Consider the following 135751-nt stretch of genomic DNA (forward strand, 5'->3'; position numbering starts at 1 on the left):
ACCTGAAGGCAGGGAGAGCTCCGAGAAGGCAGAGCAGGGCCAGAGCTGAGGGGGCGTGAGGCAGAGGGCACCCCTCCACGCATCCCCAGCCTCCCCTGGGGAGGCAGCTCCGTCCAGCCAGAGCCGAGCACCGGGCACCCTGCTGCCATCACCAGTCCCAGAAGGCCCCTCGGGAACAGGAGCTGCCACCTCCTCCGTCCTGCAGCGGGGCACACAGCACGCAGCGACGCTGGGGCAGGGGGGGGGACAGGCTCCCGCCCTTCAGCTGCCCCCGGCCCAGCCCCTCTCCAACTCGCCTTATTGCTATAGTCAGAGCAGCGGAGCAGCCAGGAGTAATCGGAGAGTTTGTTCTTTTAGGAGAGGGGACAAGGACGTGTCCGAAGCCGAGGATTCGCCATCAGGAGGGTGGGCTCTCGTCTGTCCGGGGAGGGGGGGAAGGAGCGAGCTGCCATCTCTTGCCAGCCCGGCCGGTGGTGCCGGCAGCGCCGAGGCTGACGCAGGGAGGGAGGAGAGCTGCGCCCACGTCCCGCAGGAAACGCGCCGTCTGCTCAAGCCGTCTCCCGAGGCTGAGGCTGTACAAACTCACTGTACCTCCAGCGGAAGGGACCGGGGGGCGCTGGGAGAACGGACGTGCACGCAGAAACCCCCGTCCCGCCCCGCTCCCCGCCCCGCGGCTAGTTGCGTTGGCTGGCCAGCTCCTGGGAGATGAATTTCCGAAGGCGCTCGAGGTACTGGCTGTACAGTTCAATGTCATTGTGCCCGGCCCCATCCACCCACAGCGGCTCCACGGCCTTGGGGCAGCGTTCAAAGAGTGCCAGGCCATGGGAGAAGTCGATGACTTCGTCCTCCGTGCCGTGGATGATGAGGACGGGAGAGGTGATTTTGGAGATCTTCTCAATGCTGTCAAGAAGGTGGGTGGGGAAGAGACGAGAGAGGGGGTGAGCACAAGGACCGAGGCACCCCGGTTCCTTCTGCCCCCTGAAACAGCCCCTCAGGTAAAGGCACCAGGAAATGCTCTCTGATCACAGCAGAGCGCAGGGATGTGGAGCTGCTGCTAGCGCTGAGCTCCGGGACAAGATCCCCGCCAGCGTGACAGACGAGGACCAGACAGCAGTGACAACGGCCCCACGGGACCCAGGCAGGGCCGAGGGAAACCGCTCCAGGACAGCGTGATCCTGCATGGGGATCAGCCGTGCCGCGCTGCGGGGCAGGGAAGCGCGGCTGTTCTCAGCCCGGCCCCCGAGGCCCCGGACACAAAGGCCGAGCGAGGCCGTCGGGACGTGGAGCGTGGGCTGGGGGCTCCCAGCCACGGCTTCCAGCTCGGGGAGCGTCCCTCGGGCCCCGTTGGCCTGGCTGCAAGGGAGAGGCAAAGCAGGAGCTCGTCCTGCCTGGAGACACCGCCCCAGCCCTCCTCAGAGTGGGGGGAAGGAGCCCAAAATACTGCCCTTGAGGGAGAGACAGGTCCCAGAGACCCCCCCCAGGGACTTGAGATATGCAGTGAGGGGCCGGGGGGATGGCCCCAGTGCTGACAGGCAGAAGGGAGAGGGTGGCTGGGAGGTGATGCCACCAGGGGATGTGGGGTGGACACACGGCATGGCCCTCAGGAGGTGGCACAGCAACCGCAGGAAGGGTTACCGATCCCCCTCGTGGGCCTCAATGCAAGGCAGGAGGATCCTGAGGGGCACGTTTAAGGCTACCATAGGACACGGGTCCCCCATTTCCCCATAACCCCTCTTTGCGGTCAGGGCTGGTGGTGAGGACAGAGCCGGTCCGGGCACTGCCCCTCCAGAGGTGAGCCGCGCCCCAGTCCCTCGTCCTCAGGCCACCTACTTGGGGAAGGCATCGAACCAGTAGGTCTTCTTGGTCTCGGGGAAGGCGACTCTCATGCCAGAGGTGAGCGGGGAGTGGAGCACGATGGCAGCGCACTCGTAGCGGGAAGCCAGATCAACCGTGGGCACCGTGCCGATGCTTTGTCCGTACAAAATGATGTTCTCCGGGCTGATCCCGTACCTAGGAGAGGAGAGGGCGGGTCGGTGCCCACGCGTCGGGCAGCGGAGTCACGTCGCCAGGAGACGCCTGCTCCGGCCACGGCACAGGCAGGGTGGAAAACGAGGGAAGGCAGCGGGGACAGCCCCAACTCCTCCAGGCTGTGCCCAAAGCAGCTGCCCTGCATCCCCAGCCGCCTGCTAACGCTGTAGCAATTAGCGCTAATTAAGAGCCGCACACAGCTTCCCCAGCTGGAGCGCCAAGCCCCGGGATAATCGTGTCTGGGAGGCGGAGGGGCTGTCCCCACCACGGACCCGGGAGCCGCCTGGGCTGAGCGGCCGGGTGAGCTGTGGGGGTGTCAGGGCCCAGCCTCACTGGCAGCGGGGTGTGGGGGGGTCACAGCCCCCCGGGGCAGCAGCCAGACCTCGGGCAAGCTGCGAGCCAGGCCCGGCTCCCACCAGGGCTCGGCGCGGGCACGACGGAGCGCAGCTTGTGCCAGCCGTGGGGACCACCGCATCCCCGTGAGCCTCGAAGCGGCCACCCTGAGCAAGGCCAGACCCCGCAGCATCCCCACAGCTCCGGGTCCCCCCCGCCCGCAGGCTTTCCGGCCCCCCCCCCGTCCCGTTCCGAGCAGCCTGGGCCCCTCTCGGGGAGATTTCCTGTTTTCCAGAGCTCCGGCCCGCAGGGTTTTCCCGGCGGCCTCGGCAGCTGCACGCGCCCCCGCCAGGGACACCTCAGCGCTCGTCACCGCAACGCGGTGGTGGCAGACAGCGATCGCACGCCGCCCCCGCGCACCGGGGAGCCTGGAGCCACGGCGCAAGCACGGCGCTGAACCCGGCACCCCGCGCTGCCTCCCGACCCGAGCCCGCTTCGTCCTGCCCTCCCCGGCCCCGCTCACCGCGTCCGCAGCGCCTGCCACGCAGCGTCGATGTCGGAGTAGAGGTTCCTCTCCGAGGGCTTGCCCGTGCTGGCGCCGTAGCCCGAGTAGTCGTAGGAGAAGATGTTGCAGTTGATGCGGGTGCCCAGCCCGATGTAGAAGCTGCTCATCTGCCCCAGGTCCACGGCGTTGCCGTGCGAGAAGAGCACCGTGTACCTGCAGCGCCGGGGCGAGACGGGCACGGAGGGTTAATGGGGGACGCTGCCGGGGTGCCCGGGACGTCCCTTTTGGAGACCGAAAGCCAAAGCCCAGCACCCAGAGGGCCACAAGAAGGTCCCCGCGACAGCCCCGGCCCGAGCCCAGAGCCGCCCCCGACCTCCCTCACCGCCCGGGGCTCGCTACCAGTGGAAACAGGCAGCCCATGGGCAGGATGCTTTTGTTGGAAGCTTTTGAGTCTATTTTTGGTAGAAAGCTCAGGATTTGGGGCCATTCGCCCAATGGGGATTTAAAGTACGGATTCTGACAGCAGCTTTTTTTTCTCTCCTGAGCCTGGCAAGATACCAGACCTTGGGAGAGAAGTGAATTGTGGGAGTGACAAGACGCAAAAAATTTCCACCATAAGGGGAAAAACAATGTTAATCATAAAAATTAACACTAATAGCGCGCTGATGGAAGCTTGGCTCTCTCCTGCTGGGGGGGGGAGACTCGTTGCTGAGCCCTTGCAGCCAGCAGCAGATGCCCGCGGCCAGGTCAGGCCCTCACATCCCAGCCCAGCCACCCCGGTTTGGCTCCTCTGAGCAACGCCCGATGGCCGGTGACCTTGCCAGGGCAGGAGCAGGGGGACAAAGAGCACGACGGCACGGAGAGGAGAGCGAGGGCAGGACCCAAGGCCTCTCTTCTGCTTCTGGATAACTGAGCAACAACGAGCTCCGGTTTGGCTTTTGCACCCTCCAGGCCGGGCTGTTAGCGCTTAGACTTCGCGGCCTCACGTCGGGGGGCGGCACACCTCGGCGCTGCCACGCCAGCAGCCAAGGCTCCCCAGGGAATGCAACCCCTCCATCCAGGAATGGAAGTTAAAAATAAACGCTTGAAATCCAGCAGAGCTAAACCATGGCAACAGAGGGCTCGGGGAGCCCCGGAAACCGGGCGCGCTGCTCAGCCCGAGCCACTGGGTGCCGGAGGAGCGGCCCCGACGCGGGGACGAAGCCGGCCCCGGCCCCCGGCCCCTTCCTTGCAGCCCCGCAGCCCGCGCCGAGCGCCGCTTCCGCAGGCGGGCTGGGGGGACGGCGCCAGAGCCCGCGGGCGCAGGACGCAGGCAGGCGGATGCGCAGGCAGGGCAATCCTGCTGCCGGTTTCCTCCCTCTGGGGACCTGCGAGATGACGGGGCCGGAGCCTGGAGCAGACATCCCCGCGAGGCAGCCACCCCACCTGAACCCGCCCCGGGGCGCCGCCAGCTCGGGGAGCAGCTGCCACGCGCCCAGCCCGGCCGGGGGGGCTCCATCTCCACCCCACGCCCGCGCTGCCCCCCGCCAGCTGTCCAAGCGGATCCCAGGAAGCTGCCGTGAATTCCTGGAGGCTCTGCCCGAGGCATTTGGCTCCGCTGCCCGTGGGGAGACCCCCAGCCCCTCGGCAGCTCCATGAGGGGTATGCGCGGGGGCTGACCCCAGGCCATCAGAAACGGCCACTGCGCATGGTCACGTCCTCCCTCCCCGACGGAGCAACTGCACATCAAGCTCTTCCCAGCTCACGGACGCGCAGGGCGACGCAGGGCAGGTTGTGCCTAAATCCCTCCTGGCTTTCACCCCTATTGCTCCTCTCCTTGCAGAATCAAACATGCCCAGCCAATTAGACCAAACGCGCAAACGCAGCCTGCGAGGGCTCACGCTGACGCCCCGCGCTCAGTGCAATCCTCACGCCGAGGCTGGGCACGCACCCAGAGCGTTGTGTCACCGGTGTGACACCAGAAGGACACCTCTCGGGCGGCCCAGGGGACGCCGAGGTCCCGGTGGCCTTCGGCTGCGCCTCGACTCGCTCCCTCGACCTGCTCGCTGCCGTTCCCAGTTCAGCCACAAGCCAAACAGGTTCTGAGAGCTGAGCTCACCCGCGCCGCCGGATGCCTCCGAAGCCCCGCGGCAGGGCCAGCTCCTTCGGCAAGGCGCCGGGTCAGGCTGGGGCGGGGAGGTTGCCGCCTGAGCAGGACGGCCCCGAGCCCTCCAGCACCTCCGCAGCCCGACGTCCACCAGGCCGGGGTCAGACCGGCGGCAGCGCCAGGCCGGCACGTCCGCCGCCACTCACCTGGCGCCCGGCACGCAGCGGACGTACATGCAGCCGATGCGGTTCCCTCGGCTGCTCTTGGTGACAAACACCTCGATGTTGTCCAGCTCCCGCTGGGAGTACTGGAAATCCGCCCGGTCCTTCAAGTGCAGCTTCCACCGCCCCGCGGCGCCGCCTCGCAGGGAGCTGGTGCTGGTGCTGCCGACGGGCTCCGGCTCGGGGACCACGGCGTAGGTGGGCTCCGGGGGCAGGAAGGCCAGCTTGGCGGCGATGCGGCTGGGGCACGGGGGGCAGCAGAAGAGGCAGCAGAGCTGGCTGATCGACAGCCCGTTCATGACGGCGGCTTGGAAGCCGGGCACGGGCGCGCCGGCAGCGAGGGAGGATCCGAGCTGGACAGAGGCTGGCAGCGGCCGGCGGAGGCCCCGTCCTCGTCACAGCTGCCAGCGGCGGCGCGGGGCGGCCGGCAGTCCCTGGAGGGCCGTGGGTCTGGGGGGGGCGGCCGCCATCCGTCTGTCCACTGGCAGCCTGCGGGAGGGACAGACGGACAGCAGTGAGGGGCTCACTGTGCGCTCACGCGCACGTCGTGGCGCTTTGTCGCAAGCGCAACCCGCGGCCACAACCAAACCCGGCCCCCACGAGCCCCTCGCCCACGTGTAACACCCTCCCGCCCCGCGCTGGTGCTGAGCCCCCCGCACCCAAAAACATCCCACCCCCCCCCCCCGGTGCTTTCTGAGCATCCCCCATCGCAACCCCCGCAGGGATCTACGGCGTCCTCGCGCCGGCCCACGCCGGGGAGGCGAGGACAGCGGCGGGGGATCGCACGCGCGCTCCGCGGCAGCCGCACGCTCGGTGCCACAAAGGACGCGGCCCCTTGGTGCCCCCCCCCCCATCCCTCGGGGTGCTGGCACGCGTGTGTGGCTGGAGGGCAAAACTCCTGAATAAAACAGTGAAAGGAGGGGGGGTGAAAAAAAAAAAAAGCAACTATTTTCTGCAAGTTTGGGCACAGGCTTGCGGCTGAGGAATGTCAAAGCAGCCCACACCCCGAGGAATTCGCTCCATCTGCTTCCGAAGGGCTGGGAAAGAGGAGGAAAGGGTGGAGGGGGCGGCTGCAGCCTGGGGGGGAGGCACGCACGGAAATATTCGGAGCAGAAGGACGCCGCTGCCCGGGCCCCGCGCTGGGAGCTGGACTCGGGTCCCCCCCCCCGGACCGGCATGGCCACAGGGTTGCATCCTGCACAGACCAGTGCCGCGCTGGGCGAGCCGGGGCAGAGGGGGGGAGTGCTGAGCACCCTGGTGGCCACCGATGCGGGGTGACCGGTGGCCACGCCGGGCGAGTGGCCACGCAGGCAGGCGGCGGTGCCCACGGCTGTGCCGTGCCCTCACCTGTGTCACCGCGGGGGGGGGGGGGGACACACACGCACCCCGGTGTGCCCGGGCCGTGGGGGGGGGGGGGGGGGGGGGGGCGTGAGCTGGCCGCACACGCAGCCGGACCCCCCCCGCACCCCCTGGATGGTGCTGGGGGCACGTCCAGGGACACGCTCCGGGGGGGGGGCTGGGAAGGCACCGAGCAGTGCAGGGCACTGACCCCCCCCCCCCCCCCCCGCCCCACAGCAGGACCCGGCCTGGCACCCCCAGCCCCCCCCCAACCCCCGGGCTGAGGGGGGAAAATATGGGGGGGGGCGCCTGTCACTGCCCCCCCCCCCGGCTTCTCCTGGAGCACGCAGCGGCCCCAGGCCCCCCCAGTAGTCCCCAGGACCCCCCCCAAACACCAGGCCCAGCCCCCCTCAGCCTCAGGACCCCCCCTTCAGCCCCAGAGCCCCCCTCAGCTCCAGGCCCCCCCTTCAGCCCCACGAACCCCCTTCAGCCCCAGAACCCCCCCACCTTCAATCCCAGCCCCCCCACTTCAACCCCAGGCCCCCCCTCAAGCCCCCCTCAGCCCCAGGCGCCCCCCTCAGCCCCATCCCCCCATTCCCCACCCCGCTACCTGCACATGCCGGGGCTCCGCCGCAGCGCAGGCCGGGCTCCGGGCTCCCCTCAGCCCAGCTCGGGGCTCCCCCCGGGGCTGCCTCCTCCGGGCCGGGCGGGCTCGGGCCGGGCCGGCCGCTGCGGGCCGCCGAGGCGGGGGCGGCGCTGCATGGCGGCCCCCCCCCTTCCCCGGCCCCGCCCGCCGCCGCCGCCGCGCGGCGGAAGTGACGCCCACGCCCCGCCCGCGCCGCGCGCCGCCCGCGCGCCCGTTGCCAGGGCAGCGCCGCGCGCCCGCGCTGCGACTGCGGCGTGCACCCGGGCTGCGTGCAACTGAGCTGCGGTGCAACCGGGCCGCGCGCAAACGGTTCCCGCAACCGCTGCGTGCCAGCGGGCTGCGTGCGACCGGGCTGCAGTGCAGCAGGGCTGCGGTGCGACCGGGCTGCGTGCAGGCACTGCGTGCGACCGGGCTGCAGTGCAACCGCTGCATGCAACCGGGCTGCGTGCAGCCACTGCGTGCAACCGGGCTGCGTGCAAACGCTGCATGCAGCTGAGCTGCGGTGCAACCAGGGTGCGTGCAACCACCGCGTGCGACTGCTGCGCTCCTCCCTGCAGAGCTCGCACCTTCCCAGCGCTGCACGGCTGCTCCCCCGCAGCAGTTGCAGGGCCCCCCAGGACGTTGCACTGTCCTGCCCCTTGTGGGCTGCGGGAGGCAGGCTCTGGCGAGACGGGGTTGCACCCCGCAGACCATGCAGCGAGGGGTCCTGCCCTTCCTGGGCACCAGGGAGGTGAAGGGTGGTCTTGGGGCCAGGAAACCAATGCTGGGGGTTCCCTCGCAGCGCGTGGCCTTGTCCCCAGGCTGCAGCATCGCCCAGGACCCCGTCTGCAAGCCCCGCCGCGCAAGGCCCTGCACAGCCCCGCTACTTCTACCAGGGCTGTTGCTTGCACCGCACCCCACTTGCTGCTGGAGGTGGGGAAACTGAGGCACGGCGTGTCGAGGGCAGGCACACGGCCACGGTGCCCCCACCGCCCCAAGGAGCCCCCCCGAGCTGCCCCTGAGCGGAACACCCTGCCCATGGAGAACCTCGCCCAGCATCCAAGCAAATGAGGCTGTATTCGTATTCACATATCCGGGCTCGTACTTTCTACAAGGAAGGAAATAAAAAAAAGGGAGGTGGGGGGAAGCTGGTGGCTGCCCCGCTGCCCCGGGGCCTTCCCTGTCCCCTCCACGGCCGCGTTCCCTCCCCAGGGGCTCACAAACTTTGTGCAAATGGCGATACCTGGTGCTTGGTGCAGGCAGGGGAGCCAAGCTGTGCTTCCCCGCGCCCGCTGGCAGGCCCTTCTGGAACCTCCGCACCGCACTTACAAATGGGGCAGGATTCCCGCGGGGCTCGCTCAGCGCCAAGGCTCGTTCCCAACCAGCACGACACCGAACCCCGGGACGCGGAGCCGCGCTGGCAGCCCCGGCATGTCCCAGCAGTAAAACGTGCCGCCGCTCACGCGCCCTGGATGACACCTCCCAGAAGTAAAACCTGAGGAAAACGTTGGCGAAGGGCAGCTGAAGCGGGGCAGAGGCTGCTGTTGCCCCCTGGGACCCGTCGGGATGTCAGTGCTGGTGAGACTGCCAGAAGCCGGTGGTCCCAGCCCCGCTTTCCCCAGAAGCGGAGCCCTGGTGTCCCCCGTGCCCCTTCCCTTCCCTCCCAGAACCCTCTGTGTGCGTTTTGGTGTTCCCCAGATGCTGCCACGTGTGGTTCTGAGCTCCCCAGAGCGCCCTGGGTGCCCTTCTGTGTTCCCCAGGGCTCTCCACGTGCTTTCTGGAGAGCCCCGGAGCCTCTCTATGCACTTCTGGGCACCCCAGACCCCTCCCTGTGACTTTGTGCCTGCCCCAGAGCCCTCTGCATGCCCTTCCCCACGTGGAGCAGTGCTTGCTTCCAGGTCCTGACCTGTGGCCGGAGGGTGTCTGTGTCACGGCAAGCCACAAAATAACTTTACTGTGCCACACGCTGCAGCTTAAGGATGCAGTTGCTTCAACAACAGCTTCTCAAAGGGAAGGGAGGGGTTTAGGAGGCATTAAAACTACAGAATCCGCTTTTCTGCGTCCGAGACCGAACACTGCTCGGCGGGCAGGGGTGGGACTGCTGCTGGGAACCCTCAGCTTCCCTTTCTGCGTCCCGCAAGAGGAGACGGTGGGGCAGAGGGAGGGAAGTCTGGGGGCAGCTCAGGGCTCCAGCCACGAGCCCCAGGCAGTTTGCAGGGCCTGGAGCCGCGGGATGAAGGGACGGGCTGGCGGTCCGAGAGCTGCTGCCCGCGCCCACGCGCTGCCCCGGCAGAAGACGAGTGCCAAGGTGGCACGTGGAGCGTGTGAGGGCTGTCATCCTCGTGGGAGCTGGACAGAAATGGATCGGCTGAGCCCTGTAGGACTGCAGGGAGAGGAGGAACACCATGCTTCTGCCAAGGAGGTGCAAGGAGCCACCCTGTCCAGGTGCTGGTTTGCGTGTGCTGCTGGATCCCCATATCCACTGGTGGGGCTGGGAGGAGGAGGGAGGCTGGGAGGACGGGGGGAGCACCAGGCCACCAGGCTGTAGTTCGCGCCGCTCAGCCCCGTTCACAGCTTCTGGATCTTCTCAGCTACGACGACGGGGTTCTCCTTCCGGATCTTCTCAGCGGCTTCTGCCTTGTAGTCATAGGGGCAGGCGTGCATGTCTGAGTACCGGTGAATGGCACAGAACAGGTTCCCGCAGCGGCAGTCAAAGCCTGGGGGGAAGAAGAGCAGAGACAAAACCACGTCAGTCACCATCCAGCAGGGCCCGGCCCTCTCCTGCAACACCGTGAAGCTCCACAAACGCAGAAAGAGGAGGCCGAGCCAGTGAGGGGGGGTCTGTGCCCTCGCTGGGCGAAAGGGAGCTGGGGTAGGGCGCGATCTTGGGCCGCAGTTTTGGTCTCCTCTGGCCGAGCCGCTCTCAGGGCTGCTGTGAGCACACACGTGCTCCGGGCAGGCCCGGCTGTCACAGCGGTGGGAAAAGCTCCCCAAGCAGCTGCTCTCCTCCTTCCCCAGGGCCAAGGGATACGCTGGGGACCGCAGAGAGCCAGATTTCTAACCCAGGCCCTGAGCAGGCAGCCCGAGCTGCAGCCGAGCCCTCCAGAGCATCACGGCAGCAGCACCTGGACGGGCCAGCAGTGAGGTGGCGAGCAGCAAAACCTTGACCTCATCAGCGTCACTTTCAAGCTGTTTAGGCCTTAAAAGTCTGTAATTTAGTCACTTAGACACAGTGCTGTCCAGAAGTGCGACCGTTACCACAGCACACAGGGAAACTGAGGCACGGAGAAGGGAAGGGATTTGCCGCAGCACAGATCAGCTCCCCGTTGCGCTGGCAGCAAACCACGCTCTCCCTTGCAGCACCTACAGGCTGTACAGATCCCAGACGCAAGGCTCTGAGGTGCCACTTTGCACCTATTTGAGAAAACCCGTTTTATCCTAAATGCCTTGAATTCTCAGGAGTTCCCTGCAAGTTGATTCCTACAGGAGAAGTGACTTCTGAGTCTGAAGTTCTTAAGGGAACACCCATCCAGGAAATCTATCCTCCCTGCAGATCTGAAGGCTAGGCACAGCCACGAAATAACTGTGCCGTACTCTGCAGCTTAAGGATGCTTCAACAACAGCTTCTCAAAAGGAAGGAAAGGGTTTAGGGGGCATTAAAACTACCGAATCCACTTTCCTACATCTAAGACCAAACACTGCCTTCCCTGCAGCCCCAGCCTTATAAACGTGCATTTATTCTATGACAGTGCCCTCAAATCTCCAGGCTCTGAAGTGCCAGGTGCTGGACAAACCTTCTGGGCCAGACTCTGCCAAAGCAGCTTACATCGATGAAAGCAGAAGTGCAAGTGCAGCTGCTGACTGCTGAACGCGCTAAGGAGGCTAAAGAGGAGAGAGCTCTGCTAGAACAGCGTGACCCGCGCGGCGCTAGGGTTAACTTCTGCCAGGGAAAACTAAACTCCAAGAGTCAGTTTAGGGGAATGCTGCTTTTATTAACAAATTGCAGGCAAGTTAACTGCTTCATGAATTTCCTTTCCAGGGCCAGTTTTCCCAGTGATTCTACAACTGATACCAGCCACCCGACACCACTGCAGCACCTCTCGCTATTTGGCTTCACAGGCTCACCGCTGAGCGCCACCCTGCTCTCAGAAAGCTAACGGCACAAGTCAAGCAACTTGAACAAACAGGATGAGTCCTGGAGTGGGATTTTCAGTTTGAGTCTAACTCCCTTCATATCGGTATCACCAAGGTTTTGCTGCTGATTTGAATAGGAGCAGAATTAGATCGACAGCGAGCACTGCCTGCCTTTGCTTCTGCAAACAGCTTTTGCCAAGCAGCAGAAATAACCCCACAGGCACTGCTCCATCCAGTTCTGCAACCCGGAATTCAAGGGCTGGCAGGGAAACTGTGACGAGCGTCAGATCCCCCACGCTACTGCCAGGGACAGCTCTGTTTGCAGATCAGAGTCCTCTTCCCACCTCCCCTATGGCACCACGTCTTGCAGATGTGAAATACTTTGGGGAGGGATACCTCCAAGCACTGACCCATGCCAGCCCTCTGAACTCGGGCAGCATCACAGCACGAGGTGATCTGTTTGCAGGGCTACGAAACCCGACTGCTGAGGCTGCAGGCAGGTTTCCTCGCAGTCAGGGTCTTACCAGTCAGCCCTATCTTCTTCCGGCATGTGAAGCAGCGGTTCTTTTTCTGTTTCGGTTTTTCCGAAGATGTCTTGCTCTCAGCTGTGTTCTGGGATGTTTCGAGGAGAGCACCTGAAACAAAGACCAGGGTTTTGTTACCTGTCTCAATGAACTAAGCAACACGTTCATTTTATTCCTGTAGCCGCTTGATTCTGGGCCTGTGCCAGACAAACACCTCCACCTGCACGCTCTGGCCCCGACAGTTAACAGCCTGCAGACATCGAACCCCTAACTGAGGTTTGTCGTCTTCCACAGACAGAGATCTGTGTGCCTCACGCAGCTTCACGTTCTGTTTCAGTTCCCTAAGTCCAAGACTCAGAAACACCACCAAGATATTAAGGTTTAGCTAAGGCATACATAAGGCAACGTGACGCTGTTTAGCTCACACTGAGAAAAGGTAATGCTAAGAATTACCCGGTGCTTGCTGTAGGTTAAGAATGCACACAGACAGTCAGCTTAGCTGATGTACAGTAATACAAGTGCACATCTGAGCCTGGAGTTAATCTTTGTTTAAAAAAAAAAATAAAATTAACCCCTTGTAAGTACTAGTAATTATTTTTGTTGACTCTTATGTAAGTGTTCCTCGTATGTAGGTCTCCGAATGCTTTGCACAGATACTCATCGCTGTCTCTAATCTACCAAAAGGAAAACTGAGCTCTGAAAGCCAGATTGTTAAAGGTCACTGATGCTTAGCAGGATTTCCTACAGCACCTAAGCAGGCTAGAGTCAACAGGAGGGAGGAGCTCCAACTGCTAGAAGATACACACCTGCAGCGCACACGGCGCTGAAAACCAGGCTAAGGAGACCAACAGAGGCAGAGACAGCTTTGTGGATCTGACCCTAAACAACTTTCTAGTAACCCCACAAGCAGACGAGAGGGGCAGGCTCTTTCAAGTCTCTCTTTGACCGAACAGTCTCTCACCTGCCTGTTGTAAACTGCCTCCTGGGCTTGCGAGCAAGGGATTACCAAACAAAAAACGCACAATCACACGCAGCGACTGGAGCCTTTGCTGCTTTTTTTTAAACAACCAACAACCCTGTGTTTGTTTTTTTTCTTAGCTTTGTACACAAGCAAACTGTCAGTTTTAGCTAAAGGTGGGTGCCTCCAATGCAATGTCACTTGGTCACAGCTCTGCTGCAGCGTGAAGTCTTGCCTTGTAACAGATCAACCAGAGGATGTGTCCTGCTGGCCAGTGACACCCATACTGCTCTACCACTTCGCCGTATCCTCTCTGCAAACAAACTGACAGCGTTACGTCCCTCTGAGGAGCAGGGATGCCTCCGATCACACAGGACGACGCCTGGGCCACCAGCTGCCCTTGGCCACCATCACAAACACTGCTCCAGGGTCTCAGCTCCTCTCCCAGCACGACGCTGGATCCATCTCTGTTCCTCCCTCGAGAGCTGGCACAGACCTGCAGCGTGCAGCTGACAACAGCCATGCAGCAGGCTGTGGGACGCTCTGGGCTTCCTGCCATTCACTAAGATAGGCGTCATGGAAGATTATCCTCCTGCCAGCGAGCTGAGGGCTGGCAGACACTCAGCGCTCAGCCCACGAAGCAATCTCTATCGGCCTGCCTTCGGGGACAGTGTTTTCTCTCCCTGTTACCTTCACTGCCAGTGGCTAACAACTGTCCCCTGGACTTACTGGCCAGTGTTGTGCTTGCTGCTGAAACTGACTTGCTACATTGGTGTCATCTTGACTTGTGCAAGGCCAAACCAATCAGCCTACCTGATGAGGAAGATGCTGATGTGCCTTCTTCTGTCTTGATGAACCCTTCCGTCTCGCTGCTGTTTTCTTCTCTGGATATGCTCATGGCCGTCATCTGATGGGTCACAGGAGTCTGAGCGCTGGGAGCATTTGCAACAAACAAACCACAGAGCAAACACAAATATTTTCCTTGATGAACAGTGAGGTGGGAGAGATCTTCAGCTCATAAACTTAGATGCATTATACTTGGAGGGAGCTCAGGAGTACAGTAGGCCAAATGCCCTTAAGACTTGGGATCAAAGTTCTTTATAGGCACAAATGTGTGATAATCGCAGTTTCCTTTTCTACCCAACTATATCTCAAAGCCAAGGCAGCAGCCCAACAAACAAGACCAAGGCCAGGGAAACACAGTTATGAGTCATGACTGTAATGTAATGGGAGAGCTCAAGAAAGTAGTAGTAGCATCTTCCTTCCTACCAAATATGACTGAGGTCCCTAATTCCGCTCTCGCAGCTTCCAGACTGGATCACCACCAGGTGCTTTCACTTAGGACTGGGTTGAAACCGAGCGGTTTACCATAGCTAGCGACGGACACGGTGCACTGGCTGTAAGAGAACCAGGCTGCAGGAGAACCAGTTTACTACGGGGTGTTAATTTACTACCGACCTCTGGTACCTGACTCTGAACCAGTAATCATTGTCAGGAACATCTCAGTCCTCCAGTTAAACCAGGGTCACAGTGAACTGTGTTTGATCCAGCCTGTTTTACAGATTTCCTTGGCCATGCACAGGATGAGAGCCTACCCCTTGTGTCCCAGGGCCGGTCTGTAGCACGGCTGTAGGGAACCCCCCAGACTACGCCCCTACCTGGCTTTCACATCCTCAGGCGTGGAATCTCCCTCTGCATGCTGCCCTGCAATCGAGTCTGACGCCATGGGGCTGCTGTTGGGACCACTGGCTGCTAAGAAACAAGATCACAATCTCAGAAAAGTTTTAGAAAGGTTAGCAAGTTCCTCAGGTGCTAGGAGAAAGCAGGATGGAGCATTTCCAGCAGGCTCCTGCTCCCTACCAGGAGCTGGCAGAGTGCAGGCAGGCTGGGATCACTCCCAGCTCCCCTGTTCTTACACTCTCCCCTCCAAATTTGTGTGTAGGTCTCTGTGGGGACAGAACATCAGGCCAAATAGACCTTGCCATGACCCGGTGCAGCTATTCTTACACTAGATCAGGAATGGCTCCTTAATCAGGATCAGAGCAACCTTCTGAAACGAGGTGCTCATCTTCCTGAGAGCCAAAGACCTCATTTATGGAGATCTGCTCAGCTCCTCGGGATCTGTTAGCTCCTTTTTGAGGGACGAGTGTTTATTCACAGCAGTTGTGCTGTGTACCTTCCACTACTGTGTTTTTTTAAACATCTGGCACAATCTGACTTCAGCCACCCATGACACCTCTGGCACTCTTTGATCTCCCTTCTTTTCCTTCAGCATTGCAAAATAAATGCCACATCAGCACAAGTATTCTCCTATCAGTATAAATTAAAGAGCTGTAGTACCAACATCCCTCCAATCCAGTGTTATTTTGCAGCTTCTCTTAAGTATAAGAACCAGATCCCCCTCTGCTGAAAAGAATTGGCTTGAATAGAAACGTGTTGTTTTATGTCATTCAAGGATCTAAACCAGGGTGTTTAGAAAAACCCTTTGTGATTAATCCTTTGTCAGCAAGAGCTGCTATACATTTTGGGTGGCTAATTCCAGCAACGCCATTCTTACGCTCAGGAACAAAACTAGAGAAGATCTCCAGAAGGCGTTTCTCACTGGTGTTATAAAGTCAGCACAGGGGGCATCTGCACAGACTCTCAGCAAGAGAAAACCCTGCTGCTGATGCTAAGAGCACCCCTTCCGTGTGCCTAGTTTCTTCCCAGCTCACTGATACGTCAGCTGTGCTTAGCTGCGAGAAACAAAGCTTTTATTTCATTGGTTTTGCCTATCAAGCTTGTTGAGAAAATTACGCAAACTCAAAAGGCCAAAATCTTCCCAAATAAAATTCTATCTGTTTGGAGGGATCTGTCATGGTTTCCAGCAGTCGCCACGGAGCTCAGGGAGAAGGTTAGAGCTATAAATCTGCCAATGTTAGAGCAAGCGAAGTTTTACAGTTTACTGGAAGGTGCTGACTGAGATGGGGTTTCACAAACAGCTGGGACTGGGAACAGAACAACCAAGAGAACAACCAACCCTCTTACAGGGAACAGAGGTGGTTTTTTTGGGGGCGGTGGGGGTGTAAATCTGCTGGTGGCCAATACCAGTATCATGCTCTAACCCAGTTTGCATCCAGGCACTTATTTAAGATAGATTTCTTGGACAAAAATCCTCTACCTGATGGGCTTATCCGGTCACTGCTCTGTTGCCTCTGCAGAAATTCCTTATAGCAAATGGAGCACATCCCATTGGTTCGGGGGCTGCCATAAAATCCACAGCCAGTGGTACACAGCAGAGGCACCTGGGTTTGGTTCGTCTCTTGAGCCATTCTTTCTCCCTCAAGACACCAAGCTAAAAACAGGAATAAAAATGAGACAGCTGTTACGGTCAAAGAACTACTTCATTGTATGCTGCAGCTGATCAGGAAGGAGCACAAAGGATCCCAAGAGCCTGGTTCCTGCATGCACACAACAATGCAACCCGAGCCCCTTGAGCTAAAGATACAGAGGGCTTGTAAGCAGCGACAGAATACACGACTCAGCTGCCACAAAGCCTGAAAAGTCAACAGGAGTCCCTCCACACCACAGAGCTTGCCAAACTCTCTGTAAGATACGCACGTAAGGCCTGAACGATCCGCTCTCAAACGTAGCAAGTGCCATCGCAGCATGACTAATGACTCCTGCAAACACCGGAGCAACAAATACAGGTCAAACGGCCAGCATCCAGGTTAATTAGTTACAATCTGCGCTCAGCAGCGTTCATTTTCACTACCAGACAGTTTTAGTTTTTTAATTCTCTGGAAGACGATGCAAGTGATTCAAAAGGAACCTACTGACTCTCAATTCTGACATATTAAAGCATTTCCTGACATATGCTGGTGGATACGGAGAACCGAAGGTTTCTATATTTAGGCTGGAAATAAGAATAAGGTTTCTTTCCATCAATAAGGTGCGGTTCTGGAACACCTCCCTAAGAGGAACAATAGAAACAGCGATCCTACTTTCAAACTGAATCTTACTCTCTGGATCCCACGCTGTCACCTACATACCCAGGAGCTGACCCCTTCCAGCCACATGCATTTACACGGCCAGACTGCACTGCACCCTCTAAACCGTAAGCAGTAACTCCTGGCAACAAAAAAAAAAAAAAAAACAAATTCCGATGGAACAAAGAGATACAAAACATAAAACACCATCAGTAGCTGGAATTATGCACTGTTCTGCAGGCAAGATCCTGCTTCCAGGGTAGCACCGACCAGTGCCCCAGCACTACAGACAAACACCAGACAAAAAGGAGCGTAGCACCCAGCCCCGAGTGGCAGGACGCGTTCTTTCAGCTGTGACGGAGCCCTGCAGCAAGGATTTCCCCCTTCCCTCATCCGCGTTTCCTCAGGAAGCAGAGCAGAGCCAGCTTCCCCGGCCTGGTCCCTTTGTGTGAACAACGTGGCCGCGGCCTGTCCAGCCTTGGCACATGGACGTTCACAGGTGGCTCTCGCTTGGAAGTGCCCTAGCAAACACGAGGCGCTGCTCCGGGGAGCTCCCAGCAGCGTGCCTCCTTCCCCCAGCATGGCAGACACACAAAGCATCCACGGCTTCACAACTAACTCCGCCACTTTCTTTCACGCACCCACAAAACTTGCTCTGCAAAGGGAATAAGGTGACGGGATCATGAAATAATAACCCCCAGGAGCGCTCCTGTGGGAAGGAAGTGAATCAGCTCTGGTTTGTTCCTCCTTGTCCTCAGCTGCGCGATAGGAATCTCAGCTCTGCAGCTGGGGTTTCCTTTGCAGAGCTCGGACCAGCGTTCCCGTTACCAGACCTGGAGTTCCTCAATCCAGATCAACCTCTCCTTCAGCACAAGCAGCCGCAGGAGCCTCCTCCGCATTCAGTTCCCCTGTCCGGGCTGTACAAAGGCTGTGGTTAGCACAGAGCAAACCTGAAAGGCTGAATCCCCATGACTGCAACCAGGTGTCAACCACCACCACTCACAGAATGATTTTCATAAGTCGTTTCTAATTTTGAGTGACCCTAGAGACAGAAATAGAGGATTGCTGCTACATTTGACAAGTTTAGCTATCCCTCAGCAAGCTGCCTTACCTAGCCACCCACGGGCAGCCCGCAGATGGTCACAAGCGCCAAGCAGCACGTAGCCTTACTGCAAAACCACTGAAATACAGAACCTGAGGGGAGATCTGACCTCTTCCCCTTTTGCTGCTCCGTCCATGAGCCAGCCCCCGGCGCAGAGGCAGCCTGGAGGCGGCACCAGCGCAGGGCTGTCGGAAGCCAGGGCTAACACCACTTCTCGGCCACCCAAAGCCCCAGTCCACTCACCCAACGGGCCTCCCGTCCGCCGCTCCGCTCAGAGACGTGTCCACGCTCGGGGCAGTGGAGCCCCGAGGAAGCCACCCCGCAGCTGAGCCGCTCCCTGTTCGAAGGCCAAGGCCGCCCCGAGCTGCCCGTGACCGAGGAGGCCGCTGCGAGCGGGCTGAGACCCCCAACCTGAAAAAGAAACCCCAAACCCAAGTCACGGCCACGGTGCGCAGGACCCCTCCGGGCCCCCACCAGCTGCCAGCAGCGCAGGGCCCGCAGCGGGGAGGCCTCGCAGGGCGCTGTGGAGCCCGTCCCGAGCCCTCCGCGGCCTCGCTGGCCCCGGGGGTGGGCACGGCGGGGGGCCCTCCCCGGGCCTCGCCCCCAGCCGCGGCCGGGCGCCCGCTCCCCGCTCGCTGCAGAAATCGAGGCCGAGGCTTTGCGGCCTACGCGGAGGCGGCGGGCAGGGCCGCGGCCGGGCCGAGCCGGGCCGGGCCGGGCCGCACTCACCGGCGGAGGCGGGCGGCCGCCGGGCCGGGCCGGGCCGGGCAGGGCCGGGCCGGGCCGGGGGCGGCCGCCGGGAGGCTCAAGCGGGCGACGGGCAGGGCGGGCGACCGGGAAACATGGCGGGCGCGGCGGAGGGACCGCGGCCCCCGAGCGCCCTCCCCCGGGGAGGGCCCGACCGGGCGGGACGGGACGGGACGGGACGGGGAGACGGGGCCGGAGGGGAGGGCTGGGGACCCCCGGGCACCGGGCTGGGGAGGGCTGCGGACCCCCGGCCGTCGGTTTGGGGACCCGCGGGCACCGGGCTGGGGACCCCCGGTTATCAGTTTGGGGACCCCCCCCTGCCATCGGTTTGGGGACCTCCGGGCAGCGGGCTGGGCACCATCGTGCTGGGCGTAGGTGTGCCCGCTATAGGGAAGGGCCCTGGGGCCACCCCATCGCCACCCCCTTGCTCTGGCTATAAGGGTTGTGGCACGGCCAGATCTATAGGGGGAGGGATCTGGGAACCCCTCGTAGGGGCTGGTAGCAGGGTGATGGTTGGACCAGGTGATCTTGGAGGTCTTTTCCAGCCCTAAAGATTCCGTGATTCTGTGATGCAGTTGGCCACAGGCTATAGGAGAAGGGACCGGGACCTCCGTGCCCTAAAGCTATAGGGGCCAGGGCATAGCTGATGGTGCCCCGGCTGTAGGGGGAGAGCTGGGAGTGGGGTGCCCGCTGCACATTTACATTGTTAACACAAAGTTAATTCAGAGATCGTTTAGTCCCAGGCAGGCTGTGTCGCTGCTGCTTCACAGACAGAAAGGGATGTCGGGGTGCTCTGAGGCCCAGCATGATGCTGCAGAGCCACGCTTCCATTGCACAAGGAGGCACAGGCCATGGACCTGCCAGCCCCGGCAGCGGCTGCGATCGACCCCTCTGAGTTTGCCAGCCGCCACCTCCCAGGTTTTGTTCTGCTTCATCAGCAGGATGAAAAAGCAGCGGAGTAGGTGAGCTCTTCCCTCTGCAGGCACTGGGAAACGGTGGTCGAACTGCTCCGTAATGAGCTGTGCAGAGCCGAGTTCTGGAGGTTTCCAGCTGGAAGGCAGGCTGTGCAGGCTGCAGATCATCCCTGCTGCTCTTCTCTGAACCTTTTTTTTTTTTTTCCTAAACTATGCCTGGGTATTGTCACAACATCTCACTACAAGGCTGGTCCATCTGTGAGGTGGTACCCAAAGTGCAGCCTCCTCCCTAGCCATGCTCTTGTGTTCGTGACTTTGTGGGTGCCTCCTGCAAGTGACTGGACTTGGAAAAAGTGCCTGGCAGGGGGTTTTGGCAAGCAGCGGGGAGCAAAACTCCTGAGAAACCACCATTAAGGTCAGCTGCTGCCCAAAGGGCTGGTTGTCTTCCCTGTCCCAGGGGCTACAAAAATGTTTGTGGGTTATCCCTAACCAGGGCACTGGCACAGTGTTACTGCATTTCTTCAGCTAACCAAAGCCAGGCTTTGCCCTGGGGATGCTCATGGGGCTCTGGGCACCCGGGACACCTTAAGGGGCTGTTTCCTGCATATGTGGGTACAGTTTGATTTTTTTTTTTTTTTTTTTTTTTTTGAGGGGCTGAGCAAGTCCCCAGCAGCTGGGGGACCTGGGGAAGAGGCCTCGGTAGAGGCAGAGCCCACGGCCAGGGCGTGCTGGCCACCAGGTGGCACCAGGCTCCCACGGAAAGGTGGGCACCCAAGTACCGACGCAGCCCTCACCCTCGCACCCCCTCCATCTCCCTTCCTGCCCTCAACCAGCCCCCCCAGCACCCTGCTTCCAGCCTGGGGTGGGAGCAGGGGCCCCAAGGAGGGTGTAGGGGCACCTAGCCAGAGGGACAAGGGCAGAGAGCAAGGGGCACAGTGAATGGAGCTGTTACATATTTCCCCGTGATGCTATTTTCGTATTCAAGGCCGCGGGGGGCTCCTGGTTGACCCAGCCTGGACCTGTCCCCTCCCTGCCCCGCTCTCCCCTCGTCCCCTGACCCGCTGTGGTCACCGCTGTGGCACCAACAGCACGGGGACACGCTGCTGGAGCATCACCCCCTGCCCGGCACTGCTGCCGTCTCTGCCTGCTGTCGGGCGGCATCAGCCCCCTCCACGGCCAGTCTCGGGGTTACCTAATGGCTGCGCAGAGCACATAAATGTCATTCCACCTAAGGGAGCGAGGCGTCCCGGGAGGGGAGGGCTGGGAGAGACGGGGTGGCTGAATCTAGGAGCAAAACAGTATCGATTTCTAGCCAATTATCACTGGTATCAAAGCAGCACAATTAAAGGACGAGGACAAATTTCCAATACCCAGCCTGCCTCTCTGAGGCCAGAAGCTCGGCTGCGCAGCACACATAAGCACGCACGCAAGCACTTACGTCTGCACATGTACGTGCTTGTAGCACACGCATGTGCGTGCGCGCACACACACACACACACTCTGCGCACGCATCCTCTGCTCGGCAGCATCTGCTGAGCTTGTTTTCCCAGCAGAGTTAATCTCCCCAGCCTGCTCCGCTGCCTTGGCTTTTGGTGCTGCCAGGATGTGCCTCCATCTGGCTCCTGCTGAGCCCGGGGAGGGCGTGGGGCTCTGGGGACGGTGGCAAAGCCCTGCCCCGAGAGGAGCCAGGGCCGTGGGACTATGCCCCTTCCGCATCCCCAGGCTGCTCTGTGCAGCTTTCTCCCTCCTCCTCCCCACTGCCTACAGCTGGGTGCAGCCCTGCTGCACCCCGGGGCTCTCCCAGGCTGTCAGCTGAATGCTCGCCCTGCAGAGGTTTGGTTTCTCATCCCCTCGCAGGATGGTCGTGGGGGTAACACAGCTCTGAATTATGTTGCTCTCATCTTGTTGGTGGCAGGCGGTGTTTGGGAGCACTGGAGATGCCTGAGGGGGCCAGACCCTGGTTCAAAAAGCATGCAAGAGACTGGTGCAGCACCACGTACTGCACAGGAGAATCCATACAGCGTGTGCTTGTAGACCTGCTGGGGATGCTGCGTGTTCCTTTCTGGCACTGCTGCTTCCCAAAGCGAGGAGCAGGACCCAAACCTTCGCCACCCGCCCCAGACACTGCCACCACCTCCTCCGCAGCCCCGCTGCCCGGGCTCTGATCTTGCACAGCTAACACATTGACCCAGAGCTGTGCTAGCCCCTCACCGCAACGTCCCGCACTCCCTGCCAGCATGACACACATCTGGGGAAGAAGAAAGGCGTGGGGGGCGTAAAAATCCTTTTAATAGGCTCAGTGGGTTAGAAACCCCCTTGCAATTACCACCTTCTCCTTGTCCGGTGCGTACAAAGGACTCGCCGGGGTGCCGGGCATGTTCCTGACAAACCCAGCGCAGCGGCAGGAGCTGGGAGGAAAGAGCAGACGCGGGAGCCCTTTCAGACTCCGCTATTTGGTTGCAAACTGCTTAATTTCCTGAACAGAATGATATTTTTGTTGTTGTTGTTGTTTTGATGGAAGGACGGCACTTTTTTGGCATGTTACAATCCCAGGGCTATTCATCCGTCGCCACAGCAACGAGCTCCATCAATGGCCATCCGAGATTGCGGATGATTAGAGACAACATGTAAAAGGTGGAAGATGCTGGGCACCTCGCAAACCTCATCTTCCCAAATGACTCGAATTATCCTCATTATTTCTCCCCGGCCAATTCTCTCCCCAGTCCACAGGAGACATCGCCGTTATATAAACACGGGAAGAGCGGCGTTACGAGGGCCGGTGGAGGAGCGGGGAACGGTCTCTTCTGGTGGGGGCTGACCTGGAAAACTTGTGGCATGGAGAATGAGACCCAACAAGATGCTCAGGGAGCTGCGAGCAGCTTCTTGTGCCCAGGGTGGGCATTCTTGGGGGCTATGGAGGAGCAAGGCTGCTCCCAGAGCGTTACAGGGAGCCACAGCCCTCACTGCATCACCACTGCCTATTTTGGGGATAAAGCAGGGGGAAATGGGTTGCCGGAGTCTGGAGCATCCCGGCAGAGGGGCTTCCCGCGGTAGTGGTGTCCGTGGGGCTGCGCCAAAGCGCGGCAGCCATGAAACTTTAATGCAGCCTGAAATATTCATGGAGCTTTCAACGCCGACACAGAAATCGCACTAAATGGCCTGAATATTTCATGGGTGGCTCCGCGTTGGGATGCCGGGGGGGTTCCTCCGCAGGGGACACCGGGGGCCTGCCTGCACCCCTGCACAGCCATGGCAGGGCTGTGTCCCACGCTGGCACTTGGCACCTCCCTTGGGTGGCAGGAGGGTGCCTGGCACCCACACGTGGGGGGTGCAGCCCGGACACGCTTCGCCCTCCCCAAAGAATCTTTCACAACCTCCCCGTCCCAACACTGGCAGGTGCAGCTGGCCCCGACCCCACATGGGGACACGCGGTGGCCCGGGAGGTGACCGCAGGTGAAGCCGGGGGGGTGGCTGGGATCCAGGTCAGATCTCCATCGCCTCCGGGAGCCTGGGAGCTCCCAGCCCGCGTCACCCGATACCTGCTCCCAACCGCATCGCTCGGGTCGCCCGAGGTCCCCAAACCCCGCAGCCACGGGGGGCAGCGAGGACACGGGGCTCTGGCTGTCATGGGAGGACGGGACACAGGTGGGATCCCGATCCCTATGCAGGGACAGCCCCCGAGCCCCGAGCACGCTGCAGGGCAAGGCAGGAGCCGCGTCCTCCTGCTCTGACCCCCTCTCTGGAAGGCTGCTGGGGCCCGAAGTCTGCTGTCACCTCCAGGGGCACGAGGGACGCCTTGGGGGCAGGGGCTGAGGGGGGCATTCCTGCTCCCGGAGAGCGGATCCTGCACCGCGCGTCCACCCCACGGGCTGCGGACCCAGCTGCTGCCGCAGCGCTGCCACCGCCATCCCCCCAGCACGGTGTCACATTGGATGTGAGAGGCTGACACCTCCGGGCTGTGACACCCGTGACATTGTGGGCACGTCCGCAGCCGATCGATCCCCGCCACGTCCTGGAGCCCCCCGCTCGGGGAGCAGCACCCAGTCAGAACCCCCGGCCGGGACGCTCACCCTGAGCCCCCGCCGTGCTCCCTATTTTGGGTGACATCGGCTCGCTGGGGGCACCCCTTTGGCACTGCAGTCCCCTGCGTCCCCATCCCGTGTTTAGGGCTTGATGGCGCAGGCCAGCACCCGGTGCCTGCCTTCATCCCGCGTCCTCGGAGGAGGAGGATGGGGACACACTTGCGAGGGCAGAGCCGAGTGACGGGGACGGAGAGGATGCTCGCCCTGCAGTGCGGGGTGGGAGAAGGAGTTAATTCCTACACCGAAAAGCTCTTTGCCGGCATCTCGTCTCTAATGGAAGAGTCATGTCGGATTAGCGGGCGGCAGGCGAAGTGCCGCACGAGCGCCCTGCTTGCCGCAGCCGGCGCGGGGAGAGGCCGGGGAAGCCATGCGGAATGGCAGATCTGGGCCACTGTGCCAGCGCCGGCGGGGCCGCGCCGCACCGGGGACCTCCCGCTCCTCCCGTCCCCCCCGGCTGGCTGCAAGGGTGTGGGGCTTGGGCGAGCTTTTGTTCCCCATTTCGCTCCCGGGTTTGGTTGCTGCTGCCTCCCATCCTTCTGCAGCACCCGTCCTTCTGCAGCATCCATCCTTTCCTGGCATCCATCTTTCCACAACACCCATCCTTCTGTAGCACCCATCCTTCTGCAACACCCGTCCTTCTGCAGCATCCATCCTTTCCTGGCACCCATCCTTCTGCTGCACCCATCCGTCCCCAGCACACCGACTTGCAGTGTCCCCACAGAGACCAAGGCTGGTTTTCCTCTCTTCCTTCCAGCCTGAACAAAAACAGGGTTCACAGGAAAGGAAACCCCAAGCCCTGGCGGCTCCAGGGGCCGTCTCCGCATCTCTCTCCACGGTTCGGCGTGCCGCTCGCCGCTGCAATCCAATAGCAGTGCCCGGGTGGCAGAAAGTGGGTCAGGCACATTGGACACCATGTGCTTTGCCTCCCCGTTCACACTCCTTATCGCAGCCCTGACGGTAAATAAACCGGCCGGTCTCCCCAGCAACCCGCGCCGTGCCGGGAGCGGAGTCCAAGGCGAGCGCAGCCAGCCGGGACCGAACGGATGAGCAGGGACAATCGCGGGGCAAAAACCCCGAGCCCTTTGGCACGGCGTGGGGATCGGGCTCTGCACCACAGCCAGGAGTCCCCGCGGCCGCCCCAGTGCCCACATCCCTCCGTCCGGCCCCCACCACCGGATCCCAGCGGGGCTGGAGGGGTTTGAGACCCATTTCTGGGTGCGAGGCAGCCTCTGCAAAGGGCGCTGCGTTCCCCAGAGCCGCTCGCTGGTTCAGGTAAAGACCGAGATGGGAAAACTCTGGAAAATTGCAATATTTCAAAACTGGTAGAAGCCCTCAATGAACTTCTTCGCGATGGGATGTTTTAATCGACCCAAGGGGGGGGGAATGCTCCCCCAGCTGGGCTCCTTGGCAGGGCTGCACCCATGGGCCCTGCCTGTTTGGGGGATCTTTAGGGCGACTAGGAGCCCACACGGCTCTTCCCCCACTCCCTAGCAGAAGAAGCAATGTCTGAAAGCACCCCGGCATCCCTGACCCACTGACCCACAAAACCGAGCCCTCCCGGAGGGGCCGAGCGAGGGGCCGTGCCCCGATCCCCCCGCTGAGCATCCCCCCCGTGGGCAGCCGCAGCGGTCAGCAGCCAGGCTGCCCCCCCCCCGGCACCCCCTGCCCCACAAGACGAGCTGCTCAAAGCTCAGCCCTTTGTTTTGTGCTTTCATATTATTTAATTCTCCTCTCCTCACTTGCACTTCAGGGGCAGTGGCTAAGCCCTGGGCTTTGCTAAGCCGGGATCGTATTAAAAGAACAGAGAGGAAAAGAGTTTCTCGTGATAAGCTGCTTGCGGTAACGGAGATGGATTTAAGGAAACTGCTCCTGTAGCAATATTACTACCGAAATGCGCCCAAAATACGGGAAGCAGCCAGGGGATGTGGGCAGGGAGCGGGGACGGCCCCAGGCTCATCCCAAGCAGGGGGACCGGGATCAGCCCCAGACCCCACCGGGGCTGGGACCGGGGCTGGGGGCTCACCCGGGGCCGGGGCTGAGCCCGTTTGCTGGAGGCAGCGGGTGGCTCACCTGGGCTCCGGCGATATTAAGGGCTAAGTCCCCGGGCACGGCTTTTTCCAGAGCAGCAGCCAAAAAGGTGCTTACGGGGCCGAGGACGGAGGCTGCCAAGCCCTAATTAGAGGCGCTCAGCAGTACAGTGTGCTAATACGCAACCTTTCGCCTCTGGAGGCCGGGATTTAAACCACAGCAAAGGGGATGTGAGCACTGGAGATGTTTGGTACAAGAAGGTAAAAACGTCCCTTCCCTCCCCAAACTGCTGCTGGGACTGGCTGGGGGGGGGAAACATTGCAAACCGGGAGCTGCTGGCACTCCCTGGCTGGTTGGTGCTCAGCATCCCCCAAACCACCCCAAAACCATGCGGCAGGGCCCCCAGATACACCCCCAGCCCTCCTTGGCAGGGAAAAGAAGGTGGAGGGGGCTGAAAATGGAACGAGCCCACGCTTTCCTCCCTGCCTTGCCCAGCTCTTTCGTTCTCCCTCTCTCCGCATTAACGCGTTAACTTTGGCCAGGAGCTTTTCCCACTGACCTACTGATCTTTCCTATTTTGGTCCCTGGAATTAAGGGATTGCTGGGATTAACTCACGCTAAAGCCTCCCGATCGGCTCTGGTGCGGGACACGCGGGTACCAACATAGCAGGCGGCTCTGCTGTGGGGAGGAGAAAGCCCAAAGGTGGCCGATGCTGCAGGCAGTGCCCGTGCACAGCCACCCTCAGCCCCTCCAGCCCCTTTTCCTCCCATCCCTGGGTTTTCCCCGTTTTTTTTTTTTTTCCTCCTTGTTCCACCTGCAAACGGAGCTGCGGCAGCTCCGGAGCCTCTTCCCCCTGACCCAGCCGTTTCCCAGACGCAGCTCAGGCAGCCGGGAGGGAGCTCTTGGCCAAAAATTTGCCAGTTTAGGGCCAGTACGGAAATTCCCCCAAACACAGGCTGTCTGCCTTGGGGAACAGCCTGCGTCCCCTCGCTGCCTGTCCCCGGTGCAGGGACCATGTCCCCGTGCGTGCCTCCCGCAGTGGCAGGTCCCCAGGTCCCCGCTCGCTCGCCGCAGCATCATGTGAAACCTGCAAATTTTGTGGCTGCTGCTCGGAAGTTCAAAAAGACGGAGGTGGGGGGGGGGAGCAGGAACAAAACTGCTTTGAAGGTATCTGGAGATTAACTCAAGGCCAAGACGGAGGCACGGAGACTTTTACAGCAAAACCTCATTAATTGTGAGAGCAGGAGGGGGCTGGGGGGAGCAGGGAAATCTTCTAAGCGAGAGGAGAAATGTTTGATTCAGCAGAAACAAGTGGGAAAAAAGCCCCCTCGCATCCCCCCCTCTCCTCTTTTATCTGTCTCGGGAGGATCGGGGCGGAATATGCAATCTGCCCCTTTTCTTTTTCCTGTTTATCTCCTAATTATGACGCTGGAGATTCGGCGGTGCCGGGCGGGGGCTGCGCTGCCCGAGCCGGGGGGCGAGAGCCCAGGGGGGGCACCCAGACTTTGTGCCCCCTCCGGGGCCGGCAGGAGGAGCGGGGAGCAGCATCACTCCTGCCGCGAGCTGCACCGGGGCTCTGCGGGCTGGGCGCAGCGTCCCACCAGGAGCCATGCTCCGATGCTCCAAGCGATGCCCGGGCGCAGGAAACATCACCCAGGGAGACCGGGGCCGGGAGGACCGGAGGCGATAACATCGGCGGCAGCGAGGGCTGCCGGGAGCCAGCGTCAGCTCCTCCGGAGTGAAAACAAAGCGGCGCCGCGGCGGTCTCCCGGCACCTCGGCCCACTAACCTACTTTGGGCATCGCCGCGCCGTGGGGACGGGGATGGGGACGGGGACGGGGACCAGGAGGGGCTGCAGCATCCCAAGCCTCGGCCACGCGCTGCCGTGTCCCCAGCACGGGGACGCGCGGGGACGTGGCCTGGCCGAGCGGTGGGGTGAGCCCCTAACGAAGGCTCAGCGGGCACTAATTGCTCAGGGCCCCCCTTAGGGTGCAGGGTGAGGCCGGGCGCCCCTTCCCTGGCCCACCGGTGGCTCTGCCATCTAATTAGCCTCGTTATACTGTGTTGCCGCTGATTAAGGGCCAGGTAATTGCTCCGGTGTTGGATGTCCCTTATAGCCACGCCGGTGCGGGTATTGCATAAGCGGCAGGCGTTACGTGAGCGGGTCAGGCCAGCGGGGGGGCTCCGGTTACACCCGGCCCCACTGCCCCCCTGCAGAGCCCCGGCCCCGGATGGGCACGGGGATGGGGACAGGGACATCCCCCTCTTGGGGTGTGGCAGGGACCTCTCTGCTGCCTCAGTTTCCCCCTTTGCCTGGCCCACACTTTGCCTGGCTGCGGTGGCCAGGTCCAGGGGACAACCCCAGGCTCGGATCACAGTGCAAAAGGGTCCCTGGGGGGGGACAAAGCGCTGCCCACCCCACAGCACCCAAGCGGCCCCCACCCCACCCCATGGACCCTGCCAGCCTTTGCATAATGAACGCTGCAGGGCAGTGACTCACGCCGCTTCGGCGGGGACACGTGCCCAGCACCGTGCAGGATCGGGCCGTCTATGGGGCTTGAAACTGAGTCACGGGGAGGCGAAGAGACCCGGCGTTGCCGATGGTGGCCAGCACCATGCCAGGGCTGGGCGAGCTCAGGGCAGCCCCGACGTGGGGCTGTGCGCATGGGGCTGCTCCCCGAGGCCGGGGTGAGGGGCTGCGGGTGCAGGAGGGGCGATGCTTGCGGGCGGGCGGAGGGGTTCGCCCCTCGCTGGGTGCGGCGCAAGCGAGAGCAAACAGTGATTAAGGAGGGGTGGTGTAATCCCAAATTCCTGCTCACCTTCAGGCCAGCCAGGGTGGAAGGGGCAGATCCTGGTGGCGGAGCTGTGCCGGCAGCTGCCGCTTCGGGATGCTGCAGTTACCATCTCCGCATGCATGGGCTGCTCGAGCCGCCCACAAACAGGGCTTGGCATTGCACCAGGCACGACTGCATGGAGGGGAAAGGTTTTTGGGGAGGTTCAGTGCCCTCCAGTGTCACCAGGTGCAAAACAGTGCTGGGGCGAGGGGAGGGGCTAGTATCCCATCGGGAGCAAAATCACCCAGCGAGCCCAGCCAAGGCTTTGCTGAGACCAGGACTTGGTCATCTCAGGAATTAAATCCAGCCGAGTGCACAGGGCACCCATAGGACCCCTGTCCTGCACCATCGAGGGCCCCGGTCAGGACAAAATGGGTCCCATCCCGGTGCAGCTCCACGCACACCCCAGGGGAGCAGCATCCCTCTGCCCGGCCGGGAGGGGCACGGCACAACGTCCGCCCCCACCAGCGCCCGCCTGGCACAGAGGTCAGCGCCGTGCACGAAGGGTTAAGGAGCCGTGGGGCGCGAGGTGCAGGCGGCGTGCGTGGGTCTGGCGTTGCTCACCGCGAGGCGTGGTGCGCGCTTATGCAACCTCATAGTTTTGGGTTGCGCCGGGCACCTGGGGGATATTGTTGGTCTCGCTCTGGCGAGGTTCGGTGGTGACTGTCACAACAGCGGCAATCTCGGCGAGTGGCGAGCGCCTGCCAAGAGGGGCGAGTGTGCCAGGGCCAGACCCACGTGCTCTGGGCATTGCTCTGAGTCTCAGTTTCCCCACCTGTGAAATGGGGCTAATGACGGTGACCTCCTTTGGGCAGAACAGAACCTTTGACCTCCAAGGACGGCGGCAGCCTTGCGCTGGCATGGAGGAGACACTGGCCGGGGTGGGAAGTGCAGGGGGGGCGCTCACAGAGCCCGGCTGGAAGCGGAGGCTGCGAGCGCCGAGGCCGCCCATCACCCCGCGTCCCGTCCGCGTGCCCAGCCATGCGGAGCGCGGCGGGGAGGAGGGACGGAGCCGGGAGGAAGGAGTGAATCGGAGCGGCGAGAGCAGTGAACCCGCTCCCAATCGCCATCAGCACGATCACATCAGGCAGCTGCACTGGAGCGCAGCGGCAGCTCGGCCCCCACCCCACTGCTTGCATCCCCCTCCCTGGCCGCAGCCCCTCTACAAGGTGCCACCGCTGCCACCTGCCCACACCGGTGCAGGGGACAAGAGCCAGGGGTGGCCTGGGAGGGTGCAGCGATGCCACGCGTGTGGCCACAGCGGTGGCTGCATCTGTGCCCGTGGCTGATGTCACCTCCACGCCCATGGCAGATGTCACCTCCATGCCCTTGTCATGGTGGGTGCCATCTCTGCACACAGTGGGTCCCCAGACCAGTGCCACCATCCCAAGGACCCAGGTGTCCCTGGGCACTGCTGAGCACCGTGTCCGTTACACCCTGAGCCCTGCTCTGGCTGTGGCATGGACCGATCGCCTCCCGCCCTGGGATGTGGCACCCTGGGGACTCTGGTCACCTGGCACAAGAGTCACGCTGCCAGCCCCATGCCAACACCTCTGACGCTGCACCACAACCACCTGGCCCAGAGCCGTCATCTCTTCGCACTTATTACAGCAGCACCTTGGAGAACCTCGAGGTCCTGGGCACAACCCTGACCCCAAAATCCTTGGCATGCACTGAAGCGGGAAGGAGGAGGAAGCACGGTGGGAATAGCTCACTGCCCCCAAAGGTTTCGCAGCTCTCCCAGCCAGGACGTCCCCTTGGACCATGGCATCTGCAGCATGGTGGCACAGGGACGCTGAGGTGCCCGTGCTTTCTACATCACCCACAAAGGGACGCAGCAGCAGCAGCAGCAGCACCCGATGCCAGCACCCGCTTCGGGGAGCCCGCCTGGAGGTGCGCGTCCCTGTGCCAAACGGGGCCGGGCAGGGAATGGTGCAAAGGGCCGCGGTGCAGTGACTCAGTGGGACACGCAGACGTCCTCGTGCCTGGGCGAGCCGGGCCAGGCATGGCCCTCCCATGGGCGGGCAGCACTGAGCACCCGGCGCGCAGCACCCAACATGCAGCACCCCACGTGCAGCAAGCACCTGATGTGCATGAACCAACGTGCAGCGCCCGGTGTGCAGCACCCGGCGTGCAATGCCCAGCGGGCAGCGCCCGACGAGCAGCGCCCGGTGTGCAATGCTCAGCGTGCAATGCCCAGCGTGCAGCACCAAGTGTGCAATGCCCAGCGTGCAGCGCCCGACGTGCAGCACCCGATGTGCAGCACCCAGCGTGCAATGCCCAGCGGGCAGCACCCGACGTGCATCGCCGAGCGCACGGCGGCGGGGCGAAGGAGGAGGAGGAGGAGGAGGAGGAGGAGGAGGAAGGGCAGGAGGTGGGGCTTGAAGTGAAACCGATTTGGGGGGGCGGTGCCGCGCGGGCTCGTCATGTGAACGGCCACATGCTCGGGCAGAAGTGGGTCAGCGGCGCCGCGGAGGGGCAGGTGCCAGAGCCTCCGGTGCCTCCCGGTGCCTCCCGGTGCCTCCCGGTGCCGCCGCGCTCCGCAGCCGCCGGCCCCGGCCCGGGACCCCTCGCCGCCCCATGCGCCCCCCGGCGCGCCCCTGAGCGCTGCCGGCCACGATGCGAGGTGAGCCCGGGGCTGGGAGGGGGGCGGCGGCAGCCCGGGTGGGGGGGGACACGGGACAGCGGCAAAAGTTGGCCCCGGGAGGGAGGGGACCGGGGCGCCCCGCGTCTGCCCCGCCGGAGCGCAGCGGGGCGCAGGGGGCCGCCGGCGTTTGCCCCGTCGGGGGCACGGGGGGCACGGGGGACGCGGGGGGCCCGGGGGGCACGGGGGTGAGGGCACCCGGGACCCTCCGGGGCCGCTCCCGCTGCTCCCCAGCTCCTCTCCTCGCCGGCGGTAAAATCCTTGTTTATTTCGCTTCGTTTCCCGACGCCGGCTCAGCCCCGCGCTTAAGCTTTTCCTCGCCCTAAAGCCCCTTAATCTCCCCGGCAAGATGTTGTTCCCACCGGGGCTCGGGTTAGTCCGGCCCCCCCCCCCGGCTCCCCGCAGCCCGCTCTGGGTGCCCTCGTCCCGGCAGCGGCTTTCACCCCCCCGCCCTTGCGTCCACCGTCCCGCACAATTCCTCCTCTCGCCCAATTCCTCCTCTCGCCCTTTCCTTTGCAAAGCTCGGAGGAGGAGGATGGAGGGGAGGAAGGCTCTGGCGGGATGGAGCCGGTGCCCGGGGAGGTGACGGTGACGCAGCGGTGGCCGGACCTGATGGGAGCGCGGCTGTGCCACGACACCCTTGGATAGGATTTTTTTTATTTTCCCCTGGTTTTCCACCACCGCTGGGACTTGTCTGAAGTTGCGCCGTGCGTGGATTTGTGTCTGCTGTCTTTGTGCCTGCGGGGATGCGCGTCTTCAAGCTCCTCAAATGGGTTTTCCTCCCTCTGTGCTCTTGTGTAACGGAGCGCGTGGGGCTGGCGAGGACAGGGCGAGCCCCCCGTGTCCCCTTCCTGCCCCGCCACATCCCAGGATTTCACCTTTATTAGCACAGAGAGAAGCATCAGCGCCCGCCTAATTGATAACAGTGCCGGGCTCTTACGTAGCGCTTGCACAGCCAGCACCAGGCTTAATTAGCAGCTAGGTGAACTTTTCCTTTTTTTCCTTTTTCCCCCCCAATTACTGCATGTTGGCCCTAATTAAGGGCCAACCCCATGAAGTCAGTGTTTCCCCCATCAGGTGTTTTTCCCGCATCCCTGTTGGGCGCGGGGTCCCTGCCTCTCGCCGAAGCCCGCATGCCGCATGGCGACGCTGCCTTGATTCAATCTCCATTTCCGTCCCCGAAGCCGCCGCTCTGCCCCTTTCCCCGGGGCTTACGGCAGCTCCTCGCCTCGGCCCTTCCCGCGCTGCGGCTGCGCCGGAGGCTTTGCCTTGTATAATCCTATAGGGTTTCCAGCTCTCCCGCTTGCTTGTTTTGCAAGCGGCATGGCTCGGAGCGTGCGGTGGCTCGGCAGCCTCTCCAACTTGTCCTAGTGACCTAGATCTGTCATTGGAAAATCAGCGAGGGCGGAGGAGGAGCCTCCCTGCCCGCTCGGGCAGCGTGCGCGCGCTGGCGTGGGCAAGGACGGCGGCACCCGATGGCCTCCCATGCGACAGCTGTGCCCGCGCCAGGCGGGATCACCCTGCCCTTCGCCATCCGAAAATAAGGCGGGTGGGGAAGGCGGCTGCTGGCAGCTCGTCATCCCGTGGGATGGGTTTTGGGATCCTCAGGCGCCGGTTGCCCCTGCAAGGTGCAGGAGAAGGACCCCGATGGGTTTGTGTTAGTGATGCTGCGGGGATAAATCCCTGGGATGGGGCAATGCCCCGTGGCTGTGTGGCACCAGCAAGCGCTTCGTCCCAAAGGTTTTGTCCCCAGGAGCTGGCCAGGCCCCAAAGTCGCTCTTGGGCGTTGAAGCAAAACGGAGAGGTGGTGGGGATGGAGGCACCAGGGACCCTGGCACTGGGGTGGGCGAGTCCCGATAACCCCAGGGAGCAGCGGCAGTGGTGCCCGGAGGGAGAAGGCGCAGGGACAGAGCCGCTCATCCCCGCGGCGGCGGGTGGCAGCGGGTTAACCCTGCGGCATCCCCACCTCCCCGCCGGGTTTAACTTTGGACTCGGCAGCGGCTATTTAAAGAGCTGCTGAGGTCTAAATCTTGCCCTGTTTATCGGATGCGCCAGCTCTCTCCGCCTTTATTTAGCCCCACAGAGGTAAATCCCCCTCGATTTAGCTGCGGGGCTGTAGGGGGGGCTCCCCTGCCCCAGCCTGGTTTCCCCCACCCGGGGCGGTGGCAGCGTGGGTCCCGCTCAGATGTGGGTCCTGCTCAGACGCAGCAATGCCACCGCCCGCGCCAGCCAAGGTGCAAAGTGCTGCGCCTGCAGGGTTGGGCTTGCAGCGGGGCCGGCACCGTGCCGGCGTTGGCGAGCCCGCTGGCTGTGCAGCCGTGCCGAAGGCACTGGGGTCGCCCCGAAGGCGGAGGAGCGCATCCGAACCCTGCTTTGCCCCCTCTCAGGACCTCCTGCCGCCGAAAGTTTCCACGAAATCTCTGCTAATCGGTTAAGAAACCCGTTCCCACCTCCAGCCTCGCAGCCGGCGCAGCGCCAGGGTTGCGTAACTTGAGTTTTCCTTATTGAGCCGGAGCAGTCGGCCGTGCGGTGACGGTGGCGGTGACCCCGCGGCCCGGAGCCCACACTTTGCTCAGCGCGATGGGGCCGTGCCGGGCGGGCGCTCTGAACCGCCCCAGCCCATTTGGGGTCAACCACAGCATAGGGGTGCCGATGGGCGAAATATTTTATTTCATTTCCTTTTGCCGGGATGCTGAAGGTGCTGGGTGCCGCAGCTTTGTTTACAAACAAAGCGCCCGGCAGATCTGAACAGGTGATAATTCCCTGCATTTATTTTTTCCGACACTCCTGCCCAAGGCCGCCTTCACCTGATGCAATCAAGGCTAATTACCCAGGGAAGCTCAGCAGCATCCAGCGCTTGGCCCTGGGGGCAGCGCTGGGGTTGGAGGACAAACTGGGGACTCTGTTGGTCCAGGGGTCCCCCGTGTCCCCATGGAGGGAAGGAGCCGCTGCGTCCCCGTGCGCTCGGTGGGGATGGGGGGAGCTGTTAATTACCGCTCGCTTCCCCTGCCCGGAGATGCCCCGGCCGGCGCATCGCATCGATCGCGGCAGCGGTATGGGGCACAGACCTACTTTCCCAGCAGGTTCGCTGGGTAATGAGCCCAGCGCTGCGGAGGCCGCGTGCCCCACACGCAGTGCTGGAAAACAAGGGGGTATCTGGGGCAGGGGCAGAGCCGCCCCCAAAATGCCTGGAACCACTCCCCAGCTGTCAAGGGACACCCGTGCCCTGGTGGTGGGTTTGCTGCCATCGCTTCGTTTGGACCATTTGGGGAGGGCGGCCGCATCCTGGCCCCATGCTGTGGGTTGAAGGATGCGCTGGGCTCACCCTGGGTACCAGGGCATCTTCAGGCTCCTCTTGCGGGGGTTGCAAAGACCCCCCCCAGGAGCCCTCACCCCCCTGGCCACAACCATCCCCCGTTGATCTGACTTGAGGGGGGGGCAGCTCCAAAAAGCCTCCAGGTCTCGGTGCGGTGCTGAGCTTCTCGTGGTGCCCCCACCCCGGCAGGGAGAAAATAGAGGGGAGGGGAGGGATGGGGCCACCCACGGCCGGGTCCTGCCGCACGCGCTGTGGGGCCCGCCTGGCTTTGGGGCGCGATGCCCGCCCCAGGGCGGAGGCGAGGGCGGGTGGTGCTGGCGCGGGGTGGAAGCCGAATCCTGCCCTGGGGAGGGTGGCTCCGGCTCTGCCGAAACCGCGGGAGCCGCCTGCCTGGGAGGGGACGTGGCTGACGCAGGCCCTCGGCCACGGGGACCGTGCGCGGCGGCCGCCGCAGGGACGGGGAGGTGGCACCCATGGGGTGCTGCAGCTCGGTGCCACTTGGGTGGCAAATGGGTGCCACTGTGGGTGGCTCACGGCGTCACCCCCAAAGTCCCCGTGCGAAGTGGCAGTGGGTCACAGCCCACCGTGGGCACAAAGTGTCCGCCTCGGTGCCACCCCGGTGCTGCCGCCGTCCCCAGCCCGCAGGGAGGGTTAACGGCCGCGGCCAGCGGCGTTACACAAGCGCGGTACGGGAGCAGAAAGTGTGTCAGTGGGACAGGAGGACTCCAGCAGCGTGGGCTCGAGGGATGGACGCGGGGCCAATTGCCACCGCGTGGCCGAGCCCGATGGCCGGATGGTGGCACTTACATAAGGGACAGCCGGTGGCAGCGGGCCTGGAGTTGGGCAAGAAATATTTACAGTGGGAGGAGAGCAAATATCGCGGCTGGAACATTCTAATTGCCAGCTGGGAAATTTTCTTTTTAACCCTTTTTTGCTTTGTGGCCCCTTTTTAGTTTTTAGCCCACGCAGCCTGCTGTGTTGCTGCCTGGGGGGGGAAGTTTGCTCGCCCCCACCCGAATAAAACCCTCTGTAGCCCAGCCTGGGCGGTGCGTGCTTGGTGCCGGGGCTGGGGAGGAGGAGCTGGCATGGCCCTCGATGGGGAAACTGAGGCACGAGGCGGGGGCCGGGCTGTGGTGATTCAGCCAGGGGTTACAAACAGAACAGCAATTAAAAGCTGTTCTCGGATTTAATTGCCATCACGCCGGAGTTACGGCTGCATCTCCACGTCAGTTATTTGGGCCTAACGTCCCATTAGAGGGTCAGGTGCTCGCTGTGAGCACACGGGTGTAATTAGCAGGATGCCGTATTCCCAATTAGAGCCTGAAGAGGCTCGTCACGGCCATAATCGCTGGCGGTTTCTCCTTTAGGACCATTTGGAAAATTTGGGGTCAGGAGGTGACGCTCGGCCTGGGGAGAGGCCGGAGCGCATCGTCCCCTCTGCCTCATCCCACAAACGCCGGGGCCGCCGTTCTCAGAGGCTGCATTTTTCAGTTTTGGTGTGCAGACAGGGCTCGGGGCCAGGGTTTAGCCGACACCATCCCATGGAAGGAGAGCATTTCTGCCAGCGGGGAGACGCTGGGGCTGGCAGCGAGGGCTTCTCCAAGCAGCACCCAGTGGCCATGGGCACCTCGGGCTCTGCCCCGCGGGCTCCAGGGCCGCCCCGAGCCCGGTTGTCCCAGTGGGCACGCGGTGCCGAAATCGCTGGGGGCCGGGTATCGGCTGCGGGCGTGAGGGCGAGGCGAGACGGAGGATGCATCACCCGGGCGCTCCCGGCGGCTGCAATTAACCTTGCATAACGAACGCCGCTTCCTGCCGGGGGTGGCACCACCTCTGTCCATCCCCCCCACGGCGATGGTGGCACCGCCTCTGCCCCCCGTGACGCTCTCGGGGTGTCAGGGCGGGACGGGGTCCCTGTGGTTTGCACATCGCGGCGTTGCAGGAGTGGAGGTGGTGGTGGTTTGTCGGGCACAGGTTGCAGCAAAAGATGGGAAATTTGGGATTGTCTTGGTCACTGGAGGCTACCTGCATGGCGGTGGTGGCCGCGTGTCGCCATCCCGGTGCTTCAGTCACAGGGGGTGATGCCATGGGGTTACGATAGGGTCCCAGGGGTTACAACGGCAGTGCAAAGGTTGAGGGGGCTGGGACTGGATGCCCCACACCGCACCTGCCCGCACATCACCCCTTTCGGGAAAAGCCCTGAAATCACCCTGTGCCTTTGGGGCGGGATCTGACCAGAGCGCTCGACGTCAATGGACAGGGCCAGCATCAGCCCGGCTGCCCCGCTCTAGGGTGAAGGCTGTGCTGACCAAACCCAGCCTCACCCAAACCATTGAGAGAAACTGGGACATCGCCGGCCTCTGGGTCACTGGGTGAAGGAGGCAGCGGGCAGGAACACCAGCACCGGGGCTGTCACCCGCGGAGGCATGGCGCAGCGCGGGGACGAGCCCGATGCCACGCAGGAGGAGTGTGGGGACACGATCCTGCACGGACATGGGGGTGAGACCCCGCTGTGCCTCATCCCAGCCTCCAGCCCAGCGGTGGCCGCATCAGCAGGCGAGCGGTGCTCCCGAAACCCCAGCACAAGCCCAGCGGGCACAAAGTCAGGCGGCGCAGCGGGGACGTAACCAGCCACGTGCAGCCCAGCACCAAAACGCAGCCTCCCGCGGGCTGGAACGGGGTGACTGTCAGGAGCCACCCCCGAAACGCAGCCCTCGATGAGAAATGGTGGCTCGGAAGGTTGGAGAGAGGCAGAAGGGAATTACCCACACCAGGGATTTGCACAGGCCCAGGAGATTTTAAATACCCATAATCTGGCCGCGGGGTTTATTTTGGCGCGGCGGTGGCTGCACAGCACCCTCGGGGGCGCGGGGGCCGGAGCGGGGATTAGAGGGTGCAGCGATGCCGGGAGGCACGTAGGAGCGCTGGGGGGGCAGCGCCAGCCCGGATCTGGGGCAGCTGGAAAATGAGGAGGACGAAGCCTATTAGCAGCTCAGTGCCAGCGAAGCAGAAGCAGGGAGGGAAGCGGATTTACGGGGGGAAGGGGCCGGGACCTTGAGCCAGCGATTGCTATATTGGTCCTCGAGCTGCCGGGGGGTCTGGGTGGGGGGCCAGGTCCTCTGCTTGGGCCGGACCCCTGGCAGGGGGGTGCCTGTGGCTGCAGGGAGGGGGGTGCTCCCTGTGCCTGGGGTGTCCTTGGTGCTCCCTGCCCCCCCCCCCCAGCATGCACACATCGGGCAAGAAATAAGGGGAATGATCCCAAAACTGAGTTCAGGGAGGGCTGGTGTACAAGTACGCTGTGCTAGAAAAGCCAGAAAAGGCTTTTCTGCCCATCTCCTGTTGTTGGAGAGGATGGGGGACCCCATGGGAGTGCCCGTGCCCTGGGTGGGCCTTTTTGGGGTTCTGTCCAAGGTGTGAGCATCACTGCAGGCTCATCCAGGAAGGGGCAACCTGTTGTTGGGCCCGGCCCCCGGGTGGCACGGCCGTGCCTCAGTTTTCCCAGCAGCCACAGAGCTGTGGCTGCCGCAGGGGTGGGCGGTCTCCTTGGTTCAGCGGCCGCCGTCATTAACCCTGTGGTTTTCCCCCCCCACTTTCCTCCACCGCAGCCCAAATCGAGGTGATCCCGTGCAAGATCTGCGGGGACAAGTCCTCGGGGATTCACTACGGCGTTATCACCTGCGAAGGCTGCAAGGTGAGCGCGGCTCGGGCCGGGCGGGCGCTGCCGCCCCGCCGGGCGCCTTCCCAACCCGTTCCCGTCCCTCGCAGGGTTTTTTTCGGCGCAGCCAGCAGAACAACGCCAGCTACTCCTGCTCGCGGCAGAGGAACTGCCTGATCGACCGCACCAACCGCAACCGCTGCCAGCACTGCCGCCTGCAGAAATGCCTGGCGCTGGGCATGTCCCGCGACGGTGAGTCGCGCCCGGGGCCGTCCCCGCTCCTCCCGTGGAGGCTCGAGGCCGCCGAGGCTGGAGCTGCTTCCTCCACGGGGCTGGAGGAGAGGGCGCGTGGAAATGGGGAGCGAGAAATGCTTTGGCGTTTTCTAAGGGGAAAATTCCAACCTCTGCTGTTTGCTTTGAGCCTGGGTTGGTTTGGGGCAGGGGATGCATCCAGCGGGGCCCCGGTGCCAGTTGGGGCTTCTAAACGCCGCACTGAGCTGGGACCTGTCCTGCCCTGATGTGGTGACAGCACCCTAATTTGGTGGCATTTTCCTCCCCGTCAGCGGTGAAGTTCGGCCGCATGTCCAAGAAGCAGCGGGACAGCCTCTACGCCGAGGTGCAGAAGCACCAGCAGAGCCAGGAGCAGAGCGGCGGCGCCAAGGATGAGCCCGAGCCCCTGAGCCGCGTCTACACCACCAGCGTGAGCAGCGGCCTCTCGGACCTGGACGACATCTCCACGCTGTCGGACGGGCTCCTCTTCGACTTCCCCCTCACCCCCGATGGCAGCAGCACCTACTACAACCTCGACCTCCTGGCCTCGGCGCAGCCCTCGCCCGACCAGTCCAGCCTGGACGTGGCCGAGGCCACGCTCATCAAGCAGGAGTCCCTCTACGAGCTGATGCTGGAGCCGGCGCTCTTCGCGCACGGCGCGCTGGAGGGCGGCCAGCTGGCCACCGACATCTCCGTCCTTGAGATCGGTGAGTGTTTGCCCAGCCCCAGCACGGTGCCGGGCACGCACGGAGCGTGCAGCCCCGGCGTGATGCTCAGCATGGTGTGCGCAGCACCGTGCTCAGCACCGCACGGGCAGACGCATCCAGCCTGGGGTTCAGCGCTGGGCACGCTGGCAGCAAGAGGCAGACCCAGCCAGAGCGGCCCCGGGCGCTTCCTTCCTCAGGCTGAGCGCTGATGGAGCTTGGCGCAGCTGAGGTCGTGCAGAGCATCCCCTCCTCTGCCCCTCGGACACCCAATCTGTCCTCAAATCCTCGTGCATGAGCCCCTCTCCCCCTCCAGCCTTCAGCCCCTGCAGCCCCCAGGGGACGCCCAGGCTGGGCTGGGAGGGAACAGTGCCAGCACGAAGGGACAGCAGGGTTGGCGGGGTCCCCGCGGCTCACCACCCGCTGCCGCCTCTTTGCAGACCAAATTGCCCAAAACGTGGTGAAGTCGCACCTGGAGACCTGCCAGTACACAGCGGAGGAGCTCAAGCGCCTGGTGTGGACGCTGTACTCCCCGGAGGAAATCCGCGCCTTGCAGAGCAAGGTGAGCGCTGCGCCACGAGCGGGTCCTAGCACTAGCGGCTGTCCTAGTGCCACCGCTGCCCGTGGGTGGCACTGCACCGGGGAGCACCCCGGGGTCCCTTCCCTGCCCCGTGTGGTGGGGAGGTGGGAGGACAGGGGTCCGGGGTGGCGGCGGACCCAAAGCGACGGGGCGGCAGCAAGCCCTAAGGGATGTCCCCGCTGTGCCCGCAGAGCTGCGAGGCCATGTGGCAGCAGTGCTCGCTGCAGATCTCCAACGCCATCCAGTACGTGGTGGAGTTCGCCAAGCGCATCGACGGCTTCATGGAGCTCTGCCAGAACGACCAAATCATCCTCCTCAAAGCCGGTAAGAGCCGGGCACCCGGCCGTCCCTAGCGCCTCCCCCACGCGGCAGCTGCCGTGGCGAGGGCAGATCCCGTCTCTTTTCTCGGCTGATGCTCTCCTCTCGTGCTCTTTCCTCCTGAGCATGCCTGAGCCCCCAGCCTCGCTGCTCCTGTTGCCCCCGGGCTCGGCTCCGGGGGGTCAGCAGCATCCCTGTGCCAGGAGGGGTCTGCACGTGGCACCGGGGAGGGAGGCTCCCCGGAAGCCTCTGTGAGACGTGACCTCTTCCAGGAAAGCCCAAGACCTTCGGGAGGAGAGCATTGCAGAAACCAGAAATGGGATGGCTGGGCTTTTTTTTTTGTGTGTGTGTGTGTGTGTGTGTGTGCTTTCTGCCAGTTTTTGTAGGAGCACAGCAGTTCCTCCCCCGGGAAAAGGGGTACCAAACACAGAACGAAGCAGGGAGAGAGAAAAGGAGAAGATTGGATTCTTCTCCCAGCCAGGGACTGGCAGGGTGCCATTCCACAAGGCTCAGACCTGGCCATGCCCAGCACATTGGAGTTTAACTCATTTCTTCATTTCTTCCTTCCATTTTGTTTTTCTTTTTATTTTGTTTTCACCCTCTTCTCTCTTGGTGCTCCACCATGACATTGATCAATCCTTGTTTCTGGCTGCTGAATGACTGGATAATATTTCCCTTTGGTGAAATATTGTGGTCACAATTGAAAACCAAAATAAAAAAATATGGGGAAAAAAAAAAACAAACAACAAACCAACAACCCAAACCCAAACTGGATTTATTGGAATAACCATTGTGCTCTTGGAAATGAACAATCCGGACGTCAAACTTGCACTGGGGGCTTTTCTCTTGCTTTCATTTGGTCCTGGGATGATGGAACCCTCCCCTGCCCTCCCCTCCCCTCCCTCGTCTGCTGTCTCTCTGCCTATGTCAGGTTGCCTCGAGGTGCTCCTGATCCGCATGATCCGCGCGTTCAACCCCTTAAACAACACAGTGCTCTTCGAGGGGAAGTTCGGCGGCATGCAAATGTTCAAGTCACTCGGTAAGAGCCGCTTTGCTGCCTCTCTTTCGGGGCTTTCCTCTCCTTTTGATACCCGGACGGGGCTTGCCACCACGTGAAACTGGGACAAATCCCAGCAGGGCTCGGGAGCGAAGTGAGATGCCGTGGGGACAGGAGGGGATGAACGCCCCCCGCGTTTGCTTCTGGTGCCCACCGTGGCCGGTACCCGCTTTCCATCCCAGCCCAAAGCCCAGCGATGCAGGCGATCCTCCGCCCGGGGACCATCTCCTCTCTGAAAGCTTTCCAAAGGGTGGGACGAGAGAGGTTGGGGGCCACGCAGAGCCGTGACGCCCCCCTCTTCCCCCGTTAGGCTGCGACGACCTCATCGGTGCCATCTTTGAGCTGGGGAGGACCCTGTGCCGCCTGCAGCTGTCGGACGAGGAGCTCGCCCTCTTCACGGCCGCCGTCCTGCTCTCCCCGGGTGCGTGGGGACGTGGGGGGGATGCCGCAGCCGGGACCGGCCGGGGGTTTCGTGCCAGAGCTGGGGAGAGCTGACCCTTAAATCCCAGTGCCGCTTCCTTGGTGGATGACTGGGGGGAAAAAAAGGCATCTAAAAGTGATTAAATAAAATGATTGGGGGGGGAAAAAAGACATCTAAAAAGGCATCTGCCAGGCCAGGTCTCCTCGGTGGATGGCGGAGCTGCACCGCCTGTGCTGCGGGGGGCACGGGGAGGGGCTGCGGGGTTGTCCCACCGTCCCCAAAGCCACCCCGAGGGGCAGGAAAGGCAGTGGAAAGAGCAAGGGGTGCCGGCGCCGTGCGGGGTGGGGACCGGCTCACGGCACTGACCCAGCCGTGTCCCGCAGATCGCCCCTGGCTGACGGAATCCAGGAAGGTGCAGAAGCTCCAGGACAAGATCTACGTGGCCCTGCAGCACGAGATCCAGAAGAAACACTCCGCCGAGGACAAGCTCTCGAAGGTAGCGGTGCCAACGGCGCGGGGAGCCCCGCTGGGGCTGGCGAGCAGCCGTTTTCCGTGGGGATAACGCCCGGCCCCAAGGGAGGGGGAACAGCAGCGTGCGGGGTGCTGGCTGGGAACCCCACGTTCACCGGCTCCTTCTTTCCCTGCAGATGGTTTCCAAGCTGCCCCTGATGAAGACCATTTGCAACCTGCACTTGGACAAGCTGGAATTTTTCCGTCTCCTGCACCCGGAGACGGCCATGAACTTCCCACCCCTCTATAAGGAGGTTTTCAACTCGGAGCTTCAGTACAGCGACCCACGGGAGAGCTAAGGCTGGGAGCCACCAGCCGCCTCCTCGCTCCCCAGATCTGTGGACGAACTGAACTTCAGAGGTTTGGGGCGGTTTGTTTCAGTCAAGTAATCAAACCCAAGACAACCTGGGGGGGGCGGGGTATCTCCCCCGCTCCGTTTCCTTGCTGTGGATTGCAATAGCTCTTGAATGTAAAGCACCTTGAAGGAAAAGCAAACTGACTTTGCCATACTAATGAAATGAATGTGAAATCTCCGCTCGGGAGAGGAGACGCTCCTGTAAGTGGTAAGGCACCGACTCCTCCCTGTGGTGCATGGATCCGGGGGAGTGCATGCCACACGCACGCCGTTGTGCTCGTGGCACGGTCCCTCCCGCGGTTCCAGCTGCACTCTGTCACTGATGTTATTTTTTTATTATTTTTTTAATTTTTTTTTTTTAACCCAAACACAAGGCATGGGATGAAGAAGGGGCAATGCAGACTCATCGGGACAGGGCTGAGCCAGGCGGCTGGGGGCAGCAGCCGGCTCCCAGCTGGACCTGAGGAGAGGGCGCAGGCAGAGGCTTCTCTTTAGTCCTCCTCCCATGGGTGCAGCCTCAGGAGCTCAGCCCAGAAAGACCCAGCCATGGCTGGGGGGGTTCAGCGCAGGATTTCGCTGCAGAGCAGGCTGCTTGGAGGGAAAGGAGGCCCAGTGCAGTGGGGGAGAAGCTTTGCAGGGTCTCCGTGCCCTCCATCGAGGTGTTTGCCCAAAGGCTGGGGCTGCGTGGCCGAGCTGCCCCCTCCCCGGTCCGGATGGCTTTTCGGAGCAGATTTTCTCGAGCACCCGAGAGGGGCTTTGCCCTTGTGATTGTGGCCAAATCTCGGCTCCTGGCTGCCGCACCCCAGAGGCAGCCACGCGCCGGTCCCTGCGCGATGCTGTGAGCGGCGGCTCTTTCAGGTCCTGGCTGTCAGTTTTAGTTTTCTTATTGAGACCTTTGCAAATTCCCCGTGGCTCAGCACCCAGAGGAGGTTCTGTGGCCTTTCCTCTTCCTCCCAGCCCGGAGCCAGTCCCGCTGCCGTGTCCGCAAGGAGCACTGCCTCTGCCGTGGGTCGAGCTGCACCCAGGCATTTCCCCCCGGGAGCTCCCTAGAACTGTTTATTCTCTGCTTAGCAGAACCTGAGGGCTTTTTCAGGGCGAAATCCCTCTTTGGGGACAGAGGGAAGCGGAAGGTCCTTATTTCTTTCCTGGGAAGCTGTGCTGCTCTGAGCTTGGGAGGCCCAAAAGGCAAAGAAGGGACAGTTTTGTGGTGTGATGCTGGCAGGGTCACTCGAGGGGCTCTCCGGCCAGGCTCCACACGTGGTTTTTTCAGTCCCTGTTCCTGCTCCTCCTGCAGCGAATGCCAAAAGCAACAAGGGAAAAACCTGCTACAAGGCAGCCCTGTTTTCTGCTGACAAAGGGCTAAAATCCCAAGCTCCTTCTCGCTTCCTATTGATTTCTCATGCGTCCAACCACATCCTCTGGCAGTTTGGATCATCACCGAGCGTGAGCCGAAGACCTTCATTTCTGTAACTGCACACCCTAAACCAAACGAGCAGCTTTCTTAGTGATGTAGGGGATATTCACGCTTCTAGTTAAAAGACCTCCTAGGGAAGAACATGGACCAAACTCGATCAGGGAAGACTCGCCAGGAAGGCGAAGGGATTTCTGCTTCGGTGTAAGGCCAAGACAAACTTGGGGTTGTGCTATTCCCTGGCCGCCGCCATCCACCACACACAGCTGTGCGCTTTCTGGTTTCGTTAACCACCGTCTGAGCTGATTTTTGGAGCGCGTTGGAGTTCATCAGCCTCATTTCTCTCCCCGATGTCGGTAGACCTCACGTCTCTGGTGAAGGCTGCCGAGCGTCCCAGCGGCCCCATGCAGTGCCGAGTGCCAATGCGCTGTTCTCCAGCGCGGTGTTAGCAGGGGTGGGGATGTGCCGTGCTTGTTTCCTGCCCTCTCGGATCCTAAAGCTTGACAGAAGTGAGAAGTCAGTATTGCCTTTTTCGTCTAGAGGGTTGTGCCTTTTTGAAAAATCATTTCCGACAGCACTGTTCGCTTCCTGGCTCCTCTCTCCGGGGAAGGCAGGCCTTAGGGAAAAGCACTCGAGAAAATGAATGTGCTTTGCAGAGGGGTCTCTGCCCTCCTGCAGAAACAGAGGGTAAGCGATCCCTTTCTCAGAGGAAATAGCTGCGGATGTTTTGAAATGTTTGGGAAAAAAAGCACACACCCTTCTTCACGTCCTTGGTATTTGTCAGCCAACATGCACGACTGGTCAGTGTCACCGTTTTCATTTCATCGGCAAAGAAACCAAGAAAGCACCTTAAATCAGGAAAAGGCTGAGCCCTCGCCACGAGCTGCGTTTTTCCTGCTTACAGCATCTATCTAATGGGAGAGATTTGGGATTCTGAGCAATAAAAGCCGGCGTGGGAATCTAGGGAAGCCTGGAAGTATTAAACACTAGTAACTCAACCTGCCAAACTGCGGGAACCTGCACTTTTATGTTCTCTTTAAACGAGCCCCCTCATCGATTAAATTATTCCGTGGGAGAGGATCAACTGTTGTTTCAGGAGGAGGGGAGTTTGGGTCCTGGTGCCCATTGTGCCACCATCTGAGAGCCGAACAAGTGCCCAGGGATCTGGGCAGGTGCCCTGGGGCAGGCGGTATGCGTCGAAAGGGATGGTAGCAGCACACCGAAGCCCCTGCGGCACCTGTGCTGGCTGCAGCCCCTGCTTTCGGCTCGCTCCTCCGCGTTTGCCCAAATAAACAGGGCCGTGGTCACTGTGCTGAGGTCCCTCGTGCTCCCCTCTGTGCCACCAACAGACAGCGGCTTGGCATCGCGAGGAATTGAGCTTTAAGGGGAAGGGAGAACAAAAAAAGCCTGGGTAGAAATGCCTGGAAAAGGGAGATTTGCGTGCTCCCTTGCCCCGGCGTTGCATGTGACAAGTGGAGAGGCTGCGGTGGAGCCCTGAGACCCCAGACTCGCTCAGTGCTCGGTCCTCAGCGTCTCGGAGAAACGTTTCCATCCCACCAGCAGCCAGACGTTTTGCCGCTTTATTTTCAAAAAGACCTGAGAAATGGTTCCCTTTAGCAGGGTGACCTCAGCTGCGAGGGATTGCTCTTTTCCAGATGAAGATTAATTTTGTGTTTGTTTGTTCGCTATGGCAATTTAGCTGAGTGTGCATTTCCACCTCCAGAACCCTCACACTGTGTATAAAAATGGATAAAATATATATAATATATATTCTTGTGAATGTTGGTGCAAAAGAGAAAATATATAAAGTTTCAGTCGGCTTTATGTTATTTTTTATCTATATGAATGAAAGGAAGAAATGGAAAATTATTTTTTTCCATTTAACACCCTCCACACATACCTACCTGTAGATACCAACAGGTTTTATGGAAATGTTTTACTTTTTAGATTTAGGAACATGCTTCTGTTCTCATTGAATGTCTGTCTTGTAAGATTGTAATTTCTATTTTTTTAAAGAAAAGAAAATAACTAAATAAAACTTCCTCTTTCAGACCAGTCAGCTAGGAAGGGAGGGCAAGGGAGGGAGAAATGTTTATTTAAGGACAAAAGCTTTGTCTGATTTTTTCATGACATTAAATAAAAAGTAATATAATGTATGGAAGAAAAACTTTTTATTGAGGTGTATTCTATAGGTATATACATGTATATTGCACAAAATTTACAGGAAGAAAAATAAAGTCTGTTTTACAAGGTAAAAATAATAACGGTGGAAATAGTGTGATTCTAAATTTTAGCAAATACTGAGGCTGGAAGCAAACCCCTCGAAGTCGTGGACTAGCCTTTAATTGTTCAGCTGGCTCAGGACCAAGCTGTAATAGACACCACGATCCAGCACGCTGTTTGGAAACAAGGCTAAACAGTAGAGGTTTTCAGGTGCTATTTATTCACTTCAAACCAGGCACGCACTTAAGTGAGCCAGGGAAAAATCTGGATTTGTCTCCTGTGTGTGCGCTGGGTTTGGAGCCCTCACGAGCACTTCCCATGCTGCTGAGCATCCTCCATCCCGTGCGCTCAAAGTGGGAACAGAGCTTGGGAAGAGGGCTTGGCGTGGGAAACCTGTCCAGGTAACACCAAGCTGAGTACAGTAATCTCACCCTGCAGTACTGGAGACAAGTTTCAAGACAGGCAGGACACGGATTTGTTTTCCAATGGTACCCACCCTAAGAGGGAAGAAAGGAAGACACCTGCCTTGAATACAGCAAGGATACAAGGACCTGGGTGCAAGGATGCTTCTCCATCAGGACGCAGCGGATCAGAGGTATAGTATGCAAAACTTCAACCCTTTGCCCCCTTAGCTTCCCTTGAAATCCTCACCTAGCAGTGAGCTCCCTGCTCACTCCCTTTGCAGACCCAGAGCCGTTGTGTCCCCAGGCAGCCGCGGTGGAGCTCAGGGAGCTGTGGAGCAGAGCGAAATAATGAACGAGGATCTCTCCTCACCCGCTCCGCAGCCAATACCGCCCTGCCGCTCCCAGGAGGCAGCATGTGTCCTCCTTCGCTGCTCTCACCCACAGAGTTATATATTGCACAGTAAAACCTGGCTGCTACGGAGAGCCGGGAACAGCCAGAAATAGGGCACGGCTCGTGGGGACGCGGGGAAGGAATCATCCAATTTGGACAGGGAGGTTGCAGAGATGGGGCACCTGGCACCGTAGAGAACCGCTGCACCTGGGGCAGCGTGCAGAGCAGCCGCAGCTCTGGCAGCTGTGCAGGTGTAAAGCCCACAGCCCTTCCGAGCAGCTGTGCGCTAACACCTTTATTTGGTTTTCATCTTTAAATAGCTGCCTTTTTTTTTTTTTTTTTTTTCTTCTTCCAGAGGAATCACGAGCCCATCCCTGGGCTCTGCCACCCTGTGTCCCATCAAACCTTCTCCCAGTAAGCGGTCTTGTCCCTCTTGCTGGTGGCCCAATATCTCCGGTAGCACTGGATTTACTTGGGCGGAGTGACCTCTACTGGTTTATAGCTAAAATAATCCCTACATTTTTGCGATCCTTGCAGATAGATGGGGTGATAGGAGGCCTGATCCTTCCCTCCCAGAAAATATTTGCCCACCTGGCAAATACTGCAGTCAGTGGCATTGCCCGTGCCCTCTGGGGAGCAACCCTAAGCCATGCTTGGCAGCCTGCCTGGAGCAGGGGCCAAACACGAGCAGTGAACCCCAAGACCTGTGTTTTAGGGAAACTTTGCTGAACTGCAGATAAGAGATGTGAAGGCCTCAGCATTTGCTTAGCTAAGTACTAGAGGGATGAGTCTGAATCCTGTAGCCCGGGGTTGGAGTGCTCTGTTTACAGAAACCACAGCCTCGGAGGCTGTAAATATTTTTGAAGTAGAGTGGGTTTTATATACTGCCAAATTAACAGCATTTACATAGCACTGGTACCTTGGAGACTGATCGGTACTTATGTTAATAAGACTAATGCAGTTTAAATGAAGAGTTAAGGAGCTATAGAGCCACATTAAAGTATATAAGCCCAGAATGTTATAAATCCAGGTATTGGTGAGGCTGGGTGAGGACTTCTCAGTACATCACTCTCAGGCTGCATTATCACAAAGATTTTGGAGTAATTTGTCTGCTAAATCCTCACTACCCTGTTTTGCTGAAGCTTAAATTCTACAGAAGGAGGTAAGTCACGCAAGCACTGGGCCCTGGGCAAGCGCATTGGTTGCTGCTCGTGCTGATTTAGCTGACTTATTCAGAAGTGAAATCAGCATTTAATGATAGATGTTATAAATAGCAGTCTCCTGAGTGACTGCACAGCCCTGGGTCCTGAATCCAGCTATCACCTATACACGTTGTAACTAATCCGGGAAATAAAATGTGGCATTCACCATTAGTCAGCCCAGTCAATCTAACTAAAAAATTAGGCTACTTAAGTTATATGATTAACTTCCATGGAGCTTCTGGTTTCTGTCAGCATGAGCGACAAGCAAAACCCTTTGGATTTGAGTCTGAAACTGTGTGGACTGGGCTACACAACAGGGCCTGATCACAGTATCACAGTATCACAGTATCACAGATTTCTAGGTTGGAAGAGACCTCAAGATCATCGAGTCCAACCTTCGACCTAACACTAAGTACTCCACTAAACCATATCGCTAAGCTCTACATCTAAACGTCTTTTAAAGACCTCCAGGGATGGTGACTCCACCACCTCCCTGGGCAGCCCGTTCCAATGCTTAATAACCCTTTCGGTAAAGAAGTACTTCCTAACATCCAACCTAAAACTCCCCTGTCGCAACTTTCACCCATTCCCCCTCGTCCTGTCACCAGGCATGTGGGAGAATAGACCAACCCCCACCTCTCTACAGCCTCCTTTAAGGTACCTATACAGAGCGATAAGGTCGCCCCTGAGCCTCCTCTTCTCCAGGCTGAACATTCCCAGCTCCCTCAGCCGCTCCTCGTAAGACTTGTTCTCCAGACCCCTCACCAGCTTCGTCACCCTTCTCTGGACTCGCTCGAGCACGTCCATGTCCTTCCTGTAGCAAGGGGCCCAAAACTGAACACAGTACTCGAGGTGCGGCCTCACCAGAGCCGAGTACAGGGGCACAATCACTTCCCTAGACCTGCTGGCCACACTGCTTCTTATGCAAGCCAGGATGCTGTTGGCCTTCTTGGCCACCTGGGCACACTTGTGGCTCATATTCAGCCGACTATCAACCAATACTCCCAGGTCCCTCTCGGCCAGGCAGCTTTCCAGCCACTCATCTCCCAGCCTGTAGCACTGCTTGGGGTTGTTGCGCCCCAGGTGCAGGACCCGGCACTTGGCCTTGTTGAACTTCATGCAGTTGACCTCAGCCCATCGCTCCAGCCTATCCAGATCCTCCTGCAGCACCTTCCTACCCTCGAGCAGATCGACACACGCACTTAGCTTGGTGTCATCTGCAAACTTACTGAGGGTGCACTGGACGCCCTCATCCAGATCATCGATAAAGATATTAAAGAGGGCCGGCCCCAGTACCGAGCCCTGGGGGACTCCACTAGTGACCGGCCTCCAACCAGATTTGACTCCATTCACCACAACTCTCTGGGCCCGGCTATCCAGCCAGTTTCTAACCCAGCGAAGCGTACGCCAGTCCAAGCCCCAAGCAGCCAGTTTCTTGAGCAGAATTTTGTGGGGAACTGTGTCAAAAGCCTTACTGAGGTCAAGGTAAACCACATCCACAGCCTTTCCCTCATCCACCAAGCGCGTCACTTGGTCATAGAAGGAGATCAGGTTCGTTCAGTTTGATCCTCAAACGCTCGGAGGGCTGAGCTCCCAGCAGGATTTGTGCACGCCGAGGACGCTGCTGTGGCTGTGCTCGGAGGGGCTGAGCTCCCAGCAGGATTTGTGCATGCTGAGGACACTGCTGTGGCCGTGCTCGGAGGGGCTGAGCTCCCAGCAGGATTTGTGCACGCTGAGGACACTGCTGTGGCCGTGCTCGGAGGGGCTGAGCTCCCAGCAGGATTTGTGCACGCTGAGGACACTGCTGTGGCCGTGCTCGGAGGCTGCGGGTGCCTCCGAAGCAGCGCCGGTGCTGCCGTGTCCTGGGCACGGCGCAGCCACCTGGGACACCACGCCTGTCCCAAACCAGCTCTGTTTACGTGAAAATAAAACGTTTCTGCTGTGTGTGTGTGGCGTGCACGGGCAAGAGGCACTGCCGCAGGGCGAGGGCTGCGGCCGCCTCAGGGGCGATGGGTGTTTAATGGGGGACTGGGTGGCGATGCTCTGGACGGAGAGGTGCTCCAGGTGCTTCTGCCCACAGTTGGCGGCCGCAAGTCACGCGTGGCCTCGCCGTGGCGACAGGGACAGGGAGGTGAAGGGTGAGGGACCCCCCCCAGCAACGCCTTCCCCCCCCCGCAATTTCGTCCCTCTCGCTTCCCCGTAGCGCAGTCAGCCTCGCCTCAGCCCCCGCCCCGTCCCCGGCTCTCCCCTCACGTGACGGGCGCGCCGCGGGGCATGCTGGGAGTTGTAGTCCGCGGCGCCGTGGGCGCCATGGCGGCGGCCCCCGGCCGGACTCTCCTTCCCAGCGCGCCCCGCGGAGCCGCGGAGGGCTCGGGGGAGCTGGCCCGGGCCGCCGCGCCTGGAGGGGGGCACGGTGAGAGCCGGGCTGGGGCGGGGGCGGGGGGACAGGGACGGGGGGGGATGGGGACAAGGGGGGGGAGAGGTGGGCGGGGGGGGGGGGGACGGGAGGGGACAGGAGGGCGGTGACAGGAGAGGGGGACGGGGACAGGAGGGGGGGACAGGGACAGGGAGTGGGGACAGGGACAGGAGGGGGGTGGCGGGGCAGAAGAGGGGTGACAGGAATGGGGGGGTGATGGGGACAGAGAGGGGGTGACATGGACAAGAAGGGGGTGACAAGGACAGAAGGGGGGGTGGGGACAAGGAGGGGGTGGCAAGGACAAGAAAGAGGGTGGCGGGGACAGAAGGGGGGCGGTGGGGCAGAGGGGGACGGACAGGGACGGAATGGGGGTGGCCGGGCAGAAGGGGGGTGGTGGGGACACGAGGGGGTGACATTAAGGGGGATGGTGGGGACGAGAGGGGCGGCGGCACAAGAGGGGAGCGTGCTGCAGGGGGGCGGTGTCTGGGAAGGAATCGGGGACAGGGCTGGGGGGGCTGGCGCCTGGGCGGGGGGGGATCGGGGATGGGGTGACCGGGAGGGATCGGGATGAGGGGTGGTGGGGAGGGATCGGGGTCGGCTCTGTTGGGAGCAGCGTTGGGGCTGCTCAGGGCCGGAGGCTGGGGCACAGCGAGGGGCCCCGGGCACAGCACGACGGCAGCTGGGGGGCTGCCGGCCCCGGCCGTGTTCCCCCCGAGGGCTGCTCAGGGATTTTCAGGGATTTTTGCTTCCTGAGGTGCGTGGTGTGGGCAGCGACTCTGTCCCGTGTTGTCGCTGAGGGAGGCAGGCCAGACGCGCGGCGTTTTTTTCCTCCCTGGACTTCGGTTTTCGGGAGCGTTAACTAGCTCAGGAAACTCTGACAGGGCCTGTGGCGAGGAGCGGTGACGGACATTAGGCAGGTACCTGATGGTCCGTTGTACCTGGTTCTTTTTTATCCCGGGCCAACCGATGTCGTGCTGTCGCCTGCAGCCCCGGTCCTTTATGCGAGGCCGGTTTGAGCAGGCGGCAGTCGGAGGAACGGGCTCGTGCCCTGAACGCGCGTCCTCGTGCTTCCCCCGGAGCCTCTGCGGTTCTGCCTGTGTGTGGCTGAGCCTCGCCTGCGGACGGGGTCGCATCGAAGTCAGCGTCTGTCTGCTCCGTGTGTGGCGGGACCTGAACTGAGGCCTTTCCCTGTCTGCTGTGGGTGGGGCTGTGTGAGAGCCGCGGGGAATCGCTTCCCCTCGGCCCTGCTCTCACCTCAACTCACAGCTCCACAGTGGGAGGAGAGGAGGGCAGCCACGTTCCTGGAAATTCCGGCGTCCCCGAGGGGCTCCCTCGCTCGGGCTCACGCAGGAGGAGGCCGACCCTGCTAACTTCGGTGGGCCTCGTGCGTCTTCCCAGCAGAAGCACTGCCATAAGCAGTTTCCCTGTTCTCACTGGTGCTGGGTGGCCTTTGGGATTACGTTTTTCGCTGGATTTGTCCCTCCCTGTCCCACAGAAGGCTGCGGACGTGGTGCTGGCACCGCTGGAGGGGCAGCGCGTGGCCCTGCGAGGGCTGGCAGCGTGTGTCGGGGAGGGGACGCGCTGCCGAGCAGGAGCTGTTGGAGCTGTACGGGGTTTGCCTTTGTAAAGCTGGGCCAAGCGCTTTGGTGCCTTGCAGAGTGACACTCCGAGGAAAGCCTTTTCCCTTAAAAAACAGGGCAGAGTCCCGACTTCCTTTTTAAACGCAGCTGGGAAGGGATGGGAACAAGGCACCTGCCTGTCTCAGGCTCACCTGAGGGAAGTTGGTTCCTTCCCTAGCCTGGGGGTCTCTGTGGGGTGCCCTTGCTTTTAGATTGTGGCTCTTCTGGGCTCTTCATGGCTTGCAGCATAAGGTGAGTTCAGGAAGCCTGATGCCAGGTCACAGCCTCGCTCACCTCAGGGGTAAGCCCGAACCATTTTAAGGAGACGTGCGTTGTACCCAAATCTCCTTAACACGTACTCCATCTGTGAGGTCGCTGCGTTACGAGGGAGCATCAGCAAGTTCTGCTGTCACCGTTACGCAGGGACCCTGCCACTCGCTTTGCTTCGGGTTAAACTCTTGGGTACGGGTCTGCGTAGAAGCTCGCGTGTCATCACATCAGGAAGAAAACAAAGCGGTGCAGAGAATATCTGACAGCAGGGCTCCATCAGCTGGCAAATTTTGCTAGAGAAGGCCTGGGATGCGAGGCACTTCGGGGTTTGGCTGGGACACGTGCAGATGGCAGGAGAGGAGCCGGGGTCCTGCTGTGAGTGCGGTCCCGGTGGCTCGCCGCAGCTCACCAGGGGCTGGGGCAAAGCAGGTCGGCTCTCCCACCGCCCGGCCAGCACCCTTCTTCTGGCCTCCCCCTTATTTATTCCCCTTATCCCTCTTCTAGAGAAAGAAGCAAATAATGAGGTATAAAAAAACCTTTTAGAACCAGTTACTGTAATATAGGCGGAATAAATTTCATGTCAAACCACGGGCCGGAACAGGAATAGACCTGCGGTCAGGTAACGTGCCCCAAACAGAAACCCCATGGTTCCTGCACCACGCTTTCCCTTACCAGAGATGATGATTCCTATTTGGATATCGGGGTGATCTTGGGGTGTGCTTCCTAGAAAACCAGCGCTGCTCGCATACGTGTCTTGGTTTAAAAGGAAAATGCCGTCTGCTGAAGTGACAGCGGGCGCTTTTGTCTCTGAAATACAGACGAAGAGAAGCCCGTACTGCCTCCGACGGGCCTTTGAGAGTCCTGTGAGCCGCTCTGTAAACTTGGGAGCTATTCACTGACTGCGTATGAGCACAGTGGAAAAAGGAAGTTCACTTCACACCACGGTTTCCTTAGTGTGGTTTTTTTTCCTCCCACAAATAATGGATTTTGTGTGAAGAAATCACTGCGGCAGAGCGCAGGACGTTGATTTTTATCTATTTCCAATTAATTTGAAAGCACTCCTGTGAATAGAAAGCTTATTTGTATGTGCTATTATCTTCCACAAGAAATTCACGGGCGGTTGGATAATCCTTGTGTGTCTGTACCTGTTTATCTGTTTCCTTGTGCCTGGCTCTTGCAACTGGAGCTTGACTTGAGGATATTGAGGCTGCGCAGTGAAATTTTCCATCTGAGTCAGTCGCTGGCCCTCAGAGTCGAGCACTGTCCTCGCTCGTCAGACACAAGACTCCTTCCCTGACTGTGACTCTGAGGCCCGTTATCCCAAGACGCTGCAGTCCGGTTTGCAGAAATCCTGCCAAAATTAACTGCTAAGCTGGGGAAATGGGAAAATGGTGACTCGTGTGCAAGCCGATCTCAGCCACTGAACAAAAAACGTTCTTGGGTTGGATCTTGAGGTCTGAGTCCATGCCCAGGGAAGGTTTGAGCTTGCTGCTGTGGGTGTCCATGGGGGAAAACTCCCTCCTCCCAGGGCAGCAGCACCGGAGATTCCTTTCCCTTCGTGTGTTGGCATAACTGGTGTTTGTTCGTAATTTGCTCTTCCCCCAGAATTTACGGATCTCAGCTGGGAGCAGCTGCAGCTGGGTGGGGCGAAGCCCTAATTGTGCTCCGAACTGTCCTCGTATTTATTTTCTATTCACACATTAAAAAAAAAAGGAAAAAGGAGGCAAAGCCTTTCTAAATCATTTTCTAAGTTACAAAACGTCTGCCAGACGCTGGATGGTGGCTGTTTGTATTGTGGGAAAGCCCGGAGGCTTCGGCTGCGCTGGGGCCCCATTGTGCGAGCCTTTAGCAAGGGGCTCCCAGCCTGACAGGCTCGTGATTTACGCAGCCTTCCTGTCCCCACTCTATTTCTTTAGACTGCACGGGCAAAGCAATGTGTTTTCCTCGACGTTGACATAACTGAGATAGCGCATACCTGCGGCCCGTGCGCAGGAGGAGTCGGCGGCCCGGGCAGGTCCTGTTCTGTATCAGCGCTGTTGTCACCACCGAGGGCTGTGCCAGAGTAGGTCAAATAAAAAGGAAACGGATTGCAGCCCCCACAAAATAATTGCACCCGTGTGAAATCTGCGCCCTCTGGAGCAGGAACACGGGAGGACAGCACGGAGGTGCAGAGAAGGGAAAGGAGCTGCTGGAAATCCCGAGAGCTCTGGCTCCAACACAGCTATTCTGACCCCAGCGCCCTTTGCTGTGTTCTTGGAGGGGCAGCTTTTAGTCTGTACTGCCTTCGTTCCTGAGAGTTGTTCACAGAGCCTGAAATGCCCGTTTGGAGGGTTGTTCTGCCGTGGTCCTTGTTGTCAGCCTGGAATTTGCAGGTGTGGGCGCACGGTGGTTGTCCCGAAACAAAGAAGTGAGTAGAGTTGAAGGGGCTGCTCAGTGCAAGCCCCTCTGTGGCTTCCGTCTGTGCCATCCTCAGCAACACGCCTGGCATGCAGCAAACTTCACAGGATTTGATTTCTCCAGAATCACGGCCGTGTTCAGTGGCGGTAACAGGAAGACTAAATCTGCCCTACGATAAGGTCGTGCGGAATTATCACCGTACGGAAGGATGTCAGGCCGCGCGTACCAGTTGATGTTCCGAGCACCAGCAGTTTAATTCCCAGCTAACAGTGACCGTCCGTTTGTTTCAGGCGCCGGGAAGGTCCGCAGGGAGCCAACAAATCGTCTCAGCACCTAAATGAGGCGTTAAGTCTGGTGAGTTGGTACGAGTTTCTCTTCCAACGCGCGCTTTGCTGGGTCCCAGCCAGACCTGTCTGCCTCGGCTGGAAGGTGCACGTGGCCTGGCAGCGGCCGTCTGTGCAGCCTCAGCCTTTGCCAGGTACCCTCGGAGCACATTTGTTTGCTGCTGAATAAGACGAGCACCAAAAACCCTTGACAGTTTTGTACAGGGTGAGATGCTTCCAGGGGAGCTCTGTACAAACAAGGAGAAACCAGGAGCCTTTCCGTAAGGTGCCAGCGTGCCAAATTTGTGCAGTCTTTAGTGGTTTGCAGTGGGAACCCTGGGCTTACAGTGAGTCAAGCACTGTGCAGAGATGCTCCTAACTTTAATAGCTTTTTTGGGTGCGGGTTAGTGATATGTTCTGGCCTGATTTTCTTTTTTTTTTTTTTCTTTCTCTCTATTTTTTTTTTTTCCTCCCATAGATCTCTTGCTGTCTGTCTGAAACTTCGCCAGGGAACACTTAACAGAAATGGCAGGTAAGGGCACCTCAAACTATGGCAATGGAAAGAGAAAAATGGTTCCAGATCATGTTTTTCAGTATGGCGTGATGGCTGCAATTCATTAGTAATTCATTCACATGCACTTCGCTTTCTGAGATCTTAGTGATCCCTAAAGGTCTTTAGCTTCTTCTTTTCTTTTCCCCTGCTCACGTTCCTTTTTGCGTAGATTTGCTAGCAGAGGTTACTGGTCTAGCAATAAAGGCTTAGGTGTGACTTTTTGGAAAGTTTTATGAGGATGGAGTTTATTCCCAAAACGAGAGTAGTTCCTTCCTTTCAGAGGCTAAACAACTTTCCATTCCTAGCTGTGCTGTCAATTTTGATACAGCTTAATTTTACTTGTAGTTAAACTAGTAACAAGATTCCTCCTAACTTTTTTAAAATAAGCCAAAGTCCAGGACTTGTACCCAGCTGCTGTTCATTGGTAATACAGTTTGGTTTTTGAAAGCATGGATTGTGCTCGCTGATCTAACGTGTTGATCCAAGCCTTGATGGGAGTGCTGGAGCACTCCAAGTTCCGCAGTCAGACATGAAAGAGGATATTTTCATTTGATGTCTTTGTCTTTTCTTGGGAGTAACCCAGAACACTGGAAAACTACACGGGTCTCTGGGTAGGAGAAAGCAGTCATCTGGCTTCCTGAAGCTGGGCAGCCACAAAGAAGAGGTGTAATCCCGATACTTCTGTATCCAGCAAACCGTTATGGAAGTACTTGGAGCATTTTATGAGCTTGAAAATTGCAGTGGCTGGTGCCCAGAAGGCCAGCAGGTTTTGGCCCCACCGTTTGGGGCCTTCTGCGCTGGAGGCTGGCGGCAGCTTTATTGTTGGTGAGAGATCTGTACTGGAGGAGGGAGAAAATGGAAGAGGGCTGAACCAAAGTCACTAGCTGCATCTCCTGTTGAAGAGGGACAGAACAAAATTTCCCCATCCCTCCTAAAAAAGATTGTTAAAGAATCCACTTTACTGTGGTCAGTTAACCTTGGTCTCGCTGACTTCCCTAGAGAGCTTTCCCTAGAGAGCTGACTCTTCAGCTTTATGAGCTGCACCCCCTTTGTTTCCCTTGATCCAGCACTGTCAGGTCCTTTCACGGACATCTGAGACAAATTGTCCAGGAGAAAGCCCAGGAGGTGTTCATAACTTACCAAAAGCTAGCGCTAAAAAGTCCAAATTCCTATGGACTTTGAAAGCAGGCAGGGGAACTGAGTGCTCCATGTGATGTGGTTAGCAGTAGGCGTTAACCAGTAACTAATGCCAGCCCTAGACGGCATCTGAATTAATGCAGGATGCGTTTAGAGGTGATGGGTGAGGAGGGGCAGCAGATGTAATGTTTGTTTTCGTGAGGAAAAGTCTACTGAAAAATCAAGCTGGGCTGGTGACTTAAGACGTTCTTCCGTGTTTAATTGTTATGTACTCCCAATGGGTGTTATCCCCACCATATTTTCTGCATGAACATGTCTTTCCTTTGCGTGAAATAAAGCGCTTTCTTTCCTAAAGCATGGCATACAGCTTTAGACGCTTCCCTGCCAACCTTCAAATGAAGTTAAGAAGCTGCTCCTGCAGAATGTCTTCTCACACAGAGATAATGGCAAGAGAAGGGGAACTCTTGCGCTGACAGTTCTTGTTCAGACATTTCCTCTCGTCTTCTGTGCCATTTGGAGGTTTTCCCAGGACATTCTTCATCTCTTCCTCTGGTTGTTTTTAATTCTGTTTACTGGGGCTGAAGTAGACTAGAGACAATTAGTCACAATGCCCTGGAATCAAACTTTAATCAAGACTTGAAGGCAAGAGCAAACATTCCCAAACATGTAGGAACTCGCATCCAGGCACACGCACATTGCACAGATTTGTCTGTGCATCTGTCTAGAAGCTGACAGCAGCTTAAATACGGAGGATTTAGGCATTTAATTACTTGATTTTTAAAATGTAATTTCTTCCCAAGGTAAGTTCTTCACTGTATTGCTTTTGTCGGCATTTGCTGATTTATGGTATCTGAATGCAAAGCTTTTTTTCTTCTTTTTTTTTCCCCTCTGGGTCTTAACCTTGCATAAAAACTTGACTTAGAAAGAAAGAAGGGGACGTTCATGAATCTCATAACAGCAAAATCATCCCTGATGTCTTGCCTTGCCTCAACTGGATGGCATCTGAGTACTAAATTCCAGTTAGAGATGCTTTCCAAGGGCACCCTTCTTTACAGTCACGAGCACGTACCTAGTACAGGGCCTAAGCCTTGCCCCAGCAAGCCCACCCACTCAGAGCTTGTGTCTGCTTTTGTCTGGAAGACCAGCAGTCTTTCCTCCTCCTTGGGTTATCTGAGGGTTTCTAACTAAAAACCTCTGGGCAGTCTGTTGCCCCCAGGTGTTGCTGGCCAGCAGCTTAGCTGGCCTCTGCCCGCTTCCTGAGGAGCTTTGTCCCTGAACTTATTTTAAGGTGTTTTTTTTGGTTTGTTTTTTTTTGATTGTTGTGAGTCCCCTCGTACTCGGAGGGCTGTCCCGGGAAGGTGTGGAGGATGTCACACTTGTTCAGCCGTGCAAGATCGTTTCTGCATTCAGCTAATCTGTTGTGTTCTGCGTTGTAGAAAAGGTGAATAACTTCCCACCGCTCCCCAAGTTTATCCCTCTGAAGCCATGTTTCTACCAGAATTTTGCAGATGAAATACCCATCGATTATCAGGCCCTGGTGAAAAGAATCTACCACGTATGGATCTGTAAGTTGAATAAAAAACCTGCTCTGGGAAGATTGTGTATGTGTAATAGAAAAACTTAGAATTTGATCACTTACAAGCTTTAAGATTTTGACTGCAATTAAGTGATGAGAAACAACGATTCCTCTTAGAATGCTATAATTTACCTGTATGCCCAAATTTCAGGCTGCTGTGCCTTGAATCTTTGTTGCAGAGCTGCTGTTGAAGAAAGAAGAGAGCATCAGTGCTAGAAAAGCCTATTAGTAAATTCGAGGAAGAACAGAGCAGACTGTATCTGCTGTCTTTTCTAATGTCAAGTGATATTTCACCCTCCAAAATAGCCCTCTTAAAGTAATTCCTGATTCACCTAGAATAAGAGGAATAGGAGGACTGAAGGCTAGAAGATTAACATGACCTGTATTGCTCGCTGCCCATCTCCCCACCCTGCTTTGTGAATGCTGCCCCCGGTTTGTGCCAGCCAGATTTCCCTTCCCAATCGAAGCAGCGCCTTCTAGCCTTACACCGTCTCATCCCTTAGCCCCCAGAACGTTCCCAGCCCTGTTCTGAAGGGCGCTGATCCCCTTGGTCACAGCTGGTGATTTGCTGATATTCTGTAGGAGCAGAGCTGCTGGCTCTCTGGGCTGGCGTTGTCTGGCTTAGCGATTCAAAAACCGGTAATGAAAATTGACCATTCTTCTCCAAGGAATAAAATCGGATGAAAAATGGTGTGGCAGGCCTAGAGAACCACAGGGAATGCTTCGGAAGATTAAAAATCTTTTTGCCTTGCTTATCTTTTTTTCCCAAAATGCTTGTCATCCCATTTACCCTTCTCACTGAAGGAAAGCTTGTTTTCTGCCAGATACGCATTTGGTAGCCTGGCTTTTATTCCAGATGTATAGGATGTGTGTAGGAGAGAGATTTGTGCGCATAAATAATAGCATAATCTATCACTCCATTGTTCTTTCGTTATTTAGAGATGCTGAAATGAGCTCTGTAATTTTCTTGCCTGAAGAAACTGCTTGTCCCTTCAGACTAACTGGTTAAATGTTGCATGCTGCAAAGCTGCCTTTGTGTGTGACTCTCCTTAAACAAAGCGCCCCTCAGTCAAGTTAATGGAAGGATGGAGAGGTGCCAGCCATTTAGGCAACTGGTCATATGCACGGCTGGGGAGACCTGGAATTTTCACCATGAGTTTTAAATTTCCATCTGCCGCACAGTTTTTGGGGGTGTCTCCCTGACTTTTGGGGACGGGACAGAGAGCAAGAGACATGTACAGAGGGAAGGCAGTAAAGAAGAAAAGGCCAGTAGTAAAAATAGAAACAGAAAAGTCGTTGCTAGAAGGTTGAACGCTCATTACTTTAATTGGATGTGAGCATTTCATTAAGATGGATGGTGGTTTGGGGAAAACTGTACCAGAGCTCCCACTGCTGGCGAACGAACTCCTGCCTGACACGTAGGGAGAACCAGAAGCTCCTTGCAACGTTATAGGTGCTCTCGACTTGATGTGGTTTTGTTTGTTTGTTTTCTCATTCAGTAACTTTTGGAAAACAATTGACTTCTGGAAATAATAATTCTGAGAAGTACAGCTAATTGTTATGTAAATGAAATTCAGATAATTAATACTCTTTCCCCCTTGTAATAAGATACATCCAAACCATTGCATGTAAAGCCTTGTTGTTAGCTACTTAGAAGAGGGAGAACATTTCTCTTTTGTAGAAGTGTTTTATTTTAGTTTTCACGTAACTCGTATGTCGCAATAAGCAGCTGGGTTAGGATGTCTTACACGCTAGATTCTCCTGGCTGTGTTGTCGATATGATTTTGTGACCACACAATTTTGTAGCTTTAGCAGCCCCTGAGACGAGTGAAGGCAGAGAAAAGTCACTGGAGGAAGAGGCCAGGCTGGCACCGAGAGTCAGAAGACCAAGCCAGAGATGTGCAAGCGCGCTGCAGAGCCGCAGCTTGTAGGAAAGAAAGGAATGGGCAGGGCACGTTTGCTTAGCACAGGGGAAGAGAAACTGAGGGATTTATTTTTGACTTGGTAAATGAGACCGGGGTCTAAAGTGATCCTACTGTGGCCTCGTCCCCAGGCAGCACCAAAGGGCTCTTGGTGTTTGGACTGTCTGCCTTCTCATTTCTCTTTGTCTGTGCTAATTGGTTCGGGTTACCCCCGAAAGATTTTATGAATTACCACCTGTTTTCCAAAATCTGAGCTTGTAGCTGGGCTAAGCCCGCTAGACCCCGGCAGAGCCTGGGGGATGCGGGGACAGCTGCAGGAGTCTGTCAAGTATTAGGGGGAAAGCGGGGAGCCCCTGGCACAGGGACTGAACTCAGCCTACAAACCCTGGAAGCGTTCAGCCTCGCTTCAGCAGTAACGTCGAGCTTCAGAGAAAGGGGGTGGCAAAGGCATTTCCTGCAGGGTTACTGAGTGCGGCGCTGGTGCCCTCTGGGATCTGCTGTCAACTGTTCCTTTTTATCCAAGTGGCAGGGACAGGGATGTGAAAGGGCCTTTAAGCCACCCTTATGTTCGCATGTTCTCAGCCTGATTGGAGTTTGCTTATTCCCTTGCTCAAGGCAGCACTTACAAGCCCTGAAGCTGCTTCCAGACTTCCTCAGAGGCCCAGGGAAATGGAGAGAGAGCCTGCAGGGCACTCTGCTGGCGCTAATAGCTCCTGAGGCAACAACACAGAGACCAAAGCAATGGGATGCTGAGTGCACGGCAGATTTTACACCGCTCTGCTCTCATCAAGGGGTTTTGCCACAAATGGGGGTTGCTCATTGTTCATAACAGTCCCGGGCTGAGCCTTGTGCTGGTCGCACCAGTTGCCACCCAGATGTCCGTCCTTTGGCAGGCCCCGGGGGAGTTTCCTCACCCTCTGGAAGGGGACGCGTGTCCGTGCTGCCGGCCCCTGGGCTCACAGCAGAAAGCTGCGACTCCCTCGGAGCGGTCGTGTTGTTGGGCAGGAGTTTGCCACCGCGGTGTGGATCCTTCCTATTATAATGCTGGGTGTTTGTTTATTTCTCCTCTGATGTGAAACAGCACGAGTTCACGCTCTTTCCTGTGCTCTCTTCACAGTTTACTGCATCACGCTAGTAGTGAATATAATTGCGTGCCTGGCCTGGTGGATCGGAGGAGGCTCTGGGGTCAATTTTGGCTTGGCCATCCTCTGGCTTATTCTCTTCAGTCCCTGCGGCTACGTCTGCTGGTTCCGACCGGCGTACAAAGCCTTTCGGTAAGTGGGAGCCCACGAGGCGGTTGAGTTTCTGCTTCCTCTGGGAGAGAGATGTGTTGTTGCTGAGGAGTGCCCCTCTGGAGAGCTGGATAAAGACTAAGGGTTTGATATCTGAACGTCTCATTGACTTCAGAATTGTTTTCAGCGAAGAATGCGGCGACTTTTAAATCGTAGATGAAGGGCCGAGGGTCACCTGCCTCCTCGGATTGGAGGTGAGCAGCACCGAGTAGTTTGCCGCTTCTGTGAGGATGAAATTCATATCTCACCCAAATATCTCAGGCGTAGCAGCACCCTCATAGCAGTGTAATATCAGGGTGGATATTGATTTGGTAAAGCTTTGCTGCGGGCTGTTTTGATGGAAGACTATTAAGTTATCAGGAGCCAAGCACTCTTCTGGATTTTGGCTCTAGATACCTGAGAACTTGGCTGCTTTGCTTTTTAGAAAGAAGTGGTTCACTAGGGCGAGTCCTGAAACTCCACAAGTCTTTAAAGCCATCCTGCATTTTTACTTTAATAATTGTTTGCATTTGCTCGTGCTTCGTGTGTGTCACGAGGCATTATTCAGACATTAATGCATAAGGCTCGTCAGAGCTGTGAAGGTCCCGAGCATTTTCCAGTCTTGTGTAGGGAGAGGTGGCACAGAGGGCAGGTGACACCGGGTCACACCGCAGTCATCAGCAGGCCCCACACTGGGGTCAGGGATTTGGACTCTGAAGGGGAAGCTCTTTCTGGTTCCCCACTACCAGAATCCTCTGGATTTTGATCATTTACCAGATTCTGTGATGAGTTAGTCCAGATAGCAGCAAAAGCAGCTGACAGATACGAGAGTTGGCAGATGGGGTCCTGTCTGTTTAGCACATGCTAGGTTAGTTGCTTAAATGCTCTTCTGAATTTACACTTTGTGTACTAACAACACTGGGCAGCTAATGCACTCGAGGTGCTTAAAATATCAGGGACTACACGAGGGAGTACAGGGGAGGATTATTTCTGACTGAAAGGGAAGGCCACTGCGTTGGATTCATCTGAAAGTTTTAAAAGATGTGAAAATACCAGCTCTGAACTCTTGCCCTCTGGGGCTGGGGTTTTGTCTCCATCTCTAGTTCAGAAGCCCGAGAGCCTCCAAGTGCCGACTGGAGCTCTGTTCAAAGAGCATTTTCCGTTCTGAAGTCTGGGAAACATTACTCTTCTTCATTGACCTCCTCTGGGCTTACAAGGACCGTTTCTAATTATTTCTTTAATGTTGTTTGTATGTGTTTATGCAACTGAATACCGAAAGGTCCCTGAGGTTATTCTGTGTAAAGACTTCTACAGTTAAAAAAAGAATAAGCCCTAGAGACAGACTGGCAAGCCCAGAGGCCGTCAACTTTGACGTCCGTCGTAGAAGATGCTTGAAAAACACTGCAGTGGGGCGGCGCGGGTAGTTTTGGGGCTGCATGTAGTCCTGGTTCCGGAAAGCCAGGTCAGGTCCGCTCGCTGTGCCGTTTGGGAAGACGCAGCCCTTCCACACCGGCATCGTGTGCTGTGAGGATGCTTTCGTAAAACCTTCGTCACACAGCTGCATCCAAAATTAAATTAGCTGCAGAGCTTTGGCGCTAGGGCAAAGCTGTTGCAAATCTGCACCAGAAAGCTGGATCAGAAATCACCTTTTCTGTGCATCCCCACTAATTCCCAGGGATCCTTTCAAGTGAGGACTCCTCCAGCCCTTTCAGGTTTTAGTTGCAAGAATCTGTTTGAAGGCTCAGCCTGGAGCCTAATCCTTTGTTAATTGGCTTATGACAGGCACTACTGTGAACAGTCCATGTTTAAAGTATTTCTTCCACATTGCTGTACTCTGAGGTGCTGCTGTTTGAAGGGTGGGATCACAAGGATTCTCCAGGACAGTTTCTTTCTTTCACAGCATCTATCTAGCCATCTCTTTGGGAGATGGAAGATAATGTTATCAACACATGCAGAGCCGCAGGGCTCTGGCTGGAGGTTTTCCCACTTGTCTCAGAGTAGGCAGACTTGGTGGTATTGACTTGGCCAGAGCCTGTGGTCCTGCCTCCCTCAGCTTTTGACATTATGGGCTAGAACTATGAAGACCATTAAAATACTTCTGGTGTTTGAGCAGGGGCTGGGAACGACTGAAGCTCTTTTGTGAAGTCCCCACTGCACCAAATTGCTGCTTTAGCTACTGAAGTGTTTTTGTAAACCTGTTCTGTAGATCACGGGCCCTTTGGGTTCCTGAGAGAGCAGGAATAACTCGTATCATTAAAAATGATAGGTCAGCTGGCTTGGAGGGTTTCAGAGGTGTGCCTGGGCTTGCAGTGGAAGGCTGGCTCATCGACACAGCCGAGTTAATAGGACAAAGATGTCCTGTGGCAGAACAGCGCTGTGCCCCAGTGCGCCTGTAATGGAGAGACCATGAGCAGATCTGGGACCGTTTTCCTATTTGGGATTATACTCACACTGCCTATCTCACCTGCATAAATTAAAAGGACCTCACATAGTCAGAACCCTTTCAGTGTACACGTTCTGAAGATGCGGAGTCTGTGCAGATGCCAAAGCACACTTCTGCGTTTCCCCAGGCAGCGTACCACCCACTTCTCTTGTGGCTATTTTTCCTCCTATTCTGTCCCGGTGCTGGGTTATTAACCATAGGCGTGTAAGCTTCATGACAAGCAGGCACTGCGACTTTCCCAGCTGGGCTCTCGTGCTCAGGGATCACCTTTAGCACATGGGCAAACTGCCTCTGGCGTCTGGGCTCTTTTGTGCCTGCTTGCTGGTGGCTGAGCTGTGCAGGTGTCCGGCAGCGCTGACTTCAGATATTCGGTCAGAGAAATGCTTCGGGCACTCTGTGTTCTGCAGGAGACTGCCTTTCCTCGTGTGTCACCATATATGTAATTACTTCGGTAGAGCAATTGCAGGAGTCAGGCTTATTGGAAGAGATTAGGCACTGATGATTCATGGATCTGTGCGCTTTCACTGCCAGGGAAAGAGGAGTTGTCCTCAAAGTTCGTAGCTGTTGAGGGACCTTTTCTGAGATAGCACATTTGAGTGTGTGCGCGTGATGGGGTCAAACGTTAACACGAAGCAGTGCAAGGTGCCAGTGTCCCCCTAACTGCCTCTCCTTCCTTCGCAGGTCGGACAGCTCGTTTAATTTTATGGCTTTTTTCTTCATCTTCGGCGCACAGTTTGTTCTCACGGTCCTGCAGGCGATCGGATTCTCTGGATGGGGAGCTTGGTAAGCAGGACACGCCTGGAGCCTTACAGCTGAGCCCTCAGCTCCTGTGCCTGAGAGTTTCAGCCCACGGGCTGTTTCCCTGAGCATTAGAGGAGCTGGTGGGAGTCTGTACAGGGTGGGGTGGAAGAAGCTTTCTGATTTCCTCTGTGGCATAATTATATCTGCTCTTGGAGTACACAGTTCTGTCTACTCCCATTGCTGGCTATTGCAAGAGTTCCTGTATTGGCAAAAGTCAGATATCTTCACCTGCCTGGTTTTTTTTTTAGCACCTTCCTGTAATGTCCTTCCTTTCTGCTGTTTAACCGGAGAGTTTCAAGATTGATCTGATCCTCTCTTAGCATTGCCCTCAGAGTATTTGCAGCACATGTTGAGCAGTGCATGATGACTCACTGTTGGCCTATAGAGCAAGTATTGTGAGAGCTGTCCTAAAATAAATGGAAGCATTTTAGTGTCTGTCCCTGGTTATGTTATAATTATTTGGCATTTTAACTTTCTGTCTCTGGAGACTTGAGAGCAATTCCTGCTGAAGCTGCAAATAATAGAAAGTCCTAGACTCTGCACAGCATTTAGTTTTAACTGCTGATGCTCTCAAGTTGCCCTGTCTGGTTGTTGCCATCAAAGGGAACGGAGATGCATTACAGATCGGAGGACCCTGATGTTCCATGTTCCCAGGTCTGTTCTCTGGTTGCACAACCTCTGCACCACCAAAAGCGTCCTGGGAATAAATCTTCTCTCCCCGAAGCCTCGCTGTGCAGCTGGCTGTCCCCTAAAGGTCTGAGACTGGCTTAGCAAGGGATGCTGGCAAGCCAGATTTGAGACCTTGGGGAAATACCTGTCTGAGCTGCATTTAGCTCTGACCGTGGTCTTCACTGTTTTGTTTTTTTTTCAATTTTGGGAGCTTTAAAGCTGCCTTGTAACTTCTCTGTGTGCGTAAACCATCTTTCTGGTAACAATTGTGCTTAAAAAAGAGAGCAGTAATGATACTGTTTCTTTGTTTCTTGCAGCGGATGGTTGGCAGCAATTACTTTCTTTAGCACCAACGTTGCATCTGCTGTGTTCATGCTGTTTCCTGCCATTATGTTTACAATGTCAGCGGTCACAATGCTCATCTGCATTTTAAGGGTAGGTGCCTCAGACGTCTCTCTGACTTGGGATATCTGTGTTTTGTATCACAGTAACGTGAACAGGCAGCTCAGCAGCCACTGTGAGCCATCACTGCCTCTGAAGGTTTTGTAGTGTAGTCAGTCGGTGTGTCTCGGACTATTTAGAGGACGAATGCAGATAATGCAGGACAGCTTGAGCTGGACGTGTTCACCGTTCCATGTTCCTTTATGTCACTTAAGCCAAGCGTCACTGGGATTGTAACGGTGAAGCATCTCAAGATGCCCGCAGCAGGGACAGGGTGGCAGGACGACAAGTGGTCCTTGGTTGTCTGCAGAACGCTGGATTTGGATATAAGACCTTCTGGAAAGCTTCAGAAGACTGATGGCAGAGGAGGACAGAAGATAGAAGGGAAAGAGGACAGGCAATTAGCCCAGCACAACCCTGTCGCAGAGTAGTTGCCATCATGGAGTTTGCCATAGGTTCATGGCAGCGTTTTGCCCCCTGTCACCATGGTTAGCGCCACTGCCCTGTGCCCTGTCAGGCATTTCCTGGTGGTGTGACCTTTAAACCAGATCTTTTGTGTCCCTGGGTTCCCGGTGTAGGTTGTTTCATGTGCTACAGCCGAGTCCTTCAGCCTCAGCCCCACTGAAGCAGCAGTTGACGGTTTTATGGGGTTTTCAGCCCGCTAACCTGGGCCAGCTGCCTTGCTGCATGGACTGTTGCTGTGGGATCCCCAACCTAAATCCCAGGTGTATGGCTAAGACAAGTTCAAGCCTTGCATTGATACTATCCATTTACACCTCTTCATTATGTTATTGTAGTTTTTGTGCCTTTTTTTCTCCCTTGGAAAAACAGTTTGCAGAGAGAGAGGAACAAATACAGTACCAAAATGACTATAAGTCCTCTCAGGAAGAGGTGTAGGTACCTACTGCTGATTTTTCCTCTTGTTTTACTCCGTTAGGTTCACAAGATCTACCGAGGGGCTGGTGGAAGCTTTCAGAAAGCTCAGGATGAGTGGAACAGCGGTGCATGGAGGAACCCCCCCAGCAGGGAGGCCCAGTACAGCAATTTTTCTGGGAACAGCCTGCCAGAGTATCCCACAGTGCCCAACTATCCCCCGGGAAACCAATGGCCTTAAGCAGCAACAGCTGCAAATTGCCTGGATTCTCTTCTTTTTTGGTCCTTTTATTATTGTTATTTGAAAAGATCATTTGCATTCCCCTACACATACCCCAGTCTTCTGGGGACTTTCTTTTTTTTTGTCTCCTCGTCACTGCAGAAGATGTGTGCTGTCAGCCCACGGCACCTCGGGAGCTCTGCACGGCCTTATCAGAAAGATGGTTTTTTTGTTTGTTTGTGTTGTTACCAGTATTTGCCTTGTTGCAGACTGAGGAACCAACCGTTCACTGCCCTTGCTTGAGGACTGCTCTCATGACCATATGTGAAGAAGGCTGGCTTCCCCGTGACGGTGAACACTACCAGAATTGCTCCTTCTCCTGCCTCCCCGCTTAGTTTTCATCACATGCACAGCGCACCGCCAAATCGCCTGTAGTTGTAACAAACACAATCAGAGCATTAGTAGCAACCGGTGTTTGCTCTCCCGGATGAATGATCTGGAATTTTTCACTCTAAGGGAAACGCAACACCTGAATTACCTGGTACTAGTGATATTGAAGGTATTTGTAAAATCTACAGCTTCATTTGCTTGCGCTTTCGGGTGAAGAATCCTTTAGATAACAGCGCTTGCTGCGGGTGAGCGTTGTTCAGATACTAAGTCCACAAGAGTCCTCATTTGCCTGGCTAGGACTATTGTTATGATAGAAGTCTTGCTTTCCCTGCCTCCAAAAGTTTTTGCTAGATCCGTGTGCTGCGGAGATGCAGATTCATCTCATTTTGTTACTGATTGCTCACTAAAAGCCTGATTCAAAGCCCACTGGAAACTATTGAAAAGCTGACTGCTGTTGGGCTTTGGACCTGGCTGCCTGGGTGACGTTCACCCCTTTCCAGGCAGGCAGCGCGAGATCTCTGTGCCATCTAAATTCCAGGTACATGGCGTCAGGATTTTTGTGCTGACCCAATACATGCCGTACTGGACACGCCTTGTCCTGTTGGGACACCTTTTTTTTTTCTGGGCTCCTGGCCAGTAGCTGGGTGCCAGATAACTATTGATCTCAGTGCTGGGGCCCCAGTGTGGTTTGGGAGTAATTCCATTACAACTGATAAATTGAATTCTGCCTTCTACCGACGCAGTTAAAATCCAACCGTTCTGCCGTGAGTTGTCTCAGAAAGCTCGTTAGTCCTCGTAGCTGACGCTAGCTGTGCAGAGCTGGTACGTGTCTGCGTCGCCAGCAGTGATTTCCTTCCCTGTACGAACAGGGGGAGAGAGGTTCTTGCCTTTCCCCAGGAATCAGCTGAAGAGAGGATAACGCTCTTGGGAGGGGTTGTTTCCCCTGAGAGCTAGCATTAGTCTCATCACTCATCTTCATCTCATGCATGTACATCAGGACTCCTGGAGCCTGAGCCATCCAATTCCCCTGTGTCCTAAAATGATCCAAGCAGCAAAGGCTGCAGTCTTTTCCTTTCCTTCAACAGCCTGCTAGGAACTTTCTCAAACCTGTTAAAACTGGGAGGTCAGTTCCCGATATTTTTACAGGGAGTTGAGTGTTCAATGTTTGCAGCTCTGGGAATCTCAACGGACAGTGAAGGGCAGAGTGCTCCAGTCTGGAGACTTGAGAGGTGTGGGGCACCCTGAGAGTCAGGCCCAGAGCCTGGCCAGTTGTAGGAGGTGACGCCAGAGGTGTTACACTGGAAGTGGAGTCACTCCACGTCCACACTAAATAACTGGAAAGCAAAATTGGCTCCTGGAAAGGGACAGGGAGGTTGTCCTTGCTAGGTGGAACTGATTTGCAAGTGGTCTTTTGAAAACTGTCTCTACATGTGCCTTATCTAATAAAATGTTAGTTCATGAAGGAGAACTTTTCCTTCCCCACCCCCCCGGCAAAACTTCCCATTCACTCTATTAACTTTTCCCGTGTCATACTGTAAATACTAAGTGAAGTACAGCTTGGAGTCTGCATGACACCTTTGTTACTAGGGCCAAAGCAAAAGCAAACATTAATGGGAGGTCAGAGCCTCCGCGAACTTCAGTTTACAAGCAACACTGACCCCCTGCTGCAGAGCCAGCCCTTTGCTGGCTCTGCCTCATGCTTCAAACACAAGGGTGATTTTTTTTTTTTTCTTGCGAGTGTGCAATGTGCTTGTAAGTACAAATGCTTGATGCCTTCTTAATAGAATACGACCCGGTCGTGTTGTCAAGCTTTTAGGTGCCTTTGTCTTGTGTCAAGTGAAATTTTAAGTGTTCTTTGTCGCTTGCCATCAGAGAGTGATAAAAGAACTGCCTGTCGATGAACTCCCTGGAAATACGATTGCGCTACGGGGGAGCGAGGTGAGGTGAGCGGGGCCGCACTCGAGGGTGGCCGTGCTTGGGGGCCCAGACGCGGGGTGCCCGTGGAACGCTCTCCTCTGGCTCTGACCCCTGCCATCCTCGGCCTTTTGCCAAATTTTTTTTCAGCAGAAATTGTAGTCTTTCTTTTTTTAGTGTTTCAGGTTGGAGATTTCAATTGAACCAAGAGGAGAAGCGTTGCCAGGGGACTCCTGAGTCCGGCTTCTCTTTTTCCCCTTGGATAACCCGGGGGTCTCTTTTAAAGCACCCATCCTCACATTTCCAACCTTCTTGATGCGGTGAGGGGTGTGTACTTAGGAGCCTGCAAACCAAAATGGTTGGAGGCAGACACCAATATCATGATCCATTAGCAAACACTGCCTGAGATTTCTAAGGAGCTTAAATGAAACCTCCCTGGACGGGAGCTGCCATCTCCAAACACATCGCCCCCCTCCATCCTCTTAGATGCCAGAAACCGTAATTCCAGAAAGTTGACTCAACACGCTGCCTGAACTGCTGTGGCTTTTTTTTTCCGACTCCTCTGTATGTTTTTTAATGTTTACATTAGATTTCTAAGACTCCTTAACACCATTAACCTGGACCCGGCTCCCGGTTTCGTTCGGCATCATGCGGCATGTACGTGTGCGATGTTTTGTGTCACTTGTGGGGCTCTGGTTTTTGTTTGTGTTTTTCTTCTGATCACAAGACAATAAATGCTCATCCTGTGCTTGATGAGAAGAACTGGCTGCATTAGAGAAGTGTGTCTGTTCCTAGGTAACCAGAGTTATCTGGCAGAGGGAAATGGCGAAATCTCTGTTTTCTTCCAGTCTCCCACCACTTTTTTTTTCCCTTAAAAGAACAGCACGTTTATGGATGAGGCTCACCCTCTTGCTGGAGACCACCACAAGAGTTGGCGTGCTGTAGTTTGTGTTCTTGCAGATGCCTGACAAGTGTTTTACACCGATGTTACCATTATTCTCATTTCCTAGCTATGGAGAAGTGCAGGTGATGGGGCGCGCCGGGGTTGAACCCTCCTTCCTGGCCTCTCCTTAGCAGCACACGTTCACATTGGCCCTTTGCAGTGCTGGCCTCTGCCTTGTCTGGTTTGCTGCCTGGAAAGATCCCGTCATCCCTGGGGCAAACAGGCTGTCTGACAGCAAAGGTGAGTTGCATCGCTCTATTTAGTGTGCAGCTGGATTTACTGCCCCAAATGATGCTATCCTGGCTTCATACCCCAGCTCTGCTCCATAGCGGATTCGTAATCCTAGAAGAGCTGTTTTCATCTCAGCTGCTCGATCCCACATCTGCTAATCTCAATGTTTTCTTCATCTCCAAAGCCTTGTGCCCCCTCTGCAGCCATTAGCATCTCACCTTCGCTGGCAGGAGACTGCGTAGTCCTCATGTTCACAAAAGTCTCACAGCAGCACCTTTTCCCTGAGCTGTTTTGCTCCAGGCATGCATGGGGCAGGTTGGCATCACCTCCTGCAAATACTGCCGGCTCTGCCTGCACCCGGGCTGCGCTGGGCTCTCAGAAAGTCGATGGCAGCTTTGATGTATTGGCCTGAGCACGATTCAGCAAGACAGCAGGGTCAGACGGAAAGCCCCAGGCACTGGTTTAGGTATTAAATAGCATTTAGGGGGCTGCTGGTTGTCTGCACCCTGAATGTCCGTCTCTCTGCTCCTGGCTGTGTTATGGAAGTGTGAAATCAGGGATTTCCAGCAGCTGCTTGCTGCTGCGTCCATCACGTGATGAGTATGAGGATGAAACAGCTTTTACTCAGATTCTTGCTCCAAGCCCTCAAAATCTTTGCAGGAGGTGCAGGTTTGAGCTCCTGCTGCTGCCACGAGCGGGGCAGGTCCCTGGTGCTTGGGTTTTCCTCCGCCGCACACCTTGGACGAGAGCCGGAGCTCGGGGGCTTGGCAGGAGCAGGGGGCAAGGTTCAGTGGAGATGGGGCAGTGGCTGCGCCGCCGAGCTTGGCCCCACAAAAAGAGCTCCCCAAAAGTCCCACGGACCCCCACATTGGGGTGGGGGCTCTTCCCTTTGCGCTCCTGCTCCTCCGGCTGGAGCCCTGTGGCTGTGTGGGATGGGATGCTGTGAGTGGCCTCGCTCTTTCTTCTTTTCTTTTCTTTTTTTTTCTTGGCCGATTCTTAATGGATTTCTATCACTTTGGTGCCATTTCCCGGGCCCTGAATGCAAATGCTTCAGCAGAAACACTACACTGCCTGCTCCGAGCAGCTTTTTCCTCTGTATGAGTTACAGCAGTCGTTTTTTTTGTGTTGCCTGCTTGCGAATTAGCCCTAATTAACTCGTGCCCTGGGGAGGAGGGCAGGGTTCAGAGCTGGATGCTTTCCCAACAGAAATTCCCTGGCTTTTCTCACTAACTCGCTGTGCTGAGCCGGTTCCATAGCATGAGTTGTAGAGGTCTCTGCAGCCCACACCTGGCACACCATGTATTCCCTGCCAAGTTACGGCATGCTGGAGATCCAACTTTAAATAAAATCAGAACTCTTTACTTTCTTGTCTCCTGATCCAGAGGATGGATAAATTATCAAGCCAAATGTCTGGACAACTCATGTAGTCTCAAAGTGCTAGAAATCACCTTTCTCCCCCCTTTCCTTTCCCCCCCCAGCACAGCGGGATGCAGTGTTAAAAGCCCCCAGACTCTGTAGGATCACAGGCCGGGGCCGTAGCAGGCTGGGAACCCATCAACATCACCCCACGCTCAGCTCCTGCCTCGGGGCCGAGCCCAGGCTGCTCTCGACACACGCACCGTGTGCTGAACAGTGCCAGGGCCCGTCAGCACCGCTGCGCCCGCTGCGTCGCAGCCCCGTGGGGTGACGAGGTGAAGCGGGGCCGTGCTGGGCAGAGCTGCGTGTGACTGCTCGCAGGGTGTCACCAAAAGGGACGCAGAGGGGAAAAAAAGGGGATGCGGCGGTCTGGGATGGTGCGAAAGGAAAAGGGGAGGGCGGCTCTGCTGCTGGGGACTTTGGGAGAAGCGTTACCTCCAGCTGCGGGGCACAGATAACGGCCCTCCTGCACCCTCCTGCGACAGCAGGAATCCCCGCGCCGGGGACGGAGCTGCCAAAGGGCAGGGCCCAGGGGTGGCAGGATCCCCGTTTGGCTCGCGGTGTTGCTTGTTCCGTGGTCCTAATTCTCTGATGTCGCCATTCTTCTAGAAGCAAACACATGCAGGGGAAAAATACCTCGGAGGAGCAGTGCGAGGCGGGAGGGGGCTCACCAGCAGGAGCACTTCTGCGCAGCTGGGAGAGAATTGATTCAAGCAGCTGGGGTGGCTGACATGGGCGGCTGGGGGGACGATGGAGCCTGAGGACCGGGTTCTCCCCAGACCACCCCAGCTCCTTTGCCAGGTATTTGGGGGCGAGTCTGCCCCGTGCCATGACGACGATGAGAGCAGCAGGACCCCACGGGGCGCCTGCTCCCCCTCAGCGCCAGGGTCGCTCTCAGAGGCTTGGGGAGGGACGGCGGCTGCGTGCCGTGGGGAGGCAGCGGTTCTGGCCGCGGGGAGCGGCGTTCTGCGGCTGAATTACGTGAATAAACCCAAAATGGACCAAAGTGACGGGCTGGGGGGGGGTGGTGGCAGCAGGGCTGGGCCCCGCCTGTCCCTGCAGGTCCCCGAAGCAGGGCCACCCCCTACAGCTGTGCGCTACACTTTGGTTGATATATATGTATACACACCATATATATATGTATATATCTCCCTGATGTATGTGTATATATGGTATATGTGCATATATGTATATATCTCCCTCATATATATATGTATATATCTCCCTGTCCTGAACTGGGGCCATCCCCTACAGCTGTGCACTACAGTTTGGTTGATATGTATATATATGTATATATATGTATATATCTCTCTGGTATACGTGTATATATGGTTATGTGTATATATGTATGTATCTCCCTGTCCCTGCAGGTTCCTGAACTGGGGCCATCCCCTACAGCTGTGCACTACACTTTGATTGATATATATATACACATATATCTCCCTGGTGGCTATAACTTACAGCAGAGCTCTGCCTGCAGCAGGACCCGCACCATATAGGGGTTATGGGCAGCAAGGGGCCCATGCCCTATAGCAGAGCCTGTACCCTATAGTAGCAGGGCCTGTCCCCTATAGGGGGCAGCAGGGGCCCGCCCCTATAGCAGGGCCTGTCCCCTATAGGGGGCCGGGCCCCTACTCGGAGCGCTGTGGGCAACAAGGGGTTAAAGGAAAGCCCCGCCGGGAGCCGCCGAGCGCGGCGCTGCCGTAAAGCGCCCCGCCCTGCTGTAAAGCCCACGCCGCGCTCCGCAAGCCTCCTATTCTCGACCGCGCTTTACGCCAACGCCGCTGCGCTCCCCCAGCCTCCCTTCCGCTGCGCATGCGCCGAGCTGCGCCGGGCCTCCCCGCTCCGGAGTTCGCTATTCAGGAAAGGCGTTTGCGCCGGCGGCCTGGCGGGGGGCGCATGGGTGCGTGCGGAGCCTACGCCGGCGGCGTAGCCGTGTGGCTGGCTGGGCGCTGCTGGGGGAGGCGAGAGGCGGCGTGAGGGGAGCCGGGCAGGGCCGGGCCGGGGGCGCCGCCATGGGGAGGCGGCCGCGGGGCAGCGGCTGCGGGGCCCGGGGCTGAGGGACCCGCCGAGGTAACGGCCGCCGAGGGGCGCCGGGGCCGTGCCGGGGCCGTGCCGGGGTTGCCCCGGGGCTGCGGCACGGCCCGGGCGGGACCGGGAGCGGGGCGGCGGGGCGCTGAGGGGGACGGGGGGGGCGGCCTGGGGGGGCTGGGGAGAGGCTGAGGGGGCCGCGGGGGCTGTGGGGGGGGCTGAGGGGGCTGGGGAGGGTTAAGGGGGGCTGTTAGGGGGCTGAGGGGGACTAAGGGGGGTTAAGGGGGTTGGGAGGAGGGGCTCAGGGGGGTCTGAGGGGGCTTAAGGGGGGGCCCGAGGGGCCCGGGGGGGATCCTGAGGGGCCCGGGGGGCTCTGAGGGCCTGGGGCCGCCTCGCTGCGGTTCCTCCCCGCGCCGCCTCCTTTGGAGCTGTGGGGGAAGAGGCCTGGGTCCCCCCCCCCGACGTCGTGTGTCCGTCCGTCTGTCCGTCCGTCTGTCTGTCCCCCCCCCCCAAAATAAGCGCCGTTTGGGGCTGGGGCCGGTAGCGGGGCACCCCCGGGTGTGTCCCCCTGCCCCGCAGCCGGGGCCTCGCAGGATGTTGGCTCCTTTGTATGTGGCTTTCCTCCCTCCGGAGGGGCCGGGAGGTGTTTATTTGGGGAAGGGCCTGCGCCGAGCCTGCTATTTAAAATAGCTCTTTTCCTTGAGCAAAGCGGGTGCGGGGGGATGTGAGAAACAGGGAAAATAACCTGCCCTCCTTCTGCCCTGCCGCGACGGAGCTGACTCGAGCTGTTCCTACGGCACCGGGGAGAGGTTTGCAGCCGGGGAGCAGCTCTCCCCTGCCAGCCTGGCAAGCAGGGAGCCGCCGCCAGAGGCCTGCGGCTCCTGGCTGGTGGCTGGCAGAGGGAGCCGAGGGGGTCCTCGGGCCGAGAGGGAAATAAGGAGACGTTTGGGGGCTGTTAGGGAGTGAGGCTTTTTTTTATGAGGCATGGCTTGTGGTCTGAGCAGCACGGGGACCGGCCACGCTAAGAGTGTTTCTGAAGTTAAAAATGAAGTTTGTTAAAGCTCTTTCAAGCTGCTGGGAAATCCGCCTGTTCTAAGCGAGGTGGAGGTAACAGGGACCCCAGCCGCATTCTGTGCGAGCTGACTGCTGGCTTGGGAGCTGCCTCGTTGGCTGATCCGTTTGTTTTCCTGCCGTACAACAAGTGGGTGGGTATCTGGGAATACGCTCTGAGGCGTGTGTAGGCTCACCTGCCCGCCGGGCTGTCCTGTCGGCGTGCCCCCACCTCACCGCTGCCAGGTTTAAAAATCGGGCCTTATGTAACGGCGTGGAGGAGACGTTTGGGGTTTGCCAGCGCGTCTGACAGAGAATTGCTGCGAATTAGGGCAGGAGGCCTCCGTGGGGAGCGTGTGGAGAGGCCTCCCGCGTGGCGGGGCAGGCTTGGCTGCTGTCACTCGCCAAAGCTTTGTTTGGTTTTGGTTTAATTTGGGGTGTTGCAGACAGGAGCGGTGTTCCGGGGCGATTTTATCGCCGCTTGGTACCTCTGGGCCTCCGGACGGCTTGGGAGCGTTGTGGTGCGGGCCGGGATGCTCTGCCCCGACCGCGGCTCCCTCGGGTCCGTGGTGGCACGGGTGCTGGGGCATCGCCTCGCTAGCTCGTAGGGACTGCGGCCCTCGCGTGCCGCTCTGCCCTGGGATTCGCCCTCCTGCCCACCGCTGCGCAGTTCCGCGAGGCCTCAGGAATCCCTTCAGTGGTTTCTCCGCAAGACCAGCTGCCGCTCCGCGCCCGCACCGCCGCGGCCGGGGTGCAGCTGGTAGCAGCTTGCAGGGGGAACGCGCTCCTGTGCAGCAGCTTCTCGGGAGGCGCTGGACGGAGCTGCGTGCCGCTGCCCTCGCGGCGGGGCTGGCGCGGGGGTTTCTCGTTGCGGCTCTCCTCGGAGCGAGCGGAGGGGAGGAAGTTGGCGCTCGCAGTTCAGCAGGTTTCCAAATTGCGCCCTGCGAGCGCTCCTCCGTGCCGCTGCCGGTACGGCGAGAGGCTTCGCGTCGCCTCTTGCTTTGTATTCTGCTTCCGAGCTCCTGTGCAGCCCGAGCGTTGTCAAAACTGCTAATACGGGAGTGACTCAGCGGATCAATGGGAGCGACAGGAGGGCTGTGCTGATGGACGGTCAGGATTTTCCCCCCACCCCCTCCAGCCCCACTGGGCTGGAAGAGATGATGTCCGAGAGCCGCTGCCAATGAACGTGTTTACCGGCCTCGGGCCTGATTGCCTTCTCCAGCCTTCTCTTCCCCCCCCCCCATGACTTTCCCAGCTCCCCTGGTGAGGAGAAGCCCTGCGCCGGGAGCAGCGGCGCTCGGCTGTGCCCCCCGTCCAGGTGCGTGGGCAGTCGGCGGTCTGAGGGCGTCCGAGCGGCCGCAAGGACTGGCCCCGGCGCCTGCGAGCCGGGGAAGGAAGCGGCAGGGCACCCGCAGCCCCACGGGCACCCGGGGGTGTCTGGGATCGCAGGGAAGCCTCGGCCGGTGGCACCTCCTGCTGGAGCTCTGGAGGAGAGGGGCAGCCCTCGAGGCCGGGGAGGAGAGGCGTCCCTTCTCTCCCAGCAGCGTGCTCAGCGCCCCGCCGCGCCTCGCGCTGCCCCGTCCCTTCTGGCTGCCGCTGGAGTTAACCCCCCCTTCCCTCGTGGTGCTGCTGAGGGGCGGGGGACTCGTGCCGACGAGGGGCTTCCTCCGGGCGCTCTTTTCGGGGAGCAGCTCTGCCCTCGGCCCCGTGACTTGTGGGCTTAGCGAGGAGCCGCTGGGGCCGCTCGGCCCCGCCGTGCCCGGTGCCCTGGGAGGGGGCGAAGGGGAAGGAGTCGCCCTGGTTCCGGAGTTGTGGCGGAGAACAAGTTCTCTTCCCGCTAGAAGAGCTGCGTGCTTATAAATAGTTTTGGTTTTTATTGGAATGGATGTTTATACTTCCTACGGGCAGGCAGCATCTCCGGGAGGACCGTCGCTGCCGAGAAGCAGCAGGGCTCGGCTGTGGGGGAAGCAAAAGGTGACTTTCCGCTGGAGCAGCCCACCACCGAGCGTTCGGGCTCCCCTCCCGGCTCCCAGCTCCCCGCTGGCTGCCCTCCATCTCCTGGGGGATTCTCCCGAATCCCTGCTGGGGCTGCAGCACCTCCCGGTGCGCAGCCCCCCCGGCTGTTTCGGTGCTGCATTGTTCCTAGGAAGTGGTTTTTAAAAAAAAACAAAAAACAAAACAAAAAAAAAAACCAACGTGGAGCCCAGCGGCCATCTGGCTGAGGTGCTCCAGGGTTCCTCCTGCCCTGCCTCTGCGGTGGTGCTGGCTGCGGGGCGGCTTTGGCAGCTGGGGTGAACCCTGGGCCAGCCCTTCCAAGGCTCGCCTCCACCCTGAGCTGTCCCGAACTGGGATTTTCCGCCCCCCCCTCACCCCCTCGCGGGTTCTGAGGGTGCTGCTGTGCTGGGGGTGAAAAGCGGCGCAGCGAGGGCTGGGGGGAAGGCAGCCCGCGGAGAACCACACGTCCGTCTGCCTTCCGTTGGCTGCAGCGGCAGCGTCGCGGCAGATCGGTGAGCTCGAGGAGCGTCGAGGTGATCCCGTGCCTTGTGATGCGGGAGCTGGTTCTTCGGGGACGCTGCAGCTCAGCGGCAGAACTTCGCAGGGCGATTGAAAATGCGGCACGGGCCGAGACGCGCGTGCTTGCTTTCATGGCCCACGGAGAGGAGGGTTTGTTGGGCTCTCCGTGGGCTCCCGGGCTGCGAGAGGGGCTGCGAGGCTGGAGGAAAGAAGCGGTAATTTTCTGTCGTCGTTCATTTTTACCCAGCCCCTAACCGGAGAGCGTCCTGCAGCCCTTTGCCGTGTATCGTTACGCAGTGCTTCGTGAGGGAGGCCTGGCTTTTACTCGCCAAGTGGCGGAGGAGATGCTTGGCAGGCGATGGGCAGGCTTTGCCCTCCTGAGAGGGAAGTGAAGTTCGTTACCAGAGGTTAACGGTGGCCTTGGCCTTGGATTCTGTGCCACTGCCTTCTGGAAGAGCTGCGCAGCCCCTGCGCACCGGGAGGGGGCCCGGGGGTGCCCCACGAGCGTGGGGAGCACCCCCTCTCCGGCCGGGGCTGGAAGGCGCCGGGAGCAGCGGCTGCGCCCCCAGCGCGCTGGGCAGGGCGCGGGGCCAGCCGTTGGGCTTCGGTGCCCGCGGCTGTCCGACGTGAAAGCGGAAGGCAGCGAAACGGCTCCGCACCGCTCACGGCTCCGCGCTCCCAGGACCCGGTGTCTCCAGGTAGGAAATGTCACCGCTGTCGGCTTTCGGGGTAGCGCGAGGTACAAACGGCAACGCAGAAGAGCCTTTTTCTTCTCCTTTTTTCCTCGTGAACCGTTGGAAGTGACCAAGTTCGTACTCCCTCTTGGTGCAGGGGACGAAGGTGCTTTCCGGTACCTTCCGCGTGGAGCGCTTGCCTGGAGCACCCCCGGCCCGGCCGCATTCGCTCCCCTTCTCTTTGGGTTTTACTCAGAGCCTTGTTTTTGTGTTGCCCAGCCCAGAGAACACCGAGGGCGCTGCAGGCAGGGTTTGCCTGCCAGGGGAGGCCGCAGCTGAGCAGCGCTCGCCTCTGGTGGGCGCGGGGTCGGCGGCGCTGACGGGCGCGGGCTCGTCCCTGCCGCGGGCCGCGGCGATCCCTGCACAAACCCGCTCAGCGGAGCTGGTTGCTCCGTGGGTTGCCGTGGCTGGGGAAGGAAAAGGAAGTGCTGCGAGGGCTGCGGGGTCGCTGCTTCCTCCAGGGTAACCTGCAGGTGGGTTGAATGGCGTGCCGTTTCCACAGGGGTGGCCGCCTGGTGGCAGGGAGCCGGGAAGAGGAGCCCGCAGCAGGTTCCCGCAGTGCTGCGGTAGGCGTCTGAGCACAGGGAGAGCAATTCCAGCCCGGCCAAGCTCCACGGCTCCGTGCTGCCGCGCTTGGAGCTGGGCGCGTGGCTGGGCCGTGCCCAGGGGTGCCGCGGGAGTGGCTCCCTCCCTGTCCACCTGCGTGCAGCGGGGCAGCAAAGCCAGGCACCCCTCGCGGGCACTGGGTTCAGGAGAGCGAAAGGAGCTCGGCTATCCCGCTAACGGCGGTGCGGCGAGCTGCAGGACACGAGCTGTTCCTCAGCATGCTGTTCGGGCACACGTGAGCTGCGGGCCAGTAAATGTCTCCAGCGAAAGCTTCCTCTTGGGGAATTTGCCACGATTTTGACTGGGCTGCTGTGGGAGAGGTGAGGCTGGCTCAGCAGTCGCATCCGCTCCTGCCGGCTCACTGACTTCGGCTTCTACCTCGCTGAGGGGTCTTCCTGCAAGAGCCTGCGCGTCTGGCAGGGAGCTGCGCTGCGCTGCGTGGTCTCGGCCCAGAGCGCCTCCCGCACCGGTGGGCTGGAAGGTGGCAGGAGAAGAGGCAGTGCAGAGCGAGCAGGGGAACCGGCGCATACAACGTGTGCGTGGCGTGAGGATGCGCTGCAGCGGGCTCGGTGAGAGCAGGGCCCCAAAGCGTGCTAGCGCGCAAGCAGGGCACGGTCCCCGCTGTGGCCCTGGCGGGGCCGCAGCCCCAGTTCCGCCTGCTCCTGGGACAGGAGCGCAGCGCTCGGTGCTTTGCTCCTCTTTCTGTTCAGAGCCAGAAGCCAAAGTCCGGAGCGACGCTTCCCCGGCCAGAAGCGTTGAAAGGCACTTGCTGTTGTTTTCGGGCCAATGTTTAACTTGCTCCTGTGATGAGGAATGCCTGCTAGACTCTAAATATTTGCCTTGAGGAAGAAGTCGGAGAGAAGAACATCCGCTGCGGCGGCTCGAGGGGGGCAGGGGGGCCGACAGGAAATGTGCTCACGTCTCCGCGCTTACGGGTCTGTAAAACCGCCCGCCTTCCGCGCGGCCCGGCCGGGGCAGGTACGGGGCGGCCCTGGCTGAGCCGCGGCGCGGGAGCAGCGGGGAGGAAATGTTTGTGTGCTCGGGCGCGCGGCGCTGGGTGTGGCTGCGTGCACGGCCCCGGCCCCGCTCGCGCTGCCGGGGGATTTCGAGGCGCGCACTCGGAGCTGCCTTCCACCGGGGCAGCGTCCGGCGGCGGGGGCAGCCGGGCTGAAGCGTGCGTAAACTTCCTGATGGAAGAATCTGAGCAGAAAAGAAGCGCTCTGCTGCTTTTGCCGTAGTCTTCGGTGGCTGTGAAACCCTCAGCAGCGGATCCTGCTCGCGGCAGGATTTCCCGTGCCCTGGACCCGCTCGATGGGGCGCTTATGGCTTCTCCTGCCGTCGCCCACTTCGGTGTGATCCCTCTCGCGGCGCGCCACGAGCGCGCGGCTCCGGTAAGGCTGTAAGGGCGCCCGCTGCCGCTCGTCTGCGTGCGGCTTGTCCCTGGTTCTGGGCAGGGAGCAGCTCTGCGGCGATGCGCTGGGTGCCGGGGATGTACCTCGGGATCGGGTGGGGCAGCGCTGGCCTGCCCACGAAGGAAAGCGTGGATTCAGTGGGCACGTGAGGGAGTGGGGACGGGGAGGAACCCGCTGCTCTTCTCCCGCCTTGCCCTGGCTCAGGTGCCCCTGCAGGCCGGCCGAGTGGTTCTGGGCGTGAAGCCTGGCCTTCAGGGGCGAGCCTCTGCCCCAGCCGTGCGTTCGCTGCTCTTGGTTGCTCCTTTGGCCACCCCTGGCCATTTTAGCGGAGCTTTGCATAGATCAAGAAGAGCGCCTTTACTCCTGAAGCAAAGTCAAAGGTGCCCGGCATTAGCGAGGAGGGCTTTGCCCAGCTGGGAGCTTCCTCCTTCCCGTGGAGCAAAGGACGTGCAGGCAGCCCTGAATCACCACCTGAAGCTGCGATCCGGAGAGCAGAGTCCAGCTGGGGTGGCTCGGAGCGCGGCTCCAGCTTTTCCTGACGGGTTTGCCCTTGGGGACACAAACGGTCTTGTCAGAGCGAGTCCGAGCCCTGTCCAGCCTGGAAGCCGGCAGGGTGCTGGTGCTGGGAGGGGAGCGGGGATCAGGGGGCTCTATAGGAAGGTGGCAAACTGACTTTTTGCCCCGGTTTGCGTACTCTGCAGGCACCTGATAGCGTCTGGTGGTAACTGAGCTGTGTCCGGGCAGCCCAAGCGCTCTGGCAGCGGCAGCCTGGAGCCCCTCTGGTGGTGCAGCCCCAGCGTAAAAGGTTTTGGAGGGGCTCGTGGTCCCGAGCAGGGCCAGCCAGCGTGCTGGGCGTGCTGCGGGGCTGATCACAGGTGGGCGCCCAGCAGCGCCGCGCTGCTCTGGGACATCTTGGTCTTCTTCAATGTGTGGCTGGGTCTGGGCCCACAGATCGGCTGCACAACGAATGGGGAGGCCGGGGGACCTGAGTGCTCCCCGCAGGGGCTGGAAGAGGTGCCGGGAACAAGAAACCCAAGTAACGGACTCACAGAAAGAGAAGAAGAGGTTTGGGTTTCGGATGGAGGCGTGCTCTGGAGAAGGGCGAGCGTGTGCTGGCTGGGGTTTCTGGGACAAGCCGGGGAGGTGCGAGCCCGGATCGGAGGGAGAAGGGTCGGTTTGTGCACGCGACCAGCGCCGCGGGTGCTGAGAGCAGCAGGATGGAGTGGGCGCTCCTGGGGGCGCGTCCTGTCTGCTGCTGCTTGCGGGTGATCCCCGGACGTTATAAATTAAGCCCGTTAGTAGGGCCCAGAGAAGCAAATCGTGAGCAGGGAAGGCAAAGGGAGGAACCAGCAGGCTTGCACCAGATCCACCTGCCGGAGGGCCGGGTGGCTTTCGGCTGAACCCCGTGGGAAGCCTCCACACGGAGCTCTTTGTCTCCCAGCCAGCAGCGGCTCTGTGAGCACCTTTCTGGCTGCAGCCGCCCGCGTGGCGTTCCTGCTTCAGCCCTGGCCGCGGGGTCTCATGAAACGCTCACAGATGGGGAGGGGGGGAAGGTGAGAACCAGCCTTTGGAACATGCCCTTCTGGTGTGGAGGTTGGTGGCAAAGCACAGCGGGGCCTTCATCCACGGAGCTGTCGCGGCGCTCAGCAAGGGGCTGCGAATCCGATTCCCTGGGCGAGGAACTGCGGGGTGGAGGAGTGAAAAGGTGCTGAACCATCCGTGGTGCGTCCAGGCACGGGGTGCGGGTCTCTGGCCCCTCTGCTTATCCCTCCCTGCGAGCCAGCAGGCTGGGGTGTCTGTCTAGGACTGAACGCGATGCGGCAAACCTCCGGCTGGTCGGGGATCGTCCCTCGCTGCCCCCTTTACTTCGGCGAGATCAGCGACGCGTCAGGGCTCTGCACGGCTTCCCTTCCCCAGCTGTGAAATAAGCAGGTCGCTGGCGTGCCTCAGAGAAAGGCTGCGAGGAAAAAGGTGCGGTGCACTGAGCTGCTTGGTCTTGTACCCGAGGGGGTGGGAAGCTGAATGCCTCCTGCGTCGCTCATTGCTCTGCAGGCGCTGCTGACACCTGCGCGTGGGCCGGGGGACGTTGTGCCGCCACGCATCCCCCTGCCCGTGGTACAGATGAATGGCGCCGCTCCTCCTTGCTGCCCATTTCTCCCCCCGGTCTGGGCTCTGGGTCCTGTTTGAGGCCCGGGGCAGCTGTTCCCGTCGGGCGGCCGTCCCCGGAGGGGCGGAGAGCTGGGAGCAGCGCACGTGAGGCAGGGCGGCTCGCTTCCAGTAAGGAAGCGCTGCCGGCATCCCAGCGCGGGGAGCTCGACGGCTCAGGGGAGAGGTTTCCCTGTGAAACCGCCCCCGACGCTTTCCCTTCCGCCCTCCTCCTTCCCCTCCCAGCTCTTAAGGCTTGGCGGTAATTTGGGAGGAAACGCGTGGGGCTTCGAGCAGCCCGAGGAAGAGCGCAGAGGGAGAGGCGGCGCCGGCTCGAATGTGGGACAGCTCCGCTCGGCAGAGCCAGGGCCTTGTCACCGGTGAGTGACACCCCCTGCACACTGCCTCTGGGGGTGACGGGGCTGCTTCCGTCGCCCGTGCCATCCCCTCCTTCCGTGTGACCTCAGGGGAGCTGGGGAAGTTGCAATTAGCCGCACGTTGGTGACGGAAGAGCCCGGGCACCACTTCGTCCCTGCCTCGTGTTGCAAAAGGCCACCCCAGGGCTGCCGCTGCAGCTGCCTCCGAACCCGGTTCTGTCAAAAGGATGTGGGTTACGGGGGAAAAGATCCCAAACCCTACCCTTCAGAGTGCTTCTGCCGCCCCAGCTCCTGCCGACAGCGGGGGGGTTGGGAGCGGTACGCACGGCACGAGGGTGAGCGGATCCCTGCGGCGGGCCGAGGAGGCCTGCTGTCACGCCTCGTGCCGTGCCCGAGCCTTCGGCAGTCGGCGCGCGGAGCCTGGCCATACGCTTCCCCGCCGCCCTCGCGGATCCCTTGTCCCACGGTGAAACGTGGCTGGGGGTGACCCCTCTGGAAAGCCCTTCCTGCTGCAGGCCTCGCAGGGCTCAGCCTGCCCCATGGGATGAGGAACGATCCCGAATCGTGGGGACAGCAGGCGCGGCGGGCTGTGGTCATCCTTCCCGCGGTGCTGCGTGGCTCTTACCGCGGCTCCTGTGAGCGGGCGGGGAGCCCCGCTGTTCGCCGTGCCTCTGAGAAGTGTCGGAGAAGGCATTTGGAAAAAAAAACTGCCCGGTTTCTCCCCAGTTCCCAGGGCTGTCCCGTGCAGGGAAGGTCCCTGTGGCAGGGCCGCGTGTGCAGGCGAGGTTACGGGGCACGGCAGCGCTCGGGACCCGGCTTTCCTCCCGCTTGTGCTGCCGCTTTCTGTGCGCCGTCCGGCAGCTGCGTGCCTCGGTTCCCTCTTCTGTACCGACACTTCCCCAGCGAAGTACCTCACGCCGCCTGCTGCGAAGAGTAGTGCAAGAGCCAAGGGGCGTTTATTGGCTGCGTCAGCCGTCCGGAAAACCCCTGGAGCTTGTGCCTGGGAGCACCAGGAAGGCACAGGAGGCGACGCTGCTGCTCTGATCCCTGCCCAGCCGGGAGGGGAGGAGGTGGGTGCCCAGCCCCTGGAGCTGCACGGTGCGGGAGCCAGCCCGGTGGAGAGGATGTCCCATGGAGTGTGGTGTGACGGATCCGGGCCTTTGTACGTGTTCGGGGCGGCAAGGGCACGCTTGGAAAGGGCAGCGTCCACGCCTGGCGTTGTCTGCAGCTCCCCAGCGAGCTGGGCTCTGGTCAGACGGTTCTGGCTGCCTGGAGGGGATCATCAGAGGGGTTCCCTCACGTGTGGCCGCTTGGGAAATTGGGGTCACAGACATGAAGAAAGTCCCCCGTAGGCTTGGCGCTCAAATCTAGCGTGGGCAGCAGGGATGTCCTGCCCTCCAGAGGTGGTGGCTTTGAGGAGGAGAGAGCATCGCCTGCAGTCAGAGCTGGGTTGTGCCCGTCAGCCGCAGGCTGCTGCTCGCTGCTGCTGCTGCTCAGGCTCCCGACTGCCCTGCGCCATCCCGCCTTTCCCCTGCTTGCTCCCAGGGCTGGATCTCAGCGACGTGCTGCTGGACGTCGGTTTCCTGGTCCCTGGAAGCTGGGAGCAAGTGGAAATGCCCCGAGCTGTTCAGCGATCCTGAGCCTGCTCCAGCCGTTTTCAGGCTGGCTGTGCTGTGGGAGACCCGTGGTGCGAGCGTCGGAGGGCTGCGGTTTCCAGCCTCCTCTGCCTGCGGGCTCCTGAGGTTATCTGGGAGCCTGTCCGAGTGCTGCGGGAAGGAGAAAGTGCCAAGTCCGGGAGCCTGCCGGCCCTTCCCTGCGCCGCGTTCAGTCCTGCCGGGAGGAAACCTCCCCCAGGTGGATGGGAGGGCTGGAGCCTGCACCCAGCTTGGGCGTAGGGCAGGAAAGGAAGGGAAGGGAGCTGCGCGCATCCAGGAATTGGCTTCTGTGAGAGGAACGGGACTGGGAAATGTCTGCTCCTTTGGAGAACAGCTGTGGAGCCCTCGTCCTGGCTACAGCTGGCCCCTCAGTGCCGGCAGGAAGCACGTGTGGGATTCGAGGCTGCAGGACCCACGGGCACGACGTTGCGGAGAGCGGGCTGGGGCTGCAGGACGTGCTCCCCTCGCCCTGCGTTGGTGGCGAGAACAGCCTGGGGCTCTGAGATCCTCAGGAGCTTGCTGTGCATCCACCTGACCTCGCGCTGAGGCTTCAGCACGCGTGCGCATTTAAAACCTCCCCTTCGGAGGGGCGAGGGAAGAGCCCGAAGTTCCTAGCAGCAAGCAGCGCCAAGCCCACGCCTCCGGGTGCGCTGGCGACGTCCTCGTGCGCCCCGCAGCCTTTGCCTCGTGCTGGGCAGGCACCGCAGCCTCTGCTGCCGGGTGCGGCACGGCTCTGGCTGCGGAGGAGGAGGGGAGGAAGCCTTCCTCTCGTCCGGCTGCCTGTGAAACCGACGGCAACTTTGCTTTCACATCTGTTCCTGTCCCCGCTGCCTGACGCGCGCTCAGGTGCCTTGTCAAGAGAAAGGCAAGCGGTGCTTGATACTGCTCTTATATATAAAAAAAAAAGAAAAAGTGTTAGCTTTTGAGGACACGGGAGTATTCAGGGACAGTGCTGGGGAAGCAGCGTGCTGGTAGAGATGGTCTTAACCTTATTTCAGGCTGCAGTGGCACAGGAGGAGGTGTTCTGGCCTCAGACGGGAGATGCGAAATGGAAGTGGTTGTTCCAGGCTGCCGGGTGAGAACCGCGTATTTATCTCGAAACCTTCTTTTCGCTGCTGCCTGGTGACTGCTAAGCAGGCTGCGAGCCCCAGGGGTGGGCGGGAAGGCACTGGAAGGGGAATTTGCCTTGCTCGCAAACCTGCCGTCGGAGCAAAACGACAGAAAAAGCGACTCCTGCGCTGCTGGGAAGGGCAGCGAGGGCATGGCCGTGCCTGGGGCCGACGCTCCTGCGCGGCTCACGTCCTGCGCCTGTGGGCACTCGCCTTCCGTGTCATGAGCCCAGGCAGCAGGAGGGGTGGCAGAGCCTTCAGGGTGGGTTTTGCCCTGCAGGTGAAGCAGAGGGGGGTTAAAAAAGATCTGTGTCCAGCGGCAGGGGCTGAAATACGGAATGGGCCTGCCCACCTTGAGCATGTTGCAGGCCCCGGCTCTATAGTCGTCTTCAGAGGCCAGTGCTTGGCAGCCGCTCGAGCTGTGGCTCTCCTCACGCTTCTCCCCGCCTGGGGTACGGAAGCGACTTGGTGCTTGGGGTGCAGGCAGTTTTGGGAGCTGATTTTTGCGAGGGGATGAGCAGGCTTGAATGCAAACGTCGGGCATCGCTTTGGGTGAGCGCTGGGGACTGCAGCGCGGGGCTGGGCCCCGTCAGATCCCCCTGGGCTGTGGGCACTGCAGCCCCCTGGGGCTGGTGCCGGCTGCTGCTAGACCTGCTCCGCTGTGCTCTGGTCGGAGTAAGGGGCGCCGGCAGGTCTTGTCTGTAGAAGCAGCACCTCTGCAGCCCCTATCTCAAGGCGAGCGTGCTTGGGACAGCGAAAGCAGCGGGAGAGCTGGGCAGGAGGGGACCGCTCGGAGAAGCAGCAGGAGCTGCTCTTCCCCCGGTCCCTGTGGACGTGGGGAGCGGGCGTGCAGGGTGCGGGGCTGGTGAGCGGCTCTTCGCCGGCCGATTGCTGCGGCCTTTGGAAGGCAGCTGCTTCCTCCGCAGCTCTGCCTTCCAGCAGCAGCAGCACGGGTTTAATTAGCGTCTGGTGTCGGACCGGAGCTCGCTGTGCTGGGGAGGCATTGTCTGGTTTCAATAAATACCCGCCGGCAGAGCCACAAAAGCCAGCGCATGCGAGGGACTCGCCGGCGGAGACCACTTGTTGGAGCGAGCGGCTGGGGTGTGAAGTGCCCCAGCGAATCCCGCGCTTGTGCCAAGCGGGAGCTTGAAAGGCAGCGGCAGCGTCTTGGCTGGGGCGCCCGCCTGCGTCCCGTGGAGATGAAGAGCCGGGCGTTGGGCTCTGGCTGCTGTCCTTTGAGCTCCCCAGCCAGAGGCTCCGCGTCGCCCGTAGTGAACTTCCTTTCTTCTAGCACTACCAAGTCTGCATGAGTAAAACCGAAACCACCTCAACGTCCTAATCAGGTTTTTTTTGTGTGTGTGTGTGTGTGCTGAACTGCTAAGATGCGATAGATTCTGCAGAATTACAGCCTTGTGTAATTTACCTCCCGCAGGGGCAGAGGATGAGCCCGTGCCTTTTCCGCTGCTGTTCAGAAGAAGGGTTACAGCTCTGCTTACCCGCCTGCAGCGTCCTCCTTACGGTAACGGTGGAGCGAGTTGCACTTTCCAAGACAGAAATTGCCCCATCTGTGCACGGAGCACCAGAGCCGCGCTGTGCAGGCAGCAGAGCGTCGGGCTGGAGCTGGCCCCTTGCTCTGCGGCCTTCCAGCAGCGCAGCAAAACCTCTGCGGGCCCCGGAGCCGAGAGGAGAGCTGTCACTGCTCTGGGCTGGCAGAGGCAGGCGTAGGGAACAGGGAGAAGACGCTGGCAGCATCCCAGAGCCGGGCGGGAGGGGAAGGTGGGCAGCCCCACGGCCCCGCGTTGGTCTCGGCGTCTCTCGGCACCCGGGTTTTGATGTCCCCGATCCCCGTGGTGGTTCGGCGCTGCCGCTGTTCCCACACGCTGTGGGTCCGGCACTGGGACCGTGCTCCAGGGGCCCGTGGGGTGCGCGTGGCTCGAGACCCGGGGGGTGCCTGCCCTGAGACTCGCTTGGGCCAATTGCTCGTTCTTCTTGCAGGGTTTGTAAAAGCCAGCTGCAGCATCGTTGCCACTCAAGCCTCTCTGGTGAAGTTTCAGTGCTTTTTCTGCTAGATTTCGTGAATTCTGTAGTTGGAAGTTTGAGTTTGTGGCTGCTGAGCCCAAAGAGATGAATGGACTCGAGTGGGCACTGGGCTCTCGGGTGGATTTGGCTGACTCGTGCTGTGTTTGATCTCTCCCGGTCTAGTTTTCAGATTTGATCTTATTTTAGCATGTGCATGTTTACGGTTATTACTATTACTATATTTCCTAGAGAAGTATTTTTAGCTTTTTGCTTGGTTCCTGTGCTGCTGCTGAAATTTCAGTCGTGGTATTTCCGGCTCTTTGGTCAAGCACTGTTCATATTTTCCATCCAGGTGTAACTGCTTTGGATGGGGATCCAACGAAAAGAGTGAAATTCTATATTCAGCTGGAAGCAAATCGCAGAGCAACGCGCAGCGGCGGAGAGATGCTGCGGGGAGTTTGCTTTGTGGCTGCTTTTATTGAGGCGCTCAGGGGTTGCCTCTGCAAGCTTCTTTGTGTCTAAAACCGTTAAGGATCTGTGTTCTGGATTCTGACTGTCCGAAGCACGTCGATTTCCATTTCTGCTTATGCAGGTGGGGAGCAAACAGGAATCAAAACTGCCCCGCTCGTGTTGGTTAAAGACGGAGCCGTTCCCGTACTGGATATTGTTGGGTGCCAGGTAATTGCTGCCGAACGGCCGTCGGAAAGCTGACTTTTGGTAAAGCTGCCGATACGCACGCACAGCCTCGCCTTGGGAGCTTGTGTCACCTGCCAGGGCCGCGCTCTGGCACGAGCTTTGTGCTCGCCTCGGGACGGAGCAGATGTCTTAAAGCCGTGGTAGCACCAGGAGCTCACGCTTCCGTGCGAGGTTGTGATATCCCAATTACCTTCAGAGCGTTGCCTTTGCACCCACCTGGGCTCTGCCACGGGCTGAAAAATCCCATTTGGTGTTTTTCTCCAGTTTTGCCGCTCGTTTAATTTCGTTATGTCTGAGCAGCAGCTAACAGGCTTCGCTTGTGCGTCTCCGTTGGGTCGGGGTCTGTGCGGAGGGGGTACTGCGTGTGCAGCCAGAGCCTTGGCTGCTCGAGCCTTCCCCCCCCGACCGCATCGTCAGCGGTGCTGCTTCTGCTGGAATGTGCCGAACGGCTGAGGTTCTGCTCCCCAAGCAGTCCGATGGTTTTGGATGTCAGCTCGGCACCTCTACAGATCGCAGTGAAATCACGCGTGAGTCATTATTGGTTTTGCACTGTGGGGACTCGGGGTAGCTGAGCGCTTGTCGGGCCGCCGAGCCGTGGAGCAGGACTCCCCGGCAATAGAGACGTCCTCTGCTGCGGTGCTGGGGCTCGACTTCCCTTGCTGTTGTCGAGGGAAAGATGTAGTGCGCAACTCTTTCCTTAAAGCAAAAGCCTTGAAGCAATCGCTGGGACCCATTAAAAAGCCACGCGAACGTTTGGAGGCTGGGAGAAAGTAAATGGGGAGAGATTTGGAGCTGGAGGTGAAGAAGTGACCAGAGTGCAGTGCCTAAAGGTCTGCCGGGGAAGGGAAAGGCCAGCGAGGAGAGAGCTCCTCCGGGTCAGAGAGCAGCCGAATAGACGCGGTAGCTGGAGGAGGAAGCCAGGCACTGCACGGCAGGAAGGAAAACCCATCTTTTTCACAGCTCAGGAGGCTGGGGGGGGGGAAGGGGGTAAAAACATCAAATGCTTTATTGTTAACTTCTTTAACCCTGATATTTTCGTGGCTCGGATGTTTCTGGGACGTGGTCGAGAGCCACAGAGGGTTGCAGGGGTGGTACGGCAATAGAGCCCCGCGCGATAAATGCTTTAATCTCTGACAGAAGCTCCAAGCATTCCTCCTCGGTCTTTTTTTATTACTGTTATTATTTATTCCGGGTTAACTCCATAGCTGGAGGTCATTTGCTCTGCTGGTGTTGTTTTTTTTTTTTGCTGGAGCTGCCGCAAGTGCCCGGTGCTGCGGGGCCGAGCGCGTGCGGGTGGAGCCCTGTGTCCTCCCGCGGACACACCATGTCCTCACAGGGAGCTGGGAGGCCAGGAAGGGAGGGGAGGTTTGGAACGAGGATGCTCGGATCATGTCGGATTAAAAGCTTTGCTTCTACAGTTTAGGGTTTCTTTTTTTTTTTTTTCTTTTCCCTGAAGACTAAAAGAAATTCTGGTAGAAACATTAGCCTTGGCTTTATTCCTGTTTTTTTTTTTTCTTGTCAAGAAACAACCTGGATGAAGGGGGATTTAAACAAAAAAAAAAAAAAAAAAGGTTTTGGACAAAATTCCCTTGCAAATATCCTCGCTGTACAAACACAGTGGGGCCAAAAGGGAAACCACGCTGCGCCACGGGGCTGGGGGGGACCAGCCGTGGCTGCTCGGTGTCGAGAGGGGACCGGCGCTTGGGGCGCTCCCGGTGCAGTGACCGTGGCGTTGGGGCTGTGTCTGCCGGGTACTGGGTGCCGTGGTCCCGCAGCAGCCTGCAGATGTGGACCGGTGTCGGTGCCACCGGCGATGGAACCGCCTGCGAGGGAGCCGCCGGAAAGGCCGGCTGCAGGCCTTCAGCTCCGGGCCGCTCGTGGGCGCGAGCTGGCCGGTGACCTGGCGGCTACGGCGGGTGGCTTTCGTGGCCTGGTGCTGCCGGCCGAGGCGGGAGGTCTTCAGCCGGTTCTGGGGCTGTTCCCTGAAGGATGCTCTGAAGGAGGGGGAGGGAGAAAGTCGCTGAGGTCTCAGCGCTGCTCAAAAGCTGAGAAGGAGCCAAGCGTCTCCCCAGGGAGCTCGAATGGCCAAAGCAGATGGCAGGGGGTTGTTATCCTGGCGTAACGGCTGGGATGTGGAGGGGCCGGGAAGCCGGAGCTGCGAGCTCTGAAATCCCAGCCCTGAGCCGGAGCTGCCAGGCTGCCCCGTCTCCCGAAACACGCTGCGCTACGCCCGGCTTCCCCGACGGCTCTGCGTCGGCAGTGAAGTAATGAAGTGTTTAACAAGAGCTTCCTGTTGTGCTGACACCACCGTGAACGCACAGAGGAGGAAACGGAGTAAACAGCGCTGCGCTGGTCCCGCCTGGCTGCGAGCAGGGAAGGGGCTCAGCCATTGCGAGGAGGCCCCAGGGCCGTGTCTGCTTAACCCGACCCCGCTGGGGCTGGGGGTGACGTTCTTGTGGCTGCAGAAACCACAAAGCGTCTCGCCTTGCTGGGAAAGCAGCTGCTTTCAGGACTTCCTGATTTTCAGGGATTCCCCCCCAAAAAGCCCTCCGCAGGGGCTGTCACCACGCGGCAGTCTGTCCTCCGGCACCGCGGGGCCGGCCCTGCTCCCCTGGGCGAGGTGCTCGCGCCCCGAGCTGGGTGCCCCGAGTTCCTCTGTCAAAGCGCCGCTCTTGCCTTGAGGGAGGAGGAGGAAATCGGGCCGGAACGCACCGATCTGCTGCCCAGTGGGTTGCTTCGGGTTGAGCGGAGCGGGAGCTGGTGGAGGTGTGGCGTGGAGCAGCTCGCGGCGCCGCGCCGTCCCCCTGGCTCCTCAGCCCGCGTCGGGGCCTTCCCTAGAATGAGGACCGGGGCCGGGTTTTCTCCCAGCTGCAACCTTCCCCTCTTCCTCGTGGGGAAGCAGCGGGTGACGGCCCGCGCTGTGGACCCACGTCTGAGCCGATCGCGCTCCTGCGGTGGGAAGGAGCGAGGCGCTGCGCGGCCCAGGGCTGGAGGAAGCTCAGCGGGTCCCTCGGGAGCCCGTTGCGTCGCCGAGCCTGGCAGCACAAGGCGGGGAGAGGAGCCTGCGCTTCCAGCTTACGACTTTCCTGTTGCCCAAGCCAAAGGTCAGCGGGAACAGCCCGAGTCCCAGTCTTGGAAGGACTCTTCGCGTAACAAAAGAACCTCCTACCAATTGTCTTGTTTCCTCGAAAATCCGCTCGGCGCCCATCAGCGCGAAGGCTTCGCGTCGCGGGGAGCTTGGCGGCACGCGATGGAGCGCGGTGCTGCCCCCGAGGCGAGGGCAGGAGCCCGCTCCTTGTGTCCCGCGCGCGGGCAGCCGCGCTTGGAGCCGTGCCGCTGCGTGGGGCCAAACCACCGTGGTGCGGGCGGGGCGAAGGGAAGGCAAGCGAGCGGGGTCTGCTGCCGCCACGGGGGCGGTTGGGGAGGAGAGGGCTGTGAAGCCCACGTGGTTACGTTGGTGCCGGAGCTGGGGGAGCACTCCCGTCCCGCCGTAGAGGCGTGCCCCTGCGTGTTGCTGGCCGGCAGCTCGCTAACGGGGGCCGGGCTGGGTTTGTACGCGGGCAGGCTCCCGCTGTCGCTCTGGGTGTGCCGGTCACCTCGGCTGTCCTGCAGCGTGTGCTGGCGTTGGGCTCGGACCACCGTGGATTGCCCGTTGAATTCCCGGGGTATGAGAAGTGGTTTTTACACCTTGGAAACTCCGCTGGGTTTCCCTCTTGTGGCAGCTGTACGGGCAGGGTTTTTCTCGGAGCTCTCAGAGTTGCCAAAGTGAGGAGCTGCAGCCCGGAGGGCGACTCCTGTCAGCCCCGGGGAGCGCGGGACGCTGCAGACCCAGCGGGAAGGATTTGGGACTTCAGAAGGTTTTTCCTTTCCTCTCGGTCCAGGGCTGGTGCTCGCAGAAGGCGGCTTCGTGGCCAGCTCCCGCCCTCTGAAGTAGCCGGCGCGGTCTGCCTGCAAGCTGCAGCCTCGTTCCTCCAGCACCTGGTGCCCGCTGTGCTCCTTGCCCCCGTCAGCGCGTGGCGCCTGTGGCCGTGTGTCGAGCCTGCGTCTCGGGAGGGCCTTTTGTACCGCTGCCGTTCCCAGCACTAGGTTGGGAACTTTTTTTTTGCCCCTTTTCAGCTTCTGTTTCCATCCTGCAGCTCCTTGCACCCCCGGATGAGGTCTCCCCACGAGTGCGGAGACCTGCCCTCGCTGTGGGTGCCCTCGCGTAGCGTGGAGGGGACATGGAGAGGTCGTAGCTCGATGGCTAGACGTTGCCATCACCCTCTTGCCGTTCTTGTGCCTCTCTTTGCTGCTTGAGTTGCAACTTCTTAATTTTATGAGCACGCTTGCCTCCATTTGCGGCACCGAGGGCCTTTCCGGCTTTCTCGGACCCAGGAGATTCCCCAGCTGCTGTCCCCAGCGTTTAACACATCAGCCTCGTCCCCAGCCGGGGGCTTCCTACCCTCTCCCCCGCCGCCGGCAGCGCCGCTTCCCTCGGGGGCCGCCGGCAGAGCAGCGTCCCCGTGCCGAGCAGTGGCTGGCGGAGGGAACCAGCTCGCGGGGTGGTTTCGTGCTGGCGCTGAGCCGCGACCCGAGCGGCGGCTGACGCCAAGGAGCAGAGCTGCTGTGCGGGTGACAGCACGTCCCGGGGGAGCTCCGCGGGCCTTCCAGCTGCAGGTAGGTCGCTGAAACGCGGTCCCGGGAGCCGCTTTCCCTGGCCCCAGCCGCGCGCGTTATCCCCGCAGCCCCTGCGACTCTCGCCCCCTTCCGCTTGCCCGCTGTTTATTTTTGGCAGGGTGCAATTTCAGCCGACCGCATGGCTTTTCAGATGGCCAGGGGGCCCCAGCGAAGGAGCAGCGGGGGCTGGCGGCGCCGCGGTCGTGCCTGGAGGCTGAGTCCTGGTGCTCGCGCCTCTGCCGGCTGCTCAGAAGCTGGAGGTGGCCGGCAGCACCGGTGCCTCCTGGCTCGCTGTGCTTCTGGGTTGCTCCTGCTCACAGCTGCCCCCGGTCCCTCCCCACCTCTGCCTCGATCCTGCCCACTCACCGCAGGCTCCTGGGGGAGAGATTGAGCTCTGGGGAAACCTGGTGGGGCTTTCGAGAGCTCTGGGAAGCCTCCCTGTCGTGGCACAGCTCTTCCCCGTTCCGTCATGACCAGGGCTGGCTGCCGGCGCCGAAGACTGGAATGCATTCTTAACTACAAACCTTTCCAGACATCATCTGGGACCGTCTGCAGCTTATTTTAAACACTCTGGATCTTCCTTTGTTTTAAGACTTTTGATCTCCTTGTAAGCTAAGACTTCATCTGCTCCTTAAACTTTTAAGATTTATTGGGTTTTGGTTTCAGCTGTGTAAGGCCACCGGTTGCTTCTCGGTCTGGATTTCTATATTGGAGCCAGCTGATGGGTTGTCCTTTGGGACATCGGGGTATTTGTGATTATTTTTAGCTTTTAATTGGCAGGGATCTGTGCTTTGAGCTGCGCAGTGTCAAGGGCTTTTCTTCCTTGTGCTCTCAAGAAGCTTTTCTCTCCCTTTCATCTGGAGGCAGCTGTGTTCCTCTGCCGCTCGCAAGGCGCAGAGTGCACGGGGAGGCCGGCTCCGAGCGGCGGTGCTGAGGGCTTGCAGGGACCGGGGCTCGTCTTGGCCGGGGCTCCGTGACGAGGTGGCAGCGCCGCAGCGAGCGCCTGGCGGGACGTGGCCGGGCCAGGACGCCCGTGCTGTGCCCCGAGGAGAGCCGCGGGCTCGCTCGGGGTGACCTTGGGCATCGCTTCCCTGCGCCGGGCCGCTATTTTTTTTTCCCCTCCTCTTCCCCTCTTTTGTCTTGCCCTGCTTAATTGTAACCTCTTTGGGCCAGGAACTCTGTGTGTGTATAAAGGGCCCAGAACAATGTGCCCCAGATGTTATTGTACAAACCCTTTCTCGTCAGCCACGAGGTTTCACAGGAAAGAAATTTTAAAAAGACGTTTTGTTTTTTTTTTTCAGCGTTTTAGTCTTGCATATGCGGTCGGGAGCCTCGCTCCGAGTCCTGGGTCTCAGAGACAAGGGATAGCACTGGAACTGCAGGGGGTTGTTTTGGTTTTTCTCTAAAGAAGAAAAGAACCCCCCCCCCCCCAGCCTCTTTTTCTCACCCCCATGACTGCAGGGAATAGCTTGTAAATGTGACTGGAGCAGACCTGGCAAGCTGAAAACCAGATGGCAAATAAAAGAGAACCCAGGGCTTAAACAGACCCGCCAGCAACCCCTTCCCTGCCTTTCCGATGATCTCTGGGTGTTGGTTTGCCCCCTTTATGGTACTTTCAGCGTCTCTGTGGTTCTGTTTTGGGGAGGTGCTCACGTCACTTGCACTTGTCTGCAGCTTGTTTCAGTTTCAGGTTCCCTGGGTTGGAGCACTTCACATCGCAAACGCTGCAGGGCAGGGGAGTGCTTATTTGTTTTAAGACCACAGCTTGCTTTGGAATTTCTCCCATCAAACTTTAGGCCAATTTCTTTTTTACTCTTCCTCCCCCCCCCCCCCCCCTCCCCCAGAAGAGAGAAAGAAGTTTTCTTAGTCTCATCTTGCATCAGATTTGACGCCAGGCCAACAAATGCAGCCTGGAAGGTGCTTCTCTGAGGCTTCTTGTCTGAGTGAGGCCTGGGTGAGGATTCGTGTTGGAAATGCAAAAATGCCTGGTGATTTTACCAGGACGTGTTTTCCTCGTGAGGCGGCTGCCCCTGGGTGACAGCGTGGGGCAGATGCGGATCCCCGGCGCTCGTCCTGCAGTGGCCGTGCCAGACCAGCGCAGGTTTGGCTCTCACCAGTCCGGCGGGGCTGTTCGCTCCAAAGCCACCGGAGTCCTGGGATTTTACCAAATGTTTCTGATGAGGTTGTTCTCAATTCTAAGAGCCAGAGCCGCCTGCACGGCACGTAGTGGGAAGCCTGAGCAGTTGCTGAAACCGCGCAAAGAGGTGGGTCCCGCTCTCGCGCCGAGGTGCGGGGAGGCGTCGCCTCTCCTTGGCGCTTCTCAGAGGCGAAAATAGATCCGCCGTGCGGGGAGAAGCTGCTGGCCCTGCCCTCGCTCACACGTCCACCCTGCTTTGGGAACGGGGGGGGATCAGAGCATGGCAGCCCCCTGGCGCACCCGGCCTCGCAGCCCGAAACTGGGGCTCAGAGCTGGGCTCCTTTGGGCGGCCGCTCCCGGGGCCGCGGTTGCGCTGTGCCGCTGCGGATGTTTGCCTCGGCCGGGGGAGGCAGCGCGGTCTCCACAAGTGCTCGCAGGAAGCAGTATTTATTAAGGCTAGAAATGTATTTTTTCCCTTCTGTTAGGGCCCTGTCTCGCTCCATTGTCTGAAATTCCCATGCAGAGACTGGCCCATAACTCAAAAAAAAAATAATAATCCCGAAAGCGGGGGCTGGAGCTCCCAGGGCTCTGGCTGTCGGCCGCCTGACTCTGTGCAAACAGTCTGGGCATGAAATCCCCCGGGACCGAGCATAAAGGCCTGATTCAAACCGAAAACGGTGTGCGAAGCAGCACGGCCTGCGCGTCGCCGCCTGCCTCCCCTTCGCCGGGGCCGGGGGCTCCCGAAATGCCCTGCGGAGGAATCGGCTCCCCCGGGGCCCGGCGGGAGGTGGGAGTGGGGCGGCAGGGCCGTGCCGTGCGCCGAACCGGGGCGGAAATTATCAGGGGAGCGAAGAATGAGCAGGATGTCACGTGCCGGCCGTGTGCGCGCGGGGCTGGGGGAGAACAAAGCGCGGGGAAGCCCTGCTCCGCCGCTCCCAGCCTGCTTCCTGCCCGCACGGTCCGGAGCTGCCGGGGCAGGGAGCGTGGGGGCAGGAGGCAGCCCCCAGCCGCCCGCTGGGCTCTGGGGGCTAGCGGGCTCTGCCTGCCTCAGTTTCCCCTGCCCGAGAGGCGCTGGGTGCCAGGGCACGGTGCGGCAGGGAGCTGCCTTTGCCCGTTGTAGGGCGCTCCTGTGGCAGCGGTGGAGTGGCTGAAGCCCTGGGCGTCGCTGCCGTCCGCGGAGGTGTTTGAAGGAAGGTCCGAGATGCGTGGGGAGAAAAGTGCTGGCACCGGGCGCCGGGCCCCGGCCTGGCTGGGCGCCTGCCATCGGTCTCCAGGGCCAGGGCTCTCTGCAGGTATCAGCCCAGGGGTCGGGCGATGGGCGCCGCGCGCCCGCAGCAGCCCCCGAGGCTCAGTGGGGGCCGGGGGCCAGGCACGGAGCGGTCCTGGGGCTCCACCACCGCTGCCCCTCGCGCACCGGGTCCTGCCCCTCGCCGAGCTCCGGCTTGCCTCCCTTCTTTCTCTTTTCCTCCGTTACCTCTTAGACCCTGCCCCCGTGCACCCTTTTAGCACAAGAACCCCCTTTTTTTTTAATTATTATTAATAGCTATTGAGAGCCAATAAAAAGCTTTATGGGCTTTGGCCGAGCCTCAGGGCTCGCAGTGTGCTCATTTCCTGGAGTCGGAGCGCTGAGGGGTGCGGGGTTGCTTGTTTAACCCGCAGGTAACAGGGCCGCGGTCGGCGCTGGTGGCAACTGGGGCTGGAGAGGAGCAGGGGAAGGGGGGGGGGTGGGGGGCTGCCTCTCAGCGGGGCCCGGGACCAAAAGCAGGGGCGATCAGCGCTGGTGGGCAGCGGGCTGTGCATGCGTGTGGCCGGCTGTCCGGCCGGCTCTCACGTGGCCTCCCGGCATGCCCTCCCGGCGTGCCCTCGGTCCTGCCTGGCCCTCTGCACGCTCAGCCCCGTGTTTAACGCCCGGGCTGCCCCGCACTGCCGGGAGGGCACACTGCGGCTCTGGGCGGGCAGGGAGCACCGCTGCGCTGGGAGCTGGGTGGGGGGGATTTGTTGTCCCACCCCCCATAAAGGGGAGCGAGGGGGCGGGTTGGCTGTGAAATGGGGCTGCTGCAGGTCGGCAGCACGGTGGGGTCGTGCCGAACCGCTGGCCAGGTGGGCACAGGGGAAGGAGCTGGCCCGAGGGCTGAGCCCTGCCATCCCTCGGCGGCGCTCCCTGTGGGTGCCGCGCAAGCTCTGGGTTCGTGCTCTGGCTTCCTCTGCCCCGCGGTTTCCTTGCCCTCCGTGCCAGATAGCGAGCAGGGGGCGACTGCCATCCTTCAGAGCCGCGGGTCTGACGGCTCTCCCTCCTGGGTGGCAGCGCCCCGCTCGGAGCAGGACCTGCCTTCGTGTCCCACCCGGGCAAGGCGCTGCGTGACAGCACGGCGCACGCATGTGCCCGGCCCCCAGCTGCTCTCAGTGGGGGTAATGGGCCCTGGCTGCTGCTGGGCCCGGAGAAAGCCCGTCCTCACCCGCCGGCAGCCTTCTCCTTGGGGACGTCGTTCTCCCCAAGGAACTCTTCTGGCTCCGACGCACTGTTTTGCCTCCTGCCGTGGCCAGGTTCTGTTTGTTTTATCTATGGCAGCGTTTTCGAAGCTGGACCCGCTGCGCCGCTCCTGTTCCCCCAGCCCTCCGTCGCGGCGCCCTTCGTCATCGCTAGCGGGCCGTGCCCCCGGGGAGACGGGAGCCGTGGCGGCGCTGGGGCTCCCTCTCGGCACCTCCCTCCCCGTCGCCTCGTGCTCATTTTGTCCCTCTCTTCCCGCAGCTCGCCGAGCGAGGAGCCGCGCTGGGAGGACCATCTCCGCAGGATGTTCTCACCACCAAGGAGCTCCCTGTAACTGGCGACGATGACAATCCCGGCGGGACCTCGCAAAGCACTAACGTTTCAGTAGCCCAGCACCCGTGGGTGGACGCTTACCCCTCCTTCTCCACACCCCTCCCTCCCATCGCACCGGGATGGTGTATTAACCAAGGAGAGCCCCGCTTCTTTTCTCCTCGCCCCTCAACTTTCGGCAGCTCTGGGATTTGTATGGCAGCAGCGTAACCGTGGAGAGGCCGGGGTATCACAAACTTATGGATTTTGATAAGAGAGGAGGGAAAGGGGAGCTGGAGGAAGGTAAAAGGATGTCCAAGACGGGTGGAGGAAGGAGCAGTCATGGAAGCCGGAGTGCTGGAACCAACTCGGGAGTCTTAATGGTGGGTCCCAACTTCCGCGTCGGCAAGAAGATTGGATGCGGCAATTTCGGGGAGCTCCGTCTAGGTGAGAAGGGCCTTCTTCTGTCCTCGCTACGCCTGCTTGTGCCGCTATTGCTGCGTCGTCCTCCCGCAGCGGGAGGAGCCGGTACGGGCACTGGGGATGCTGACCGGCCACGCGGCTCTGAAGGCGTCGCGTGCTGGGGTAGCTCGCGCTCCCGTCGCGGGGCTCTCTTTCCCTCAGCGCATTCCCGCTGTGCTTCATCTTCCAAACCCCCTCTCGGAGCTGGCGGACCGATCGCAGAGGTGTTTCTGTCTCTTTCCCGTACCTGTTGCTCCGGGGCTTCCTCACGGAACGCGCTGAAGCTCAGTCCTGGTGGTCCTGGTGCAGGCTCCCTTGGAGGATGACGTGTGCTGAGGGGCCGCTGTGCTCCCGGGGCTCCCCGTGCTGCGCCCCGTGCCCAGGGAGGGAGGGCGGGAGGTCTGCGTGGCGCTGGTCTGCGGCGGCAGGCACGCGGGGAAGGGGCAGCACGTCACTCTGGGGAAGTTCCCCGGTTGGTAAAAGCGGCTCGTTTCACATACCCTCCGGAAACTGTTATGGAGGGGAGAGAAAAAGGGCTGGATAAAACCCCAAAATTCTCGTGGTCACTTTCAATTTCGAACCGCGTTTAGCAGGAAAGGTTCAAAAGCAAACCCTTCCTCGGTTTGGGGGGTGGGTTGTTCATTCCCAAGGAGTCAAAGTGCCCCAGGAGGTTTTCACCGGGCTTTTAGCTCCCCGGTGGGCAGCCGGGAGAGGCCTGGCAGTGCCAGGCGGCGCCGTGCCAGGGGCGCAGGCTGGCCGCCGCCAGGAATGCGCGGTGGATGCGTCGGCAGAGCCTGTGCCAGGCGGGGCGTCAGCCTCGGCTGGGCCGCGAGCGCTTTGGGGACAGGGTTGTGCCGGAGGGAGCTGGCGGAGAGCCGCTCCCCGGAGAGGCTGGGGGTTCGTGCCGGCCGCGGGGCTCGTTGCCGCGCGGTGCTTGAGCCAGCGCCTTTTCTAGCCAAGCTGGGAGCACAGCCTGCAGTCGGCGGGCTCTTCTCGGCGGGCTCTTGGGGTTTTGAAAGGAGCGGAGGTGGGAGGCTGCCCCGAGCTGCCGGCGGCCCCGGCACCGCGTGGAGGGCAGGGGAAGTTTCCCCACCTCGGCGTGCCCTCAGCCCTTCCCAGCCCCACAGACTGCCGGGTGCCAGCCTGACCCCTCCTGCCCCCGACCTCCCCGGCGGGATCGCCGCTTCATTGCAGAGCGCGCGGAAGGGCGCTGCTTCGGAGCCACTCGGCGGCGCAGGGTCCGTGCCTGGCAGCGGGCAGAGCTCTGCTCCTTCCTCCAGCCCTGCCTGTCCCAGGGGAGGGAGGCTCCTGGGCGGCTTCGGGATTTGGGCCCAGCAGCTGCTCCTTCCACCCCTGCCTGGGAGCGGGTGCCCTCGGGGACTGCGCCTCCCGCTGCGGAGCCTGCGCCGCCTCTTCCAGCCCGGCACATCCTCCAAGGTCCTGCTCTTGTGCCCTGCTTTATTCCGGACTTTTCCCCGGACTCTTGCACTTGAAAGGGAAGTGTGCGGAAAGCCGGAGCAGCTGGGGCCGGCCCTGCTGCTCTGCCCCAGCTGGCGTGCTTGGCACCAAGGGCCGATGTGACCGGGCTCCTCGCGTTCCGGGCGTGGCACCGGCGCGGTGCAGGGCAGCTTCTGGGCCCTCCGTGCGCTTTTCCTCCCCCGTCCCACCCCGCGGTGCCCGCCCCTAACGCCCTAACGGGCTGAGCACAAGGCCTCAGCGCAGCAGCGTGAGCCGCAGCTACGTGGCTCTGCTCCTAAACTCGCGTCGCTCTTCCCTAGGCGTGCCTCTGGGCTGCCTCAGGGCCCAGCAGTGCCCTTGAGACCTGACACAAAGTAGGGATTCCTCCCGAGGAGCTGCAGGGGTCCGGAGGGATCCCTCTGTGCCGTGGTGGTGGAAGCAGGGATGCTCCCTGGCGCGCTGGGCACCCAGGTTTCCCCCGGGAAGGAGGCGTTGAGTCCTCAAAGCAGGCAGGTTTTGGAGGCCAAAGTGTAGCTCAGCGCTTAAAAAAAATGATAAAATTCTTTGCGCTTTTTCCTTTAAAAACAAACAAAAAAAGCCCAGAGATCTTGCAGGAACACGTTTGGAGGCAACTCCTCCGTTCCCGGCAGCGGGGGCCGGAGGGCGAGGAAGTCGTCTCCAAGCAGGTGCCGCGCTGCCCGACCCCACCGCTGCGCCCGGAGGCAGGCGCCGCTCTGCCCTGGGTGCCGGAGCTCAGCCCCCGGCCGGGGCCGCGCGTCCTCCGAGCTTTGGAGGTGTGCAAGCTCAGGGGCCGTTTGTTAAACGTAACAAATAATAAAAAGAAGCTTTCCTTGGAGGCATGAGGCGCTTGCGGGCAGCCAGAAGGGGAAGGGCTTGGCCGGGAGTTCCTGGCTGCCGGAGCTGTGCGTGGATCCCCCCCTTGGTGTCCGCGCTGCCCTTGGCATCCTGCACGAGGCCGCGGCCCGCTGTGACGGCGCTGGCGGAGGAGAGAAGCTCCTGAAAGGTCTGAGGTCGGAGCCTGAAGCAGCCGGGCGCTGTGCAAGCCTTCCGCCAGTGCCGGGCTGCCCCAGAGCTACCTCGGAGGCAGGAGCAGCCGTTTGTCCGTCCGTGCCGCCCTGGGGAGGTGGGGTGAGGGTGCGGGGATCCGGCAGGAGCTGCTGCTTTTGGTCTCCTCGCGCTGAACTTTTACGCGTTGGTCGCTTGCAGCGTTTTGTGCTTGCCCCTCTCCCCCACCCCGGAGTGGAAACATGGCAGCTGTCTTCCTTCAAAGGTAAACGCTGCAAGTTAACTTCTCTTTTAAAACTGAAACAGCACCGGGGAGGGAGGGGAAGACAGCAGGGGGTCCTCGGGCAGCGGCCGAGCCAGCAGCAGGTCGCTGGGGACGTGTCCCTGCCCGGGGAACACGTGGGCTGCCGGGGACGTCCCCAAGCCCGAGCCGTGGCTTTCACCCGCGGCCCCCAGGCACCTGCTTGCCCAGGGGCTGCTTCTGGGGGCACAAACGGTAACCTGAGAAAACGCGGGCGGCGGTCAGCGCGCTGCACCGAGCGCTCCTCCGGCTTCGGCTCCGCCGAGACGTCCGTCCCCGTCCCGCCCGCCCGTCCCCATCCCGCCCGTCCCCATCCCGCCCATCCATCCCCATCCCTCCCGCCCGTCCCCATCCCGCCCGTCGCGGAGGGCTCAGAGCAACCTCAGCTGGGTGCCGCGGCGGGGCCAAGCTGCAGCGCTGCCCGGCAGCTCGCGGGCGTCTGCGGCAGGGAACAGCGCCCGGCCTGCTGCTGGGCGGCCGCTGGCCTCCCTCGCCAACAGCTCACGCTGGTTTTTCCCCTTGGTCTTTCGCAGCCTCCTGCAGAGGAAGGTCAAACTCCAAAATAACCTTTGTTTTTTTTTTTTTATTTTTTTTTTTATTTTCTTCCTTCCCTCTGATCTATGAAAAAGCAACGCTCCGAGGAGCTATCGTTGCCTGGCCCGAGGCAGCTCGTGGCCGCTGCTGGGAGCTTCCGCGCCGTGGGGCTGCCTCGCGGCGGGCACCCCAGGAGCCCGACGAGCCCCGGCGGCGCTGCGCTGCTGCTGGGGGCAGGAGCTCGGTCTGGGGGCGCGGCGCCGAGCCCGGCCCCTCTCCGGGCCGTGACGTGCGGGAGCAGGTGCCTGACCCCACCGCTGCCAAATCTGCCCTCAGCGGGGGGGAATTGGGGCGTTAAGAGGAAGCCGCGTCGGGCTTTCGAACGCTGCGCGGCCCAGCCTGCCCCCCCGGCCCCCCCCGGCCCCGCGGCTCGGCGGCCATCCGACGTGCCGCCCCGTGCGGGTGCCGGCAGCTCCATTTGGAGGCGCCGCCAGCACTGAGCGGGGCAAAGGCCTCTGCAAGTGCAAATATTTGCCTGCTGCCACCCATCCTGCCACTTCTCCATTTTTTTTTCTCCCCCCCCCCCCCCCCTCCAACCCCCCTTTGGTTCCGTGAGGCCTGCGGCGCTGCCTGCTCGCGTGGCAGCCGGGTCCGACCCGGGGCGCCCCCAGGACTCAGCGCTTTCGGGGCACCCAAGCTGCCGCTGCTTCTCCCTGCTCCCGGTCATTCCTCGCAGCTTCGTCCCAGCCCTCTGAGCACCGTAGGAGGGGGCAAGCCACGGGGGTATGAAATGATCGGGGGGTTCCAAGTGATTTGGACTCGTTTCGTGGCCAGCTCCCTTAGGGGCCGGTTTTAGCGTCCCACCAGCAGCAGGGCTGCAGCTCTCCTGCCGTGTATTTGTTGATTTTTTGCCCTATTAAGACCCAGCCCAGCCTCAGGGAAAACCCTGCCGTGATTTTAGGGCTGCATGTTACTGCCCTGAAGGCAGCAGTGAGTTTTTGGACCTAACAGCAAGGCCCTGTGGCTGGGGCACACGGGGGCCCAGCACCATCCTGCCCCCGCCCCCCCCCAGTCCCGGTGGGAGCTGCTCCCTCCTCCTCCCCCTGTAATCCTGCCGCTGGCTCTGGCGCTCAGCAGCTGGCTCGGATGTCACCCGGCGAGGATTTATTGCTGCTTCAGGTGGAGAGCAGCAGTCGGAGCAGATGAAATCTTATGCCGGGAGGAGCCTGTTCCCCGAGCAAATTGCTGCGAGGAAAGCCGAGGGGACAGATGCAGCTCCGCGCCGGGCAGCGCGGCGGCTGCTGGCCCTCGCGCCGCGGGAAGGGCCCTGCCTCCGTGCCCCTGGCGTGCCGGATTGCTCGGGCAGCAGGGGCTCTGATCCGTTTGCAAACCTCTCGCCTTTTTCTTCGTGGACCTCGGGCAGAGGTGGTGCTGGCGCTCCCCAGGTGTAAGCACCTTCCTCGTGCCCTCCTGGCTCTGGTGCAGACGCCGGAGCTGAGCCTTTGTGTAGCTGGGGGTGTGAAAACCCCGCAGGGAAGGTGCTGAGCTGTGTCGGAAGCCATCAGCAGGGCTCTGGGGCGCTGTGGGAGCTCTTCCAGCTCTCCTGGGCACCCAGAGGCAGCCCGGCCCTCCTGCGGCACATGGGTGCCTTCAGCTCCTCGCACGGCGCGGGGCCGTGCTGCGGGTCTGCTGCCAGCCGAGCATCAGCGGGGGCACCTGGGGGCCTAAATCTGCCCTGGTGCCGGGCTCAGCACCGTTCCTCAGCTCCTCCCGGCCCCGCCGCCTGCTGCCTCGCCTCCGTCCAACGGCGGGACCCAAGAGGGGAGGCCGGCTGCCGGGCTTTGGTCCTGCCGGCCACGCTGCCCCTGCGCCCCGGGGGGGCCTCCCCTTCCTCCCTGCCACCCTCCGCGTGGTCCCGCTGCCCGCAGGCGCCGTCCCCAGCCCCGTCCCGGCGCAGGGCAGCTGCAGCAGCCCCCTGGGGAGGAACGGGCGGCTCTGCGGTGCCGCAGCCTCGCTGCTTGGCCGCTCGCATCCCCGCAGGCCAGCGTAGGGAAGCTGCCCCCCCCCTCCCAGCAAGCTTGGCGGCGGCCCCCGGCAGCCGGGGGAGGAATCCGGGCGCCCCATCCGGGGGTAATTAGCAGGCGTGTTGCAACGCAGCGCGGTGGGCTCCGGCTCCTGCTCGCGCCTCGAGGCCTGTTTGTGGGTTTGGGAGCTGCCGAACCTGTTGGGGACGTTCTGCAGGCCCCTGGGGGCTGCAGCGGGTTTTGGGGGGGGGAACGCAAAGGCTCACTCACTGCCAATGCCTTTTTTTCCATCTCTCCCTGCAGGAAAGAACCTCTACACCAACGAATACGTAGCTATCAAATTGGTGAGTCTTTTTGTGGTCGGGGGGCGGGGGGGGACACGTTTAGGCAGCCTCAGAGGGCAATTGTTCGCCCTGCCCGGCCTGTTAAAGTGGGTCGGGACAGGCTGCGTACGGGAGCTGCGCTCGCTGCTAGGAATTGAGGGCACGCAGGCAGCCAGCGTCATTCCAGGTGGGGTGATGCAGCCCTGGGGAGAGCAGCTGGGGCTCCGCTTCGCCAGGAGCTGGCTGTGGCCTGCCGTCAGCACCCCTTCAGCTGGTACCAGCGCAGAGAGCTCCTGGAGAGCGTGGTCCCACCGACACCAGCTCTGTGAACGCCTCCCCCAGCCCCTGGCTCTCTCTGGAGGGGTCGGATCAGGCTCCCGCGTGGGCTGGTTTCCTCTCCCTATCCCCTGGGTCTTTGTCTTCATTTTGCACTGGTTTTTCTCACCCCTGAATGCTGCCAGCCCCAGCTGCTGCCAACCTGTGAAGGGGGAGTCTGACAGCCAGACCTCCTGAGCGTACCGCTCCGTGCCACAGCCTTACCTCTTTGTTCTCCTTCTCTCCTCCAAGGAACCCATAAAGTCCCGGGCCCCCCAGCTGCACCTGGAGTATCGGTTCTACAAGCAGCTCGGCAATGCAGGTACGGGGCCGGGGCCGAGCCGCCGCGGGCAGCCGGTGTCTGGGCGATGGGGCTGGGGCAGGGAGAGACTCCTCCAGAGGTGTCGGCAACTTCTGCAGCTTCGCTCCCCAGCCCGAGCTACTCTGCCCATCTGCTCGGCTGGGAGAGGCTGTTCTTACGCAGCCACATCTAATCTTTGATCCCTTTTTATTTAGTTCTTCCCCCCCCCCCCGCCTCCCCCGCAGCAGTCAGGGGTGCAGACGGAGCTGTCTCCCTCGCCCTCCTGCCAGGAGCAGAGCCTGCGGCATGGAGAGGCGGGGGGGCGGCGCGGTGACCTCCCACCAGCAGCCCCCGTGCTGGCTCCGGGAGCGGCGTGGCCGTGACAGCGGGGCCACGTGCTGCTCAGCCCCGCCGCCACCGCTCACAGCCCCCGCTCCGTCTCTTGCAGAAGGAATTCCTCAGGTTTACTACTTCGGCCCCTGCGGGAAGTACAACGCCATGGTGTTGGAGCTGCTGGGCCCCAGCCTGGAAGATCTCTTTGATCTGTGTGATCGGACCTTCACGCTCAAGACCGTCCTGATGATCGCGATCCAGCTGGTGAGCGCGGCACCTCGCCTGCCACTCCCTGGGGGCTGCGTGGGGACCCCAGCACCGGGCGGGCCTCTCCCCGTCCCTCGTCCTCTCCCCGATGCGGGAGGGACGAGGCACGGGGCTGTTCCCTGTGCCCGCCAGGGTCGTGCCGGGTGGCCCTGGCTGACCTGTGCTCTCCCTCGCCCTGCTCCAGGCACGGCCAGGTGTCTGTGGCTGCGTCGGAGATGCGGTTGGACCAGAGCTAAAGACCCGCTCTGCCCGTCCTTGCGGCGCAGTGTGAGGCGCAGCATGAGGGGAGCCGGGCTGCTGGCTGGGTCGAGGCAGTCTGAGCAGAACAGGGCCCGAGGGAGGAGGGCACGGGGCGTTGTGTCCGCGGCTGCGGTTGGCGCGTCTCCACCGCGGTGCTGACCTCCCCTCCTGCCCCCAGATCACGCGGATGGAGTACGTCCACACCAAAAGCCTGATCTACAGAGACGTCAAGCCAGAGAACTTCCTGGTGGGGCGGCCGGGCAGCAAGCGGCAGCACACCATCCACATCATCGATTTTGGCCTGGCCAAAGAGTATATTGACCCCGAGACCAAAAAACACATCCCCTACCGAGAGCACAAGAGCCTGACGGGGACAGCACGCTACATGAGCATCAACACCCACCTGGGGAAAGGTGCGAGCGCGCCGTGTGGCCAGCCCTGCCTTGGCCAAAAAGGGGGAGGGAAGGGGGCTGCGGGGCACGAGCTCCCCCCTGCCAGTGGTGGGGCTGGGGACAAACAGCTTCTCCTTCAGCCTGGGGGGGTGGCAGGGGACGTGGGGTGCTGCGGGAGCTGGTGGGGACAGGGAAGGGGGCTGTGGTGGGAATGAGCTCACGACTGCTTCTTGCCCCGCTCAGAACAAAGCCGCAGGGACGACCTGGAAGCGTTAGGACACATGTTTATGTACTTCCTCCGCGGGAGCCTTCCTTGGCAAGGCCTCAAGGTAACGGCCAGCTCCTGCTGTCCCCACGCACGGCTGCCACGTGGCTCTGGCTCTGCCCCGGGCAGCAGCCGGGAACGGGGGAAGAAAGCTTTGGCCCCTGGGGTGGCCAAGGGTCGGTGCCTTGGTGGATTCCGGGGCTGTTGCTCTGAGCTCTGTGCCCGACCCTCGCTGTGCTGAGCGGCTGTAGGGGCCCCCTCTTGGTGTCCCCCCCTCTGTGGGTGTCCCAGCTGCCATCCTAGTGGCTGTGCTGGCGCTGCGCTCGCCCCCAGCCTGCCCAGGGCAGGTTCCCAGCAGTGAGCTCCCGCTGCCGCCTGGGCCAGGGGGACCAAGACCCCGCTCCTTGTCTGACAGCGCCCGGTGCCTCCCCCTCTCCTCCTGACCTGCTCCTTGTCTCCGCCAGGCTGACACGCTAAAGGAGAGGTATCAGAAGATCGGCGACACCAAAAGAGCCACTCCAGTGGAGGTGCTCTGTGAGAACTTCCCAGGTGAGGGCTCTGCGTGGCCCGTCCTCGTCCCCAGCCTGGCCCCTTGCTGGCCTGGCACCGTGTCCCCCTGCCCCAACCGAGCCTGCTCTGTCCCCGCAGAGGAGATGGCCACGTACTTGCGCTACGTGCGGCGGCTGGATTTCTTCGAGAAGCCCGACTACGACTACCTGCGGAAGCTCTTCACAGACTTGTTCGAGAGGAACGGTTACGTGTTCGACTACGAATACGACTGGGCAGGGAAACCGCTGGTGAGCGGGGAGGGAGCCGGGGCTGGCGCGGGGTGCTGGTGTGAAGGAGGGCCCCAAAGCCAGCTCCGAGCCGGGGAATCGGAGCTGTCACCCGGGAGTTGGAGGCTCCTGGAGCTAAGGGGAACCCCGCGGCCCAGCTGGCGCCTCGCTTTCTGCCACGGGCACCCTGCGTGGGCTCAGTGCGGCCGCACACCGGGCGGGGAGGTGGAGGGGCTGGGATCTGGCCCCGATTCCGAGCTGCTCTGTACGTTCGGAGCAGGCGGTGGTGGGTGGCGGGAGGGCCGCTGGGGCGCAGCTGACGTTGTGCTTGTCGTGTCCCCAGCCCACCCCCATCGGCACGATGCACAGCGAGGTGCAGGTGCAGCCCCCGAACAGAGACAAAGCACAGCCACACACCAAACACCAGGTGAGCAGCGGCGCGGCCCCGGCCGGGGCTCAGCACCGAGGTCGTGCGTGGCTCAGGCTTCTGAACTGCGCAGCCTCAGCGCCCAGCAGGGGCTCTTCATGGAGGAGGGACCGCGGCGCCCTTTTTCCCCCAGTGCTGGCTGGCGGAGGGTTTCCTCCCTGCGGGTCTGGGCTTGAGGCTTGCGGAGGACCCTGGGCTGCGTCCCCGGGGCCAGGCGGCTGGCAGAAGCAGGGGGGAAGCAGCCGCAGGAGGCTGGAGCACAGCTGGGAAACGCCAGGGCTGGGCTCCAGCTCCAGCTCCAGCGGGGCTTAGCGCTGGTGGGTGTGAGCACGGGACACGCCGAGCCGCCTCGGTGCTAAGGGCGATGCCCCCGGTGCTGCATCCCCCCTGGGGCAACGCGCCGCTGTTTGCTGTGCCGCTTCTCTTTCACCGCTGGGACACAGACACGGGACGAGGGAGGGGTGTTCCGGGAGGGTCTGTGGGGCAGCTCGGCAGCGTGTGGCCCCACAGCGGGCACGTGGGGCCGAGCCGGGGGCAGCGCAGGGCAGAGGGATGGGCCAAGCTGCCGGCCGTACTCCGGTGCCGTGGCCCGTGCAGGAAGCATGGTCTGGGGACTGCCACCAGCAAGAGCGAACCGCACACGTTTCCCTAGCTGTCCCGTACGGACCCTGGTCTTCTTGGTTTGAGCATCCAAGGGGAGCAGGCGGGCTGGAGCCCGGCACGCAGCACCCGCCCTCCCGCAGCCACGGCCGGTGGCTGGGCAGCGTCCCTAGGGAGGCGCGACGTCTTCCGAGCGCATCTGGCTCCTTCCTGGGAACTCGTCCCCCGTGAGCTCTGCCCTCTGCCTCCTGCACGTGACAAGTGCCGTGCTCGACGTCTCTTCTCGTGGGCCGTGGGGAAAGCAGAGCACAAAACTCCCGCAGCACTGAAGCAGTTTGGGACGTGGGGGTCCGAGGACCCCCAGCAGCCGTGGGGCTGCGCCACGCTCCCCGTGCTGAGGGTTTGGCAGCGGGGCGCTGCATCGCCGGGGGAGCCCTTGGGGCACGGCGCAGCTCGCTTCCTCGCCGTGTCACCACGAAGAGCCTCTGCGGAGCGGCTGCCAGACCCGCCCAGAGCGGCCGAGCTCCGTGGGGCAGCGCGGCCCCAGCTGCTCCATGCGGAGGGAAGAGCCCGGTTCTCTGGGGGGGGCTGTGGGTTGAGCGTGGCAGGGAGGGTGCAGAGCCCACCGTGTCCCAGCGGCGGTTTCAGGGAGGAGCCGCCGGGACAGCGCAGGGCGAGCGCCCTCCGCAATCACAAACTCGAGCTGCTCCGGTCATGGTTTTGCTTTTGCATGTCTTATTTTCTCGACTCCTTTTGCCACTCTTCTCCCCGCCCTTTCCCTCCACCTCTTCCCTTCTCTCCCCCATTCTTCTTCCTCTTTTCTTTTCTTTTGTTTCTTTTCATTCTGTTCCTCCTGCCTGTCGCGAGCAGCCGCCCGAGGGGACGGAGTTGTGGGATCCTCAGGCCGGTGGGCAGCCTGCCGAGGAGCCTTTGGGAGCTCACCTGGCAGCCGGCAGGCTCGGGGGGTCCGTCCAGGTACACGCAACCACGCGCCGAGGGCATGGGCGGGCTTGGGGGACAGCAGAGCCAACCCGCGCCAGGCCCAAGCGTGCCTGCCGGCCGTGCCAGGCGGCAGCCCCGCTCCTCCGCCCGGGGCCGCGCACGCCGGGCTCTTGGCCAGGCTGCGACACGCCGGCACAGGGCTGGCCCCGTGTGATGCCCGGGGCCCTGCTCCCGGCTCGCGGCCGAGGCTGGCGCTGCTTCCCGGGGCTGCCGCTGGGACTCGCAGGGCAGCTGGAGATGGGCACAGCGCCGGCTCTGCTCCGTGTCTGTCCCGGACACGGCCTTACCCCCAGCGGGGATTTCCCTTTGCCTCCATCGCTCGAGTGGAGCGGCGGCTTTGAGCCCGGCTTCTCCTCCCTTTCCCTGGGCAGCCCTCAGCCTCGGCTCCCCGCCTCGGTCCCGTCCCTGCGCCGCCAGCCCCCCGCTCGCCGCCTCCTGCCCCTGCCTCGGGCTGGCCGGCTCCAGCCCGCGCGGTCGGGTGGGGGCACCTGCACCAGGGGCCCTGAACGCCCCCCAGCCGGGCCTGTGCTGCTTCCTCTGTCTCTGCTGCCGTCCCCGCCGCCGCTGCTCACTCCCGCTGCTCTGTGACGGATCTCCACGGGTGCTGGGTCCTGGGCTTTCGCTCGGCTCCCGTCATGAGGGCCAGGGCCGGCCGTGGGGACAGCTCAGCCTGCCCGGCTCCTCCTGCGTCCCCTCCCTGCCCCTGCGGCTGCTCCCCGCTCCTGCTCTGCCGGCCTCCCTCCCATCTCCGCCCGCGCCCGGCGCTGCGGGGGGGTGCCGGTGGCTCACGGGTCCCCGGGCTCGTTTCGGGGGGGCTGTCGCTTGAAGGAGCCCCGCTGGCTGGGCACCGTGGCTGTCGGGCGGCAGCTCTGTGAGCCGGCGAGGGGCCGAACGTCCTCATGAGGCCAAGCAGCTTGGCGATGCCTGCGCATCCCCCAGGGTGCTCCTGGCTTTGCAGGAGCAGCAGAGGGGTTTTCAGGCAAGTCCCCGTTGCCTGTGCCAAGCCCACCCCTGCCTCGGTGACCGGGTGTTCCTCCCGGCCCTGCCGCCTGTGAGCAGGCAGGGCCCCGGGGGGCTGGCAGGAGCCTGTGGGGTGGGCGCTGGGCTCGGCCCCACAGGGCCCAGCAGTGCCAGGGCTTGGGGTCCAACGGCGAGAGCTGTGTCTGGGTGCTTGGCTTGGCAGAAGGATGGTGTGGGGCAGCGAGCAGCGTCACGGGGCCGCCAGCAACCCCTGGCCTGGGGGGGGTGTGCGGGGGCGCCGGGGTCGTTGCTGCGCTCAGTGCCGAGGCGGAGCAGCGCTGGCTGGGCGAGGGCACCGTCCTCTTGCCCCGTGCGGGGACGCCGGTGCTCCTGGCTCTGGCTCTGGCAGGGCAGGGCTCGGGGGGCTCGGGGGGGGGGGGGGGGCCGTGCCACCACCTGGGGCTGCCATGGGGCCGGGGACGAGGCTGGGGACCAGCTGGTGCCCCGCAGGATGCCCCCGCACTGACGCTCACTTCCCCACAGGTGATGAGCTCCACCAACGGCGAGCTGAACACAGATGACCCGACTGCAGGACATTCGAACGCCCCCATCACAGCCCCCACCGAGGTGGAGGTGACAGACGATACAAAGTAAGGATGCGCCCTGGCCCTGTCCCCTGGGGCGGGCGCTGGTCAGGGCTGCCGCCCCGCGGTGCCCTGCCTTGCCCCCCTGGGGGAGGAGCAGCCCAGCAAACATCTGCAGCTCCTCACGGGGACCCAGCGAGCGGTGTCCCTGCAGGGCCACCACCCCCAGCCCCTTCCCAAACCCGGCACAGCGCCCGCGCGTGCAGCTGGGGCCGTTCCCTCTCGGGGAGCCCCAGGCTCCGGCCAGCGGTGTTTGCCGTGGCTGCCATCGAGTGCCAGGGCCAGTGCCACCATGGCGAGCATCACTTGCTGTGGCCATCGCTGCGCTCCGCACCCGGCCCAGGCCATGTGCTGGGGCAACTCTGCCCCAGGTGGGGCTCTGCCGGCTGCCAAAGGCTTGGTGTCCCCTGATCCCCCGTGGGGGTGCTGATCCCATCTGGGCCCGGGCACTGACGGGTCCCCTCTGTCCCCAGGTGCTGCTGTTTCTTCAAGAGAAGGAAGAGGAAAACCACCAAGCGTCGCAAGTGAGCTGCCGGGGCCGGGTGGAGCGGCATGCGCGAGGGCTCCTCTCCCTCTGGCCGTGGCTGGATCTTGACCCGTGGAGCCGGCGGCGGCGGCCCCTCGGTTCGGACGGGGCTGGGGCCGAGCCAGCTGGCCTCCCCCGGCGCCCCACGCACAGGCGGGGAGCGGGGCCTCCCCAAACTGCTTGTCCTTTCCTCCGCCACTCGCCCAGTGCGTGGCCGTTTACTCGAACCAAGCCCGACTTCGCTGAAGTTCCTGCGTCCGTCTAAAAGAAAAAAAGAAAAAAGAAACGGCAACAAATCCACAGCGTCACTTGCTTCTGAGTCTATTCCTAGTTTGAAACGGGGATCAACTCTACAGACTCTAAAACGTCGCTGTCTTAGAAGAAGCAGAAGACAATTTCGAGAGCAGTGGGCTAAGGAGGAATTTTTTTTTTTTTCTGTTGCTTCTTTGTCTCTTAAGTTAATTTAAAGTGAGTCTCGGTGCAGAGTGCTGAGTTGTCAGTCTTTGACCGTCATCTTCAGTGTTACCGAATTCTGCTCTTTCGTTAGGGCCCCTTGCCCCCGTCCCCGTGAGGTTTCCCCTCCCCTTTCGTTAATGCCTGTGGTGACGAGCGCTGTGGTCTCTGGTACGGCGAGAAGTGCTGGGTGCGTGCGGGGCAGGGAGGGGGGGAAATGCGTTTACACTTCTTTTTACGATGCACTTTTGCTAGCAATACAAGTGATGTTTGGTCTTGCCATGAACAGCCAGTGACTCCTGGGGCAGGGGGCACCGGGACAGGACCGAGCCGGTGTCAGGCAGCACCAGAGGGACCCGCGAGAGCACGTTTCAGAGCGCAGTTGGAAGGAAAAGCGTCTCCTCTCTGACGCTGTGATGTCTTAGGGCTGGATTTGTTTCCACAGCAGCTGTAGGTCTGTCAGGCAGCACAGGGCAGGGCCTGTGGCAGCGTTTTCTTGGCCTTGGTTTTACAGCCCCCTGTGCCGTGTGTCTGAGCCCCCCGGGGTGACGGCAGGCACAGGGCGAGGGCGCAGGGCCTCGTGCCAGGGTGGGCGCGGAGGCATTTGGCAACGGTGACCGGCTGGCGAAGGGCACCGGGGCGGCCAGCGCTGCCGCAGCCACCAGCCCGGCAGCCTCTGCCCGCTCCCCCCCGCAGTGGGGCCGGGTCTGATTCTGCCAGGGGAGTGGGGGGGTAACGAGGGAGGGCGGGAGGGGGCCGGGTTTTTTTTTTTAGCCATCGTCTCACCCACAGGCGCAGCCCCCCAGGCACCCTGCTCCTCACCACCCCAGGGCCACTGCAGCTTTCCCACGTGACTGACCCCGCGCTGCTGTGTGCACTGATCACCACACATTGGAGGGGGGAGGGAGGGGCACGCTTATCTTTACCAAAACCCTGTTGTTCTACCCCGAGAGCGGGGCTGAGGCTGTGCTGAGGCTTCTGGGGGGGTGGGGGTGGGGGAAAATGGGAACATCTGTGGCTGCTTCGAAGCATTTGTCCAAACCGAGCATCTCGGGAGGGAGGGGAGGCCCCAAATAGCACGAGGGGCTGCGCCAGCCCAGGGGGTGCTCGCCCTGCCCTGCCCCAGCACCCATCGGGCACCTGCGGCCCCGCGGGAGGGCGCAGCGCCACGGCCCCGCTTCTGCCTGAATTCAGGATTGAACCCAGCTTTGGCTTCTGGGCTGCAGCAGCCAGGGCAGCCCCAGCTGCCGCCGCATCCCCTGGCCGCGGTGGGGAGCGATGTGCAGCGTTTGCCCTCACTTCCCCAGCGAGGCAAAGAAACAAAACAAAACGAAAAAAATCGCCTTAAATCTTCCCTGGAAGCAGACCCTTCTCAGAGCATCGGCTCAGACAAACCCAATCAGAGGCCGAAGAGGAGCCGTGGAGGGGCAGGGACACGGCCAAGGGCGTTTGCCTGACTCCAGCTGCTCACCCGCTGCCGCCAGCAGCTGCAAGGGGGGGGGGGTGAGGGCTGCAGCCCCCAGGACTCCCGGTCCTTCCAGCACGGAGTCCAAACACTGAGATTGTACGTGAGGGCGTTTGTTCCATTGCGAGTTTAGTTACTGCTTTAAAACAAAGTGTACAGAAATGGCATTTAAATTTCTCTGATGCTTCTTTGAAGCCATAGAACTTAGGGGCTTTTGTTTTTTTTTTTTTAATAAAAAATATAAAATAAAAATAATAATAAAAAAATCTTTAAAACCCTCCACTTTTGTCTGTGTGTAAATGCGTGGCCCTAAGGGTGGGACATGGGTCTGCACCCCCTTTTCCTCTGCAGCTCAACAAGTAGCGTTTGCCCCATGCCCCACGTGGGAGCTGCCACGGCCCCTTTGAGGGCTGGTGCCTCAGCCCCAGATACTCAGGTGCCTTTCCTGCTGTTAACGCTGCTGAGCTGCGGCTGCAGCCCCTTGTTTCTTTTCCATGTGAGCAGCAGGAGCAAAGGCCAGGGGTGCTCAGGGGAGCTACAGCAAGGCGATGGCTCCAGGCAGCTCCCTGCTCGGCCCAGCTCTTCCCCCAGGCTCCCCGGGGGTGGTTTAGGGCTCAGGCTGGAAGTCGATGGACACAGCTTCCCCAGGGCAGAGCTGTAGCTCAAGAAAGGAAAAGAGCAGGAAAGAAAAGAGCAGAAAAGAAAGAGCAGGAAAAGCCAAGATGGGGCCTCGTGCCTCCTCAAGGGCGGCGCTGATGCAGTTGCAGGGTGGGAAGAGGCCAGGGGCCAGGCTGAGGGTTCCTGGGGAAGAGCAGCAGGGAGAGGTCCTGTGATTCTGGTTCATCCATCCCAGCGAAGATGGGGTTTGCCTGCACCACGCTCCACCCAGGGCCGGCTGAGGGCTGCAGCCTGGCTCAGGGCTGCCCCAGTCCAGGGCATCACCAGCACCAGGCTCTGGCACAGCCCCGAGGCACTGAGCAAGGCGCAGCCGCTGCATGCCCATCAGCTCTCTTCAAATCAGGAAGAAACTCTGTAAAGACAACCTGAATGTCTTTATTGATTTCCTATTTACAAATCACAAAGCTGGCCAAAAGCAGAGTGTGAACACTGAACGAGAGCATTGGATACATTCATCAATATAGCACTGGAGTCGAGACAGTCCCAGCTCTGCTCGGAAGGTGACATGGTACAACAGAACGTCTCATACTTTTGGAAACAGGCAAGTCCAACAATGAATTACATTCATCTATCTACAAAAGCCAGAATTGCATCAAACTGCATAAAAGCCGTAAGAACAGAAGTTGCTCAGGTGTAGTTCAGAGTCTGACTCCTCTCCCCCCCCCCCGACAGGACAAGCAACCAGACCTACCTTGTGGCTTGAAAGCACGAAAGGTGAATTTGGGAAAAGAAATTGCATAACAAAAGAGCAGTAAAAACAGATGCTTCAGGGACAAGCCAGCAAGGGCCCGTCCACCTCAGCTGAGCTAGGTTACAGCAAGGCCTGCCTTCAAGTCCTGCTCTTTCGATAGCCAAGTGTGCAGCTTTGCTTCTTCCGTATTCCAATTATTCCCACTATTGCCACCTATATACAGAAGTGCCCGAGGTGCTGCACCCACCGCAGCCAGCCCGTCACGGGGCTCACGCAGGCCCCGAGGTGGCTCCGGGCAGGGACGCAAAGCTGCCGCCACCTCTGAGCGGAGCGGCAGAGCGCAAGCAGGGGTGCGTGCCCCAAGGGGCTGCCCCTCAGAGGGCAGAGCTCACCTGTCCTGCCGATCCGCCTCGCGACACCGCTTGCATTGCACAGAGTCAGGTTCAATAACTAAGTCATGGACCCATCAGATGTTGGTATTTTTTTCCTTTTTTTTTTTTTTTAAAGTACTGGCCATATTAAAAACATCCTACCTTGAAGCAGGCTTACAATATACACATCTTACAACGTCTTCCTAGAGAACGTAACACACTATCGACATCTCTAATAGCTACTGACTACGAGGTGCGGGGTGTTCCTGACCGTATTACTGCTGCGTGGCTGACAAGGAGACACCCGGCCGGCCACAGGCTGAGGACAGAGCCCAACCGGAGGGAGCAAGGGGAAGAGACGCAACTTCCCCAGCGAGCGAGCAGGCACTCAGCCATCCGCATCAGCGAAGGATGACCAGGTTTCAACTTCCAGCAGCTGAACAAGTTGGCAACTGCCGCCGGGCCAGTCTGGACAGCCTCGTACGCCCAGGGCAGAGGGGGAGGTTTGCAAAAGGGAACCTCAGCGTTGAGGCAGCACCACAACGTGCCAGCAAGTCCCACGCAGACTTTGGAGGGCTCTGGACACCCTGCCAAGATGTCCTTTAGTTACGGCTTCCTCTGCAGAGGAAGGGGAGGGAAAAAAAACAGCCTCCAGTGGGCAGCGCCTCCTACCTCCTCCCCACAGGGTACCTTTACCTACTCGGCTATGGCTGAACCTGCTGACGGGGAAAACAACCAGTCCTGAACAGGTAAGAAGGGAGCTTATTCACTATTACTGAACTAGCCAGCCCAAAGCCAGGTGATGTTTGGAAATACCGTATCTTCCTCCTGCGCCTGTCCAAACAGGCACACTGCAAATATACACCGGCAAACAGAAAATCTTTAATGTTTTCCTAAACTGTTCCATAAATCCTCGTCCATCTGCTGCGTTATTAGGTAACAGGCGGTTGCACATCAAGCCTCTTCCTATTTTGCATCAGGGCAGCAGTGCTCTGAAGCAGCCTAGGAGTGGGTTAGCAATGCACAGAAACAAACAAGAAAAATAGAAAATGCATTGAAACGTGCATGAGAACAGCAGCAATACACAGGAACATGGGGGCCAGGTGAGGCAAGTTCCCTTGCTTGCTCCAACTGACAAATCCCAGCACTATCTGCAAACAAAGGATTTGATTAGCACAGTAACGACTAGTACAGATTTCCCTGCTGCTAAACGCTGCACGGGGTTATCTGAGTATCACCCATCATTTTGAACACCATACGGAGTTTGGAAGAAGCACCACGGGACTCAGCAGAGCAGCTGCCCCCAGGAGAGGACAGAGCCTGCCCTGCCAGAGCCGCTGCCCCTTCTCAGCCCTGCAGGGGAGCTCACCTCGCTGTCACCAACTGCCCAAGGTAAAGGATTGTCACAAATTAGTGAGAATAGCATGAAAACGCTGTAGTCTCTAGAGGCGCTCTAGTTTTGAGGTCTCCCTCAAGACCGTGTAGTGCTGAAACAGCAAGCCTCAGGGAAAAGGCCACTTTCTGTCACTTTTTGAAGGCGGCTGCACGTGCTGCAGCCAGCAGGAGGGGACGCGCCAGGCGCAGGCTGGTCGAGCTCTGCCTTTGCAGTGGTGTTGCCGGCCAAGCACCGCAAACCGCTTTGCCTCAACTGCTGCACTAGAGCAGAGGAGGAGGAGGGGCCATACAGCCCGACTGTGTCTTTTTTTCTTTTTGCAGGATTTGCTCCTCACAGCAAGTGTAACCACGACCAGAGCCACTCGTTTCCATGCTTCTGACTGGTGGAAAAGCATCTACATTCATTACAGTCAAAAAAATGCATGTTGTTAGATAGGATTAATCAGTAAAGTGAAAAATGACTAGCCACAGACAACCTACAAATGATACTGGTAAACCAGTTAGTCTGGTATGGGATAGCAGCAGAATCACTAGCACAAGGCAAAACATGAGCTTTGAAATGGTTTTACTGAGACCTTTGGCTAGTGTGGCTCCAATTGGTGTGGTCAAACTCAGCCAGAAATTTAGTTTGGAAGGTCACGGGGAAGAGAACAGAAAAGTCCAGAGCCAGCTCCGCAGCTGCACTATGTGTAGAAGATGATCTCTGGGATTTGTCCATCCTCCACAGAAGTGCCGTTGTTATTCCCAGCCGCGTAGCAGAACGTAAAGCAGGTTTTGGCTCCTGTTGTTGGTGATTCATGGATCACTTTGCGCAGTCCTTTGGTTCCATAGTGGGAATCTGGACCCTGCAATGGTTACAGAAGAGGAGAAGAACAGATCAAGACAGAGATCGCAGCCCTGCTGGACCCTGCTGCCCAGGTACGCTCCACCCAAAGCAATGAGCTTTGGAAGTCTCAGCACCTCCCTTTTCTTTCTGCTTCTTTAGTTATTTTGAGCAAAGTTTTCATCTCTATCAGAGCTTAACACTGCATTTAACCAGATCTCAACAGTTCAATAACAACTTTTTTAAGCCAGTGCAGACGGGCTCTGGATTACACGCATACAGAGCTGACAGTTTATCTGTGTGCACCAAGAAAAAAATCCCCTCGCTTCATCACTAATACAGCCTGTTAATTACTGTACACTTGCTAGACAAGTTAAAAACCAACTCTGAATGCTGATGGTCAGTATGCACACATTGCACCACCAGGTGAAGGTCTCCAGAGGAGGCCTTTAAAACTAAACTCGCCTCACTGAAACATGCAGAGAGTAAGAACCACATTGCACTGAAGAAGCCTGCTTTCACCTACACTTGTAAGCCTCTCTTCTATCCATGCTGCCCCGCTACAGTACCTTTAGAGTAGCACATGCTGTATAGTTGACGTTGGGTAAAATCTCAACAGGTTCCTTGAACATGACCCGGAAAGTGTTTGATGATCCATCACAGCTGAACCCCGTGTCATTCTGCCCCAGGACCGTGTTACTGTCTGTGTGGATGATCTGCAAGAGATGTGTTAACTTTTAATCCGTACGGTTAGTTGAAAGCTGCCCTGCACATCAGAATTGGCACTAGTGCAGGCGCCCCCCCGAACCGCACTGGATCTGAGGGACTCGGTAGTTTGACCAGTTCCACCACAGCTTCAGAGCCCTGTTGCGACTGCACTATCCCGTTGCTTGTGCCATCACACACTGAACAACAGCGGGCTTGCATCCCGGAAAACCCAAGACAAAGACATTCCCCTCTTTACCCTGAAGCCTGGCGCAGCACGGCAGGTGGCTGCTTGCTTAGACCTTTGCTTCCTTTTAGCCTCCAAGAGCTCAGAGGCACTAGAAAGAGACCCTGGCAGTTTAGGAAGCACAGACAGACTGTGCTTGTCACATCAGCTGTGTTGGGGTAACTTTCCTGGGGGCAATTGCTCTCATGGGATCCAGACGCAGGCAGGTTACTTACGTACATCCAGAACAACGTGCACAAGACTTGTATAAGACAAAGTCTTTCAAACAGCTTTTAATGGACTTCAGACAGCTGTGTCAGAAAACAAGCTCCCTAAGTCCTACTTGCCATCTCAAACGGGTGCACACTGGCACTGCACAGGCCCAGCACACTCACAGCAATTGTTTTCTTCTCTTCCCTTGCTGAACTGTGACTGCTCCGCTGCATTTGTACAGCCTGGAGCGAAAGTACAAATGGCAATGCAATACCCGACCGCTGCTGCAGAATCAGCCTGCCTGCCTGATGTAGGAAAACGTGCATGGCTTTTCTCAAACTGTTTCACAACTCTCCTGGACGTATTTTCAAAGGCCATGAACAGACTTGGGGAGATACTGCAGTGATGCGTGCGATGGGAGGCTGCATCAAATTGAGAGCAATAATCCCTCTTATCCCCAGTGCCCCATCTGGCCCACACTACCTCTGCCAAGCACCCTATCTATAAAACAAATGCAGTCCCTTCCAAGTTAAGATTCTGTTGCATACTCACTAAAACGTGTAAAGTAGTCCCCACATTAGCAACGATTTTTGACGTAGTACAAAGAATTACCTGTATATTTACTTGGTAATCCGTTGGCCCATGTATGGATCCGTATAATCCAAACCCAACCACAAATATCCTTTTGTTTACTGAGAACCTGCAGGAACAGATCACGAAAGTCAGATCAACTTACCACTCCTGTACTGAAACAGTACGATGATGAAGCACAAGTATCTTCACTCACTTTAATTTCATATCTACTGTTTAATCAAGCACATACTGCAGTTCCAAGTGCAACTCTTACTAATAACTGAAATCCTTTACAGAAACCATAACTTGTAAGCTTACATCTTGGACTGTCCTAATGGGCCAGCAAGTAAATTTGTTTGCCCATGTAAAATGCAAAGCTGCATCATCCCATCATTGGGCTTCGGAGTCCAGCTCAGAAGCACCTTGAGGTTGCAGTATGATGTCAGCATCCAAAAACGCCAGCCAGGCAAAGGCAGAGTAGCCTGCAGAGCGTGGAATAGCACCCACCTCACAGCAGCAACAGTCTTTCAAGCAAGGTAACAGCAAAGACCACTTAAAGTGTCATTAGGTATTTCACTGCTAAGCACTGGAGGAGAATTGTTAATGTGCTTTTGAGCATTGGCTGAATATAACTGCAGGGTAGCAGCTAGCTGCACTCAAGATTTACCCAAGAGTAGAAAATAAGAGTCAATAGCTCCTGAATGCAGGAATCCCTGCTGCCTAAGACATCAAGGGCAAGGATATTCACCCCCCTGTTCAACTCTATCTTCTCAGCTAGCAGAAAGCCTCAGTGGCTGCCAAACTGCCAGCATCGTTTCTTCACCTGCTTCACCTGCCCACCAATTCTTTCAGCCCTGTGTATTCCAAGGACAAACACTGTGGCAAGCCAGAAGCCACTGTACTGCCCCCCGCACAAAATATTCAGTACTGAACCACACACAGGCCTGGCTGAAGACGGACGGACCCTGATGCTGTCAGCAGCTGTGCATAAAGTCAAATACAAGACCTCTGAATGCTAGATCTCAGAGCAGTAAATGTTTGGAGCTAGCAGCTCTTCCAACTGGATCTCTGGGCCAATATGGACCCTTCCAGAAGGCTGACAGCACTATTGGTATGCGAGGGAACCACCAACGGAGAACCTTGAGGTTTTTAAAGAACTGTATTCATGCAAGCTCCTTTTTCCCCCAAGACAAGGAACAACCTGGAAACAACCAAAGCTTTCAGGATACTTCCTGTCTTGCTCTAACCACTTGGACACTCAAGGCTTGCAAACCACCACCACTTGCCATGCCATGCTACGTCTGTCACCATGGCTGGACTTTGCTGTCTCTCTCCCAGCTTAGGTATAAACAAACTAGATGTTAGCGGAAAGGCAGGCGCAGCAAGCATTGTCATTCTAATCCCTCCCTCAAACAGGCAAGATTAAGGGGCTTCAACAAACCACGTTTACACTTAGGATACAGCAGGGAACTGACCTGATGGAGCACTGGTTAGTCAATGTACCCAGGCACAGGAGGCGGCTGTAAGCTGCCTGGTGACCAACCGCTACATGCCCATACAGCTGCAGGAAGCCATTTGAAGAGGAGACAGATACATCCACCAAGAGGCCTGTGCTCGAGGGCCACAATTGCTGCAAACCTTTGCCAATACAGAAGCAAAGTGGCAGCCTGCAGCTGCACATGCAGGTTAATGCGCCTGGTGAGGCTTTTGCCCAGCAAAACGCTTTCTCTTTGTGGTTTGCATGAGGGTTCATGTGGCAGAGTCAGGGTCTAGCACGTAACCTTGCAGGTTTAGGTCTAGAGTAGGCTGAAAGCTCAGTAAACATGAATCTATCAGCAGCAGAATTAGCAGAGAAGCTGACCTTATCCTGTCACTAGTCCCACTGTACCCCCAGCGGCTCTCCACCTGCTGGAAACGGCTGATGCTGCACTCCTTCCCCCGCAGGCAGCAGCGTGGTCGGTCGATGAACTCCACCCGTGGCTTTGGGTTCACTGTGAAGTGGAGGAACAGGCTCACCACCTCCCGGTCCGTGAGGATTCCCGACTGGGCAGGCCCTGCAGAGGAGCACGAAAACCATGAGGTGGTCAGCCTTCACAAGCTGAAAGGGATACTCGCGAGGTTTCAGGGGTAGGAGGCACGCATGACTTGCGAAGGAGAACATCAGAAACAGGATTTCACTGGCATGTCCAGAAATTAAGCTTCAGACAGAAAGCGCTGCCTGCCTTTTATTTGCAGGGTAGCAGTGGGCTGCAGAGCCTCTCTGCAGAGCACATACGTGACATGGCAATTAAGAGCACAGCTCCACAGAGCCAAAACGCATTTGGCTAAAAGGGATGGTTTAAAAACAATCATTCAGCTAATCCTTCCTCCATTCCCTCAGGATATGATAATACAGATAAGAGGGATTTTCATACATCTACACTGGTATTTTATAATATTAATGTTAAGACACCATGGGAGCCCATGAGGGGTAATGGGAGGGAATCTCACCTGGCCACCATCAACTTAGAAAGAGGAATACTTTTCAGTTGAGACAAAGGTGGTTCAGTTCCTGCACTGCTTTGACTCCCTCCCTTCCTGGGGCATTTGAACTCCATTTTTTTTTTAAAAAAAAGATTCTTTGCCTGCTTTTGTAGAACCTAGAAAAAACACTAGGGATTTTTAGCGTGAACTGAGCCATTCTCATCTTTGCTCCCATAACTAGATGTTTATTCCAAAGAGATGTTAAACTCAAGCTTTGGAAACAACTCCAAATACTTTCAGAAGTGGAACGGGGTAAAAATTAGTCCACATCTCAATTCCTTTAGCAAATAGTAAAAAGTTGCTCTGCACCTCTTATTTGTGAGAGGCTTTCTACACAAAGACCACTGGTGCATGGTGGAGAACTGAGTGTTCTGTAACATGGAAAGCAAAGCCTAGCTACTTTTTGGTCCAATGTGACTTGTAGTTGGTTAAATTCAGCAAGATGTGAAAACTGGGCCCAGCTGCATACTCCTGGCCAGTAGACATAACGTGGCCCAAGACCGCAATAGGTACAGATGAAAAAAATAAAGGAAGAAGGCTGTTAACAGATGAATGAGCTTGTGGATACTTTGCTCAGCAAAAATTAACCATCACTGATCAAGTCTAAACGTATCCTGTGCTGCTGCAATGCAATTCTCAAATGTTTCAAATTACCTACTTAAAGGGGGAGTGACACATTTGCCAGTTAAAACGTCTTCATGCAAAACTCCACATTCAATACAGATTATACCATAAGTGGGTGAAACCACCACCCATACCATGCCCTTCCCCTCACCTCCCCTCTAGGGAGTGAGCAGCAGAGGGGAGCCATTTCCCTCTCCTTCCTCTGCTGGGGTCACCAAGGAAGTCCCTCAAACACTCAGGAGGGAGCTGAAGCAGTCCCAAGGTAGGAGGTTGTTGAAGGGACTGCTGACCTGTGCAAGCACTCAGGTTTGGTGTATTGGAGTTTCGTTTGTTCATCTTTCAGATTAAAGTGGAAGGAGAAAACTTGAAAAGTTTCTTTCAAAGCAAGAAGACAGATCAAAGATCCCAGTCCAACAAACAGCTGTGACAGCCAGTATAGGGTGGGGGCATTCCCCACTCCAAGGCTTCAACCCAAATATGCCAGAATTAACACATTCCTCCCACTGAGATGGATTTACACAAGATCTGAAGGGAGGATTGAAACACAAAAATTCACAGCTCAGTACACGTAATTACCCTGCCTTAACACCATCCAGGAGGATGCTCTCTTCCATCTAGCCAGACTGCGAGCCTCTGACCCTGCTGCAAGCTGCTGTTTGGCACAACACGCAATGCAGGAACAGAACGTGCTATGTTTTCACTGAGTGCCAACACAAAGGAAAAAGCTACTAACTTTGGATGAGCAGATCCCTGTCTCCCTGGCCGAGCTATTTCTGAAGAGATTCATGTCCCTAAATCCACACCACTACTGTGACAGGCAAATAAAGTGGGGGGCCAAGTTTTAAGCGCAGATTTACTTTACTAATATCCCTCTAGAAAGATGTACATTAACTATCAATCAGCTGATGCCATCTTTACCTAAAGAAGAAATTCACAACGAAAATGGCTTCACTGACTCCTGTTTCTTTGTACAGGTAACTGTAGCATAAAAGGAGTTTCAGCATTGAAAATGGTTCCATGGTGTCTTTTAGCATGAAAAATGTTTAAGCCAATTGCCAGTTTTCAATCCCTGAAGAACCACCAGAGCATGAAGTCAAAAGACAACAGGCAATGAAAACAAAACTCAAAAAGTCTTTAGTCAAAACTGTTAAATGCATTAGACATCTTTTAGACCAAGATCCTACTGTAAACCTGAAAAACAACTTGAGAAAAACTAAATACCACCAACCTTTCAGCTCAAAGAACATTTAAAAAGTTTTTCTTGTTATGAGGCTCTGCTCTGAATGGTATCAGTAAAACATGGTCAACATCACCACTGGATTAGAGGCAACAGCAAACAGAGGGTGAGGAAACGTCCTCTTCTCTCTTGGGGAACAGGCTACAATCAACAGCAACTATTTACAACACCATTTGCTTTGTGTAGGTTATATGGCTGGAAACGAATGCATGTGAACCCATTTATATCTCAGCTGAATGGGAAAGTAACCATGTGAACATACTGTGAAAGCAAATGAGGAGGTATGATCCTACTTGCACCTGAGGGAGCACCTTTAAAAACAAGATGATCATGGATGGAAACAGCATTTACACAGCAGATTCTGTAGGTCAGTGTGAATGGGGAATAATCTCAAGTTTAAGTTACTGCAGAACACACAGCAAAAAAATCCACTTTCATGTACTTAGTCCTCTGTAGCTCAGAGAAAGCAAAGACCAGGGCTGCCAGAAACGCCTTTGTTCAGTTACCTGCTGCAAACTCCTCAATAGTCATCAATGGGAAGCGGATAAGAGAAAGCGCTTTGCCCAGTACTTTCCGCTTGTTCTCTGGAATCACCTGAAGTTGCTGCCGTTGACACTCAGCCTCTGACCAGCGAACCACTGCATTAAACAAACGAACCTCCCGGATCCCCAAGGTATCCCTCTCCAGCACCGCAACCAGGGTGTCTGCAAGGCAGGACAGACAGGGACAACTTTAGGCACTAACCCAAATGACCCGGTTTTACCTAGCCACAACTACCGCATGTACAGCCAAAACGAGTGAAAGAGAAGCAGTTGAAAAAACAGCATCTCCCAAAAGCGCTGCCTGCAACCTATAAGGAAGATATATCTGCATATTCCATAAGCAAGTAACTCACCGGAGCAGCAAACAGTGCCCATTTATTTGGTATGTTAATGCAAGCGCAGTAGAATAAATTGCAACTTACCTGATGTGCAATTTGGATGAAGCAAGCAGCACACAAGCCAGAAGGTTACCTGTGTCTTACCTCCATATTCCATTTCATTAGAAGAAGGTTAAAGTCTGAATTTTAATGTCTATTAACTGTGCCCAGCAAGTTTGGCTACTGCATACGATAATTAAAATAACCAGTTCTTGCTTCCAAAAGCGCAACACCTTTTTAACTCCAAAACCTGACGAAGACTCAGGGAACACGGCCAACTCCACAAAAGAGGGCAAGTTACACCCACCCAAAACCTGCCAACATCAACAGAGGAAACAGGCTTTGTATCATGCCCAGAAAAATCAAGTTGCACCTAAGTAAGCAGATTCCAGGATATTTCTGCAAGTGAGCATGCTCTTTTGCAAATGCTTCGTCTCCAGCCACTTAGTGCCAGGGACTGTTCATTCAACAGATTAATCCAGAACAGCAAAGCTACAAAAGAAAAGCACCAAGTATTAACCTGTAATAACTTTAGAGCTTAGCCTGTTATGAAAGCCTGCAGAAGACGGAGGAAAAAATGCTTACCTAGATCAATGTCTGTAAACCCCTCTGCATTGATGGCATCTGATGTGTTCTTGTCTATGTTCTCTAGGCAAAGGCTGGCCAGCTGAGGCTCATCAAAAAGTCTTGCCTAGTAATGAAGAAGCAATCATTAACACAAAAGGTATTTTAAAATTTACCCTGGGTAAGGACGCTCCCCGCTCCCCCAGAGCCCATCTTCATTAGCAGTACTTTGCCTGACTGCATCACGAATTCACTGGGCTGCAGCAGTCTTTCACAAGCATTTAAGCATGACAAGGCAAACACTAGAAAAAAAAATCTGCATTTGGCATCTGTTCTGTTTTAGCTGTGCATGTCTTCAGGCACGTCTTTGTTTCAACATCACGTCAGTTAACACGACTGTAGTGCTTTCGAGCACCATACTGACCATGTCAGCTGAACACGGGTAATTTTTACTACATTATTTTTATATTTAGAAGAAAGCTTTGCCCAATGACTCCAGGCCTGCTCGCTCTAAGGATATGAAGAGGTGGCTTATTCTGTAAGAACACAGTCACGCTCATCTCATGTATTAGCAAAATGCCTTAACAGGCACACAGCTCCATCCCAGAGATGCACAAAACCCTGCAGGGTAGGCAGCCTGCTTAGTGCATTTGCTTATTTTTACACAGAAACATCCACTCCAATCTAGTTACCTTGAAGAACTCCCCCCAAAATAGGGTACTAGTCCAAACCAAATCCGTACACAGCTCGGAGAGTTGCTCAGGATCTCTGTACCCAAAGTCCTAATATTTCACTCCTCACCTCAGATCCCCCCTCTCCGAGACCACAAAGGCACGTTATCATCCCTGTGCCTAGCAGAAGCAAAAGCAAGGTGGGAACACACAAAAGGCACCAGGATGACTTCTTTTCTCCAGTGCTTTGTCTTTGCTATTTAGGAAGGGACCATCTTTGCACGACACCTAACATTACAGAGCCACAATACCTGGGGACTTGAACTGCCACTGGTAAGGTTTACAACTTGTGTTTTGGGCTGGGAATTCAGTCACTCACAGAGGCTCCGACCCTTGGGCATCTTCTGCTTCACCTTTGTTCACGGGCTGTAGAGTTCAGCAGAGTCCACCTTCGACGTTGAGACCTCAAGCACAAAGAGCTGAAACATCTCAGCGTTGTGATGGGCCAGGGAAGTCTCACCAGTCGTCCCCTGCTCCTGGGGCTGGAGGCCTGCCAGCGCCTCGCGCTCTTGGCATCCAAGAGCTGCGACTGACTCAGACTTTACTACTGGAGTGGCTCTCTTCTGACACGTGAAGGACTTACATTACAGTCATGGAGTTCTCCCCCAGAGCTCCTTCAGGCAGGCTATTACGTCTTGTTGATCAGAATGACATTTGCGTGTACATCTGGCATGAAACTGCACCGTGTTCACTATGAGGCACAATCGATTAGGAAGGCTGTTTGTTGCTTATATTTCTGCCAGAGATAAGCAGTTGCTTGAAACACCATTACTGTCGTAGTTGCCGACCCACAGCATTTAGCAAGGATACATGCAAAAGAGTTTTGGGATCTTAGGCTCTACAATCAGCTGTCCACAATCTTAAGCCTGTTGGAAAGTGTTTTGTACAAGATACATCTCAAATCTCGAGTCTGTAGTTGACAGATCTGTTGCAAGAAACAGAGGCTGATTTTCACACTGGAGGACCAGATCTCAGAGTCTCTCGATAACAGACTCACTGAGTGAGGAGCCTCGTGCAGCCTACCACTGAGATACGTTTCTGAAAGAATTCCAGCCTCAGACATTTAAGAGACTCGGTATATTGTGACAGCAAACATACACTGGATATGAATCATCAGTGATAATTAATCACAATGGATAAGCCCTAAGCTAATTTCACAAAGCAAAAGGAAGCAGGAAGGCCTGTCCCCATCCAGCATTTCAGCTGCCCCAGCACAGCTGACAGCACCAGGCACTATCTTGGTTTTGATACATGAAAAACTAGTACCCCTTCTTGCTTTGCCAAAGGAACTTTGTGAATTGTAAAGAAGTTACTGCAAACCTAAATGCTACCTTGCCATACCTGAGATGTCAGGTTGTGGAGGGACACCATGCCACAAAATCCGTACATAAGGAATACCACCAAACAGTTTGTGTGTCTAATTCTCATCAGGTGATGGCAAGCACAGGATGCCTCTTCAAAACTGAAGTCAGTAGGAGAGATCGCTTCTCAGCTTTTGGATAACAGCTCCCGATCTTTCAGATTTCAGGCTGCAGAGCCCAAAGATCAAGACCGCTGCAGCCAAAGAGTTACAATTGTCTCACGGTGAATCAGATGGGAGTGCAAATTTGGCTACCATTACCCAAGCAAGAACCTTTAAATCTTAAACCTTTCCCACGAAGTGGAATGTGGCTCCCCCCATGTATCAGAGGCTGCCTCACCCACTTATGGCATGTGGAAAAGAGCCAAGTTTTTTTAAAGAAAAAAAAACATTTGTTAAAAGAGACAGTATTTTACACTCAAGCATTAGACATTTAATGCAGCCAAAGCTGAATCCTCAGCAGCCAAGAGTATCTACAATGGCAGTGTAAAGTAGAACCACTTTGAGAACCTGATCCAAATATTTAAACTCATATAAAATCCCAGCCTAATCACAGCAAACAAGCAAAGAGCTCAGCTGCTCTGAGCCAACACTGCTTCAGGCTTTGCAAAAAAAACTGCAGGGGGACACTGCCACTGATGCAGTAACCAGTGTCACAGCCTGAAAGACGCTTATACTCCTGACAAGGAGGAAAAGAGCCGGCAGCCAGCTATACTGGGCAAGGGAGGACAACCTCGCAGAGCCAGACCACTTCAGTGCACTGGTTCCCAACTCAGGGCATCTGTGAAGACTCTTCTGCAGGGTTTCTTTAACATCAAAAATCACGGCAGCTTTCCTGAGCAGGCTGATCAGAAACAGTTCTCCAGAGCTAGTCAAAAGTACGTCCATTCCCTGAAGGAAAAACTCAGCGCCCACAATGCATGTTCGGTTCTTGTTCCTACACCACCCAGAAGAGGGTGTCCCTGGCAATGTGACAGACGCTGCAATGCACAGGTGACGGCATGGCTACACCGTGGAAGTCACTGGTATGTCAGCTGTTAGCAGAGAGGGTGGCAGGGACCAGAAAGAAAAAAAATGAAGCCAAGGAACAGGAAGGATAGTGATGCTAGATTAATCAACCTGAGTGCAAACCTGATCTTCTCCAAAATAAGCAGAAGCAGTAAACACTGGCTTCCAGTTTGCTACTTAGAAGAGTCAAACGCAAAGAGACCAGCCCAACTCCCAGATAAGAGGGAAGGGCACACGGACATGCAGTCAACCTGAGTCGAGAAACACGGTTGTACTGCGACTCCATGTCTGCATGCCTCCTGTACGGCAACAGGGTTAGCTGGAGCAGGCTGAGGAAGAGATCACTTTGTTATCTCTAACAGGTAGTGGCCATTTCCTCTCCTATGCAAATTAGCCAACCAAAGCGCTCTTGAAGGAGTTGCATTGTCTTTTATCCCCATTCTGGGGGAAACTATTGCAAAACAGCCCTTCAAAGAGTGTCTGGCCAGTCAGATGAAGTAAGCTTTGCACGGAGAAAGTCCTGAACCCAAACAAGTGAAAATCCTCTCATTTCACTTTTCTTCTTGGCAGATGAAGTTTTTCCATCCTGTTAATTTCTTCCCCAGTTCACACACTGGATGGAATCTCCTGCCACACCAAAACAAAAAGCAGAGCTGAAATGGCAGCAACACTTGCTGTATCTTATTGTTCCTCATACGAACCTGCTCATCAGCACTACATTCCTGTAAGAAAAATCAAAAAGCACAAGACACAGAACTGCTCCGTTTTGGACAATCAACTCTCTAACACTCAGAAAACTTCTATTTTCTTATTCTGACGGACGTCACTCAAGAAATTTAATCCAAATGACTGCAAGCTCACCTGTGTTAACAGCATGAATGCATTGTCTGCTCGGAGGTTTTTTTTAAGAAATTCCACACAATGAGCTTCCAGGGCTGGAACCGCATATTTTTTAGCTGTGTAAAGCGTTGTCATAACAGTCTCTGGTCCAATCTGAACTTCGTCTGAATAAAGAAATCTGAAAGCATACAAACAAACATTGCTCTGATGTAGCCAGTAAGATAACAAGGTATAAAAAAAAAATCCCTTGCAGTTCATAAAAGCTTATTTGTGCTTCTGCCCATCAGCCTGGCCCCATTTTTGGAGAGATGGAACAATTTTTACATCCTTCCCAGTGATTCTAGTTTGTTTTTTTTTTTTTTTAAACAAGCAAACAAAAATAGCCTCGAGTTGTGCCAGGGAGGTTTAGGTTGGATATTAGGGGAAATGTCTTTACTGAAAGGGTTGTGCAGCACTGGAACAGGCTGCCCAGGGAAGTGGTTGGGCCACCATCCCTGGAGGTCTTCAAGAAACGTGGAGATGCAGAACTTCGCAGCGTGGTTTAGTGGTGGACTTGGCAGTACTAGGTTAAAGGTTGGACTGGATGATCTTAGAGGTCTTCTCCAACCTGACTGATTTTATGATTCTATGAAAAACCACTCCTTACGGCATAACTTTTAATGAATAAAACAGAATGAATATCTGTTCTAGCAACTCAAACTGCCTCACATCCCCACAGCCAGTGAGCTGCTTAGCCAGCCACTTACACTGGACTGGAGCATTCTCTGGCCAAGTGCAGACTGTGAATTAAAATTTTCAACTGTTCAGTTACACTAAACAAGGACAAAAATTCAATTCTGCCTGCCTACTTCAGAAGAGAGGCTCCATTATTTTAGTTCCAATTCAAAAGTTATCAGAAGCAATCAAACATCTACATCTACTGCAGATGAGAGATGTTTTACCCGTGCGCCACTTCCCCTCATCTCTCCGCTTTATATGCTAAATCTTTGTTAAAACAGTTTTGTTCCATTATACAGGTGTTAAAATACAGCAAGAAATATAACTTAGGCGTAAAGCAAGAGTTAATTACGATGAAAAACAAGGACTGCCACGCTGCTAGCAAAGCATCAGCCTTCACTGTTAGGCCAAAACAAGGACGCACATTCATACCGCATGGAAAAACAAAGGTCTTCATAGGAAGCCTGCCCGAGCCTCCTCATACCCAAGCATGCTGATTAGAGACAACAGGAACTGACAGGCTGAATTCAGTAAAAACAGTTACACATTTGATGTCAGTCCTAATCCCATGCAGAGTTTTTGTTTACTGTTTTTCCTTTAACCAGTCAAGCATTTGCGATCAGGGTCTGAAAGGCACCAAGCAGGCTTTAAGCACAGAGACGTAGTATTAAGCCTGTTAGCAGGACTTGGCATTCCTGTTCCACAGGAGATTTTGGAAACTCCAGCCATTTCTTCTGCTGCATTTCTCCAGTGGCCTGGGGAGGCACAAGAGCACGTCGTGTTGCAGCTGGTCCTGCAGGCTTCGCGCAGCTACAGGGCTGCTCTCCTGCAGGGGGACTGGCTGCAGCACGGCCACGGAGCTCCTGGTCCTCCAGCAACAGCGAGGGTCAGGATGCAGCTCCGGGATGCAGAAACAGAGGGGTTCGGAGGACAGGGACCGCTCTCAGTGCCACTGAAAGCAGGTTTTTGTGTCGCTTTAGAGCATCCGTTAATAACAGCATCAAGCCACTGGCTCACAAATGTGTTTTGCACACATCCCTTCACCAGTTCTACTTTCACTACACAACCCTGTTTATTACAAGCTTAAAAGAACATAGTTGTACAAAAAACAACTAGTTTCATTTACTGCAATGACTACATCAGTAACTATTTTTACCGTAGTCTAAACTGTACGCTAAGTGGGATAAGAAGAGATGCTCAAACTGTGAAAAAGCGCAGCATAGTTTAAAAGAAGATTCAGACTGTGACCTCAGAAAATCAAAATGGTTCTTTTGGTTACTATTTAAAAAAAAAAAGGGGGGGGGGGAAAGAAAAAAAGAAAAAAAAAGGATCTCTTTTGCAGTTACAGCAGACCTGTTAAAGGCTCCTAGCCCACAAACACAACCTGGTGCCCAGAAGGGGCCTTGTGCTGAGTGTTCAGGATGAGCAGTTTGTCTCTTGATAAGCTCCTGATCCTGCAGCATTAGGTCATGATCCGGACCAAGTCCATGGACATACATAAGGAGCAGCTTCCACTTCGGATCAGCATTTTGAGGGACTGGTAGAGCTTGGTAAGCTTCCTACGGGAACAACACCCATGCCTCCTTTGTCACTTTTAAACAATGAGCTTAGTTCAGTTCTAGATTTAAGCAGCTAAGATATCACTGGACTACAGGCACAACTGCTGTAGCATTACTGCAAGCTTTAGAGTCACTGTGGCAATCCACACAATATTCCTCTTACAATATATAAACATTTCTGTTGAAATCCACTGAAACAGATCATCTTAGTCCTTTCAGATGACTGTTCTCTTCCAAGATCATACTGTTCTTTTTATGTGACTGTTGAAATTTCAATACTGGCAGGGTAACAACCCGATTTTGCCTCTAATTCGCTCGATATTTTAGCCTTGCTAAGTTTTAAAGACAGATGCTAACTCTGTACTCCACAGAGATGCTCAGAGACAAGCTGCTAAAGAGTCATATGCCAGTTGAAGGGATTCCCCATGTGCTGGTGTCTGGTTTAAAATGAGCCAAAGGGGAGGGGGCTATGGGCTCCCTGTTATTTCTGGCCTATCATCCTATGAAGATCAATTCTAAAACCTTCTAAGATAGCACAGTCACGACCTAAGCACTTTTTGAAGGTAAAGCAAAAAGTGTGCCAAAGCTATATATAATAATTGTTCCCAATAGGAAGCAAGCAGGGAACATGTCAAGAGCACGGTATTGGAAACCCCGGGAAGTAGGTTACAAAAATCCTATAGAAATGGGACAATGACTTTCCAGCATACATTCAGGATTGCTGCTGGATGTTATATGGCACCAGCCAAGCTTAAAGAAATCAGTGAATAGGACGTTACAGCCCCTTCCTCCTCCTTCCCCCAGCACGCAGACTGACAATGCATGTTGGAAATGGAAATTCAAAACCGGCTCTCCAAAAGAGGAATAAAGCATGCTCAGGGGGAGATACCACACAGAATGTCTGACACTGATTTCACACCCTCGCTTACCTGTTATAACTTGCTCATATGCCCATAAACTGAGCTCCAAATATTTGTAACTTACGGAGTTCTAAGAAGATTACTTTTCCCCACTTCTTTCTAACAGCATTTGGATCAAATCAAACCAATTCATTTACAAAAAAAAAAGTTGAGACACTGTCTAAGCAGGTATCAACTTTACCGAAAGGGCCGGCATGCGAACTTAAGCCAACTGCCCGTCAGAACCCCTCCCTATCACTGCATTTTCATGGCCGAACTATATATAACTACATATTTACCAAACTAAGTTTATTTTTGCCCACACTGCAGATCAGCAGCGGGAGGGCGTAATCATTTAATGGCTGGTAAACCTAAAGATGAAGCGTGTCAGATATTTTTGTGCAGCAGCTAATCTAGACTTTTACCCAGGAAAAGGGAGATTTAGCACTAGCATTTAAACACCCTCAAACAGATCAACAAAGAGGCATTTTACTTAGAAGCGTAACGATCTCCACTTCACAAAATGGTTCACTGCTTTCATTGAAAATACCCTTCTCTACAATAAATCTGTTCATTCCGGTTACGCTGTGTGTTAGAAGAAGCAGCTTACTTCAGCAAAGCTAGGAAGGCAGCAGGCTCCACATCAGGCAGCTCAATCTCTGTAGACGTTGTGGCCATTCCACCATTAAACATTGCATCGAAGACTGCACTGCCCACAGCAAGCACAAATCTAAAATTAAAAAAACAAACAAACAAAAAGCTTACGTTAAACCATACTCACTTGCAAAAAATAAAAATAAAAAATCCCAGGCTAGTTGCTGTTCCCCAAGGCCTCCCCCAGGGAGGGCAAATCGCTCGTAGCGGTAAAGCAAAAATGTTTTGCAAGAGAAGGGAGTGCCAGACTTTCCTTCATTTACTGAGAAAACACCAAAGTTGCAAAGAACTTCATTCTGAGCCCAGTCGCGGTATACAACATTGCAATGGTTCACCAAAAGACAAGATTTTGTGCGTCGTGGAACAGAATATACGTGGCTGCTTTACAAAGCCCTTGTAGGAGCCTACGGCCGCTTGTGAGGTTGAGAAATTAAGAAACAGCAACTTAAGGAATTCAAGTTCTTCCGGCGAATAGAGCCCAAGACTTGGTGCAGTTCCCCACAGTCACGGACAGAAAATATTTACAGAAAACTCGTCACTACACATCACCCACCTCCTCACGTCTCCCCAGAGAATCCTTCATTACAGCAGCGCGCGCAAACCGCGCCAGCAGCGTCCGCGGAGCCGTGGGCACCAAAGCTGCTCCTCGCTCAGCCTAGAGGGCGGGCAGACCCCAACGGGCAGCAAACCTGTGCCATGAGGTGCCTGCAAACCCTCTGCACGCTGCTATGAGTTTACACGGCGATAAACAGAGGAAGGCATTTTTATCAGCCCTAAAGAAATAGGAAGCGAGAATTCCCACAAAACAGATTTGAGACCGAAAATAATCTTTCGGCCCTCCCATGTAAACAAGACGATTTCCCTCACTGATAAACACCAGCTCCTGTTTTAGGAGGAGCCACGGAGCTGCTGAGAGGCCTGTGTATATCTAAGCTACTGCCTCCGTGCCTCAGAAAAGCACTTCTGGGAACTCCCATTGTTTGAAATCTCAGAGACGAGTTTTTCCCAGGAAAACCAGCTTGTTCCTGGTGGCTGCAACCACGCAGCTCCCTGAAGTTAAATAAAGCAAGGGCCATGAAGGTCCACCTCAGCAGCCCCCGCCTGGCCGATGAGCATGGGGACATGGAGGAGACGAGAGTGTAGAAGCGATGACTCCGACCACTTCCAGCTATAAAGGAAGAAAATTCAGCAGCTCTCGCTGCAGCAGAGTTTGAAGCATGCTTCAATGGAGAGAAGTATCTGGAACTGGGGGCAGAAAACCGTACGTGACAGAAGGCACGAGACAGAAACCTCCGGCACTCGGGCTCCAAGGAAAAGCCCATCACTACAGAGGAGCTTTGGTTAGATTTTACCATGGTAGGAAGCTCTTTTTCTTTTCCCCTCTCCACATTTTATTTAAAATTTTTCATTTTCTCACTTTTCACTCTGCCCCCGTTCAGAGGAGACCTTCTATAGACACAACAGGGAGAAGCGCTGTAGACGTGCCAGGCTTGTTTGCTGTGACGGGCTGCTTGGCTGACGAGCTGGGTTGTATTGTTTCTAATTGGGTAAGAGAGCTAGGGACAAACCACACTGGTTTAAAAAAAAAAATATGCACATGCATATTTCTAGCAAACAACTCCCAAGAAAAATGTCAAGAACAAATAAGAAACCTTGTTCACAATACTAGGATTGCCAGATGAAACAAAACTCCTTGTTTTTACAAAAGCAGTGACGGTGGCAAGACAGTTGCTGGCATTATTTGCTACAAAAAAAAATTAACATAAATAAATTGCACTCTAAAATTTTCATTTTCATAGCCAGCGCAGTCTACATCCTCAATTAGCGGAGAGCCTTCAGAAGCATTCTGAAAAGGGCACTCATTTGAAAGAAGCTGTCCAATCCTTGCTTCCATTTCGCTCAGTGACAAGTCAGCTTGATTTTTTTCACACTGCTGAACCCTAAAGGGATCCCAGTAGGTGCCAGAAAGATGCACAGCACTCTAAAAAAACCTGCAAGACTACAGCTTTTCGAGTTTCCTTAAAACATTAAAGGGACGCAACTAAGGTAAGAAAATCCCTCTCTCTTCGTGGCATCTCCTTACTCTTGCTAAAACGAACACTTAAACCTATTCTGAAGGCACTCCAGGAAAAGAAGGAATGTGCAACACGTACACATTTGTTTCCCCAGCTGTGCAGGTCTGCAAAAGAGAGAGCTGGGTTTGTTTTGGAGGGAAGAAACAATTATGCCAAACTGGCAGAGTAATAGAGATGTGATAGTTTTTTTCTCCTATTTTCTGAAGCACTGTAGCAACCAGCGCACCGCAGGGCTCTCCCCTGACCCTAAGGAGCACTGCCCGATGCAATTATGCAAGTCTCCAAAGGGAACTGCAGGTACCCTAAGCTCCCCGTAGTGTCCCAGCTTTGCCAAAGAAAGAATCCAAACATCGAGTGTTATTTTTAAACAAGTGTGGTAGCAAAACAAAGTGAGCTACTGAAAAGATGCAGAGAAATGAGCAGAAGCTGAGCAAAACAACTAAGAAAGCAACATCTGATTCCTCATCATTTCCCCTGCACACGTAAGAATCAAAGTAAACTGGCTTTCAGCAATAAAAGCAGAGTCAAAGGAGCTCAGATGAGGTGAATAATTTGACTGTCTTCACGAAGATCCAAAGCTGACTCTGAAGACTTTTGGAAGCCTGCAAGAAAACATCTTCATTACTCTGTTTACAGCTTCCTACCCACCAGTTTTTTTACTGCTTCCTTGCTCACCTTGGTATCGCCACTTGTCACCTCCTTAACTTGTATACCCAACAGTCCTGCCCCCTTTGCAGGCAGTTACAGTTCGAAATGAACCATTTCAGAACCATGACTATCCCACCACTGCATACCACCTCCCTGCTCCATCCACTCCACTGCGGAGAAATCTTAAAATACCTGTATCAGAAGAGCTGACACGGGAACAGAGCAACACGTGATGTGAGGGAGCTCTGCAAAGCCCTAGGTGACAAGAAGCGAATGAACAACGATCGCTTGCTGCATCCTTCCAGCGCAAGGAGCAGAGCCACCAGGTGAAATGAGGTCCAAAGACCCCAAGGAGAAGCCCTTCAAAGCACACCTCCGGGAGCCGGGCGGTAGTACAGCCCGCCACGTGACGCTGCAGGCACGACAGGTTTATACACATCCAAGAAAAGACGGGACAAGCTCAGAAGGGAAATGCCTGGAAAAAGCTTCCAAAAAACTCAGCCCGTCTCCGAGCTGTGATTCTCCCAGGATGAAGCATACGCAGGGGTGCATCGCCGTACACTTGCCCCGTTCCATTTTGGGCCATGTTTTCTGTCCAATTAACACGTATAATTACCCCATCCGTGCAGCTCCCGGCCGACAAGGTTTAGATGTTTCTAATCTCACTGATGTGCATGATGCAGCCAGTCTGGAAAAGGGCAAAAAAAAAACAAACAACAACTTCCGTCTTACTGTCGAGCATAATCAACGCATCGATCTTGGCCACGTTGCCATCAAGTGGCATCAAAACAGCCTGCTCAGTCTGATGTTTGTTAGCCTTGGAATCAAAAAACATACGGCTGTTCTGCCTCCTTCGCGGCCGATTCGGCAGCAAGAGGGACCAGGCTAACGGCGTGGAGACCAAGCTTGCTCCAGGGTACGCAAACAATTTCCACAGCGTCTGGAGCCTCTTGGAAAGAGGATGCGTGATCTTCT

At 58.0% G+C, this 135751-nt stretch overlaps 6 protein-coding genes across 15 annotated transcripts in view; 3 read left to right on the forward strand and 3 right to left on the reverse strand.

The window, feature by feature from the left end:
- Positions 1-333: 333 nt before the first annotated feature.
- ABHD17A (abhydrolase domain containing 17A, depalmitoylase) lies at positions 334-7305 on the reverse strand. The gene is made up of 5 exons (XM_083810875.1): positions 7122-7305; positions 5159-5662; positions 2885-3079; positions 1831-2010; positions 334-900 (listed from the first exon to the last, which is right to left on the reverse strand). The coding sequence occupies exons 2-5, from the start codon at positions 5470-5472 to the stop codon at positions 675-677; spliced, it is 915 nt and encodes a 304-aa protein (XP_083667001.1). The 5' UTR covers positions 5473-5662; positions 7122-7305; the 3' UTR covers positions 334-674.
- A 1759-nt stretch (positions 7306-9064) lies between these two features.
- LOC310886312 (AN1-type zinc finger protein 5-like) lies at positions 9065-18725 on the reverse strand. 3 transcript variants are annotated; one of them, XM_083810722.1, is made up of 7 exons: positions 18552-18725; positions 18066-18233; positions 15913-16086; positions 14411-14501; positions 13566-13684; positions 11795-11905; positions 9065-9853 (listed from the first exon to the last, which is right to left on the reverse strand). In XM_083810722.1, the coding sequence occupies exons 3-7, from the start codon at positions 16061-16063 to the stop codon at positions 9705-9707; spliced, it is 621 nt and encodes a 206-aa protein (XP_083666848.1). In that variant the 5' UTR covers positions 16064-16086; positions 18066-18233; positions 18552-18725; the 3' UTR covers positions 9065-9704. The 3 variants fall into 3 exon arrangements, with proteins under 3 accessions (XP_083666848.1, XP_083666846.1, XP_083666847.1); XM_083810720.1 differs by having other exon boundaries at positions 14411-14504; positions 18552-18712; XM_083810721.1 differs by lacking the exon at positions 18552-18725 and adding an exon at positions 16353-16414 and having other exon boundaries at positions 14411-14504; positions 18066-18175.
- Positions 18726-30817: 12092 nt separating this feature from the next.
- LOC310886311 (nuclear receptor ROR-beta-like) lies at positions 30818-45924 on the forward strand. Its single transcript, XM_083810719.1, has 10 exons — positions 30818-31054; positions 37991-38076; positions 38151-38292; positions 38604-39017; positions 39455-39576; positions 39786-39918; positions 40844-40951; positions 41280-41390; positions 41774-41886; positions 42038-45924. Exons 1-10 carry the CDS (start codon positions 31048-31050, stop codon positions 42197-42199), a joined length of 1398 nt encoding a protein of 465 aa, XP_083666845.1. The 5' UTR covers positions 30818-31047; the 3' UTR covers positions 42200-45924.
- Positions 45925-50152: 4228 nt separating this feature from the next.
- SCAMP4 (secretory carrier membrane protein 4) lies at positions 50153-69888 on the forward strand. Its single transcript, XM_083811470.1, has 8 exons — positions 50153-50299; positions 54879-54942; positions 55390-55443; positions 58038-58166; positions 61217-61373; positions 64495-64596; positions 65601-65718; positions 66662-69888. Exons 3-8 carry the CDS (start codon positions 55437-55439, stop codon positions 66836-66838), a joined length of 690 nt encoding a protein of 229 aa, XP_083667596.1. The 5' UTR covers positions 50153-50299; positions 54879-54942; positions 55390-55436; the 3' UTR covers positions 66839-69888.
- A 3518-nt stretch (positions 69889-73406) lies between these two features.
- CSNK1G2 (casein kinase 1 gamma 2) lies at positions 73407-111308 on the forward strand. 6 transcript variants are annotated; one of them, XM_083811469.1, is made up of 13 exons: positions 73625-73784; positions 97602-98096; positions 103758-103798; positions 104345-104414; positions 104842-104990; positions 105412-105646; positions 105869-105954; positions 106355-106439; positions 106539-106687; positions 107010-107093; positions 108561-108668; positions 110199-110305; positions 110773-111308. In XM_083811469.1, exons 2-13 carry the CDS (start codon positions 97910-97912, stop codon positions 110825-110827), a joined length of 1356 nt encoding a protein of 451 aa, XP_083667595.1. In that variant the 5' UTR covers positions 73625-73784; positions 97602-97909; the 3' UTR covers positions 110828-111308. The 6 variants fall into 6 exon arrangements, with proteins under 6 accessions (XP_083667593.1, XP_083667595.1, XP_083667590.1 ...); XM_083811467.1 differs by lacking the exons at positions 73625-73784; positions 108561-108668 and adding an exon at positions 73407-73614; XM_083811464.1 differs by lacking the exon at positions 108561-108668.
- A 5118-nt stretch (positions 111309-116426) lies between these two features.
- Positions 116427-135751, reverse strand: part of BTBD2 (BTB domain containing 2) — a 23047-nt gene continuing 3722 nt past the window's right edge. The window contains exons 2-9 of one of the 3 annotated variants that reach the window (XR_014575394.1): positions 132010-132129; positions 128246-128402; positions 124307-124412; positions 123309-123506; positions 120324-120472; positions 118458-118545; positions 117271-117417; positions 116427-116723 (exon numbers count right to left, since the gene is read on the reverse strand). Coding sequence is in view for 2 of the 3 variants with exons in the window: in XM_083811462.1 (XP_083667588.1) it covers positions 116562-116723; positions 117271-117417; positions 118458-118545; positions 120280-120472; positions 123309-123506; positions 124307-124412; positions 128246-128402; positions 132010-132129 (1171 nt within the window). In the remaining variant the exon portion in view is untranslated. Of the gene's footprint in view, positions 116724-117270; positions 117418-118457; positions 118546-120279; positions 120473-123308; positions 123507-124306; positions 124413-128245; positions 128403-132009; positions 132130-135751 lie in introns of all 3 variants that reach the window. The other 2 variants (XM_083811462.1, XM_083811463.1) reach the window with 2 other exon arrangements.

This window comes from Anser anser, assembly GCF_964211835.1.
Source record: "Anser anser genome assembly, chromosome: 25".
NCBI lineage: Eukaryota > Metazoa > Chordata > Aves > Anseriformes > Anatidae > Anser > Anser anser.

Excerpts from the sequence above, each read along its gene's own strand:
- LOC310886311 (XM_083810719.1), top strand. Across the intron at positions 38,077-38,150 it reads TCACCTGCGAAGGCTGCAAG|GGTTTTTTTCGGCGCAGCCA; the intron begins GTGAGCGCGGCT and ends CGTCCCTCGCAG. Across the intron at positions 40,952-41,279 it reads GCAAATGTTCAAGTCACTCG|GCTGCGACGACCTCATCGGT; the intron begins GTAAGAGCCGCT and ends TTCCCCCGTTAG.
- ABHD17A (XM_083810875.1), bottom strand. The coding sequence starts at position 5,472 with ATGAACGGGCTGTCGATCAGCCAGCTCTGCTGCCTCTTCTGCTGCCCC. Across the intron at positions 2,011-2,884 it reads TGGCAGGCGCTGCGGACGCG|GTACGGGATCAGCCCGGAGA; the intron begins GTGAGCGGGGCC and ends CTCCTCTCCTAG. Across the intron at positions 901-1,830 it reads TGGTTCGATGCCTTCCCCAA|CATTGAGAAGATCTCCAAAA; the intron begins GTAGGTGGCCTG and ends CCTTCTTGACAG.
- SCAMP4 (XM_083811470.1), top strand. Across the intron at positions 58,167-61,216 it reads AATCTACCACGTATGGATCT|TTTACTGCATCACGCTAGTA; the intron begins GTAAGTTGAATA and ends CTCTCTTCACAG. Across the intron at positions 61,374-64,494 it reads CCGGCGTACAAAGCCTTTCG|GTCGGACAGCTCGTTTAATT; the intron begins GTAAGTGGGAGC and ends CTTCCTTCGCAG.
- LOC310886312 (XM_083810720.1), bottom strand. The coding sequence starts at position 16,063 with ATGGCTCAAGAGACGAACCAAACCCAGGTGCCTCTGCTGTGTACCACT. Across the intron at positions 13,685-14,410 it reads CCTGAGGATGTGAAAGCCAG|CGCTCAGACTCCTGTGACCC; the intron begins GTAGGGGCGTAG and ends AAATGCTCCCAG. Across the intron at positions 9,854-11,794 it reads GAAGAAGATAGGGCTGACTG|GCTTTGACTGCCGCTGCGGG; the intron begins GTAAGACCCTGA and ends TCTTCCCCCCAG.
- CSNK1G2 (XM_083811469.1), top strand. The coding sequence starts at position 97,910 with ATGGATTTTGATAAGAGAGGAGGGAAAGGGGAGCTGGAGGAAGGTAAA. Across the intron at positions 98,097-103,757 it reads TTTCGGGGAGCTCCGTCTAG|GAAAGAACCTCTACACCAAC; the intron begins GTGAGAAGGGCC and ends CTCTCCCTGCAG. Across the intron at positions 106,688-107,009 it reads ACTGGGCAGGGAAACCGCTG|CCCACCCCCATCGGCACGAT; the intron begins GTGAGCGGGGAG and ends TCGTGTCCCCAG.